At 38.5% G+C, this 144179-nt stretch overlaps 7 protein-coding genes and 1 non-coding gene across 13 annotated transcripts; 3 read left to right on the forward strand and 5 right to left on the reverse strand.

Annotated features, from left to right (window-relative positions):
- Positions 1–2218: 2218 nt before the first annotated feature.
- On the reverse strand, positions 2219–42190 carry axin1 (axin 1). Of its 4 annotated transcripts, XM_084743976.1 has the most exons (14): positions 42049–42190; positions 41542–41722; positions 40965–41146; positions 35316–35501; positions 25831–26802; positions 17076–17216; positions 15421–15517; positions 14086–14223; positions 10053–10594; positions 9790–9954; positions 8672–8920; positions 8356–8463; positions 4217–4366; positions 2219–2861 (listed from the first exon to the last, which is right to left on the reverse strand). In XM_084743976.1, the coding sequence occupies exons 5-14, from the start codon at positions 26724–26726 to the stop codon at positions 2735–2737; spliced, it is 2613 nt and encodes an 870-aa protein (XP_084600102.1). In that variant the 5' UTR covers positions 26727–26802; positions 35316–35501; positions 40965–41146; positions 41542–41722; positions 42049–42190; the 3' UTR covers positions 2219–2734. The 4 variants fall into 4 exon arrangements, with proteins under 4 accessions (XP_084600102.1, XP_084600105.1, XP_084600103.1 ...); XM_084743979.1 differs by lacking the exon at positions 8356–8463; XM_084743977.1 differs by lacking the exons at positions 35316–35501; positions 40965–41146; positions 41542–41722; positions 42049–42190 and adding an exon at positions 30520–30681.
- A 5457-nt stretch (positions 42191–47647) lies between these two features.
- trnat-cgu (transfer RNA threonine (anticodon CGU)) lies at positions 47648–47719 on the forward strand. Its single transcript has one exon. It is a non-coding gene; the product is annotated as a tRNA-Thr (tRNA).
- An 11010-nt stretch (positions 47720–58729) lies between these two features.
- pla2g10 (phospholipase A2 group X) lies at positions 58730–63771 on the reverse strand. Of its 2 annotated transcripts, XM_084744386.1 has the most exons (5): positions 63532–63771; positions 61457–61625; positions 60711–60817; positions 59217–59323; positions 58952–59082 (listed from the first exon to the last, which is right to left on the reverse strand). In XM_084744386.1, the coding sequence occupies exons 1-4, from the start codon at positions 63677–63679 to the stop codon at positions 59253–59255; spliced, it is 495 nt and encodes a 164-aa protein (XP_084600512.1). In that variant the 5' UTR covers positions 63680–63771; the 3' UTR covers positions 58952–59082; positions 59217–59252. The 2 variants fall into 2 exon arrangements, with proteins under 2 accessions (XP_084600511.1, XP_084600512.1); XM_084744385.1 differs by lacking the exon at positions 59217–59323 and having other exon boundaries at positions 58730–59082; positions 63532–63716.
- A 5697-nt stretch (positions 63772–69468) lies between these two features.
- On the forward strand, positions 69469–88730 carry zc3h7a (zinc finger CCCH-type containing 7A). The gene is made up of 23 exons (XM_084743741.1): positions 69469–69622; positions 70960–71063; positions 73849–73888; positions 74082–74285; positions 77428–77586; positions 78900–78980; positions 79170–79223; positions 79319–79358; positions 79923–80278; positions 81291–81529; positions 81677–81713; positions 81807–81951; positions 82133–82291; positions 83139–83344; positions 83909–84009; positions 84157–84338; positions 84925–84998; positions 85395–85531; positions 85645–85750; positions 85827–85935; positions 86048–86181; positions 87800–87963; positions 88046–88730. Exons 2-23 carry the CDS (start codon positions 70996–70998, stop codon positions 88233–88235), a joined length of 2985 nt encoding a protein of 994 aa, XP_084599867.1. The 5' UTR covers positions 69469–69622; positions 70960–70995; the 3' UTR covers positions 88236–88730.
- Positions 88731–89988: 1258 nt separating this feature from the next.
- Positions 89989–93347, reverse strand: rmi2 (RecQ mediated genome instability 2). The gene is made up of 2 exons (XM_084743742.1): positions 92978–93347; positions 89989–90848 (listed from the first exon to the last, which is right to left on the reverse strand). Exons 1-2 carry the CDS (start codon positions 93255–93257, stop codon positions 90697–90699), a joined length of 432 nt encoding a protein of 143 aa, XP_084599868.1. The 5' UTR covers positions 93258–93347; the 3' UTR covers positions 89989–90696.
- Positions 93348–95665: 2318 nt separating this feature from the next.
- Positions 95666–102978, reverse strand: ubfd1 (ubiquitin family domain containing 1). 2 transcript variants are annotated; one of them, XM_084744915.1, is made up of 7 exons: positions 102781–102978; positions 100664–100936; positions 100346–100554; positions 100193–100258; positions 99937–100042; positions 99755–99837; positions 95666–96083 (listed from the first exon to the last, which is right to left on the reverse strand). In XM_084744915.1, exons 2-7 carry the CDS (start codon positions 100917–100919, stop codon positions 95973–95975), a joined length of 831 nt encoding a protein of 276 aa, XP_084601041.1. In that variant the 5' UTR covers positions 100920–100936; positions 102781–102978; the 3' UTR covers positions 95666–95972. The 2 variants fall into 2 exon arrangements, with proteins under 2 accessions (XP_084601041.1, XP_084601040.1); XM_084744914.1 differs by lacking the exon at positions 102781–102978 and adding an exon at positions 102573–102726.
- A 2079-nt stretch (positions 102979–105057) lies between these two features.
- Positions 105058–118756, forward strand: LOC146309295 (UNC93-like protein MFSD11). The gene is made up of 13 exons (XM_084744575.1): positions 105058–105567; positions 106661–106716; positions 106830–106937; positions 107025–107104; positions 108950–109046; positions 112166–112224; positions 112411–112555; positions 113619–113668; positions 115701–115766; positions 115856–115981; positions 116670–116844; positions 116948–117083; positions 118004–118756. The coding sequence occupies exons 1-13, from the start codon at positions 105478–105480 to the stop codon at positions 118154–118156; spliced, it is 1341 nt and encodes a 446-aa protein (XP_084600701.1). The 5' UTR covers positions 105058–105477; the 3' UTR covers positions 118157–118756.
- A 2303-nt stretch (positions 118757–121059) lies between these two features.
- On the reverse strand, positions 121060–130900 carry kdm8 (lysine (K)-specific demethylase 8). The gene is made up of 8 exons (XM_084745032.1): positions 130783–130900; positions 127521–127999; positions 125707–125879; positions 123906–124038; positions 123732–123782; positions 121548–121697; positions 121351–121443; positions 121060–121267 (listed from the first exon to the last, which is right to left on the reverse strand). The coding sequence occupies exons 2-8, from the start codon at positions 127974–127976 to the stop codon at positions 121103–121105; spliced, it is 1221 nt and encodes a 406-aa protein (XP_084601158.1). The 5' UTR covers positions 127977–127999; positions 130783–130900; the 3' UTR covers positions 121060–121102.
- Positions 130901–144179: the final 13279 nt, after the last annotated feature.

Raw genomic sequence — 144179 nt, forward strand, 5'->3', positions numbered from 1 at the left:
ACACAACTTTTCATAGTTTTCTGATGACATTCACTGGCCTTTTCATTCAAATGCTGTAGAATAAACCCTGATGAACGGGTCTGATGGCCTCGAGCTCGAGTGTGCAAGTCTACAGGTGGAAGAGCTGCTCTCCTGTTTCATGAGCATCACTAACCTCTCATGCTGAAGGCAGTACTTGGCGGTGTAATTCAGCGTTAAACTGGAAACACTTAAAAGAAAACAGCGCAACTGGCCTCCTAAGAGTAACTGCTATCCAAATTTTAATTGGCACTGATTTTAAAAAAGGTCAAATTACTCGCCCACAATCAGGATTAATCATCAAAATAAACCTTTAGAGAGTCCCTGCTGGCCTCAACCCAACTCAACTTCCAGCGTGGTGAATTAAATTAAATGAAAATAAATTCATTTGAACAGGGTTCTAATAATATGACTGCTATTTATGTGGCCTCCAATTATTTTGAACATTTCTCTTATGGTACTTATTTACTCAGTTAATTAATAGAAATGGCCGATGTAGTTTTTGGATTAGGCTAACAGCAAAAGTACTTGCATAGATATTCACCTCATGATTTCCAATTACATCTTTTTTTTTTTTACAGTATTATTGCATCTACTGTGTCATTTCCAAGGCAATTTTCTTCAAACTTCAACTGGGTTGGTTTAAAAACAATGCAGTAGAGGATTGCACATAAACTTAGCCGTCAGCTACATTTACATGCAGTAAACACCAAATGACCAGTGAAAGAAAACAAACTGTGCTATATGCTGCAATGCAACCCAGTAAGCAGTCCTATAATAAATAACAACTTTGTGAAACTTATAATGGTCTTTTTAATGCCGTGTTTGTGTATGAGAGTCTAAAAAATAACCACAAATCACCATAATCTTCTTATTTTAAGACACTGGGCTGTTGTGCTGGATTGCAGTAAGGCTGCAATTTCACTGTCAATTATCTTCTTGATTAATAGATCAGTTATTTGATCTATGAAATGTCAGAAAATGGTGAGAAATGTCATTCAGTGTTTGCCAAAGCTTGAGATGACATCCATAAATGTTTTATCTTAAATTTTAAGACAGGTTAGAGTAAAGAAACCAGAAAACATTCATTATTTAAGAAGCTGGAATCATAGAATTTTGACTTTTTCTTCTAAGAAGTTTCTCAAATCAATTAATGAATTATCAAAAGCTTGCAATTAATTTAAAGGAGCAATATGCAACAATACAAAAAATAAATATGAAACAATTACATTTTTGAGTGCCCTTGACTGGCATTCCACATATTTAAGTTAGAAAAACATCTAAACACATTTTAAGGTTTCATTACTTATTATAATTAATTGAAGGGGCAATATGTAGCAACTGAGCGTGCAAAAATGAGAGTGGCAGTCCAATAGTGAGTTGGAGGCATGGACGGTATATTAAATAGGTTGAATCCCTATTTAATATATGATCTATGGTTGAAGTCAGTCGTTTCTCCCGCCCCCTCCTCCCCACACTCGAGGAAGCTCAGGCAGGCTGCAGGAACGCTGCAGGAGTGCAAGACGAGCGCAACACCACAATGACAAGCCACAACTGTCCCCCACTGTACGCTGATCAGCTGTTTATAACTGACAATTTTCTGTCAGTGTAAAGTTAAGCCCCTTATCCTGAAAACAAAAGCTCATTGCTCCTCTGGTATTTGATTTCACTGGCTGCCTGTCTCACTGCCTGCCAGACTTCACTAACATACTGTTCAATTTAACAGTTATAAACATCTACTCCTTTTACAGGATTATTAATGATTTGTTACGACACATAAACAGACACTTACTCATTATAAAAGTTATTATGGCCCACAGCAGGACACAGCAGTTATCTCAACTTGGCGTGTTTCCTTAATTTCTGATGACATATCATGGTAATTTTATGATTTATTACAATAAATATATTACAGATTTCTACTTTAAAAGCAACTAATAAATTAATGGTTCCAGCTCTAGACTGCAGTAGACTGTAAACGTTTTTTTTTTTTTTCTGGTCACTCGTGTTTGGTGCTGTAGAAATTCATGTTGCAGTCTACATTGAGACATAGTCAGTGGTACATAATACAATGAAAGTGCAGCCTGACTGAATGCCACAAAACAAAGCACTGCTAAGTAACATATTAAAAACACTAAGAGGACCAGAGTCAGAGTCAGAGTTCTCTTACATAGAATGACGAAAAAAAAAAAAAAAAATCAGCCCTATAAAATATTTTGATCGTCTTGAACAGGGGCAATAATCCCGCTTCAATAAGATTGAAAATGAGCATTTTAAATACTTAAATAGATATAAAATTTTGTTATCTTTTAACACAAACTGTACACATCTGGTACCAATACATATAAAAATTACAAGTGTGGTTACTTTAAAAGGACACCTTCTGATACATCATATCAAAAATATGTAGCTTTAGTAGCACTTTTGTTCTTCATTTATCTAGTAAACTTTACAATGCTACATTACACTCCAAAGAAGTGAATGAGGTCTTTTTTCTTCTAGTCCAACGGCACTGCAGTGGTGCTGTCAAAAGTCACAGGCCACCTGCTCTGACCACTGCTTTGCTCTTCAACTCTACATCCACTTCTGCTTAATCACTTTCTTCTCTGCTTCTCCAGTTTCAATCCTAAAACACTTTCTCTTTGCCATCCAATTGCTCCTCCGTCGGTCGATCACGCGCTGGCTTTCCCACTCTTTCCTCTTCAACGTGCACGCTTCAATCAATTTTTTCAACTTTTCCGATAATCTTCTCCTCAAAGATGGGCAAGATAGCGTCATCTTCACGTACCTCTTCAAACACCACACCACAGTCGAACTCGTCGCTTACCTTCTTGAAATAATACCTGAAAAAGGAAGGGACATGGTCAGCTTCTCCAGGTTAAAACCTCTGACTTTACTTCCATTGTGAGTTATCTAACCAATGATACCAATGATACTAATTAAGTTCCCATTCTATTTAGTGTAGTAGAGCCTTTCCAGAAAGCCAACATGCACAATGGCAGGCGCCTGACTCTGTTTTACTGGAATGGAATGCACTAAAACACACTAAAGCTTCAATAGACGCACGCCACTTGAATATTTTATGTCGCACAGCCAGCTTCAGATTTAAAATTCCAACACCACAGAACCAGCAGTCATTTAGGAAAAGGTCACCTTTTATATGTATGTATGTATATGTAGCAGGATAATTTACATCATTCAGACAACGCCATGGAAATGAAGAGAGAGAGGCTGTGTCTGGACACTTTATCATGACTTACAATAATGCATCGCAGTGACAAATGTTTTGTGGAGGAGACGAATGTCTGCCTATTTGTTACTGAGACAGATATTTTAGTCTGCAGTGTATAAACCACAGAACTGTACAGTAACATCAGGACTCATGATCAAAAAAGTTTTAATATCTGTCGGCACTTCACACACTCGTGCCCCTCCTTCCCTCCTCTCTGCAGCCTGTCTCTCCTCCCTCGCAGTTATGATTAATCTGCAGAAGTAATGAAGTATCTAAAAGTACACAGATCAGATTTGGAGTAAAAAAAAATCGCGCACCACAGAAGTCTACAGTAACATCATGATTCATGATCATAAAAAGTTTATAACAAGTCGACACATATATCCATATTCACATCCTCCCTCGCTCTCTGCTGCTGGCCTGCTTTTTTTTCTTTTACCTGGTTTCAGGTGGAGCTGCAGCTCCATCAGCACTCGCTTCTCACATCTGTGCCTTTTTTTTTAAAATTAAATTTAGCTCTCATCAAACAAGTATTGCAGGTGCAGAAAAAAAAGCTCTGGTCCTCATTTGACGCTCCAAAATCTAAACAAGTTCGGTGTGGGAGCATCAAAGCAGTTTGACACACATCAAGATTCTTTCAGTGTGTGTTCTGCTATTAGGCCTTAATGAGTATCGTTGGTAACACGTGTTTGCTATTTCATGTCAAATTGGTTGCTGTGAAAGAGAACTATTTCTAATACTTTTTAGATGCTTACTTTATTATGTAGAAAACCCTAAATTTGGATTTCCAGTGACTTTAAGAAAGTTTTACTTAACCGGTTTAGATGGTACTTTGAATTTTTATAAACAGTACAATCTAAATGCAATCCTGCTTGCCAGTACTTAAAGCATAAATTCTGAATTTTAGCTGTCATACATCTTGTGAAATATATGTTCTTGTAAATGAAATAGCAGCATTAATTTCACCTGTAATTTCCTTTCTTTGTCAGCAGTTCTTTGAACTGGCCCAGTGTGACGACTCTCCCTTTGACAGACGTCCTGTACGGTATCAGCTCCTCACAGAAGTAATACGCCACAGTGATGTTTTCACATGGCTGCTTTTTAGTGGCTTTATGTCTGCAAATGGAAAGGAGAGAAAACTATTTAGAAAAGTTGAAATTTTTCCATTAACATGTTCATATTTGCTAAGACTATAAAGGGGAATGACAGTTACAAACATAGTCATGGTAATTAGCAAAAGTATAAGTGGAAAAGATGAAAAAACTAAATAACCGGGTCAAATACATGAAATGATCAGGTATGCTGAAGTGTCAGTAAGTGCAGCACCTTATGAAAGATGTTTATGTAACCTTGCAGGGATCATGAGTCAATTTAAACTTTGCATCTTAAAGGATTATTTGAAGTGGGGTTGTGTCAGTCGTCAACACTCACCCAGTTTAGAAAAGGTGCACCAGCATGGAAGCCTAATAACGTACTGCTGTGGACAGGGCCAACAGCAAAACATACACAGCTTCTCCAAACTGGCATGCCGACCACCATCTACTGTAGGTAATACACTGACTGTAATCAAATAATCTGAACTATGCCTTTAAGGGTTTCTAATCAATACGTGCAATTACGGGGAGCGAGTGAAGACAGAAACCATATGGGCTGTCATGCTTGTTTTCTGGTTCACCTGCGGGCTGACTGACTGAAGTTTAGAACAAGTTGGACATTTCTGAGATTTAGATATGAACAGACCAGTGAACAAAAAGCAGCGTGTTTCAATATTCAGTTGTGGAGGAAACAGCACTGTCTAAAGATGGCTGAATATAGATAGAAAACAAAAACAACACGGTAAACAAGGAAAATGACAAGCAACAGGATGAACAGGTAAGAATATACACAAAGAAAGGGCTAGAAAACATAACCAAAAAAAAAGATACTGCTGTAGACAGGTTTTGCTATTTTCTAGTTTGGTAGAAAATAGATCCAGATAACAAGTGTTGACAGTGACGTCTGAATACTGGGCTGAATACCACCAAGAGGAACTGAAAAATATGCTAAATTAACGTTTAAGATGTCTGCGACTGGGCATAGGTCTGCTGATGAGGGGTAATTACCAGTCAGCCAGCCAACAGTGTGATTAAATGGGTGTTCTCTTGTACTCATGACTTCCTCTGAGTGGGAGAGGGCCTGAGATCATGACCTTACCAGCAGCCTCTGGGTGTGTCACGATGCACAGGGAGATAATATTATCCTTAATGATCTCAAATGTTTTTAGCCTGGCATCTTTTGTACCAACTTGAGCAACCACATAACTGCATCTGTTTTTTTGTCATTGGAAAGTATTTACATTTGCAGTGACATTGAAAGTGATGACGTTCCTAAACATTTCAGATATAAATGTATTTTCAGTCCAAATTTAAAACAGGGAAAGGCTCACTCTCAGCTGAGTGATGTCAATTTCTGTCAACTAGTCAACACATTACTGTGGGTGTATATTTAGATAGCCTTACATCAATCCGTCCTCAAACTCTGTCCTCTGCCTACATGCAGGAGGTGGCCGGTTTGAAATGACAGGATATTACGGTAGAAATCCACATTAGCTGCAGCAGCGTCCGTGACAAGCAGCTCATGGTGGCAAATAAAATACTTTAAAAACCTCCCTTAGTGCCTGGTTGCTGCAATTTGTGTCAAAAATAGCACTCCTTATCTGAGTCATAACCTAGTCAAATCTGAACACGCAGACATGATACACATATTTTTAGATTCAGTATGACTTGCACTTCCCGAGGACATAAACCCTCAAACTCATAGGAAAATAGACACTCCTCATAATAGCAGAACTTGCCTGTGGAACATTATGACTTATTGTGTTCTTCAGTGTCAAAGTAATCAAGTCATAGTTTAAAGTAGGGATGGCACTTTCTCTACTGATACCACCACCCTGCTGACACCAATACCAATCTTATACCATCTTTTTTCCTGTCAGTACAACAGTAACTTTTCTGGATACACTTATTATAAGTGTATCCACTTCTATCCACTATTTCTTATTGCTTAAGAAATAAAGCATCTACATGGAGTTTCTAACTGGTTATAATACCGCCTAGAGCTGAAACAAATCAATTGTTGATCAATTATTGCATTAATCACCAACTATTTTGATAATCGGTTGATCGATTTGAGTAATTTTGCTTGTATACACTGCTTGCATATTGCAGCTGTTGTCTTTTTATTATGAGGGTGTAACATTACCAGAGAAAGTACCGCAAAGTACCGTTTGCGAGCAACCAACTCTGTTAGTCGTAGGGCTTACATGTGACCTACGTGTATGAATGATACTAAAACAAGGTTTACTGAGTTTCACCATAATCATGTAAGTTATTTATCATACAAAGCCACAAACATATACATAATCTCATTACTATGCATCTTGCAAACAGCTGTGCACCTGCCAGCCAGCTTGAGGGCTTTACAACACCAGGTGGTGGTGGTCATACTGCTTTTGTCCAAAGGCGCCACCAGAATCAAAACTGAATGAATGAAAGTTCCTTGTAGATGCTTTAAATAGTCTGTTTTTTGGTATACTTTTAAATGTCATAATCTATAATCTCTCTTTTTTTTTTGTGAAATTGAGCAATGCACCTCAAAACCACCATGTTCTTTCATAAAAATCAACCTGAATTTCTTCCAAACTCCTGTCTCTCAGCTATCCTTCAGACATTTTCGAGTTTGGGCACTGGAGGTACTGAAAGGTTCAGTCAGTCTTGATCCGGTCCTGAACCCCAGTCCTCACAGGCTCGATCAGAGGCTTCACCCACTGGCCGTGCTGAGTAATCTGCCTTTCATCTGTCTCTTACACAGTTCCCCTATCCGCCTCCATCTGTTAAGTACCCATCTGAGAGGGCAGTCAAACATCAAACAGAAATGTGTTTCTGACAAAATATCAAAAAGGCGGCCCTCTCCTCCAATACTTCTGCCTCTGCAAGAACACTCCTGCTTCCTCTGTGAATCTCTTTCTGATCTTCATGGGAAATAACCAGCAAGGGACTTGACACATTTCTACCATCAAGTCTGATGGAGAAATAATAGAGTTTATACCATGGATGGACACTGATTTTTCTTCTTTTTTTTCCCTCACTGAATGAAAATAGAGACACAGATGGCTCCAGTAAAAGGTTTGACCGCTGCTCTAAATCAAAATGCACAGCATTTTAATTTTATAATACTTGGCACAAAACAAGACACTCTCCTTATATAATCAGCCACAGTATAGCTCTGCCCTGAGTGTTTAGGGGTAAGGGATAAAACTGTCATAACCATGTCATGACACCTGTTAATTATGTAATTTTTAATGAAATGTTGACATTGTTTTAGACGTCTCTGCTACAACAACTTAGCATTGATCAAGCTAACAAAGTTTTTGTTATGACACCTTGTTCACACCAGCTACAGTTCATCAGATAGTGGTATCACTGCAGTTGAAGTCGAGTAAATTGTTCATAGCACCGTTATAAAAACATCTGATGGTGTTATAAAAGATAATGACATCTTTATGACAGGTAACACTTAACTTGAGGTCAAAGAAAACTTACTAATCTCAAGATCGCCCATGTCAACTTTGCACTAAAAATTACATAACTGACCGAAGGAGACTTACTAAGAACAGTCAAAAACATTCGTAAAAACTCCTTCATGTTCATGGCAGGTTTAATGGCATGGTTATGACAGTGCCATGTCAGTTTTATGCACACTCCTTCAAATAAAGTGTTATTGTACATTGTTAATATTTGATACTGTCAACTGGCTCAACATCTTAAGCTGATGAGGAGTGTGTGGATGCTGGTTGAGACACGACACCACATTAAAACAAACTGAGGCACAGAATGCGGGACACTACATAATGACACAACAAATACAGCACACAGAGAAGGGAGTTAAGGAGGGAAATTGCTCATTACTGGTTTCTAAATGTTTCTTTTTAGTAGCTCTACATAAATACAGAGTCATGGGTAACTAATCTAGCAGTAATGAGAATGGGAAGTGAGGTGGGTTGCCATGGTCTGTGGGAATATTTGGAGATAGTGGGAAAAGTGACTGGTAAGACACAGTGGACATACTCGGGCTCGGAGAGCTCGCTGTCAGAAACGGCGGGCACCACGCTGAGTGAAGGGAACAGTGCAGGCCTGACTGCGGTACGACCCCTCTGGATCACCTCCATCACATACCTGAGGGACCGAAAAACCCCTGCAGTTAGATACAGAGCGGCCCTGAGGAGCACACAGGCTACAGAACAAAAAGGCAACTGTTTCATTTTGACTAAAGAAAAAGGACAGATCCGGCTTCTTCCCCCCGGATCCAGTTGAACAGTTTCTGCTGGAAAAACTGCACTGATTAACTGCTCAAATAACTGTGGTCATGGGACTGTCCACTTACCTCTGCTTGGGTTGTAGCGTTCCAGACTTTATCTTCTCCTCCTCAAGCCGCCGGCGCACCTCCTCCAGCTGGATGAGGGGACTGGGGGCTGGATTGGGGGGCATGGTGGGATCCTGGATGAAAGGGTGAGACGGCTGCACATTGTTCCGCATTTGGGCACCGACGCACGGGTGCACCGACCCCATTCTCTCTGCCGAGCTGAGACGGGATCCCTCATGGCCTGTCGTCCTCTTGGACCCAGTGGTACTCCTAAAATTTTAAGTCAAAGATTAGGCAGTGAACTGACTACTTTTTGTTGTTAGCAAGAAGTAGTTTACTTCCTAGTTAGCAGTTTGTTAGCTCATTACCTAAACGTTAGAATTAAAAATAAACAGGTTATTTCTAAATACTTCTCTATACACTGGGAAACAGTGGGCACATGAGACCTTCAGAAAGAGGAAAAATCACAGGGCAGCTTGCCCAGGGAGAGTCATGATTATGCACGTAGCATGCATACATGCCATCCATCCACTATTTACAAACTAAACTGTGATGGCAAGATAATAAGCAGAGGTAAAATAAAGAGAATGAAATTGAACGCTTCACTGCAATCGTAGCTCCAAATGAAATGAACGACAGTGAACCAAGCAGGAGAGCTAGTGGCTCTCACATGTTCACTAAACCTGCTTGCACCAAACGACGCAAAACACTAAAGTGGTGCTTGGAAAGCTCAATATTTTCTGAGGTGGTTATGTGGTGTATTACGTTTGAGAAACCCTGCTCTAGATCAAACTAACTTCTGCAACTTCATGCCTGCTGTTTTCTGTTCAAATCATCACCTACTGCTGGTAAAACCATACCACACTCGCTCTGAGTAAAAGTTCATTCTCTCATGCAGCTGTGCAGGTAAACCTGAACAGAAACACACTAACAGTAGCATTCTTATTTTTGCTTTAATTTGTGGGGAGCACAAATGTACATTATTGTACTGGAAAAGGAAATCTTTCCTTTAAGTGATACACCAAGTAGTATTTAAGAACAAAACATGACAATGGCACAAGAGATTCTTTAAAGCAACTGACTGAGAAGATAAAAAAAAAAGTGCTTGTACTCAAATAAAGTCAGCTGTCATCACTCACCCATACGGGCTCCTCTTATGCTGAACCATTTCTTTTTGTCCTTCCATCAGCCACAAAAGGATCTTCTGGTTTTTCTCCATCTCCTCTGCAGGCCCAGGCATGTCGTAAGGCCGCACTTCTTCACCTTTCTTGAATGCTCTTTTACACTGTGTGCCACCTTTGCTGCTGTATAATGGAAGAAAACAGCTGGTAAATAGAAAGCAAAAAGCATTTTGGGTGAAGTAATGACAAAATATAAACTACTGATTGAGTTCAGTGCATACCTATACCCTGTATGCTCCATTGGGTAGGATCCCATGCCATCTGCGTAGCTGCGAGACTTTGATCCATAATGACTCGTCTCCATGCTCCAGGAAAAGCTGCCATGCACGCGCATGGCTGCCTCAGCCTCCACCTGCTCTTTGGGCTTCCCGACGCCTGCGTGGTGGATGTGGTGCACGTGTTTGTGGTGGTACTGGTGGCTGCTCTCTCCCTTGACACCGTGCCTGGATAGATGTTTACCTTGGCCTGAGGTGAGCACCGCTCCGAATCCCACCCCTTTGCCCCCCGGGAAACCATCTGGTGAGCGTGACTTGGGAGAGTGGCGGCCTGTGCCTGGTGACTGGCAGCCGGGAGTCTTCATGACCCGCTTGACGTGGTCATCCAGGATGCTCTCAGGGTTCTCCTCATGAGCGTCTCTCATTAAAGGACCACTGTAACTGATGTCACCATAGCGGGGGTTGTAATTCTGCGAATAAGCACCAGGGGGGAGCCTGTGACTGGATAATGCTGTGGCTATGGACATGACTTCATCACCGTCCTCTTCCTGTAGAACAAAAACACACAGAAACATAACAAAAAATCATTTAGAGGAAAAAAATTAATCTGGAATAAAAATCTAGCAAAATAAATCCAGTTTATAAAGACAGTGTATGAATATCTGAGGCATATTATACCCAACACTTTGATAAAACTAAGCTATATTATGTGCGTTTATGCGATTTTATTATTTTAAGACCTTATTTCCCAACATATTTGAAAGTAAGAAAGAGTTTATTCTATCAAGGTGCATAAGGTGTACTTATTTCAACCTGAAGATGGCAGATTTTCACCATCTGCCAGTATGTGTCTGCTCATTCTTACTGCAGAGGTTTGTTGACACACCAAGGATACAACAGTATCAGGTTTGGGAGGTGGTATGCATGCACACAACACATTTGTGTTGTTTCATGTAATGACAAGTGCAGTCGAATGCAGTTTGAGCTCTGAGTGACAGGGACAAAATCACGCTCTGACAGAAATCTGCTCCGGGGGGAATCATGGGGTGGGGTGCTGCAGGCATTCGTATTAGCATTTGATAAGCAGGCAGTGCAGGCAGTGGAGGATGTGCAGCGATGGAGAATTCAGCAGTATTAAACTGTAACACCACCATTACTACATAATTTATGAATAAATGAAATCCTAAACCCAATATTTTCTCACTGGAGCTGCACATTTCACACAGTTTGTCAAATCACTAAATATTCCATTTTGAATTTTCACATAACACCTTAAGAAAATGTTTTTAATACAGCTGGAGCAGTGAGCACCATTGGGCAGAGATGTACGAATCCACTTTTTTCAGTTTCAATCCGGTCAAAACAGATATTACAGCCATACCAACTTACTATTATCATTATCATCTTTATTATATATTATAGGAGTAGAAATAGTAGAAGTAGTAAGATTACATGAGGCTGAAACTGAACTTCAGCCTGGAAAGCTTGTGAAGTTTGTGTAATGTAACTTCTGTCATCCTTCAACCATTGTGTGGAGAAGTAGGATTCTGGCTTGTGACATTCACATGTTCAGCTGAGAGACAGCTCTCATTTCCATAATTTCCCATGATGCATGAGCTTTATTTCTTTGGTTCATCCTGTATAAAGTTAGAAACACTTTGGCAGAAAAAGAAGGAAGGGGAGAGAACAAAGAGATATAGTGGAAAGACAACAGTAGGCAGGGGTTTCACTCTCATCTTTGAGCCAGCCCATGCCCAAATTTTTTATGTCAGTTATGTTAATTATTAAATAAAGCTTCACTTGTGAAGATGCCAAACCAGCTGAGTTTCCTACTACCCTGTGCTCACCATCCATTTGCTATAACTGCATCAAATCAAACATCAAGGGGTTTCTCATCCTGCTCCCACCCAAACTTAACTTCCCCGTGCCTACTGCTTTCTTAGATTCAGAAATATCATAAACGATGCCGAATTCAGCCAAATATTTTTGGCAGGTTTTTAATAATTGATGTGATCCAGGTATCTGTGCTAGCTGAGCCCACTGGAGGTTATTCATGGAACCACGACATCTTCATTTGAGCACATTTTTCCACATTTGAAAATTAAAATTCTTGACAGCAGCAGATATTCTAGAGTGGTGGATGTGGTTCTGCTGATAACAGCCTACAGCAGCTAATTTATACAACATTGTGCCTCTCTTTGTGAGGCGTAATAGCGTGGTTGTATGCTGTATTATCTTGTTAATACCAAATAAAAATCCATTTCAGACAAGCGATGATCATCCTGCTCATCCTGAGACTCTGCCATTGCTGTGTTTTTGTGAACAGCACGTTGTTGCTCTTGTTTATGTGAATCATCCGGTGCATAGCTGGGCCAAAAGATCCATTGTTCCAACAGATTACATTACTTGAAGCCATAATTTAATTCTTAGCAGACAATGACGGAGCTGTGGCAGTAAGTTAAGTCACTCACATGGACCTTTTCCTCACAGCAATGAAATTATAACATAAATTTTTAACCAGATGGTGGATTTTTCAATTTGATTTTATGCTACAGAAATTCTTTATGAATTATAGCCATATCATTTTTAATACCTCTGATATTATGGTTAAAAGTATCACTTGACGATAGCAGTCATTTCATGCTTGCCTCCAGGTTTAATAAAGAAAACCTCGAACTGTGTGATGGCAGCTTCTCTCCTTTCAGGGCCAAACCACATAAATTGTCTGCCTTGAGACTTAATATTTGGCTCAGTGCACTGAGGGAGATTTCGTTTGTGGTAGCAGCAACCATTTCATCACCGTTCAAGTGACATCAAACAGGCGGCACACTGTTCCAGGCTTACAAGTGGCCGAGCGTGCAGGTGCTCCATCTGATTCATCGACGAAGCCAGATCGCTGACAGGCCGATGATGGAATTCTCCAAATGATTCATAATGTTGTTTTATTCCCCGTTCAAATGGCTAGCCTCATTAATTTCATTAAGGCCAGACGGATTTAAGTCTCCTTTGTTACAGGAAACTTTAAGCCCAACGGCCAGACACACATCTCGCTTTCTGGCTCAGAAATGGGCTTTGGTGGTGTTACTAATACTGTTCAATATTCAGTCTGCTTTTCAATACGCTATCTATGATCATAATTTATTTAATTATTTTTTTATTAAAGTAAATCAGAGTGAAGAGGAGTTATTTGAAATCAAGAATGATGATTTAAAAGGAGATCCTCATAAACAGAACACATTCACTGAAAACAGCAAAAGCCAGGAGCTCTTCACTCTTTCCAAAGTCTGATGTAAAATATTACTTCATATTCAATAAAACACTTCTGATATTATACAAACTGCTTTAGCTACATGACTGACATGAATCTGCAATTATTTTGATAAATCGATTAATCATTTCATTGTTTTTCACATTGTCAAATGTTGACAATGTTGTGACACATTCTTCTCTGTCAAAAATTGCAGCTCCCGTAATTTAGATATTGCACTTAGCCATATTGCACATATTAACGCTAATAAAAATAATTTAATCTGGAAAATAAGTGGCAGATTAAAGAGATTATGAAAATCACAGTTTAAAGTTTATTAGTCTGAATACTAAATATCTTGTCTTTGTACAATATTCAACTGAATATATGTCGAAAAAGATTTGCAAATCACTGCATTCTGTTTCACGTTTACATTTTACACAGCATCCTAGCATTTTTGAAACTGCTTCTACTCTTCAATTTTCTTTCCCTCCTGGCCTCCAATAAGATTTAGTTGGTGTCACGAGAAGCTAACATGGTGGCAGTTAAATTCAGATCCTGACAGCGCCTCATAGAGGCTATACATGTGTGTTCTTTTTCCTTCCTCGCACACCTTCAATTGTATTATGCCGGAGGTCATTTAGTGTCCAGACAGTGCTCTGCAGTGTGAACCTCTGCAATGACTCCTGACAGATGACTCTGACTCACACACGTTAAACCAAATTAAGAAAACAGTGACCGTGCTTGTGCTCTTAACAGTGGATGCTGGTTCAGAAAGCAGAGGGAACATACCAGTCGTACTCTCTTCAGTCGCTCCTCTAGTTTCTCCTCAGCTTCTCTCTCCCTCAGTACGCCCTCCAGTCTGCTGATCAGCTCTGCAGCAAACCTTCCCGGCTCCACATGGATATCCTTTGGAATCCGGTTTGTGCGCTGGGGGGCAGATGTGTCAGACTGTAAGCACTGAATTTCTGACATTAGTGCACTACTGTCAACAACCTATGGCCAGTTTTACCACACTGACCTTTACATCCTGTCAGTGATCATATGAAGGGACTAAAACATAAGCAGGAAACATTAAAGGAGACAGTGTCAAGAGGTGAACGTCTAAAAGGATAAAACGTTTTAATATTAAATAACGTGCAACAAAACTTGAGCACTGAATACTACTGAAGCTGACTCTTTCTGACATGGTAATGTGTTTTCCGCCTCACAATAGAGAATATATGTGGAAATATCAAAAATGCATGACCTTTAATAACATAAATCCATTTGATGGGCACGTCTACACTGAAAAATATTTCATTTAGTACCAAACTTTTTGTTTTATTTCACCTTTCAAAATAATTTTGGGAGCATAAACTACAGGATAATAAATGTACTCTAATCTCAAATAACACAATCTCCTTTTAATGCTTTTATGCTTTTTACGCTGTCATTAACTATGTAATGCACTTCAAGTATGAAATGTGGTATAATCTTGCCTTAATAAGGACATGAGTGACATTTATTTCCTTTCCTGCCAGCACGACTTATTGCACTGCAATTATGACAAATCAAAGCTGTTAACTCCTGATTTGTAACCAGCTTCTATTAAAAAAGGGCCGGAAAACAAAGTGACATTTAAAAAAAAAACGCCCTACAAGCCCCGTCAATCTTCTTATTACGAATGCAGCAAAGTCATGATTAATTTGTTGCGCCAGGGAAACGTGAGTGTTGTGCTTTGGGGATTTGTGCTCTACTATACAGTCAATTCATGCATCCTAATAGGATGCTACGTGTGGAGTTTTAATTTGACTCTTTACTCCGAGGCCTAATTAGGGCCGGGGTTTTCCTACCAAGAGACAGTGTAAGCTGCAGAGGGAGGCATCAGGCTGTCACAGGGGAGGATTCATGTCTGCTAGGCTTCAGCGCACACAGCTTAGGAAAGCATCAAGCTGCATTTAGACAGCCTTCTCTTTCACCATCAGCTATTCTTATACTCCATCACAGGCCCTGCGACACAGCAGAACTTAAATATGCACATCTCCAAGGGTGGAGCGGAGAAAAATAAGGCAGAGATAGACAGTTAAAGAGAGGTGTAGAGGCAGAAAGTGAGAGGGAAGGGAAAAGAACCCATGAATAACTCACTGGAATATGAGGTAGTGGCACTCGCCCATTTGCTTTGGCACTTTCGTGCATCTCCCGGCGATGCTGTTTGCGGTATCTGTAGGGTGGAACCCCATCTCTGGAATTAACAACAAAGACATTTTCATAAAACATCCTCATGAATAAACAACACAGGCAGCTTTGAAGTCGAAAGCTTTCTGCTGCATTTCTGCCTAAAACGAACACCTTGTAAGTTCTGATTAATCAGTGCAGCAGGACAGGCATTCTCACAGGCTTATTGTGTCCCTGCTGCACCACAAGTGGTCTGGCAGATTACAGTTACATGTTAACACATCCATGAGTCGGTAATTCCATGTGGTATTGGTCATGCTGGGTTTCACACTCTCCTGTGCTGGAAGCTCTGGACCAATTAGCTGATAACAGCCCCTAATCCATTCAGCTTCAAACACATTTTTGTCCAGTTGTGCAAGCTTTGAAGTTTTTTTTCGTCATATAATTCCCCAGTGCCATCTCTGCACCTACAAAACATTATGTTTTAAATCTTCTTTCACCAGCACATGCCTGGTTTGCACACTGAGCTGAGTCTTGTGTCCAAGTGATCCCAGATGGTAAAGAACGCTGCCTTTGGCTTCATGCTCGTGTCCAAACAAAGTCAGTCATAAAAGAAAACAAATTTTGCTTTGTTCACCCAAAATTAAGAACTGTGACTCGAAAGACTATAATTACACATTTCAAGCCAGTTCTTGTGTCACATTTGTGAAAGAGGTCAGTAGATTACTGGTTTAATTTCTGTACATTCTGTCAGACACGTTTTAACTCTGCTCAGAGTGGGTTTCCCTAATTAGCATTAGAGATCAATACTAACAGCCTTTACTGGTTTGGCTAATGAGCAGATGAGACATTTCAGTTCCTGCTCCTGTTGTTAAAGGAATAGTTCAGATAACTTGATATAAGGGAGGAGTACTGATGTAGGAAGCTAGGCAGTGAACAGGCTCAGCTACTTAAAATCGATCCATCTAAAAAACAAAAAGTCAATATGTGTAGGCTATATTTAGAATATTTTAACCGCTTTACTTTCACTTTCACACAATAACATACATAAAAATTACAGATTGAGGCTGTGGTAGACCAGTGACTCAGGTAAAATAAGGTTTAAAAAAATTCAAAATGGCTGATTTTGCCTCTAGAGTTTGGTTTGGAGTAAGCGATATTTGACTTATATAGTTTCCTATCAGAAAAAATTAAAGCAGTGAAAATATTCTAAATATCCACAGCAATACATTGCTTAGCTTGTGTGCTGGTGCTTCTCTCTACTTCTCCAAACTGGGGTCATGTTGAACAACATTGCCTGCAGGTGATACACTGACTATGGATAAGTACCTCACACAACCCTACGTCAAATAATCCTGACTTTCCCTTCAAGTTTGAGATCAGGTAAAAACAGACAAGAAGTGTAATTTTGAAGCCAATTAAACCCTCATTTCTGTCTTCAAGGAAGGCTAATGTGCAATACTTCCTTTTAAATAACAACTTGTAATATTAAAAGAGAGCACCAGGTTCTGCCTTTTATTTTGATGATAAAATTCTCATATCGCAACCAAACATGCAGCCCTTATGATCTCGTATAACAATGTTATCCACGATATGTGTGTGTGTATATGAGAGAAAATACATACACACTGCCGTCGGTGAGGGAAATTGTGTCCGTGTCGCTGGACATACTCTGCTGCTCACTATCGTTGGCGCTGGTGGCAGGAGCCATAGCATAACCAATGTTGACATAGTACGGGTTGATGGGCTCCCGACACGGTGCATGCCTGGAAAAAGGAAGAAATACAGGAAATGCTAAGAAAAAAAATATTTGCTGGAACATGACATCATAAAAATGCATTTAAAAACAAAGTCAGCACATAGCTTGTTGGTGTAATCCTATATTACGAGCATACTGTATTGTTTTATTGCGAATGGTTGGATATTATGAGAGGAAATCTGTCCAGAAGCCAAAGGTTTTTCTGCTCACATTCTGCAAAGAACACAAAGGTTGAAGAAGCCCCCTGAGGCAAATTGTGCTTTGTGATACTTTGCTATATAAATAAAGTTTGACTTGACTTGATTTGACTAACTATACCAGAGGATTATTGACTTTGTTTGTAATTTAAGAGCCACATATTTTCCATTTTATTTTGGTTTGATCCTTCAGATGAGATGGATTAGTTAAAGCTACTACAAGGACTTTTTAACTGTTTAAGAAACTGTTGCAATTTAATACCAATGCCTCTATATGACCTACATGAGCAACCAAGATCATCCACGAGAAAATCAGCTATTTCTATGTAGTTATTCTTAATGGCTGCCAGCAGGTCAGATTTTCCTTGAAATCAGGTGAAACAAGCCTCTGTTTACATTTTCCCCTGCAAAGTTACAGTGAGTCATACATTAGCCAGCTAAAAAAAAAGCAGGAGGAGATTTTAATTCGGATTATTTCTGACGTTATATTTTGTAATTACAGCAGATCATTTAGAAACAGTGTCTCTACGACATAGTTTGTTCACCAGAGAGCACTGAAAGGTTCATTTTTTTCACTGAAAAATGCCCTTATGGGGTACTTCTGTAGCTCAGTTGGAAGAGCATGCACCCCATGTACTGAGGCTATCAATCCTCTGAAGCGACCGCTGATTCGGCTCCAGCATGCAGCCCTTTGCTTGTCTACCCCCTTTCCTGTTTGCAGGGAAAAAAATAATAACCTTAAAGAAAAGAAAAATGTCCTGTTATGTGTCTTGCTCACAATTAACTGATCAATGACTACCAACTATACTTAGTATGTTACAAAAAGCCATCATTCTATATTTGGTTGTTTAGTCACAAAAACACCAGTGGAAATACAGGTTGCTATGATTCCTTGTGACTAATGACTGAAAAAGGATGTTAAAATAAACTTGTGCTGCTGCCTCCTGCTTAGACTGATTTGAAAAAGCTCAGTTAGTACTTTAAGCGCTCTAAGGGAGATGATGAAATTCCACTGTGGACATTAATGGGTTAAAAAAAAAAAAGCTGAACATTTACAACGTGCACACAACCTCACCCCCTGAACCCTGCAGCCGGTGTGAGTACGCTGGTGTTTGCTAGCAGCATATTTGATCATACGTCAACAGCCTTTGTGAACACGCCGAATTCGATACCCGAGTATTGAGCAGTGGAGTATAACTGCAGGTTATTCTGACGCACATTCTTAAAGAGCGTCTACAGATATAAGGGGAAGCTTCATTTGACACCATTTACATTCTCAGCCATTGACTTTGCTGAACACACTTCTTACAGGGCTTTGTACACATGAATTAAAGATGTTAGGCATCATCTCTTTTTATTCAAATTGGAATTCCCTGGAGCATTTATCCCGAGCTTTCTCCCTGTTTGGAATGCAGAAGCACCCAGAGTTCAAAATGAAACCTTTGTGACCGACTGATTTTCATTAGCATACTACATTCAACTACAGTGAATAATTACAGCGCCAGGTTGGGGTAGGGTTGGGACAAATACAGAGTGCAGTCTACAGAAAATGAGTTTTAAGCTGTGATTGTCTGTGGTAACGTTTTTCATGAGGACATATGAAAGAAAATGACAAAGGAAAGAAACAAACAATCTAATTCGATCTGAGAGGCAGAGAGGATCCTATATTTATTATATTTATGAGATATTTACAGACATTCAGTGCTGGATTTCTCTCTGAACTAGTCCGTGTATCACGTTGTGTCCTGATTTATGAATCCTTATTTTTCAGAATACAGGATACAGGTATCACTGACTTTGTTGACTGGCGTGAACTCTGCTATCTTCACATCAGTGCCAGCAAGACAAAGGAAGGTTTTCCAGACTTCACAGGTGAACATCTAGAGATTGGACACTGAGATTGTAGGCGAGTACACATACCTTAAAAACCTTAAAAACCTTAAAAATAAACTGAAAAACTGGGCTGGTCTACCAACACAGATGTCCTGTACAAAGTGTGTGGAATTATCCATTTCACAAAGCAATATTATTTAGCCTACTTTTTTTCCCCTCTTAGTATAATACTACACACAGTGTGTACTACAGCATGTGTGCAGTTATCCTGCACGCATGCTGTATCCTTCAGTGTGGGATTAATAATGTTTGTTATTTTATCTTATCTCATTTTATGCATATCATGCTTGGACAGTTATAGTTTTTTTTTATTTCTACATGAACAATAGGATTGTAAATCAGAAGTTTCATCCTGATAAGATATCATATTGATTATTTGGACAACGATCGTTATTTGCTGATATCAGAAATTAAGCCATAAAACGATTTTCATAAAATTCAGAGGCCTGAACACTTTCAGACATTACTGACAAAGACATGCCAAGGGAATTTCAAAATAAAGGTGTATCTTAAAGACAACAATAAAGATCAATATTTTCACGCATTGATTATATTGGATCAGTGAACACTGAATTGATTATTACACCTCTAATAAACAATAGAAATGTTTGGAGAAACAGTGCACACATTGTATTTAGTTGGCCACATTTATGTGGACGTCATTTAATGAAATTGTAATTAAGTGTTTTGAAGGCATAATACGCAACATTTTCTAAAAATAAAAAAAAAGTAATGTTAGACTCAGAAAGATAATCCCTGTCAATCATCACTTATGACCCACTATAAGTGTGTGGTGACGGTTTACATGTTGGCCGACGTTTCACCAACTCAAAACATCAGTATTTGAATTCCTCGAAATGAGAAACGACAGTAAACCTTCCAAATCTTTTTGGTGCGTTTATGAAAAGCTCAGACTAATCCCACTGATTCTACCTTTAACAAATAGTCGTGTTTTGTCAAACATGTTTAATACATGTGTTTTTAAAAGATACTGCCCACGGTGTCCTCAGCTGGCCTCCATGTGTAATCAAAACTTCCACAAGCCATTCCCCTGTCTCTCCCTCTATCCTACCTGTCTCTCTAAAAGGTCAACTGTTAAATAGATGCAAAGATAGAAAAATATCATGTATTCTTTTCCTTTCTTAAAAAAAAAGGTCTCCAAACTCTCCTAACTGATATGGTTCAAAACAATTGCTCGTCTATATTGTTATTCCATGTTTGTCTGAGCTTTATTCCAGCATGCAGATTGTTAAGACCTCAAAAGATCACTCAAAGGAAACAACTACTTTCATTAAAATTACAAAGCCGATGAAGTCTTGCCTTTGAAGGGCGCAACTTACTTGAGTGAGAACAAAACTGAGCTGTTCACATTTCAAAAATCTCACCAAACATTAATGAATGTCTTCCTTTTTCAAGTGAGATGATTTTTTAAAGCTGATCTGAAAGACTATTTAATGTCTTTTGTTGCCTGTCTCTGAAGACATCAGACACAACTGAAGCAAAATTGAGTTTCACAGAAACCCGACGGGTGCTGCTAAAAGGCTATTTAAAATGAAGCGTGCCTTTCTGTAATTCCAAAAAGCTTGATTGCTGTAATAACGCTGTGAAAATAAACCCAAAACTCACTCACTAATTAAAATGCCTCAACTTTCTCTTATATTTCAAGCAAGCATTGATCTCCAGCAAAAGTGCCTTTGGTTATGTTTTCAAAAAAAGAAAAAAACACAAACAAGCATTTGGTTCATTTTAAGTTCTGCGGATATTGGCCAGAAAAGCTGCGTGCCAACTCTGGAGAACGTAATGAGACACGAGACAAGACCATAGAAAGAAAAGTCTGCAGCTGCCCAGTTGATGTCAGGTTTGATTTGACTTCAGTTGTGATATTCTAACTAGGAAAATTGTGATCAGGATTTGTTCTGTCTCTGCTGCCTGTGCTGCACAGTGTCCACTGCCGTCTGTCAGCTGACAGACTGCTGCAGCAGTAGAGGTCAAATACAGGAACCCTTCTGTAGTATCAAACAGCAACGTCATCTTCAAATCTGTTAAGGATCATCATTTCTACAAACTAAACAACGATTACAATCACGTTAGGATCGTAAATCCCTGGTTCGGTTTAGTTTGCAACAATGACAGTACACATTGTTCTTGGCTACATTTCAGTGATGACACCTTGTTATTGGATTTTTTTTTTTTTTTTTTTTTTACTGCAGATGGCCTTAACTGACCCTTCGCTAAGCCGCTCCTGCAAACAGCAACTGTCCAATCGTAGATTAGAAACTGTAAGCGGGGCACCGCAGGACCGTCGAGCTTTGTATTTCTCTACATGTTGAAGTGGTGAGAAGAGAAGAAGAAGAGCGATACTCTGTGTTTCATGAGTGTGGATGGTGGTGTCTTTTTTGTAATCTTTCAAAACATAAAAAACAAGTGAAAAATGGATTAAACTTTGTCTTTATCTTCTCTAATGAAAGCTATGAATGTTAGTGTGCCTGGCTAATTTCATCATAATTTAAACCGACAAAATCCACGGACGCGAGCTAGAAATGAGAAGCTGCTTTTGTTTATTTCTCTGTGAAATCAAACACAGCATTATTCCCAATTTCAATATTAAATCTGACACTGCTGTCACTGTAACTAGCATAGCTTGACAGGCATAGCAACAGTAACTAAGGAGGGCGGGGCTTAGCGAAGGGTCAATTCTCTGTCGAAGATGAGACCTAATTACATAACAAGTTTTACAAGTTTAAACCAACAGGAAGTGAGTTAAAGACCCCCCAGACATGTTTTAAAGTACTTTGCCATGATGTGTGTGAAAACACCTCTCCAGTGACAAACTTTGCACAGATACGAGTCAGTATAGTCTTTGGTCAAGAACAGACATTTTAGGGGACATAAACATAAGAAAAACACAGTCTGAGTGGAGGGGATCTTTAAGTTGTTATAATAAGCAATTTCTTACATTTTCATTGTTACATTTTCATTTGCAAAGAGACTTAAAACGTAAACGTGACAAATGTAAAGACACTTTTCATTGCTAATTGCAGAAGATCACAACAATGTAGACAAGCATTCACAGTCTGATTACTCAGAGCCTTTTAGAGTCAACCAGCATCTGTTCTCTCTGTCACTTTGCTGGCGGCTGTGTGTTAAGCCGGGGACTGACTGCACAGATTTTAGACCGGAATTGGCTGCCCCGAACTAATTTTAGAAAGGGGATGAATTTCTGACAGATCGGCTGTCATTTGACGTTGTGCAGTTTTTGATGGGGGTCGCGACAGTGCTCCCGATTAATTTCCCTGGACTGATGGATTTCTGGCATGTCAGTCTTTGCAGTTTGAGCAGTTCCACAAGTCTGATTTCCCACATGGCCGCTGTCAAATATCCGTAAACTGTTATCAGAGGAGTGTTTTACATGTTGTCTTCAGACCGCTGTGATGATGTGAACAGACAGACCCTAGTCATCAGAGGGTTGTAGAATTGCAGAAAGCAATACTGCCTTTCCCTTTTTTTTCTGTCAGCATTGTTTAGGACACAGCTCTCTCATCTGAATACATTTTAGTGAAACTGTCACAAAACCAACCAGGGGTTCGGTGTTTACTGTCAGTGTTAGCAGCCACATCGTGGCCATTCAATTGATCCGTACAGTGTGAGCATAAAAGCTGCAGGCTCTGGCTGTGCATAAAGACTGATTAAAACCTGTAGTGTGAATTAACAAAATGTACATCAATGAAAACACAGTGTCTGCCCAGCTTTAGACAGAGACAAAGCACGAAAAACAACTCAAACGCCCATCACTGTCTAAAAAGCTGCCCAGGACAGCTGTGTACACAGTGGTCAGTCATACATTAACACCTTAAAAAGAAGTGTTGTTCTCACACATACAAGCTCACTCTCACTGTGGACCTCATTTCTAAGACTCAAGCTATAGATGATTTTTACATTAATGATGGCTCGATCTGTTATTCAGGTGTGATAGCAGTCAGCCACACAGCCGCACAATAACATGACCCTGAAACTGAAGCAGCTAAAGGTAATCCAACCATCGATAGTTTTATTGTTCACACAAAATGTCCTCCTGTTTTCCACTTTGTTTCTCAGTAGGTTTATCATCTGTTCACATGGTCACATGGTGGAAAACTAACTGCAAACTGTCTTACTACTTTCCAGACTCCATTAACATATTATATCTCAATATAACCATTATAAACACCTTCTCCTTCTTAAATATTATTAATGATTTCTTATGAGTCATAAACAGACACTTACTCATTCTGCAAACATTTGATATTAATTTCGGCTAAATTTAAAGAGAATAAACGTCAAACGGACAGTGTGCACAATCACTCAGGCCAAAACAAAAACAGATGGGTTAAAAAGAATACTAAGATATAATACTAGGAATACTAAGCAGCCAAGACATGCAGTCACCTCAGTCATCAAAGGGGAAGAAACAGTCAAAAAGCAGCATAGACGCTGGTCATTCCAAAAAAAAAAAAAAAACCCAAGTGCACATTGAATTTTAATCTGAGTAATTGTACGTCTGCATGCATCAAACTGGCACAGCCCAGAATAGAACATCTGGATGTCGGTGAATCTACCTTCACCTCTCACACTGAGAATTAAAAGCATTAATTTAATGCAGCTGTTGCGCACACACATATCAGGCCAACACAGTCAGCTCTTCCACTGCAGCAAGTCGAGTCAGCAGCAGTCGAAAGAAATCAAAAACTGGGTACTGACAGGCTGAGCTATTTGTTCTACTGAACCTGGGTATCGAGCTGAGCGTTCTACTTCAACTTAGGAAAAATTAAAAAAAAATACTTTTGTATTGATTCTGGTACAAAGGTGTATGTGATAGAACACATTTCCACCCTTAAGGTGCACATTGTCCTTCATTTCACATTCAGGAAGTTCACAGCAGATATGCATCTTAATATAAACAGATAAAGTCAAGAAGAGAGTGTACTTCACAATGTTTCCCTGTTGCAAAGTTTTTCTTCCTTCTAAAAGCATTTGGCCGGATCATCATCTGACATAATATCTATCCAATCAAATGAATATCCATGGTTGTGACTCGTTCACACTAGGATCCATGTTTGGGATCTTTACATTTTATTAGAGGAAAAGAAAAATTTTCCTATAAAATATTGATTGATATTTAAGGTATAATATGCAGCATTTTCTAAAAAACAACACTATGGATTCATATAAATATAATCACTTTCAATCATCATTTATGACGGAACACTTTACCAACCCAAAATGTCAGTGAGACTAAACAATCAACAGTCTTTCTGGTACATTTATGAACAGCTTGGACAAATCCTATTGATTCTACCTTTAAGAAGAAAAAGGAGAAAGAGGAAGAAATGCAAAGATTACGGTCTCCAGTGATTTAAAAAGGCTCCTCCTTAACATTCCCCTCCAGACATATTTTAAATACTTTGCTCTGATTAATATGTGGTTAGAAATGTTTCCCCCCCCCCACATTAAAAAAGTTTAAAATACTCTAAAAAGGGCTGGAAGCACATCTACTCTTTCTCCCTCATTGAGAAACTCTGGATCTGGCCTCTTGCCCCACCCACCACCTCTGTGTGAGCTAGGCAGACCAGAGAAAGAGCAATGCGCATCATTTTATTTGTTTATGTTAATTGTTAGCTTGTTAGTTAGAGGCTGACACAGCTAATGCCAACTCTTGCTTTGTACTGACAAACATATGATCATCCTACAGAATATGATTCATTGCTGTAGATTTAACTACCTAACAGTAAGGCTGGGTGATAAAAACAAAATATCACAATATCTTTGACACTATACCTTAATATCCTTTTTTAAAATATATATTTTTGCTCCATAATCATCAGTACTGTTACTGTAATGCAGACTCTAAAACCAGGAAAAGGCAACATGTAAGCCATATCACAATATACAGAATCTAGGACAATATCTAATTACATATCACCATATTGATGCACTGCACACTGCTGCCTGCATTACAACAATTTGCTTTCGAATTTAATCGAAATCTAGCTTGCCTGGGGTATGTCTGAATCTCAGATTGTAGTGAAGTGCATGCCCGTTTCCTCCTTCAGCAGAGGAATATGAAAACACCTCTCTAATGACAAACTTTGCACAGATACAAGTCAGTATAGTCAAGGTCAGACATTTTAGCTGTCATAAACATAAGAAAAACACATTTTTGAATGGGGAGGATCTTTAAACAAAATCATGTTGAACTTTTTCGATACAAAAGCTTGCGGGAAAACATGACTCCCACAGCACCCGCACAACAAAAACAAAGAACTCTACTTCAACCTTCTAACAACAAGGGCAGCCTCTAACATTTCCTCTCCACCACCATCTTCCTCTTATCAGCTGTCTCTTGCGCTGCACTCAGACTCTTTTCATTTCAAACTTCAAGCAGCGTTCCTGGTATTGTGGGGTTTCAGGTTTATTTCTAATTCAGCAGTTTGCAGAGAAAAGCTGTGTAGTTAGAGCTGAAGTGAAGCTTTTTAGATTGCAGGGAGGATTTACCTGTACTCGTGACTGTCCTGGAATCTCGCACTGCTGGCAACACGCTGCGGTGCCGTCTCCATTAGCAGCTTCTGAGTAAGCCGGTTGCTCGGCGTGGGGTCACACTCGGGCTGCTCCTCCGGCTCCTGGTCACATCTCCATTCCTCATCCTCGTTTAAAGTTGGTAAATAACCCGACAGCCCCTTTCCATTCCCAGAAACAGAGCTCTGATCGCTGTACAGCTTAGGGCTCTCTCCTCCTGTCCGTGTATATTCCAAATATATGTCAGACTTAAGAAATAATGGGTAGGTGTTTTCCTCCATCATAGTCTGTATCTCAGTCTGAGCCTGGTCAAACATTGCAGGATCAATGTGGAGCTTCATGACGCAGTCTTTGATGAAGGACTTGGTGGCTGGTTTGATCTGTCTGGAAACAATCCCATTGTTGTCCAGGATGTATTTCTTATAGATCGCTTTTGCCAGTTTTAACTTCTTCTCATCGTTACCCTCGTTAGCTTCAAGTTTGCGGAAGCCACTGCACGCAAACCAGAAGTCCAACATGTCCGCACACTCCTCCTGCTTGAGGAACGTCCTAAACAGATGGATGCCATCTTGGTCATCCAGGAGGGAGTGAAGAGACTCTGCCCACTTTAAGTAGGGTGGCGTGGGGGAAGCACTTCCCTCCGGCTCATAACCAAGGTCCAAGTCAGGTCGCCTGGGCGTAGCCACAGACGCCTCGCACTTGAGGTTCTCGTTCTTTGAGGAAAAGCCGAGGTTGCTGTACTGACGTCCATCGCCGCACACCAGCTCACCTTCTTCCCCTGGGACTGGAGGTCTGGGAGCATCCTCAGTGAAGCTGCCTCCCAGGTCTGCTAAGTAGCCCCTTTTGTCGCTTATGCTCATAGTCCCAGCATCCATAAACCGTGTCCCTGTAGAGCCCACACTGCACAACTATTAGATCCAGACCTCTACTTACGCCACTGCAAAAAAACTCCTGCAAGGAGGAAAAATATAAAATGAGCTTCATCACATCACTGAAAGGCAGAGTAGTGCCAGCCTTGACACGGCACAACTATGAGAAGATATTTTAACACTCATTCTCACATAAACAGCAAAAATCTATGCAGCAATTTATTGGTACCAAATAGAAGTGAAAACATATTAATAGATCTAGTGCTGACAAAAGGTCGATCGATTATGTGCCATACTTGCCATCTGCCTGGTTAGAAGAAGACTAGTAGTTCTTAGGGGATTTTAAGAATTTTGCACAGTTTGCATTTTTATCAGATTTCATGAAAAGCTCATCATGTGAACAGTTTCCAGCTGAACATTAAAATTAATACAAATCCTGCAGAAACCCAGAGGATTTGAAAATGAGAGACAAGCTACACTAAAGCTTCAGAACCAGAAAGTAGCTCCTGGTTCACCTCTAAACGCAGCACATCCTGTGCGGTAGGCTGGTGAAGACGGCTGTTTACAATCTGATAGGCAGGAATATATTAATACCAGGGCTGCATGATACGGTTAAAAAAGTCATTTTGCAATGTGATTCACTGTTAGAGGGAAGGATCATTTCTGCATCACAATTTTCAGTTTTCCTATTAACATTGCGATGATGTGTAATTTGTTGGCGTTTGTACAAAACAAACATTGTTTACATCTGGAGAACAAGATTTGTAGGCCAGGGCATCTCTGCAGCACTACAGACTTCATTAATGATATCTTGTCACACATTAACAAATGTACAATTTTGATACTGCACACAGCCATATTGTGATTTTTCATAATATTTTGAAAATGGTAAAACAGTCTGCAGTCAGCCTAATCAAGCAGGGCCGCAGCCCCCATTGACACTGACTCTCATACCCCCATCCACCCTCTACGTGTTACATTAAAGTCCTATGCATTGCAAATATTCTCTTAATTAGGCTAATGCTGTGAACTTGTACATTCCTCGTCTTATATTTTGCACATTCCTGCATAAGCCTGGGCAGCTTGTTACTAACACAGTCATGTTTTTTTACTGTTTGGTTTTTTTTTGTATGTTGACAGTATTTTACTGATTTTCTGTTTTGATCTGCAGTATTTGCCTTAAACTTTGTTTTATGCACCAATATACCAAAGCAAATGGCTTGCATATGAAAACCTTCTTGGAAATAAAACCAATTCTGATTCCTGAAAAACTTTGCAAGGCTTAGGTTTGCACTCTGCAAACCTAAGCAGAAATTGGAAACTGAAGTCATAAGGCTTATAATGTGGTTTGATAAGTCTATGAAGGTGCCATAAAGAGCCACATCCATAGGTAGGATATGTGACAGTGTTGTGCTAATCCAGGCCAAGAGTCAAGACTTCACTGCTGTCTGTGCAGCTGAAGGCAGCTTTCTACTGGGCACTAGTACCTACTGTTAATGTAATTTGCAGTACTATCCTCTGACTTTCATGCATAACATATCATTATTCCACACAGCTACTCCAGTTTCATCCAAATTATCAGTGTATAATCACAATGAAAAAGTCACTTGAGGTTTACAGAAAGAACTCAATAATTAAGCAGCCTTACTCTCAACTATTAGCTGATATGAGCAGCACTACCACTGATACTTTATTGATCTTTCTATCTTCTTACTTCATTCTCCTGCTATCAGAGTGCAGGGTCAGCTGCAGAATAACATCACGAATGTTCTGTTCAAGGACACATCCCAGTGCTCATGCACTGTCCTTCACTCCCTGAGCTTTCTTGCTGTGCAGAGACACATCGGTGCCTGTATCTCCACCTCGATGGTCTGCACATACACCTAATAATAAAGCTTCCCAGATACCGTGTCAGTAACCCTTTTAGTTCCCATTTCTGGATGTAGCCACAGAGCACGAAAAAGCCAATTTTGTCTGACTGTGTCAGCTTTCACATTCACGCAGCAGGTGATATTTCCTGACTGCTGTGGGCAGGATGGTGACCAGTAGAGCTGCACAATATGGTAAAAAAAATAACATTGCAATTATTTTCTTAGATATATGACTCATGATTAGTGCAAATGATTATTTCCCCATCATCAAGTTTTGCACTTGGCTATATTGTGATTTTGATAATATTGCTATTAAATGTGCAGGTCTAGGCCAGTAATGGCTCTGACCAATCAAAACAAGAAGTCAACAAGGTTGGCTAAAGAAGAAATATGAAACAACTGTGCATCCCAAATTTGGCACTGCACTCCTATTTAATATTTAATTTATGGTTCGAGTCGTTTCCCCTCGCACCCTCCTCTCAAGACTAAAGGAAGCTCAGGCAGGCTGCAGGAAGACTGCAGGAGCGTAGGACGAACACGACATCATAATGTGACAATAACAAGCGACGACCAGTCCTACACTGTACGTTGATCAGCTGTTTATGTCTGTCAGTTGTCTGTCAATGTAAAGTTAAGCCTGTTATCCTAAAAACAAAAGCAGCATGATCAGAAATTAACATATATAATATGTAATATAATATATTTAGAGACACTAGCATTCATTTTAATTATAATTAATGAGAAACGGGCAAACAAAAACAGTTATTCTAGCCTGTAATGGAAATTTCAAAGGATGACACCATGGCTGTAGCATGTTTTCATCATTTCTGATGACATATCAGTGTCATTTTATGATTTATCACAGTAAATACAGACATACAGATACAAAGCACATACAGATTTCTCTTTTAAAATATATTTAAGACGAACAGCCCTGACTTCTATCTCTAATCGTGTTTGGATCAAAAATAGATCCTGAAAACAAACAGCAGATTGATCATTTCAAAAAGCTTGGGTTCACCGCAGCTGTGATTTCAAAAGAGATATCTTTTGAATAGTTGCCATTACATTCCCTTTCAGGCACACCCACTCCCTGTCTTGTTCAGTACAGATAAAAATCATTTCCCTGATTGAACAAAGACGGAAATTGGTAACACTACCTTTGATTTCTCTGCACATTCCTGAAGTGTGAGCAGCACGTGTTCAGGTGTGCAGGGCTGACAACGATTACCATAAATAAAATCTGCGCGGTTTTAAATAATAAGCACATTGAATGCATAGTTTATCAACGCTGAGGAATTATTCAGTCATCTACCTGTACGTGAGGATGCATCGGGAGGAGAGCTGCTCGGTTAGCGCATTGATATTTAAATTAACGGTTCTGCGGTCACAGGTGTGCGGCCTGGCAGGAATATGCGGAGAGGTCGAGGCGTTATTTTCAGGACGTGTCTCCCCCCTTTTTTTTTTTTTCCCCGAAACTGTATCCGTTTGTGTTGCTCTGAAGTGAGCCTCTCATCACATTCATGTCTTGGCCTCTCCAGAATGAGCAGAACAGCAGCGGCTGGTGGGGGAGGGGAAACCAGAAACAAACTCCGTACACACACACATACACACACACACACAGCCAGGCCTTTCAGCAGCCGACCGACAAGTGCACAACTTTGTCACACTATTCACCTATTAATATCTGTGATTCCTCCGCTACCAGCCGCTAAAACTGCACGACCGTGAACACGCCGACCGCAAACATTTCCCCCTGCCTGCCGTCAGAGGACACGGAGGGAATCCCACATCAATTTCCGAACAGATTTACAACCAGCAGCAGCAAAGCGATGGCACATATCTCCCGACTACCGCAATCCCAATCTCTGAGCTGGGGAGAGAAGGAAGAGGGGGGAGAAGAAAAAAAAAAGTGACATATACTTAACCGGTGGAAATCTTCTCGCTGCTTTCGACTGCATCGGGAATTTGGACGTGCACAAGTCACCGCCAACAGTGTCATAGTTGCGAATTGCAAGACTTTAAAAATAACAAAGAAAACAGTCCGCTCTCCACCTCTCCATGTCTCTCTCTCTCTCTCTCTCTCTCTCCGTCTCTCTCCCTCTCTCTCTCTCTCTCACTGTCTGTGCGGAGCTGCTCAGGCTTCACAGCAGCAGATGATGCACAGCGCCTCGCCCGTTCACTACACAAACTGCCAGCGTTTAGTTTAGGTACATGTGGTACACTGATGTGTTTTTGTTTTTTGTTTTTTGTTTTTTTTTGTTTTTTTATATCCCTCTGTCTCAAGAATTAAAATAAATGAATTCATTCTCTTGCTTTTTAGGTTGAAAGCTGCGGAAATGTGGCTCAGCATTCGACCAAAAACAAGAAAAGAGCATTTAACTTAATTAACTAAACTTATTTTGTATTTGTATATCATATTTACTAACATTTATACACATTACATCGCTATATATACAACAGACATTATATTTTCATATCAGTATATACATATATATACATTATATAGTATCCTTCTTAAATATATCTTTATTATATTTATACAATTTTGCATACTATATCATTTTTTATGTATAGCACTCTCTCTACATATATACATATATCATATATGTCATACAGTAAATCTTTCATATATGCAATTATCCTGTGCAGTATACTGTATATTTATAGTTATTTTTGACACCGTGAAATCATCTGTGCAGTAATGTCGACTTGTATCTCAAGACAATATTATGTTTCCCTTAGTGCAATGCTACACACCATGTGTATATTGCAACATGTGCAATTACCTGTCATCTGTATATCTGGGAAAAGTGAAAGGTGTATATTGTGCATATAGTTTGTGTATAGTTTTTTATTTTATATGGGTTACTTGTATTTCTATATTTCAGTCACTCTCCTTTCTATCTGAACTTCTGATCCTGGAGCTGCTGTAACAACTGAATTTCTCCAGTGTGGGATCAATAAAGTTTATTAATTTAGTTTGGTTATAAAGTTAAATTAATCTATTGTTTTGTTGATTGCTTAATTGGTTTGTGTCAAAAGTTCAAATTCTCTGATTACAGATTCTTAAATGTGAATGCCCTACAGAAATGTAACAACCACCTCACTAATAGTTAAAACTACCAGCACAAACATGGCAAGTATCAGCATAAACCACTATGTTGTGAACAGAAACATACACTCACAAAAAGTAATTCTGCAACATAAATTTGCCCTCAAAAAGTTTCAGACCCACTGACCTACGTCACTGCTTTTTGTTAACAGCTGAGTTAATTTCAATTGGAAAGACCCAGAAAAGAACGCCGATAGAGTCGACCTTTCGTCATGGCTTCTTCTACTGCAAAAACAATGTCCGCAGTTCACATTTACAACATAAACAATGTTTGCCGCAGTATAAGGTTCATATTTGCTATTTTGAGTGTTGTAAATGAAATTACAGAGCAGGTTGGACAACAATGTGCTGTGGAGTCAGCCAGTCTGCAGGTTTTCATACCAACCGATGCCTGCACCAGATCACTTCACTGATTAGTTAACACGGGCCGAAGGTACTTTGATCAGTTAAATCAGCGTTTCATGGCACAAGTTTTGCCTTTCATGTAAGGTGGTGCATTCAGGCAGCCTTTGTCATGAATTTTATCGCCATGGAGTTTCACTGGAACAGCTGACAAAAGCGATAAATAGCAGCAGTAAACTCAGGGAAACTCCTCGATACCTGAGTTTATGATTTACGATATTTTACTTCAGCACATAATTGACAGCTGGCCACAGCGTCAACTACTGTTCAGTCACAACATGCGTAATGAGTGATGTTCATGTCTGGTTTCCAGTAAACACATACTGCAGTGACCTTTTCATTGGTCTGTTTTATGTATCATATTTACCAGTGACATGACTCAAACACAAACACTTGGGATATCAATATCACAATAATCTGCAATGTTTTCCAACATTCCTTTGGTTTAATGCTTCATAGCTTTTGATGTCGGCAAACGTTTTGCCACCACATTGGAGATATACTTTGTTTATGTTTTCCAGTGTTTATGAGTAAATCCAATATATCTTCGGTGAAAACCAAACTAAGCAGTGACACTTCTTCTACACAAACACTACAGTGGTACAAACAGCTATCGACATGCCACTTTGCACCATTAAACAAAATTTAAACCTTTGTTTAGACTGTTCTGTCACAAAGCGTGAACTGAGAACTGCAATAATTTGCCTTTATATGTTATAACAACCAGCACTGATGCTTTGAAACAAAACATTCACTGCAGTTATGTTTCAGCTCATTTAGACAACACTTTTAAACACACTCTTAGAAAAACAGGTTCCAAAACGGTTCATCCTAAAGAGTTGGGGTTCTTTGTAAGACTGTAACAACTCTTTTCATCCAAAGAACCCTGTTTGGAAGAAAGAGTCATAAAAATATTTTTAAATGTACCTGCAATTCCCTTAATCAATTAATTTTACTTATGTTTTTTCCTCATCTGTAGAATATAATTTTGTCCTTTGAAGAACCCTTAGAAGAGGAACAAGAGGATTATAGGTGAAACCCTTATTTAAAAAAGGAGGTATTTTTAGATCCTCCTGGGTGGGTTCTAGATGAACTCTTAGAGGGAAGGGTTCTGGATAGAACCTCCAGGCAGGGTTCTGGGTGAACCCATTACACCAAAGGAAGGTCCCCTGTAGAACCTCTCATTTCCACCAAAAATAAACTGGTTCTGAAAAGTTGGTTCCAAGCTGGGAACCTAAAAATAGCAGGTTTTCCTGGGGAACCAATGTTAGCATGTCATATTCTGCAGGTTGTTGTGCAACGTCCTCTGTTGATGACGTCCTTGATTACAACTGTTTTGCTCAAAACTGCTGGAAATGCAGGCTGGGTGGACAGGGTTCTGACCGGAACCATTACAGCATAGAAGTGCTCTCATGGGAGGTTTTCATTGGAACTTTTCACAGATCTTTGTAGGTATAACCCTTTATGTTGAACCCCATGAAAGGGCTCCAAATGGAACCTTTAAAAAAAAACCCTATAGAGTTCTGCATGGCACCTTTATTTCTAGAGTTACACTTGATCGTGTCATTACTTTATGGCTTTACAGTGTACAAAGACAACAGGATCAACCAAACGCAGCGGTTAAGGCTATTGCCAGTTCCTATACTTTCATGTCAAGCAATCATTGAGCAGTCACATGGTTTAAGATCTAAGATGAAAGGACGATGGAACGCCATAAAAACATAAACGCGTTTGATTATGTAATTATCTCAAATCGTTTGGGAGCACAAGAAAGAACAGAAATATACATTTCACACTCTGTCTCATCGTATCACCTGAATTGCCTGCTCAAACCTAGAAACCTGTTAAAGTGTGCAGAGTACACAGCGCTTACAATATTCATGCCAGCAAGATAAAAAGAGATGAAAAAGACTGAACACACTTCACCTTCCTCGAGGCAAAATTGATTCTGTGCAGCAACAATTTAAGCACCCTGATACTCAAATACTCTGTTTCTTTATAGCATCAGTTGTTTTCTGTGATACTGCAGCAGTTCCAAGCGTTTTCTTTAAGTGAACTCATTGACTAAACTGATGACTTCTGACTAAGTGATATATTTTACGGATATTTCACGTATATTTAATGCATAACAATAACAACACAGAACAACTGAAAACTGTACAATTAACCCAAATAGTAAACACAGCAAATACAGGAAGTTTGAGTAAAACGAGCGATTTAGATGAATTTTGAGTCAATTTTTTCCTGTGAATATTGCAACAGAGATGAATTCTGATATTTTTAGAAACTTTATACAAGCCTCTGTCTATTTTGTGTACATTAAAAGTTTTTAACAACAATTTTTCAATGCAGGATGAGACAGTTTAGCAGAGAGTGAAGGCTCTGTGAATATAAATGAATAGCCTCTGTTCAGGTCTTCACTGTGCCCTTATCCTGCGAGATTCCTTTAAAGTGTAGGTTATATATTAAAGCTACTACAAGGGACATATCTATTTTATGTTGAGACTTACGACTGAGGATTTTACCCTTTCTCTGAGCCACCAACATGGCTGACAGTTTACAGTCTGCAGATCAACTCAGTCAGTTGTTTTATGATAGATATAAAACCTCCTTGGTATTATTGACAGCCCATCTCTGTATTCTGATGAAACACACAAGACATGAGGCTGTTTACAACACTTTGTTAGAACACATAAAGACTTGTCAAGATTTCTGGAGGAGGCAGTGCTGCTGAGTTTTTTTAAATGTATTTTTGGTGCTTTAAGCAACACAAGCCGATTGCCAGCTAGTTCCATTAAATTTGACAGTAGGCTCTCGATTTTGGGGTGACCTGTCTCTTAATTTTTAGGGAAAATAATGCAGGTCTGGTATAATTTATTTAAGAATCACACATTAGGCATTTTAATTGGTACTCAGAAGTTAGCGTGCATTATTCATTAAAGGAGCTTCCTCCCACTGAACATTCATTTTGATAGTCAGACTGTGTGTCACTGTGTCACCAGCAACAGACAAGTTGCACTGCTGTGCATGATGAAGAGGGAGTTGCTGACTTCCACTTGCAAATAGGTAAAAAGCTAGACATGAACCAAATACTGACTGGCTTAGTTCTTCAGTATTCTCTCTGCGCCTGGTGCATACACTGTGTCAACAGTTCATATGAAGATAATGGGGAAAAATCTGATTTACATGCAAATCAACATGTTCTACCTTGAGTTTGATTGTCTTCCTCGCACATCCTCCAGCAGCACATCCATTTATTGAGGATTCCATTGCACAGTTATTCAACACATCTGGCTGCAGTGATGGAAACATCCCTCTCATAACTTTGACACGAGAAGGCCTGGCCATAGCAGAACGTCGCCATAATAGTTTTTCTTTGCCATCCATTTGTTCCTGCAGAAGAAAAAATATTTGTTAAGTCTGCTTTATACATGGCAGAAAAACAGATGGGAATAGAAGAAGTACTGTATGATTTTATTCTTGCAATGTTTGGGCCATTATTGTACAAAATATACACTATATACTCTTAAAAGTGTTATCATGATACCAGTTACATAGGTTAAGCTTTCAAAACTTTTATACGATAAAACAGGCCTGATCAGATGGCATGTGTGTTATGATAAAATCTCTGAGCTACTATGAGACATCTGAACCACAGACTGTATAATCTGAACCAGTATGGTATGGGTTCCGACTTTTTAAAACCTCTATGCACTGTGATTGGCTGCAATAGGATCACAACTGCTCTGCACCTGCCATTTGCTCAGTCATGTCACATGTTGCTCTCTGGGCTTGTGGGCCACAGAGAAACTCATGTTAGCTGAGGAAAAAATCATCCTCGAAATGTCTCTCTCAAAGCTAAAGCGATCTAAAGTTGATCACTGACCAACAACTGTCCAGTCATAGATTAGCTGCCATAAAAAGGGCACTGCAAGCCCGTTGACCTTTGTATTCCTCTACATGTTGAGGCGGTGTGCATGGGGCTCTCAGAGAAGCATTTCTCTGTGTTTTATGAGTCTGGATGGTGACGTCTTTTTTTGTCATCTTTCAAAAACGTAAAACACAAGAGCACACGCATAAGGAATTGATTAATCTTTGTCTTTATCTGCTCTAACAGAAGCTGCAAACATTAGCATGTCCAGCTAATTAATGCTAGCTTACTACCTGCACTAACATTAACTCCAGCTGAACTTGTGTTAGATGCCACTGCATTTGCCACAATATGTTGTGATTTGTTGTGTGAGGGGTTTGAAGAGTTAACAACACAGAATGCATGCTGAGGGAGACAAAATAAAACCACTACTGTTTAAGACCACTACTGTAGACAGTCAAGAGCTTTAAGAATCATCTATTACTTCAGGGTGTCTGAACCCATCATGAAGCCTCAGCAGCCAAACGCAGTATAATATGGCTAATTAAAAAGAGCTGAATTCACTGCAACCATATGAGAATTGTTGCAGTGCATAAATCCCTGACTCTGGCTTCAGTTTTACAAGCAGACACGGACAAGAGTGTAGGAGTAGGGTGAAGAGTCACCAGACAGGCAAATCACACATCAAGTTAATGATCATACACAGCACCGTCTCTCCAGCACATTACAGCTTTTCTGCTCGCTGGAGCAATGCTGAATTATCAGCAGTGCTGTTTTAAACATCAAAACGGTGGTCAGCTCAGAACCATGAGGATCAAATGGAGGGCAGAACTGATAGATAATCAAGTAAAAAGGAACACATGAATGAGTGCTGCAGGCAGCTGGCGTCGGGTCATGAAGATGAGTGTTTTCAGACGAGTCCCCCGCCAGAGAGGACTGATGTGACCAGGCACACTGATCAACCAAAGTTAGGACCAGTCTGACGCAGCGTCTGATGTTGACAGACTTCTCACACTCAGCAGTTCAAGGGGACATCAATAATTATATCAAGTACAACAGAAAATATATATATATATTAATGAAAAGTGGAGTTAGCAAATCTGGAGAAAGATAGTTGATTGCTGAGTCTCAGTCCCAGGTTATGAACTTGCACACACTGCGGTAAGGCTGTGACGATAACTGCATTACCGCGGTCATTTGTTGCCTACAACAGAGTTGAGCTGCTTATGTTTATTACTGTAAAATTTATTTTGAAGGGTCAATCTCATGTTGAGATCAGCGCATAGATCTATTAATAACTCTGTGGATCAGCACTGTCACACACAAGTCAGAAACACAGGCTCTGATTGGTTAACAGATTCAACCCAAGGAGTCTTAGGATTGCCAGTGGGCAGCTAACAAAATGCTAAAAACAACAACTGTTTTCAAATGGAAAAATGGATAATTGATTATTGTTATGAATTTATTTTACTGTGTCTCCAAAATGACACTGCAGTTCCACGCTGGATTACGAAGCCTCTGAAAGGAATGATTGCATAGAACATTAAAAAGCTAAAATGCTCTGTTAGTATTAGCATTAGCTTAATGTTAGCCTTTCCAGCTCAGCTTACTTTGGGGGTAACCCCCTCACTTTTCCAGAAATTGGGTATTTCCCAGCAGATTACACTTTCCTTGGTCTCGAGCATCTACTACGTTTTTTAACTCTCACCTGTACTGTACATTTACTGCCAAGTTTACAATTCTGCTCCATTATGAGCAGCACTGTCCCACACACTTATACTGTCTTATTTCTTACAGGAACTGTGTAATTCAGTATGCGTCAATAGAGACCAATAAAATGTAATTATTAAGGCTGCTGCAGTAAACTCATCCTGCTAGAATATGTTGGTTTGCCACTTTGGAAAGAAAAAATATGTACTGTCACAGCCCTACACTTTGGATTGGTGGCTGGAGGATGGTTGATTGCCGAGTGTCTTTCTCAGATTGTTGAATACCTACGCTTTGAAAATGAGACTTTGCCATCAACTATCCTACTGACCTGTAACAGGCCAAAGTCTCCCATCACAGACTAGGATTTCTAAAGCCTGAAAACAGAGCAAAATGGAGGAACAGAAGTCTAGTTTTCTCTCAGACCACTTGAATTACAATGTGCTAAAAGTTATTATGGAGCTTTTGCCAAATAAAACAGTCTTTTTTGTGCCCACGGATGCAACAGCCTGAACTACTGCTTCTAAGTTTTGTTTCAAAATTGGACCACACTGACTGACTTAGTTACTTTCTTCACTTTTAGGGGATTCTGGACTTTGCTCATTAACTGCAGAGGGAATCCTATCCATACAGATGCCTGGCTGGGTCAAACTAAGGACACTGTGGATCTTATACATGTCACATATTTCACATCCTTGATCTACCAGGACTATCATAAATAACATTTTCAGAACACAAACAAAGAAATGATAAGGCATTTTGACTTCTATTGGCATCCTGTTTAAAACTACTTTCACAAACATTTTTACAGTAAACTAGAAAGATGAAATGTTTCAGTAACAGAAGAGGAATAAGTCATGTGACCAGGGTTGGTCAATTGAATCTAGAAACGGTTGCGTATGGAGGGTGAATGAGAAATACTCTTCCACTCCTCAGCAACTACAAACAAGAAGCCCTTAAGCAACTGGCCCAGTGGAGCTGCTCAGCAGGCGGAGGAACAATAGAAGACGTTTCCCTGCTCAGCTCTGAGGTGTGACTGTATGAACTAGACCTGGTTATTTATGAAATCAGCTAAGCTCATGTAAAAGAAGTCTTTTGTGTCAGAATTGTTGCAAGAATTTAGCTGTAAAAAGCCTTCAATGAGTGTTATTGAGAGTTATTTTTGAATGTGTTCACCGATCAGTGAAATTAATTTATGATGACTGGAAAATTCAAATTCTGTGGTTTGTAGCTTTTCAAAACAGTCAATACAATCCTGACTCCTAAAGAAGGATACATTCTGAATGATTGCAATTTATCATGAATTATACTGATGTTTTAAAATATTTTTGAATTCTTAAAACATGCCGCTGCAGTTAAGTGTTACCACAGAACAACTTCATGTTTCCCAATTCAGCCCTTTCAGTTGTCTTTTGTTCCACCTGTCAGTATGGATTTAGACTCCCTAGTAGGCCTTGGCTGAAATAGGCTTATCTCTGTTGAAGACTCTCTGATGAACAAAAGTCCATTAAGGCGTTTAAATGAATGCTCCCATTCTGAGTTCACACAATAGAGATTTCTTTTTCTTTTTTTTTAAATTGGCCAGCCTCAAAGAATTCACTAAAAGTTAAGACGAACAAAAGAAACATAAAGACGTCTTTCGAAGGCTAAACATGGAAAACAAACAGCGCTTACAGACTAAAGTGAGACACTCAAAAACAGAGATATGATTAAACAAGTTATTTAGATAAGCAGGTTTTTAATAAAAATGTGTCGGGTGTATTAATAGGTATCCAGTGTTTGTTTTAAGTTCTGAAAATGATCCAGGAATAATATCAAAAGACTGTTAGAAAATGTATTCTGGAGTCCTGCTGATGTCCTTTGTCCTGGCTGAATATATCATGACTAACAAGGCTTGGAGTGGATTAGGCACAGAGGATTGAGCAATTTGCAGACTTGAGTTTATTTTGCTGGATATTCTGGCTCACAGAACACCATATTCCCCGCAAGAAGGGGAAAAAAATCTTATTAAAAGGCCCATATTTCCTATGGTGATATAATACCAAAGACATACATCCGTAACCATGTACCAAATAGCGTAAGTACATTGTCAGACATCTGCTGGCTTGAAAATATTCAAATTAATTTAAGCGTCCAGTCTATCGGGGTCTTCAGTGGTCTGGTCATGGGATGCGCATTCACTGGTCAAATCAAATGATGTGCTTCGGTTTTGATGAGAGGGAGGACACAACAAAACCCAGTATGGCACTGACATGAAAAACGATAACAGACATAATAGAGCGATAAACAATACAATGGAAAGTTACTGGTAAGCGTAGTTTTCATCCTCAGAGATTCAAAAGCAGACATCATACCTGCTGGTTTACCTTACTGTGTGCTTCTTGGTTTTGTTGTGTTGAATCGCAGACTACTCCCACCGCTTTTCTATGGATCGAGTATAGTCCTTCGTAGTCTGCAGTGAAGACTGCCGCCATCTTTAATCACAACAGAGTCCATCTGTCGATGGTTCTTCCCTTTCTACCCTCTCTTTCTCTGTTCCAGTCTCTCTGTTCCAGCCCTCCTGTTTGTTGTGGGGGGTTCTTATTTTCCATCCAACATCAAACCACCATATCGACAGGCTCATGGGCCGCCCAGTAGGGGGGCAGCTTGAACATGCTGCATTGGCTGTTGTCCTTTTCACAGCCGCAGATTAACTGACCACATTTATTTTTGTCAGAATGATACAGACAGCCTGCAAAAAATTTATTTCAGCACTCAGGCCTTTGATTTCAACAAGCCCGGCCTCAAAGCTCCTCCATGATTGTCCCTGAACGCATCTTTTCCTCAGATGTTCTGATTGATGGGATTTGGAGCTCTCTTTGATTGAGGCCACATCTGTATAACTACTTGCAAATTTGTAAATGATAAACTCTGATAATTTAAACCACAGAACTGTTCTGACTTTTTTCCCCAGCTGTTCCATGACATGTAAGGTAAAAAAGAACACCATCTTTTTAATCAAAGCTCAGCTGGATTTCTTTGATCTCACCAACTGAAACTAAATTTGACCTGAGCAGCCTCGAACTACGTTTATAAGTACAAGCAGACTGTCTGTCTGCTTTCATCCAACCAATGCATTTCATTTAAAGTGACACTTCCTTTTTGTTCCTCCTGGTCCCTTTTTGCGTTCAAAGCGTGAATGCAAAGGCGTATCTTGTTTACTGTCACTGTTTTGTTCCGCCAAACTCTTTCAATGAACAATAAGAGGAGTTGAATTTCAAAATGGTAGATGCTCTCACCTTCCTCTCCTGCTGTGTGGCTCGACGGATCTTGTCTCTGTGGTCCGCCATGACTGGGCGCAGTCCCCTGCCTGCCACTCTGCAATACTTTCTCGTACTCATAAACCTGTTTCTCATTCTTACTAGTGTGTTGCTGAAAGATGAGCATCTTTACTTTATATTGCAGCTTCAGCCGTGCGACCCTATTGGAGGAAACAAGGACCAGATGATTGTCTGCACAATCGTATTGTAGCTATGGTAACAGACCCAACAGGCATGGGTGATGTGCACCTAATTGCTCCGTACACATTAAGCAACAGAAAAAAGAAGAAAAGCAGAAATTAAGCAGCGTTGTGTGTCAAGTCAAATCAGTTTCTTAGACATTATATGTTTCCGCCTGAAGCCTTTTCAGGGAGCTGCATCACAAAGTGATATTTAATTAAAACTTACATCCATCTGCTGTATGAAGTTGTGAAAACAGCCCAGTGATTGAGGGGGTGGAAGCAAAGAAAGGAGGAGAAAGATGGATGAAAAGAAATTTGGGAGAAAGGGGGAGAGATGATATTGCCTTTGTTATGTAGCTTTATCTGCTGCTTACCTTTCAACTGGATTTCACACTCGCCTGTCTGGTTGTAGCCAGGGTCAGCTCCAGGATACCCTTCTCACAATGACCAATTTTCTCCTCACACCGCACCAGCAAAGACCCACAGTGTTGCCTGCCACTTGCATTTGTCCGGATTTAAACATATTTTATTCCCAGATTTTAACTTGTCAGCGGTCTGTACAAACAAAACACGTAGTTAATATCACAAATTATATTTTCACAAAATAAAACAATTTGCCAAAGACCAGCAGGAGCGATATCATAAGACATCACAAGATAAACAGCAATAAATCAGAGGGATAAGCTCTTAAAATGTATAAATTACAACTTAAAGATCTGAAAAAACTACGGATGCCTGATATGTTATTCAGATGGATAGCAGGAAGATTGACTGTTGTACAATATCATGGAAAATTTCAGTTCAGAAATCCTTGATACTGTATGTGATGGCCAGGGCCACACAAATGGACAGTTAAAGGGTAAAACTGTGCACACACTCACCTCACTCCTTTGTTCAGTACACAGGTTAATTTAATTTGCAGTCAACCACACCCCAAACAATTCAGGTCCACTCTACAGTTTATTTGATTTCTATATTATATATATATATTCTTTAATGTTCGTTAGCTTTACATTGTTTAAATTGAGTGCACACATTTTCACACTGTAAGGTTAAAATTTGTAATTTTCTGCTGTATTAATGAATTTTCTATGTCTTCTTTTGAGTTACCGTGCTGGTGGGGTGGTATCATCCTGGACAGGCAAAAGGTGGAGCCAAGGGGTGGAACCTGTTAAATCCTGTGGCCAGCTCATCAGGACGTACCATCTCCAGCCATGTCAGAGGGGGGATTTGGGTTTAGTTAGTATTTCCTTTGTATTAGTTTTAGTGGTGGTCCATTTTGTTTCCCCCTTTTGTGTTAGTTGGTTTGGCCAAGCCAGTATATATGTTCCCTCATGTTTCATTTTGTTAGGTCAGTTTGTTCAGTTAACACTCTGTTTTATTGTTATTATTTTGAGTAGAAGTATATTTTGTTGACTTTTATAGACCTAGCTATTAAGTTCTTGCTTTATATTGTTTTGCATCTTTTGGGTAAATAAAACCCTCTTTCTCAACCCTCTTTCCTTTTTCACTGCTTGGTCCCTGACACTGTATAAAGAAAATTAGTGACTTAAAGGAGAACTTTGTAATATATTATAATATAACTGTTTTTGGTTGCCTGATTCATGTTAATTAGAGTTCAAATTAATGCTGAATGTTTGCTGAATGAGTTATTCTCTGTTGTCATTAATCATCATTTACATGGATGAGGTGTTACAACAGTTAAAATGAACAAAAATGGTAATGGAGTCTGGCAGGCAGAAAGACAAGCAGTCACTTAACACTCCAGAGTGTGTATTTTCAGAGCAGTGGGCTTTTGTTTTCAGGATGACAGACTTAACTTTACACTGACAGAAATAACTTTTAACTGACTGTCATAAACAGCTGATCAAATGTTCCTGCAACCCTCCCTGAGCTTCCTTGAGTCTGGGGAGGAGGTGGTGAGGGGAGACAACTCGCTTCAACCATAGACGGGATATTAAATAGGATTTCAACCTAACCTCACTATACAGACTGCAGAACTCTCTATGGCACATTCCACAGAGCAGATTGATAAAATAAATAATGTTCCCATCAGTAGTTCAGTTTAGATGATGTGTTATTCTTTCGCCTCAGGGTGGTCCAGACCAAGACTTCAGCTTCAGCTTGCTCTAACATCAAAATTCTCAACATCTCAACACAAACTCATACTAAGGTTTGCATTTAGCTAACTTACTAACACTTGGTTCTCTTAAGTTGTACACAACAGTTTCCTTTCTTACAGAGTCTTTCAACACAAGTTCTGAATTTGCAGCAATCACTGATTTGCCTGAAGAACGTGTGCTCAGTTTACAGGTGGGAAATGTAGGTGTAACTTTAAACTGTCTGGGTTTTCTGAAGTGGGTTTGTATGAGGTACTTAACCATATTAGGTGTATTACCAACAGGAGATGACAGTCAGCAGGCACTCAGTTTGGAGAAGTAGAAGGAATTCCAGTAAAGGAAGCCAAGCAATGCACTGCTGTGGACAATGTCATGATCAAAAAAATCAATATCAGTTTAAGTATATGTGTGGCAACCAGGTGGTCATATTAGGTGGAGGCCTTACCTTATCAAATCACCACAAAGCCACCATGGGAATTTTACCCAGGGAATTATTTTAACCAAATTATTATTTTAATTTTTATAGTACCAATACCAGAAAAGGCATTCAGGTTCATCATGGACAGACGCTGTTTAAACGAAGAGTGTCTCACTTCTACAATGAGGGAGCTCCACAATTGGGAAATCTACAAAATGCAAAATGAGTAATGCAACAGCAGCCAATTGGACGGCTAATTGGAGCACAAAGAACACTGACACTGCTAACATACCTGTGACAAATGCGGAGCAGGGTGAACAGGCAACCAGGAAGCAGGGCGCTCCTTCAGCATCATTGTGTCAGAGGGTACTGAGATGATGAGATGAGGACTATTTCATAGAGCCAATAAGATATGCAACATCCATTACTCTGCTACATACGCTGTTTAGAATATTTTCACCACTTTATTTTGCTGTCAGACAGTCTTTTCCAAAAGCACAAACAAGCTAACAGATCGAGTTTGCAGCAGATTAGCAACTCCTGTGTTCTGCGATGTAAAATTACGCCTTTTGAAAAGGAGTCTGGTGACTTCAGACAGAGCGATATAACTTCAGTTTCCAAACACTGTCCCAAATTAAAGTTCATTTTTTCAGTCTGCATAATGAATATAGTTAATAAACTTTGTTTCAGTAACTCACACTGCCCCCTGCACTTATACATAAAAAAAAACTGAGTGTTCAGTTTCCATTATTCTTTTAGTCACCGGTTGAGTTATTGTTTTTTTTTTGTTTGTTTATTTCTAACTGTGTGATCAATAAATGTATCACTGCAAACTGAAGAGCAACTGCAGTGTTTCTGAAATGGAAATTTACTTGCACACATTTTGAGCATATCTCGTAGTAAACACTTAATTTTGCATTTTATTAATCTTAATTTTATTGTTGAACATGTCAGTGTGTGAGTGCATGTGTGGTGTAGTGTAGAGCTCATGCCAGTATTAAAACTTTGCGTACATCTATGCACGAAAAAATAGTAGAATGTAGATTGTATGCCTACCTTATATATTATGTTCTATCTATTATTAGTTTTGTTATTGCTGTATTTTGAGGGAGATGGACATTTACTGTATATAAAGCACTTTGTAAACTTTATTTTTAGAAAAGTGCTACACAAGTTCATTATTATTATTATTATTATTGTTATCATCATCATGGCACAGAAACAACAATTATGCTAACATGCTTACAGAAATATAAACTAGCTGGAGGAAGCTTGTTGATAGATTGGTGCAATACATCATTGTGCTGGTTAGTTATCAAAATTCAAACACTGAAAATCTCCTGGAATCTCACTCTTGTTTACATAACAAAGGAGTTTACAGAAAAAAAAAGTGTGTGTGTTCAGTCTGTTGAACAAAAAAATAAATATTCTCACAGATTCTCAGGGCACAGGAGTATTCTTGCACAAGCACAGCAAAATAAGATGATTCTTCAAAGCGATACACCAATAAATAATTAAACAGATTGCTGCAGTAATACTTCTTATTCTCTCAGGGAGTGAGCTGCTTGGTGTTCTCCGCATGAACAAAAATGCCCCCAGATCCATGTGATCTCTGACTGGAACATATTGTGTCTCTCAGGTTATGATGCTGCAGAGGTTTATGGTAAATAGAATCAATTTCATGTGACATTATAGAATTACCTCTAAGCACCTCCAGCAACTTAAAGTCTTTAAAGTTGGTCATCGATGCTTATCCTGTTTTTTTTTTTCCACCGAAGGCTTTTCAGACAGTTGATTTAGTTCAAGAAAATTTCATCTTAAGGACAGAAGGTGCATAAATACAAGACAAATATTCATCCCCTAGAAGAAAGTCAACATTCACACTTCTCCTAGAAAACCCTGGGACTCGGAGAAAGATGAAGTGTGCATCTGCAAATTATATGACCTGTGGGTGAAATTAACATAAATCTCTGCTTTCTAAACGTATTATATTCTGTAAAAGGTTTGAACACTAAAGCAGAGAAACAGTGTCACGTTTCAAGGTGCTCTGAATCAAATCTACCTATGCGCTTTATTCGAGAGAGAAGCCCCTCTTTTGGTCTGCGTGCTGACGACTTGCTCTAAGCAGGTCAAGGTGAAAACTCCACATCTGTGATTTTCAGTGCTAACTCATTCCCAATGGAAATGAGTCTTATTCATTTTTCAAACAGCCTCTAGCATATCTGATTCAAAAAAAGGGGGGGAAAAAAAGCCCCTCAGGCGAGCATTCATCTTTGATGTTTTGAAAAGAAAGACAGAGAAAAGCTGCAGTCGGGCTTCATGCATATTGTATTGCTGAGAAAAGAATTACAAGCAGCCTACTGGTTCTCATAGTTATTAGCTATGCAAGCTCAATCTCAGTCTGTTCAATACGGACGGAGAACAAAATATCTTGAAGGTGCTGCACAGCTCGGCATTAAATTGAGTTCGGATATTAATAGTCCCCAGAAGATTCCTGGTGATTATGGTGACCTCCTGACCTTTTCTCTGACACTACTGTTAAGATAAAATTTGTCCAGACTTTGTGTTTTGTATCTGTCATCACAAATTATTTAAGTGTCAAAAACTGATGACTATATCACTTCAGTGGCTTCCTCCTAAAGGGTCACAATAAATAATAAAGTCTAATAAGGATCTAACAGACCAACAATACAGTTAAATTTACAGTACTTTTCTGTTGTGATGTGCCCCTATTTTTCCTCTAATAAAGTCTAATAAATAGTCTAAAACTGCCTAATAAGAATATTATTTCTGGTCTAATTTGATACAAAGTACAGCTTGTTACATCTTATTAGTGTGTGGCAAAATAAAGTGGCAAGTGATTTGTTGCTTTTCTGTGTCATTTGTTATCAAATGAAGAGTCTTTTGACTGCTGGTTCGACAAAAGACAATATCTGAAGACGTCAGTTTGAGGTCTGAGAAACTGTGATTGCGTTCCTGTACTTTTTTTTTTTTTTTTTTGGACATTTTGTATACTAAACCAGTGATTCCAAAAGTGTGGGCTGTGTTGGTACTGCGCCGGCTTTTGATTTTCAATTTTGTAACTAAGTTTGAAATTACAATTAGATGTTTCTAATTAAATATTCAAATTTAAAAATGTTATCAGAACTAATAAAAAAGTCAAAATCATCAGATTAATCAATTGAAAGAAAATAATTGTTAGTTGCAGCCCTAGTGACATTTTCATCCACTATCAGTCTTGCAGACGAGACATATTGAAATCTGATGGGTATTGATGTGAATTCATGTTCACATTCAGTGAGTTCATTTGCACATTTTGAATTGCAGTCAAATTTGCTGAGCATGACGATCCTGGTCCTTTTAATGTTAATGATCCATTGGCTTTGCCTTTATTACCACCCTCAGGACAAACTTTATATTTGCCCGCTACTTCTAAGATATTAAAATTAACACAATGGTATATTAGGCTGTCTATCCCATCTTACATTTTTCTATTGTGGGTGCCTGTAGGTAGCATTACGTGTAGTTTTCTTTCTCCATAAGTTAATGTTTAACACAAAAAGCAAAGAGTAAAGACTGTAAAGAGCAGCTCTCACCTCCTTTGTGCTCCTTTGTTGGAAAGTAGAGACCTCTGCTTGCTAAAACCTGCAGTCACATGTTGTTCACCCCGTATGGAAGGTAACAGCCTCCCCTTGTGGCCGAATTACAACAATACAGCAGCTCACGTGGTCCATGTGTTTTTTGGAGGAGGGAAGTCGAGTCTCGGTATGTATTTATCATTTAAAATTGAGGTGTTATATGCCTTACCTTATTGTTATAATGTTGTTGTCAGTAACAAAAAATGTAAAAAAGGAAGCCGAGTCATAATATTACCTATAAAAAGTCACCGACTATATGAATGCCGTATCTACAATAAGGGATATAGGCAACAAAGTCAGCGCAGGCGCGGTGGCCAAGTGGTAAGGCGTCGGTCTCGTAAACCGAAGATCGCGGGTTCGAACCCCGTCCGTGCCTTTTGAAGCTAATTTCACATAAACGAGGGTTCAGCATAACGACAATGCTGTGTTCATACCAACTCTCTCTGCTGTCAACAATTTCTCACTTCTCCCTGTCCTGACATGATCTTACAGTGACAAAATATGAATTTATACTCACGTTAGACACATCCAGTATTTCCTGTCTCATTTTCCACGGGCAGATTTACATTTCCTGTCTGACTTGTAAAGTTAGGAATTTAAATGTGTAAAGCATTACATCTTTTATTTATTTTTTTTTTTCTCCACAACTGGAAAAGAAACGTCCAAAAGGACAGAAGAAAACAATGCATCATTGTAAACTCTAATTTACAAATAGCTTGTTGTTTTAATTAACACAATGTTGCATTCAACAAGTACCCTATGCATTTTACCCACTCGTTTGAGGGCAGTCACTCAACTATACATGTCCATTTAAAATAAATATGCAGTATAGCAATAACAAAGAAACTCAGCTTTGGTCCACAGGAGGCACTGTGGGCCTCACCTAATCCAGGTGAGCCTGTACTGTGATGCACGAGGTCTGGTGCAGTCATTTAACACAAAACGTGGCATTTATCTTGTTTTTGAATGAACTGAAAACAGTTGTACACTGTAACAAGAATGCTGTAAAAGTTTCAGTAACATTGTTGGCAAAATTAGCTGGTAAGTTCCTGTAAATACATTTCACTGTATGATTACTGTAAATTTAATAACAGAACCACAGTATTGTAACTGTTATTGCAGCAATAATCATGCTGTATTTTCATCACAACACTAATTCAACTACTGTAAAAGGCATTACTGTATTAATTTTAATACAATAAATAGAGTAGTACAATAGAATACTCTGAAATTAAGACATTTTTAACCACAGAAAATGATTTAATCAATTCATTGAACTTTGAAATACTTAAATACCTTTTTTTTTTTTTTTTATTAAAAATATTTTAAAGTTTTTTAGTTTGGCCGTTTCACATTAATCAGAGTTCAAATTATTGCTGAATATCTCTGAATGAGTAAGTGTCTATTTGTGAGTCATACTGCTGTATATACTCTGTCTAAAGGTTTTCCACTGGCGGCGGAGATGTTTGAGTGTAAAACTCAGCCGCCCTCTTTCATTCATTGAATCACCATCTTGAAAAGCAATGTGATATTTCTGCATATTCAATGCATTCAGATGTTTAAAAGTTGGTGTGTTTCTCTCTCCGATCACAAATGTGAGATTTTCTTTTGTGTACGTATCTCTACCCCAGTCCTGCAAACCGATGACTGTTTGGTTTGTTTATAGCACAGAGCAGAGGAGGTTGTGTATCACAAACTGCTGTAAAAACCCAACTGAAGCACACATTCTGGATTTGCTGTTTACATGTCCAGAGAATTCTCCTAAAATTAGAATAATATCAGCATATCCCACATGTCTTTATCAGAATATGCTCTGTTCAGAATTAAGGCCCAATTCAGAATATCCAACCAGAATATGCTGTTTACATGAACTTTATCAAACTCAGAATATTGCCATATTCTGAATATTAGTGGAAAACTAGTGTGCGTGTAAATGTGGCCACTGATGCACATGATTTAAGGCAGTGGTCTTCACCCGGGGGTCTGTGACCCCTTGGGCATCTTCAGTTACTGCAGGGAGCCTCCAAATATTTGATCTTTATTTTGATTCTTTCATTTCAGCTTCCCAAGGAGGAATATTTTGTGGTTGCTTTGCTCCTCCTCCTAGTAAAATGCATATGTTTTTGTTGTGCACAAAAATGACATTGAGGATCTAATCTTGGCCTTTGGAAAACACTAATTTATATTTTTCAGTTTCTGACATTTTATGAACCAAACAACTAGTCGATTAACCAAGAAAATAATCGGTAGATTAATTCAAGAATGAAAATAGTAATAGTAGCAGCGCTAAAGAATCAGAGATCTTTTAAATTGAAGCTGAAAGAATACTGAAACACAGTGTTTATGTTTTGGAGGTTGCAGGCAGACCCACCTGCATCAATCAACTGTTTGTGTGCGCATTTTTTAGAATTTCATCAAATGCAAATTAATGATATTTTTCACAATTTTTCTATCAGGTCTCCTATAAAAACATGTTTTCACATCACATTGTGATAATTTCCCTATAATTATGCACTCGCAGCTGACACCCATCTAGAAGACTAGTTTCCTGGGTAACGCTCCGTGTTACGGCATCAATGATTCATATCTGGTTCATGCTGCAGGCAGTGTATCATCACGTTTCCATCTGTTGAAGTGACCCTTTGTGAACTGTGGCGTGATGACAGGAAGGAAATAACTAAAAGCTGCTGCAGTGGTCTGCAAAAACCTTAGTCAGCAGCATCCACAACACATCACTGCTGGGTAACGTACAAACCTCCAGCTACCATCACTGTGGGGTAAAACGCTGCATTTAGCACAGAAATCAGCAGCTTGGTTGTTGAAAATAAGATCCAGATGTAAAACTGCTGGTTGTAAAGGTTATTCATTATAACGGTGCAAGAGGATGTAGTTTTTTTGTGACACTATGAACATTTTTGATGTCCAAGCAAAGCTCCCTTTTGATTTCCTCAGGTGATTATTCCATGTAGTGTAATTAAAGAAGTTTACAGCAGCTTGTCCATGGTGATTATTTTCACATGAGCTCTAAAGTAAGGCTCACATGCATCGTGCTGTCAAGGCCATTGTGATTGACATGTATTAGTAGGCTCATGCTGCGGTGCCAGTAGCTTGTTTCCATGGTAACCTGTATGATTTTCGTGAACAGTGTCAATAATGATGATTAAAAACACACTGATCCTATAATCCATGAAAAGTAATACAAGATAATACTTTGTTTTTCATTGTTTTTTCCTCTCCAGGAGGATTTCCCCATCATTGACATTTTGATGGATGAAGGAAAGAAAAAAGATTTTAAAAATCCATCAACTTCAGCTTCACTATTCAGTTACAGTTGGTCAAACAATTCCTGAGACTGTATAAATGTGAGAAGAATGTCCCCCCCCCCCCCCCGCACACACACACACACAAAAAAAAAAAAAAGAGTTTACCATAAATGTAAACCTACGTAAGCATATGACTCAATCTCACACCGGTGGAAATGAGTGTCACAGAACATTTCCTGAAATAAGACTTGGGAAAGCAATTATCAGCATCCTTCTAAATAGTTTTGCCTTTCACAGCTTCTGTTTAAATTCCAGATATAGATAACAGAATAAGTGTCAGCATTCCTTATGTTTTAATGATCAATCTTTAGCCGCTTTTTCTCTGTGTCTTTTATAACGCAGGTGGAGGCTGCGTGGTGCGGGCCTGGAGAGAAACATAGATCACGTGTCCTCACTAAGAGCCACAGTGCTGAAACAACACAATGCAACAAATGTGCTCCCTTCAGCAAAGAAAACAAATCTGTACCTTCAGATTGGAGCTAATTGGCACTGGAAGCAAGAGTTAATATTTACAGAGTCAACCCTTATTTTAGGCAAAAATGCCTAAATCATATATCTGAGATGAATCAGTATTAACTCCTCAACCATAAAGCTGCATACCTCTGGTCACTTTTGATAGATAGAAAACTTAGGAGTCCATTGTATTTAAATCTGCTTCTATCATCATTTTGGAGCCAAATGAATATGCAATACCGGAAAAATAAAATTTTAATCCCTCTGGGCATTTTCTGGCTGTGTCCTGTTTTTTCTGAACAACTCACAAAATACTGTAAATTCAGCCCCCTGGTGGACTCCTTAGGTAATGATACATGGTGCCCATATCATTCTGTGTTAAACAACTTTTTATATCAATAATTTTTTACCAGCCTACGCATGTAGACAGGCAAACAGAGTTATATTAGGCAAGGCCAGTTAATTTATAAAGCACCATTCAGACTCAAAGCAATTCCAAAAACGTTTTAGGGGCATAGAAATACAATGAACATATGACAATCAAAAGAAACATTGAAAGTAGTAGCTTATTTGGTGGAGCGTTCGCACCGTGTACTGAGGCTGTGAGTCCTCCACAGTGGCCGTGGGTTGGACTCCCACCTGTGGCCCTTTGCTGCATGTCTCCCCCTTTCCTGTCATATCTTCAGCTGTGCTGTGAATTAAAGGCATTAAAATCCCCCAAAATATTTAAAAACAACAGAAAAATATCGACATTGCATTTAAAAATCAATCAAAACAAAAAGCAAAAGCAAAAACATGAATAGTTACAGATTAATGGGATGTATTTAATTTATTGGAAAGCCGCAGAAAACAATAATATTTTAAACCCTGATTTAAATCAGCTGACAGTGTCAGCAGACATCAGAAAGCTTCTTCCACAGGTGGGAATTCTTAGAAACTAAAAGTTTAGTTTTGATTGTGGGGACACCAACCTGAGGGGTCTAGAAGCCTTGCAACAAAAAAAAAAATATATATGTGTTAACTATGTGAGTTGTGTGCATTTTGTGCAGCATATTTGTTCCCTTCCTAAACTTTTCATTGATCAGAACAATTAGTATACTCAAATGTTGCACTGCTCTGTTATAGATTTAAAGTAATAATAAGTAATAGTAATAGTAAGTAATAATAATCTGTGATTGTGTAGTAGACATGACTTTGAGTTTAGTTTGTAGCAGACAAATATGTTCAAAGTATTACTACCCTCCCTAGTCTCCCTTACACTTAAATATAATACTAAGCCTGCACACTTACACAAGCTTGTCTTGCTTTGTTAATTCCTTATTTTAACCTCCTTTAATTTCTCTGCTGCCACCTGCAACAGAAAAGAGTCTTCAAAGAAAAAAACACAAAGGATGCTAAAATAGGAGGAGGAGGACAAAAGAGTGTGTTACATGCAGTATATTGGCAGCGGGTCCTGGTCTTCTGTTGGCTGCACACACATTGATTTCCTGGTTTGTGTGGGCGATAGCATTCTGAACTCAGCTGGGATTTTTGCACAATAAATACAACGGATTGTAGCTCATCAAAACGATGTATTCAGCTGCATTTAAATTTATGTCATTAAAAATACTGAGTTCATACAGCATCCTATCATGTTTGACAAACATCCCTGAATTGTGACCAATCATGCACAATACATCTGAGTGCAGTTCAAACAGGAATACAGATCTTTTGCTGGTGAGAAGTCATACTTTTGAGTTGCTCATGGCTGTTATTGTTTATGTTTTGAGCTCTTTAAGCCAAGACTTCATTGTGTGCCATCTGGCTCTCGGCTGGGGAGCCAAACAGTTGATTAAAGGACGCAATTAGCGTGGAACAGGTTCTGTCAGCTCAGCCGGCAGGGTTTAAAGAATGCGCTCATTCATTGTGACAAACACGCTGTTGTGCATGTGTAGGATAGACAAGTCGACCAGAATTTCTTCAATCACAGGACTTCCTCAAGAGCGTTGCACTGCTCCAGAAATGTTAATAAGAGGTCACCTGAGACGCTTTTTAACCTGGATGCGCGTGTCTCTGCTACTGCTGATGGTAACTGTAAAGTAATATTGAGTCATTCTGTGGCAAATTCTCAGCAATATTGACAACTCACACTCCCTAAGTCCCGCCCCTTTGAGCTCTGTGCTCCAATAACAGCCTTGGTACCTGGCAAAACCTCTGCCAACATTCTCCTTTCCAGTTTCCTGTGTTTACGCTGCATTCAAATGGAACTCGTTACCTTCTTTACGACATATTGAAGTCATGCGCACAATGTTGTGAGCTTGGAGCTTTCAGAAAACTTCCTGTTCATGATGTAATGAATACAGCATGAGGAAGAGGTTTATATAGATGGTAAACACAACCCCATTTGAATGCATGATCTGAAATGCTGTGTGCTGATAGCTAATCTACATCTATTGGTAGCTAGCCAGTTACAGCCAGCAAAATGGTAGCTAACTAGCTAGCTAAATCACATCAATTGTTAGCTTGCTTGTGATAGTTAATATTAGCAAAACACTAATCCACATCAACCATTAGCTAACTGGTGTTTTGCTAAAATTAGCTATTTTTAGACCTTTCTAGTGTGGTGTTTGTTCAATGTAGTTAGATGAACAATGTTTCATTCTAAAGTCAATCAGAGACAGAATAGGGTGGGTCATGCCTTCGCCATCATGGGAAAAAAATCTTTAAAGTAGGCCTGTATGTCTGTATATATATTTGATTTTCTTTTCAACATAGATGAGCACATAACATTACAGGAAACAGGAAAGGAGAAAGTTGACCACTTGCTCAACTGTTACTGGAGCACTGAGCAAGAAGGGTCAATTAAAGTTGGTGTGGGATGCAGCACATGGAGGCGTCTCTTTTGAGATTTAAGAAGACTGGACTTAGTTGTAAACTTTTTTTTTCACTCCACACCACTGAGGGTCCAAAGTGCTTCAGGTAACAGCAGAGACCGACACAGGCTGAATGATGATGGAAACCGGCAGAAGTACCCAGTATAAGTGAGAGATCTTCAACAAAGTCAAGAGCTGAAATCCTTGAAAGGCCACTTCCAGCAGCAGGAAGAGAAGAGAGGAGTGTGCTGCCAGAAAACCACTCTGAGGAAAAACCTCATCAACTTTCACAGGCAGCAGGAAGAAAGAAAGGACCGAGATTCAAGAGAGGCTCATGGGTTCAAGAGAGACAGCTGCAGAAATCAAATAGAAACCTTGTGCGATGCAGAGAAACATTCAGAGATTTACCATTCAACAAATTCCCCTTCAAAAACACTACACCAGTCACTTAGAGAAGAGATATCAGACTTATGCTAGTCTCTCAGCAGCTCTGATGAATCAAACTGTTCTCTGTAATTTTACATCCGCAAAAATAAAATAAAATAAGTGTCACACATAGACAGTGTAAAAAAAAACAATAATGCTGAAGATCGGGGACAAGTATAGGATGCAAGAGTATTATAAATAAAGGTATAGGCTGGGTGTGAATAAATAAATTTAAATAAATGCAGTAATGATGTCAGTGTAACCAGTTTATTTCATCACCCTTTTTGGATTGATGTCATAATTATGTCACACTGTTGGCTGGAGACAAATGCCGAGTTATTGGTCAGATAAACAAAGCTAAAATGTCATCTTTCTGTGTTCTTGTGCACCAGAATCTTAAAGTAGTAATGGCTCAAATTGAAGTTTTATCGCAGACCAGCTGAAACTGCCAATCAAAAGAAAACAACAACTATTTTAAAACATAATAAGGCAGAAGCTGGGAAATATTTGTGAGTAACAAAATAAACGAAATGAACTCACAAAATGTCAAGAAAGGAAATATTCTCACACCTGTTTTCCTTATTAAACAGAAGAATACAGCAATTTCCGGATACGGGTTTCTCTCTTTCAGCGAACTAAACAAGCTGTAATTGCCTCCTTAACTCTGTAAAACACATTCATTTAAACTCAACAGACAGAAACAAAATAAAACTCACCAAACCGTTTCTCCACTTCCACTCATCATCTCTGGTTTTGGTGAAATAAATCTGTAATTTATCATGTTAGATGTTAAAATAGTCTGGCTCTACGGGCAACACCCTGTTCAGTGCTGTTCTCCGGGCCAAGTTCTTTGCTTTGTGCTTTGTTAAGAAGCAAGTCAGCAGAACTTGCTAGCTGGCATTAGCTAACACGTTTAGGAAATCGTTTTGCCTCCACCGAAGCTCCGCCCACAAAACGTCACAATGTTGAGCAACAGAAAAGTGGCATGTGCAAACAAGCCTGACTTAGGAAAATCATGTCAGTTATGAATAGAAGAAAACACAAGCGGCACCACTGCAACATCACTCATAGGAAATCTGGACAAATTTTTGCGCTCCATTTTTTTGAGTTTGCTCACTTGTTGTATGTTAGGAAGTGGTGTATTTGTTTGAGTAAGCACAGCCCAAAGAAGCCATGCTAAATAGATGAGGGCACTGCAACTGTGAAGCAGTTTTTCAGTTTCTGATCACATGAACTCATACAGCTGCTGGACTGACTCATTTTGTTCTTCAGCTAAGAAAAATATAAAACTTATTTTCAGTTCTTGCACCACGGAAACAAGGCGTGAGCATTGCCACATAAACACTTTAAATTAAAGGGCATATCATTTGTAGGGAGCAGAGCGGTGCAGGAAAATCTTAACTGCAGCACCATTAAATGTTTCTTTTCATTTGCACAGATCAGAGGTAGAGCAACGTACACAAACACGGAGGCTGGATCCTCTTGGGTGAAGCGTATGACTTCCATAACGTCAGAGCTCATTCCTGCCGAAGGTTGGACACAATCGGGCAAGTGTTTGTGGGCCATGACCCAGATACTTATTTCCAGTCCTGGACTTTGGACACTGCACGGCGGCATCATCTCCCATTTCAGTCCACACTCATGAGCGGAGCGCTCGCTCAACAAAGAAACTGTGTTTCCTGTGTGAGCTCAGAGACGATCCTGGGCAGCGAAAAAAAAAAAAAGCTCACTTGAGCAGTGACATCTGGGAGGGTTTGTTTACTGTGATTACAGGCATGATGGTGGTGGTGTTTACTGGGTGTCGGAGGGGAAATGAAGGCTTCTACTTGACAGTGGCACTTTCACCAGTTTGATCTGAAGGAGGTTCCCGAGCCAAACCCAAAACCAACTGTGGTGGACCAAAATAGAGTCATTTACTGCATGTAAAACATTCAAACATACTCAGCCAACAACCGGCACCTCATTTACACTAACTTCAATATATAATATCTATTTTCATCCCTCACAAATCTAAATAACAATGATATCAGTTTGATTTCATATTATTGTTATTATTATTAAGTACAAACCCTCTCCTATGGTGATGGTGTACTTCAAGTTTAGTAGTTATGGCACCATCTGTAGGTGAATATTTAGACTTCACACAGTACAAACCAGGTGATGTCCCACTGGTGTGAGGACAATATTCAGTGCAGTATTTCTTCCTGTGATGGAAGAAGCGTTTAGATCCTTCACTTGAGTAAAAGAACTAATACCACACTGAGAAAATACTCCACTACAAGTACAAGTCCTGCATTCAAAGCTTTAAGTGAAAGAGTATCAAGAGTAAATGAGCTCAATGTTCAGTACAGTGGTCTCTGTGAGTGTTTTGCTATTATAAATTATGTTTTTGTATTAATACTTTTATACTTTTAATATCGCATGTTACGGCTGTCAATGTTTAACGTTGACCTCGATTTAATTAATTTATATACTGTTGGCTAGTTTGATCTAAAGCAATGCATCATATTCTATAAGATCGTCATATGTTTGTGGCATCACTGTCCTGTGAGAACGACATATCTCTAAAAAGTCAGTCTCTTTATGAGCTCAGAAAAAAAATTCAGCTGTATGAAAATGTGTTTGCAGCTGATCCAAGAGGGTTTTTTTTTTTAAGTTTATCAAGCTGAAGTAAGAGAATTTTCTCAACCCATAAAGGAAAACTAAAACCTTCAGTTTATCACAAACATTCACATTTAAAATCACCAAATTTGTTTTCATAAAGAGCTTAATGCAGCAGCAGTTACTATTAAGATATGTTTAAGCTTGAATATTCTAAACTGTAAGATGTTAATATTATTTGCTAAGAGTTTGGTCGCCTATTTTGCAAGCTCCAGATAACTTATCAGGGTTTCCCATTACACATGTTTTCAAGATGTCTTATATTATTGTATTTGAAATTTTTTGGTGAATGAACTCAAACTGAACTGATTTAACATGGTTTTCACTGGACAGGAAAGATATGAAAATGTACATAAAAAATTGTAATCAGAAAAGTAACTCGTACCTAAAGCTGTAAATGAAATGTAATGTAGTAAAAACTATGATATTTGCCTCTGACATGTGGTAGAATAGAAGTATAAAGTTGCATAAAATAGAAATATTCAAGTACTAGTACCTTAAGTTTGTACTTAGAGTACCCAAGTAAGTACTCAGGTCTTTCTTGGTTTCTTCTGTCGAGGCGTCTCGCTCTGCAGACGTTGTAGATGTGAGATGCTTCTCTTGTTTTTAGTTCCATGAAAAAAAAAATAGCAAACTGTGAAACAGCCAATGAGGTCATGCACATATGAGATCACTTAACAGCTATTTTAGTGACTGTACACTTCATGGAAAAGTTCCTCCAAGCACAGAAGTCTGTAGCCATGTTGTGATGCTATTAAAATGCGAGTGACATTTTTACAACCATTTAATGCTTTAAAGCTACTATAAGCAAGGCTCTAGCCAGGATTTGAGAAATAAGTAAAGTAAAATAAGTCCAGTCAGATTCCTAAAACACCAAAATTCCCCCTCAAAATTACAGAGGATATGACCTCAGTGTCCTCACTGGTAGCTGCAGCCCACATTTTGTTGATTTTGGAGCCCCCCTGCGGACAAAAGCAGGAATGTTCAAACCGTAACAACCACAAAATATAACGTCAGAAATAGAATCATTTAAAGAAAAATCTCTTCTCACTTCTTTTTAACTGGCTAACGTGCAACTCACTGTAACTCTTTCTGGAAAAATGTAAACTCAGGCTTATTTCATTTGATTTCTCAGACAATCTGACCCAAGTGGCATTAAGAAAAGTTGTAGAAATAGCCGATCTTCTTATGTAGGTCATATAGAGGCATCAGTCATGAATTAAACTGTTTCATAAACAGTTAAAAACTCCTTCTAGTAGACTTAAATAGGACCTGAATATGTCTGCTGGCTGTCACTTTGCTGAAATATATTAAAACATGATTTTAGAAAAAAGGAGAGACACTTGTGTCACAGCAGACTTTAAAATAGAAAACCACAGTTTGCCTATTAGCTCACAAAATTTCCAAATAAAAAAACCCCCAATGAATGAAGTGTAGTCACAGACGTTCCCAAAAAAACAGGGAGTCAACTTCACAGTATCTCGACAAATAAAAGTACTGTTGTGAGCAGCGGCTATCTGATCTTTCCCTCGCTGATTAACATTTGACCTTCTGGCTGAAACTTGACTGAGTTTCAACAGAGAAACGCTCAAGTTGCCTTTTCTTTGTGTGAATCTACTTCAGCTGTGATCCACAGGACCAAATAAAAAAAAAACCCTGTAAACTCTCCTGGGGGTTTTAAAGTAGTTTTGTCTTTTATTCAAACTACATAAGTGTGCATTCACAATTCAATTAAAATAACCTCATAATGAGCTTTATAAAACACAAATATTTAGAGTTTTTGACTATTTTACAGCAATGCCATCACCGTTATTACTGTAACATGTTTTATTTACAAAAAGGCACACAGAATATGCAGATGCATTGAAGTCATCATCCATAAATATTACACATTGGATGGTCATAACCACAAAGAAAATCTGGCCAAACGGCATATTTCCGGATGAAAGGTGCTTTCCGCAAACATTTGGCTGCATCTCTGTCACACTTGCACAGCACCTTTTCACATTTGTCCTTCAAATCATCTGCAAAGAAGCACATAGCCCACGTCAGTGACAAGCTGAAAAGAAGAGATTCAATGAAGATGCATATTATATATTTGAGTGGTTTTCTCATTAACATTGTGGAATTTGTCATGATTACTTGTTCTAATGCTTACAAGTCTTGGTTGTTAGTCCTAGAAACAAGTCCAGCTTTATTTGTTTTGCCTCCTAATGGGTAATTTGGTGCAGTTTATCAGAAAATGAGAGGAGTTTGGCTGCTGAGCTGAAACACAGTTATTGTGAAGATCAGAGTTAATTTCACATTGATTTATTTAAAGAATATAATAGACAACCCACTGTTTTTTGTACTTAAAGGGATTTGAAGGTGTGCTGTATGAGACAGATAGTCAGTGTATTTCCTACTGTAGATGATACCCAGTTTGGAGAAGCAGCGAGTCTCAGAGCAGGAAGCTAAGCAATGTACTGCAAAACATATTTTATGTACGCTATATTCTTGTATCATGTCACTTTGGTAAGCTCTGCACTAACCCTTTAAAACATGAGAATAACACAAACTGTACTAAACAATCAAGGCAGCGATAGATCAGCAGTTCCCATCTTCTGAAAGGCAAAATAACAATGGAGTCTGGTTGCTTTGAAGAGAGCGATATTTGGCTTATAAAACAGTTTACCACTGGAAAAAGTTGTCTGACAGCAAGGCAAAGCAATGAAAATATTCTAAATATAGCGTATACCTAAACTGATGTTGTCTTGCTGCTGACTCTGTCCACAGCCATACATTTCTTAGCTTCCTACACCAGTATCATTACTTATACCGGTACAATCCACCATACTCCTTTTGCAAAAACAAGCATTTTTACCTCGCAGAACATGACAGTAACTGGTCTCCCACTGCCCCAGTCTGTTAGTTTGTGTTATTGTGTGATTTCTGTTTTAAAGGGTCAGCTGGACATCACCAAAGTCACACGATAACACAAATAAAATAACAGATTGAGGTAGTAATGATTGTATTTGCTGACAGAGCCTGGCTGCTTCATAAAGGCAGTTCTTAGACGAAAAAGGCTGTCTGACCACAAAGTAGAGGTGAAAATCTTCTAAATACAACATAAAGATAAATATTGCTTTAGGTGAGTTTTTGAAGGTGGCTAAAATACGACCTTGTCAACAGCTGTACATTGTTTAGCATCCTACACCAAGACGCCTGCTGCTTCTCCAAACTGGCAGCATGTTGATCATCATCTACTGTTGTATGACTATGAATAAGTCACACAGCCAGCCTTCAAAAAATACAAACTATTCCTGTACTTTCACACTGGTTTATTTAAAGAATATCATAAAACACCCCACTAATTAAATTACAGTGATTTCAGGGGGCTTAAAATACCATAAAATATATGTTATACTGTATGTAAACTTCCTGTCTCCTCCCTCCAATCAGCTGCCTGCCTGCACACTATTTTCATAAACACTGTGTATATTTGTAGAGCACACACAGCCTGATCTGTGTCTCACTCTCAGATCCACGGTGTGTTACACAGGTAATCATCTAAAAAAAACTAAACTAAACTAAACTAAAAAATAAAGCCGCAACTGTCATATTTCCCAAAAACAAACAAAAATGTTTGCATAAGCATTAAAAAATGCAATACCACACTCGGCTTTCCTGTCCTCGCACGTCCACTGATACTGGTCTGTTTTGGTTTGGCAGCCGAGACGTTCTGCATCTCCATAACAGCAATCATGTCTGTGGCAACACCTACATACAGAGAGATTAGCAACATGAATAATGTCTTATTTTGAAGGCTGATCTCTAGACTAGACAAAACGGGGCTGAGAAAGCAGGGGGTGGACCGTCACAGTCGAGTGGTTTAAATCACACCACCGCTATTTTAAAGGGAGGGCAGGATCACCGCATGGGTTTTCACAACAGATAGTTAGCAGTTAACTGGTTTGAGGGGGTTCATTGTCCTGCGGTGAAGAAGGAAAAGAAGGAGATGGCAATTAGGATTTGGGTGTGGAATTCTTGGGCCTATTTTGAAGTACCCATTGGACCATGTGAGTCTGCTGAATTTGGACGCCATCCCCCCCTTCCGACCCATCGCCCAGCATTTGTGGTTCAGTCGACTCATTTAGAGGCGGAAACTGTGTGTAAATGCACAGGATGTAGGATGACTGGGAAGAACCAAAGCCATCCAGGAGAAGGAAATAATGTGTACACACCATCCATGGAGGGGAGGACTAAACATCACCACTGCATGCTGAATTATATCTTTGCATCACATAATGTATAGGTGGATTATATAGAGAGTGTCAACTGAATGTTTACATTTTGGGGTCCACTATCATTAGGTGTTCAGCCATGATATTTGGAGTGAGATTTAATCTGGTGCCTCACCAGTCTGCCCTGTCTCTGGGCCAGCCTTGACCACCCAGTCCACAGTAGCATCCGTACATCATGTACGACAACGCAGATCTCCCTGTGCTGCACTTGATGGCCCCTGCCAACTCCAGTAACCCTCTTTTTGTCCGCTGGGACCTGCGTGTCGCCGCAGAGGCCACAGCCACTGCAAAGAGAAGTAAACAAGTGTCAGTTTCTTTACCCCTGTCCGCATCGTTTAGTATAGTTTCTATTTTTGTCGTGAGGTTTTGATATATAGCTCAGCATTCACGGGTGGACACAATAGTAGAAATGCTGCTGTCGCTGATACAGTCAGAAAGTCTTCTCGCATTATTGTTGACTTGTGAATTCCTTTTCTTTTGTCCACCCTCTGTACACTCAGATGACAGTTTTTTAGGTACACCGAGCTAAAAGTAATGCTATCAGTCCTGCAATTAATCCAGTCCTCATGAAGGTTGTAATGTTACACGGGTGTGTAGGATTCAGTGGCATCTAGCAGAAAGCTCACGGCTAGATGCCGCTAGATGCCACGGTGACCACAACTCTCACATGAAACACAGAAGACTTTACCTAGAACCAGTGGAGACAAGTCTGGACTACAGGCAGTCTAGAACCCAAGCTCTTTTACTACAAAGCCACACTATTGTAACACTTGCAGAATGTGTCTTGGCATTGTATTGCTGAAATAACCAAGGATGTCCCTGACAAAGACGTCATCTGGACGGCAGCCTTAGGCACTAACATACCCCCATACCATTACAAATGCTGGCTTTTGACCTTTGCACAGGTAACAGTCTGGATGATCCTTCTGCTCTTTAGTCCAGATGATGAGATGACTCACATTTTTCCACTTTTGGTCAGCCCATCTCAGATGAGCTCAGATCCAAAGAAGTCAATGGATGATGTTGATATATGTAATTTCATGGTAGAGTCTTCACTTGCATTTGTAGATGCAGTGACATACTGTGTTTACCAACAACGGTAGCCCATGTTCTGTTCTTTATACAATCATGTTGGCGTTTAGTGCTGTCTTTAAAGCAGTGCTGACTGAGAGAGGTCAAAGATCACAGGAATTTAATGCTGGTTTTCATAGTCACCCCTTATGCACAGAGATTTCTCCAGATTCTCTAAATCTTTTAATGATATTATGAATTGTAGATGGTGAAATCCTTAAATTCCATGAAATGTTGTATTGAGAAGCGTTATTCTTAAACTGTTGGACTATTTGTCCACACAGTTTTGACAAAGTAGTGAACCTCACCCCATCCACGCTTATGAACAACTGAGCCTTTTGAGGATGCCCCCTCACGTGAAAGGTGATTTATAAGCATTACACGATTTTCCCAGTCTTTTGTTACTGCTGTCCTGACATTTTCAAAGTCTGTTGCAGGCATCAAATTCAAAATGAGTGTATATTTACATTTTAGTTTCAGCATTAAATGTCTTGTCTTTGTGCTGTTTTCAATTGAATAGTTGCATTGAAGTTTTTGAGTAAAGAGGTGTTTTAACTTAATTTTGGAGGCTGTAGTTTGTGGTGCTGTTGAAGCACAGAGAAGTGTTTCTATTATTTAATAAATTATATCATTATTCAGTATGTACTATTATATAGTGCATACTAGTAAATATATATACTTGTATATTATAAACTGGAAAGTGAATGTTCCATTTCTAAAAGACAACAGAATCTAAACATCTGAAAGGATTCATGCACATTTTAGTGATTTTAGCCTGTGTTTCTGACGTCCCACAGAACCACACAGAGCCATAGTACAATAGTGAATAGAACTCAGAGGATTCACTCCACACTTACTCATATCTCACACCTCATGAGCACCAAAAAGCTTCACTCTTTAAGTTCAGGTTCACACTTAAAATGATGGGAAAGTTGATCATCTTGTAGAGCAACATGGATGTAGATTGTTTGCACTTGCTCCTTTAGAATAACACTTCCACTGGATAAACACAAGGCTGTTACCTGTACAGACTCCCTCTGTGTCCTTAAAATGTATTTTCAAGTCTATTGCATTGCATGACTAATAAGAGCTCTACTTCAAAGTAAATACTCAACTTACCAGAAAACAGAAGTATCCGGTAGAACGCAGTCATGGCATGCAACAGGCAGCTGAACTCCACAAGAGAGTCACTCACGCTGTGTGTGTGGAGCATTGAGGGAAGAGCTTTTTTTAGATGCTGTTTGAATAATCTCTTGAGCATCACCATTGGCCAGAGGCTAATCCAGTGTTTGTCAAACTGTACGCCCTCCAGAGGAAACAGCCTGAAGCTTTCCACTGCTTCCTCTCAGCTGGAGTAACTGTGTGTTGGCATCTCCCGGTTTAATGCTGCATTGATGTGTTTTGTACCAGATAAAATAGATTATTTTTACTTTTTGAAAGATACATCACATTTTTAAAGCTGTCTAAAAATCAAATATAACAGCAATTGAAATGTATTTGTCTATCTGCTTATCTTTGTCTTCTTATTTCATTTATGCATTGATGTCACTACTTCTTGTCATAATGTTATTTCTGTCTTTGTCATGGCCCCTAAATATCACAAAGAGAGAAATTCTGTGAGACAATGGAGTTGAACTGCTGCTGGGTCTATGCTTCAGGTACACTCATGTTTTTCCATCTTGTGAGGGATCATTGCAGTAATTAATTATGGTCTTGATAAAACAAATAAACAAAAAACATCAAAATGCAAGTTTCCTACAAAAATGATCCATGGCTGTATGCGTTTAAAATACCAACACGTTGCAACCAACACAGGTATTTGGCATTTTTAATTTTGCACAAACCCAACAGTGTACCTTGGATCCCTTTCAAGACTTGCATTTTAATCTTCTGGTTTTTTTAATGAGACCATATTCCACCAATGCATTGAGCCCTTCACGCAACTGAATTCTTGGATGTTGCACCGATCCTGCACCACAAGACTGAAGAGAAAAGTTTTAACCACTGTTGAACCACATATTACATAACAGGCAGGAGGGGAACTCACACGCTATAAATTTTATAGACCGGAGTTACTCTGGATGCTAATTTTAATTCTAGATTAATGGTTTACTCTTAAAACTCAAGTCACTTTGAACTTTCCAAACATCCTATGTTTATACGGAACAGATATGGTAAATTAATTAAACACACAGAAAAAACATTGGGCTTCAGGACTAATTGTTGCTCACACAGCACATTTTTTTGTGTCTGTAAGCAGCACATGGTTCCACCTCCTCACAATATTGCACGTAGACTTGTAGATTATGGTAATTAGACTCTAATAATATAGTTTTTGCTCCAGTCTCTTGCCTCTCATCCATCTCTTTCCCCTCGTAAATAAACATGTCAGTGGGGTGAATAGAGCAGCCCTCTCTCCATAAAACAAACACTCAAACATACTGTGGCTATTATTATTGTCAGTATGATTTACTGAGCGGCACTCCAAGTGTCTAAGTTTAACAGCTGAGATTGTTTATTTGACAAATTGCACACCTGGTCTGCAAATGCCTTGAATTGTGTCATATCATTGCATTTCATCTTTTTATTATGTCTTCTGAGTGTATATTTTCAGCTCTGCCGCACTGGACTCCATTGTCATTCACAATGCAGTAATGTCAGGCCAGCTAAATCATAAAAGACACACGCTTTGGGTTTTGATAACAGGAGACACATTCACAGTTTTTTCATGGGATTCAGTTCCTCGGAGATGCTTCTGCACAATGTGAGATAAGCGCCTCCTCCTGGCAGTTATTATAGCTGCCGGGATGACTGCACTGCATGAGAGGAGACGCATCCCTCGATCCCTGTATATCTGATTATTCTCTGCTCAACCAATTCATTGTCACAAAACAGCCAGTCAACATTTAGATGGTATCAAGCTCAACACATCTGACTGAAAATTTGAATGTCAATGTGAAGTCTGAATAAGCTACAAATGTGCAGCTGAACAGAAAGCAAAATCCCAGACAGCTTATGGTGTTTTGTACTGGCTTTCTTGACATTCTCCTCCCATAAGGCTGAAGGTGAGGTTATATGCCAATGAGAGATAAACAAACAATACAAAAATAATTTTTCAGACTAAATGAGAGGCAGTGGACTAAAGGCAATCTGAGTTTGGACCTGAAAAAACATCCAGGGGATTTTGATTTTTACTTTTTTTTAGAGAACAAACTGAGTGTGCTTGGAGTAAAATACACAAAAACACATTTCAAAACACTTCTCTGATCCAGTGCTGTTAAAATGCAAAATGGCTAAACTCTGGACTGTTGGTTGTTTTCACTTTGGCATAATGGGTTTGACATTTCACACATGACTTAGAAAATGCAAGAAGAGGAAGGCACTCATTCTCCAGCGTAACAGGGTTTTTGTACCAGAGGATCATTTCTGCTGTTTTATTGATTCTTTTTTTTTTTTTTTTAGCAAAAACATTTTTATCTTTGAATGTGCTGTAATCTGAACCAGCATGACTCTTGAAACATGATAATTTATCAAATAAACTGAAAAAATGTGTGTAGAGAAAATTTGTATATCTGGATGTACTGTATATCGAATAGTCCAGAATAGCCTAAAATATCAATATGTTATTTATAACCCATATTGTCTTACTCTGAAGCTCACTCTTGGGTGTCTCTAGCCTCTACTTTGTGATCCTTAGTCCCATCATTTACAGAAGTGCATGGTTTAAAAGGCTTGATGTGTTGATAACTTCAAAGAGGAAACAAACAGGAAACTCACAATCAGAGGACTGAGAGCTGAGGGTGTGGGTGAAAGGAGCTTTCATTTCTTCAGTCTTAACAGCCTGCACTACTGAGTTATTTAGATGTGGTTGAACAGATGGAAAACGTCGTGGTAATGTTGGATATACATTAACAAACGTCCTGAAGGATTGTCAGCATTAAACTTAATATGAAGAGCTCTGGATGGATCTTCAAGGTTTCCGTATAAATACTGGCAAATGTACATAGAAAGGGGGAATTGGTCAATAAGTGCAAATGAATGGATTACTAAAATATGGATGGATTAATATATTTCATGAATAATGTTAACTGATTTTAACATTTTTTTTAAATTCCCTATCAACCCATGTCCTACTGAGATATCAGACATGCAAGACTACTTATTTATTCTCAAAACCTTAAGCCTATTAGTTATATAATTAATGTCATCTTAAAAAACAGATTATTATTTTTATATTATTTTAGGAAAGTTACAGTTAATTTGCATATTGTGTGAAAGGAAAATGGACAGAGCACATGAAGAAATCTGTTTCTGCTGCAGAAACATGCCTGTCTCCTTCAGAATGACTAATCCCCGCCCCTGTAAACCCATGGTGAACATGAACTCTATTTTTACTACTCTAACACTAATTAAAACAGACACAGAAAACACTGATATTAAGTCTTTAAGAACAAACTGATTAATGAAGTCATGAAAAATGGGAATGAGACCGGTTAGACATGGCAAAAAGTATACCTTAGGATCCAAGGATTAAGTCAAGTCAAGTCAGTTTCTTTATATAGCACAGTTTAAAACCAACCAGCAGTGCTTCACACAGTAAAAAATAAAACACAATGACAAAGGAAACACAAATTTTAAGGTTAAGCTTTTGAAAATGATGAAAGTCTGAGGAACACCTTGGAATTAAACTGAACTGTCCATGTCTCAGTAGCAGATAACTTGATAAGTTTCTTGCTTCTTGGTCACCGGAAAGGTTTATATTGAGTGAGAGCTCGACTTTCAGCTTCATTTCCTTGATATGGCAGCTCTCACTCATTTGCCTGAAGAACACCATTTCCTGTATACTCACCGGTTAGTCTCGTTTGCAAATAACAAAACAAAAAATGTGCATAGTGTGGCACAAAGGCAAAGACATCTGATCCACACAGTCAACTATTACCCACAAGGAAATCATCCTCATAGGCAAATTCAATTAAACTACAATGTGTAACAAGTAAACAATAACTGAGAGGTATGCACTTGTGTATGTAATTTATTTATTTTTTGTTTTAATGTATATGTATCAAGGGAGGTAATGTAGTTGTAATTATACGTCACTGGGATGCACAACAAAATGAAAGTTTGAACAGGGTAAAATATAAAAGTTATTTAAAAGCAGATGTTGACAGGCTGTACCCAAGAGCCTCGGAGGATGAGGTCTAATCCAACTCAAATGACCTTCAAGACTACCACTATCGGGCTGAAGGAATCAAATCTACTCCACCAGGACAGAAGATGCACAATTCAAGAAAGAGTCTGATGTACCAGAAACCCCACCAACAGAAACTGAGGCAACTACCATCTGCACCAAAAAAACATAGGCAGCGGTGATAGAAAACCTGGGAGGACAAGGCAATGCATGGGACCCCAGAGTAAAAGTGGAGGTGGACGGCCTAACAATCGCTGCATAACACCAGAGTCCAGCAACCAGATCCTATCACCATCTCACCATCAAAGATGGAACAGATCCACAATGCAGAGTGTGTGGTAAATGTGAAGAAATAATGACCACATTGCCTCAGGCTGCCCGGAACTGGCAAAGACCGAGTACATCCACAGGCACAACGAGACAGCGGCATACCTGCACTGGAATATCTGTAGGAGTTACAACATCAAGACGGCTGAAGAGTGGTACAAACATCAACTGAACACAGTCACTGAGAACAACGATACCACATCCTCTGGGACATTCCTGTCCACGCTGACAGAGAAATAATAGACAACAAACCTGACATCATTATCAAAGACAGGAAGGAAAAGAGGTGCGTGCTCACTGATATAGAAATGCCATTCGGAAGAAATGCCTCTGTGAGAGTCACAGAGAAGCTGTCCATGTGCAAAAACCTTGAGAATCAAATCAACAGGATATGACATATAAAGACAGAAATAACCCCAGTGGTGGTCATTTGAGCGCTTGCATTCATGAAGAATGCCAGCTGGATTCCAGGCAACATCTAGGAAGGAAGATCGCCCGACTCAGAACACCCACATACTACGGATAGTACTGTTAATCCAGTGCCCTGCGGTCAAGAAAACTAAAAAAGAAGCAACATTACATCACTATCAAACATTCAGCAGATTTTAGTGTCAGTTCTATTGAGGCTTATGGGAGGTGCAATGTCTTGCTGTTTGGCGACCAACACAAATAAAAGAATGCATGTAGTTTTGTTCCTGATATCCTCTAAAGAACCCATTCTGGGCTCTCTATTGATGGAGCATGGCCGACAGAACACACCCTCTGTCTTTTCAACAGGCATTTTCATCAGTCAGGGAGTGATAAAATGATCAAAGGTATGAAGAAATATTGTTCTGCTCCTCATATGGATATTGTTTTTGTATTAGTAAGTGTCTCACCTATATTATATTAAGGTTTGAGAAGAGTATGTTATTTCTAAGCCTTTCAAAATACACAGTTCATCCCATGTCCTTTGTGGATGACAAGGGATTTGCTTCTTCTCATTTTCAAACATTTTCCATACAGAGCACTGAGTGAAGCAGAAAATTTTTTGACCTGTCATGACCAGCCTACATCTAATGTCAAGATGCACGAAGAAGTGTCCACACCACCCTGCATTACACTGGATCCAGTACTGGTCTCTCCACCAGGCCCCTGGGACACCTGCACAGGGGAGGTCACAATATGCGCCTCATTTGTCAAAAATGGTACAGAAGAGAAGGGAGCGTTGTGAAGACATTTGTGAAGTGCTACATTTATCTCAAACACCAAGAACTGCTTCTTAATGTAGCATTTCAGACATGTAAGCATGTTCATATCATGTGTTTTGACTCCACAGTCAAGATTTACCTACTAAAGAGAGTTTTGAATGATTTAAAGTATTATTTTATCATTAAAAATGACAAAAGGACAAATTATACGGTTTGTTCCTGATTTTGAATATTCATCAGATGAAAAAGAATTAAATTATTATTATTATTATCATCATTATTATGTGAGATGTTGTCATTTCCGTGTCCTTCCACTGCCTATAGGGGGCAGCACTGCTCTGGAGTCGATGTTTCCTTTAAGTCAGTTGACAGCAGAAGAAGAAGCAAAGGGCGGCCTTCAGCGATACAGCACATCTAGCCAAGTTATTTTACCTAAAACGAAAAATCGCTTTCCCTCCTTTTACATAACCGACGTAAGGTTTGTTTGGAATAAAGATCCATTCATGTAAGTAAAGACAGCGGCCACTGTTTAACAATGTGTGTGATGTTTAGCAGCTCTCAGGCAGGAGCTAAACATCTATCGCTACTGCTCGCTATTGTTTGCGTTGGGGAACTAGTTCAACTTGGACATGCCTATGCTTTGTTAGGTTCAGTCTACTTCCTAGAAACTTGGTCGGATAACGTCATGTCGCTGGTTAGGTCAGCGTGTCTCCGGCGACGGAAAAAAATGTCAAGTTTTATCAGTTAAAAGTACTTGCGTGTTTTCAGTGATGAAACTACATATTGCTAACAGTTGCTAGCAGAAGATGGTTGCTAACTAGAAGTGTAACGTATAGTCGGTGGTCCCAAGCCGCGGGTAACACACGTGCGCTAAATGTAATGCGTCCATTGTCGGACACCTCCATGTACGAAGCACTTCCTCAGAAAACTTACAAGGAGGGACGTTTTTTCTGCTCCGACAGCCTTGTCGTCTTCGAATAGGCATGATTTTATTGTGGTAAAAGCTTCAAAACACTAAAATATTCCTAAAGTTAATTTTGTCATCGCTGAGCAAAACAGGACGGGCGTACCCGTTTTAAGCTAACATTATCACCATCTTTCTGACTCATGACTTTGTAATCCATATCCTCATTTGATTAGCAGCCAGTGTAAAAAAATGTGTAGTCTAAAGTGAAATGGTCAAAACGATAACGGGTAACTTATTAGCTAAAAAAATCAACTCTGGCGGGGCAGGGTTGACAGTTTGACTTGGCGGTTTATTCGCTGTCACCGCAATCCTCCTTATCAAAATATGATAAATGGCTAAAATAACGTTAGATGCGTCAGTGCTAGCTATTTGAGCATCCAAGATAAACATTTTCTATCAGTATCGCGTGAATCTCTTTAACTTCTTAGATAATAGATGTTAAAAGCAGTGCTATGTCCGATAATGGACCTCCTGCTTTCAGATGCTATGATTGAACAGTTTCTAAGGGCAAATAAGTGCGCCACTTATCGACCACAGCGTCACATATGGAGTTTTATGTGTAATAATGATCATACTACACGTTAAACATTTGTTTTGTTAATATTATCAGCTCACAAGCTAACAAATGTTTAGCCTTAATTTCCGGAACTGCACGTCTGTCGTCATTACTAAATGCGGAAGTCATAAACATTGAAGGCAGGCAGGGGACAGCTCATGAAGACTTTCAGTAATACTAACCCGGAGAGTGTCATCTGTTAGTTAACCAGTTGGACAACCTTCTGATGGTGATTAATCATAAGCAGGGAGTGTTTCAAAGCTATGATTGTCAGGGACTTCCAGCACTTAGTCTTATATTTTATATACCATTATTTCAGGTGCTGACTGAGGAGTGAATATTAAAACACACAAACATGTCTGGAGCCTGTCAGGACAGAAGGAGTCGCTGGCAGGAAATTCAGAAGGGCCTGCAGTTCATCCAGTAAGTGTCATGTTTTTTTTTTTAAGTCACTGGTTGCTAAATTGGAGGGGACTTTCTCTTAAAGGATCCCTGAGTATCTTAATTTTATTTATATAATACACCAAACTAGGGCCTGGCCATATGGAGAAAATATGACAACATTTTTGACTAAATACCTCAAAATCTATATTTATCAATATCGCAGTTATATTGTAGGGTCGACTACTGGTGCTTTTACAAATACTAACGTAGTGAGATTTTTGACGAACAATCATATCAATCGATATAATAACTGAAAAAAATAGAACAGCTAGGACAGTCTGACCATTTGAGAAAATTACCTCACTTAGCTGTGACACAGCATTTAAAACCAGGAAAAGACAACACTTAAGCAATACAACAGTATCTTAAGATGGTAACTAGTCTCACTATTGCACAGCTCTACATCAAACCTTAATGAATAAGCATGCTTTTGTAAAGCTTAATAACTGTTCTGATCCTGTGTTTGACATGTCCTAATATTGCCATACCCACTAGTCATTCTCATTATTCTATGTTAGGCATATTGTAGAGCATGGATCTTCAACTGGGTGTCTGCAACCCCCAGGGTGTCCTCAGAGTTACTGCAGTGGGGCCTTCAAATTATTAGTTTTTAAACATATTATTGAAACATATTGGCCAATAAGCTATATTATTATATCTAAGTGTACAGACACTGTCTTGAGCCACATTGATCGTTTTGTAAAGTTACAAGCAAGAGACCCTGATATACCCTCTACCTTAGAAACCATAGGTGAAAGTGAAGAGGGTGAGGCTAACATTAGCCAGGCTACAGCTAATGGTTTAGGAGCTATGGGTAAGCAGAAACAAGAGAAGACCTGAGAATATTCAATGCAGTATATGTAGTAGGGGATTCCTGCTCCAGCTAAGGGATCCACGGCCTGGAACAGGTCGGACTTTGTTGTGCAGAATAATTAAAACATCAGCTGGGATTTCTTAAGATCTTCTCAGCTACTAGCAGGCCTACTTGTCTGCTGCTGTTGCCTCTGTTTGTGTGTCCTTTTAATGAAAAGGCTTGTGCATCTCCATAGACTGCATGATGCAAGAATGGTTTGTCTGCCTACATTGTTGTTCAGATCAGCTGGGTGTCAGTCAGCATGACAGCTGATTACTGGCTTTACTTTAGTTTTGTTTTTAATGTGGGATATTTTCCTGATCTGATCTGAGCTTTGTGTTCATGAATCAGGCAGACATGTATTGTTTTAGAGCTGTGCCAGGCAGCGCAGTGTTGCATTTCATTTGATCTGACAGTCCCTATTATTGTTAAAACAAAAGTGATACTTAAAATACTACTGTGCACGTCATGGCTGTGCAGCAAACCCGAAACTTCACTGATGTCATCATGTGTTCAGTTGTTTAAGGTTGATATAGCTATAAAATGTAATGCTACTTTAATGAGCCATATTAATATAGTAGCAGTCTCATGCTTACAGACCCCAACAAATGTAACATCATGATTTTATAGTTTTTTTTTTCAGTAAAAATGTAAATTGTGAAAAATGATCATTCCAGCTACTCGTGGATCATATTGCAGTATTGGTCAAAATAATCAGAATGTCTCTTTTACCTTATTGTGCGGCCTTGTTAGAAATGTATCATAGAGAATCACCAGTTCTTGAAAAACCAAACAGCAACATTAATTTTTTAACTAACAGTTTATGTATATTATAGTATCTGCACAGTAAGATTCTGGTATTAGCATATCCAGGCAGCCTCTGTGTGGTTTTCTTCATAACTTTTAATATGAAAAAGAGCTCGGCATTTCTCAATGAAAATGTGATGATCCAAACAAAAACTTAGTTACCCTCATAGTTCACTGTGCAAAAGAGGAAAGACGACCTTAAATGCCAGAGAGCAGCTGAACTAGAAACCAGCACAACAAAACGGCTTCACAGTGATAGATGTAAAAATTTTCCATCGTGACATTTAATGGCACAACCTTTGATTATACAGCTAGCTTTAAGTAAAACGAGTCATCTACCCAATTTTAACAATGCACCAAATGATTAAAATGCCTAAATGTTGCAGATATTAATCTTGACAGTACTATTATATATACAGACGTATTTACCTAGTTTTTATTATGTTTTACAGCAACCATGCAAATAGCTGGCATTTTTATTAAAATTTTAGAACGGGAAAACAAAATACAGCAATTATAGATATATTCAATGCTGAGTTTAATCTGTTTTTTTTTTTTTTTAGAGTGAATGGTTGTTTACAAAATGTAGCTTTTGCTGACTTGTTTGCATCCAGCAGCCAACGCTGACAGCACCTGCACACGCAGCAGCCTATCAAACCACAAACACACCCACACTCACACTTTCCTGTCTTGATGTCCTTGTGTCTGAACTTCTGATCTGTTTTTTTATGACAGTACAGAACAGAATATACAGTAGACACTGTACCAAATGTACTATCACTCATATATTAAACTATTATGAAATTATTGGTAATTGTTGTGTCTTATTGTTATTAATTAATATATATATTCACAATTAAGCTGCTTCAAACATTTTATTTAGGTAAATATGAAGAATAACATTTAGAGGAAGACCAAATAATTAGAGAAAATAATAAAGAAAATGATCATCAGTTGCAATACTACTTTTCTACTTTGTACTGAATGACCTTTTATTGGCTAATGATGCTACTGAACTCTGATCAAAAGTTACTTCTGACTTCATTTTCTTTTTTTGTTCTGCTGATGCCCTTATTTGTAATATGAACCTTTTTTTCCTTTCAGATCAACTCTTCCATTTCCTGGAAGCCAAGAGCAGTATGAGGTAAGCTATGTAAATTTGAATGTGGGTTTTCCAGCCTCCATTTCATATCAACACTTGTGCTGTATCGAGTTAAATCTATTAATGGTGACATGACCTGTGATTGTCTTTCCAAAATAGAATTGCCTGAATCGAGAAGGACAAATCAGCTACACTCTGTGTATTTTGTACTCATCTGGATTTCTTAAATTCTCAGGTGTTCATTAAGGATCTTGTGTGGAATCTTTTTGGAGAAGGAAATGACGTGTTTAAAGAAGGGGAATGGACGAAATCCATTGAGATGTACACCGAGGCCTTGAGTATAGCAGAGTATGCCGACTCAGAAGAAATCTGTGTTCCAACAGGTCTACTGGAAAAGCTGTATGCAAATCGAGCTGCTGCGTACCTAAATATTGTTCCGGTAAGTAGGAGGTGACTGTCACACTTCAGTTTTAGTTTGAGTCCCAGTCTCCCTTTGACTATGCCAAAGAGTTTACATATGCAGTTAAATATTACAATCCACAGCACAATAAGGACAAGGGTACAAGATACAAGGTGATTTTTTTATCATTTACAAGGTTGTAAAATGAAATCTTGTTGTAGTTCCCTCTTTGATTTGAGTGGAAAGTAGAGAAAAATATAGTATAAAAAAAACTAATTTATTAGGTTTAGTGCTAAGGATGAATTGAGCACTCTCCGCCTGAGAGAAGAAGCTGTGAGACTGCTCAAATAAGCAGTTTTTGGTCTCATAAAATGATTTTTTTTACAGTATATATTGTTGATTAATGGAGCTTTCACATTTTTGAGGTTATTGGCCAAAGGTTTCCAGAGCAGGTTGGACTGCTTGCTCTGTGTAAAACAAATCTGTACCAAATCACAACTCTCAAAATATCAGTATAAAGTTGGAAGTACATTCTTAAATGTTTCTGTGATTCTGTGTGACAACAAGAAATGCATACAGTGAGCAGAAAAACTACCCAATCAGTAACAAAGATCAAATGAAAACCAAGAAATACATAAATAACACAATATGAAAATCAGAAGAAACAGTATATTTACATATATGTACGTCAAGAAATAATTAAATATGAAATCAATGTGATGACAATTTCCTTATAAAAATCTTTAGTCTTGATAACATGTACTTATGCATTTCATTTGTTTAATAAAGAGGAAGGTGAAGATAATCAACTTGATCTAGATTATCATATGAGTGAACTTGAGAGTTGACTTTGAAAAAGTTTCAAAAGAATGATGATGAAGACAAATGCAAAAAGAAATATTTCTGTGTAAACACACATCTGATAAATCTTTGTCACATACTGAAAGAAAGTTCATATTGTGCTGTGAGATGTGTCATAAATGACCAAAATAATGCCAAACAACTGATCGTTTTTGTGAATCTGCGCTCAGTTGACCTCATCCTCCTGTACTCTCTGAATCATCAGCCATTACACGTCACTTTGTAGTCTTCCTGCCTTCAAATATGCTGTAATATGTGTGTTTGAAAAGCTTATATTTGATTGGCTGCTTGAAGTGACAGTATATTTCGTCAAACACATTGAGACAATTATCACCGCTTTTTCTCATGGCAGACATTTTGACTAGGCTAACTTGGGTGTAAAGGTCAGTATTAATAATTGCAGCCTTCTTTAGTTCCTGGACTGTGGTATTAAGCATGCTAGCTCACTGGCACACCCAAATGGAACAAGGCCATCATTAATACCCTCATGGTTACAAGACTCCAGGAAATCGCTGCACAACCACAATTTTGTCACCTAATTCCAGGCGAGGGAGCAAATAACCAAAACATTTCCCAAAATGTCAAGATTTTCCAAGAAACAAACAAAAAAAAAAAAACGTTGTTGTTCTTAATTGTTGCCTATATTCACCAGTTTATTAACCAGCCCTTAATTACACAGAATTCAGTGATGAATTGTAATCTGAAATCAGTTTCAATAGACCCTTAGTTTGGTAAAACAGTGAGGTGCTTTGAGCTTTGAGATGTGCAATAATTTGGTTGTTAAGATAAAATGAATCCATAAAAAATGTGTTAATGAGCTAGGGAGTTGATACTCAATTTTAATAAATACATCAAATAATGATCCCTGTGAAAGGATGTGAGTTGCATGCACACTGAAGCGACCTGCACCATACACTGCATTCATTATAGTTGTACTATAATAAAATTACTTGTCATGTAATGTATGTTGACCGCTTCCAAGCTCTGCTGGATCAGAACAGGTAATATCTGACACAGTTGAGTAAGGATGATTATTTTCATTATAGATTAATTTGGCAACCATTCTTTTCAATCAGTTTATGTCTTTTGTCTATAAAATGACAGAAAACAGTGAAAATGTTCCTTAAATCCCAATATGATGTCCTCAGATGCCTTGTTTTGTCTGCAACTCAAAGATATTCAGTTTACTGTCACAGCGCACTAAAGAAACCACAAAATATTCACATTTGAGAAGCTGAACACGTTTTTTCCTTGGATGTTTTTGAGACAAAAGTGGTAAACGCTGGAGAATGTGGCATGGGCAGAGTAAACAGCCCGCCTTAATGACAAAAGTGTCTATAGGGGTTTAAATTTTATACCAAGATGAAGCACAAAGAAAAAAAAACAGATTGTGACAAATGACACTTATTTATATAGGCAAAAGAATGGACATAATAAAACTCACTTGGAGATTGTTCAATATTTCTCTGCACATTTCACTTTCCTGGCTCAGTTTTTTTTTTTGATAAAGCAAAAGGGCATAGAGCCTGGAGGAACCTGGAAAGAGTTTTCCGGTGTGACCAGTCAAAAGGTACCAATAGATGGGTAAAAAAAATGCTGACTTTTGATTAAAAAAAGAGAATATAAAATAGAAGAAGCACTAAAATCAAATGAAAGTGACTGTGTTGTATTTGTCCAGTGTTGTAATAATGATTGGTATTGAATTGGAGTCACTGAGTCACAAGCCATTGAAGAAACTGCAGTTATTTTCTATCAAATATTAATGTAAAGTAAACCAATTTAGTAAAATGTTTTATTCAGAACTTTCACAAATATAGGACAGTTAGCATTTTCTCTTAAAATGTTACTCAGAGTTAATTGACTATCAAAATAGTTTGTTGATTAATTTAATAGTTGACAGCTAATCGATTAATTGACTGATTGCTATGGCTCTACATTTTAAGTGCCATGTTTAAATACTGTAAATCATCAATTAACCCAAGATGGTAAACAACAACTCAACGAGGTTCTGTGTATTGTGGTGCCATTGTTGGCATATTTGACATATTTTCTCCGCTGATCTTCTAAGAAAACATCAGATTGGGTTAAATTGGTGCTTTCAGAGGAACATTCAGTTCCTCTTCACTTACAGCGCTTGACTGCCTTGAATCATGTTACATGGGAGGAAAAACACTCGCCCAGACAACACCCATACCTGGCTCAACTCACTGAACATGTAAAAGCAATTTATGATCAAAGAGTGGCTTCTTTGTTTTGTGTTCACCACACCATTATGGCTAAGTACAGCTTTTGTAAATGTGGGACATGTTGTTTCTCTCAGGGACTGTACGACCAAGCACTAGAAGACTGTGAAAAGGCTCTCCAGCTGAATGAGGGGAACCACAAAGCGCTGTACAGAAAAGCAAAATCCTTGAAGGAGTTGGGGAGACATCAAGAGGCCTACGAGGCTGTTGCCAAATGCTCTCTAGCAGTGCCTCAGGTGAGGTGTAACATCTGTGTGTTTTATGCTAATTTATCAAAAATGTGCAGGTAATCCACTCACTGTTGTGTCTCAGCAAATCTGACAGGAATTAAGCGAATAGCTGAAATGCCATACAGGCTGTTTGCAGAATTTATACACACCCAGTGGTGTCATGGTGTTTCTGGCACATTGCCTGACGCGGAAATGGCGACATTTCAGCTCCACATTAAAACATATGTGACAGTTAGGGTGCTACTTTAAGTTTGAATTTCTGGTAAGAATAAAAAAAGATGTAGAGCCAACTTTGCAATCACATTTAATTTGTGAGATGTCCAAATCAGATTTAAGAGAATTTTTTAGGATTGGACAATCCTAATTTATATTTTCTTAATTTTGTCTTAAAAATACAACAGACAAGGGCCAGGCATAAGGAAAAAAAAGCTGAGAGGAGGAAGAATTATTCTTATTTTGCATGGCAAGAAAAAAGTCAAACTATTGAAAGTCAAACTTTAAGTATAAGTGCCAGGCATAAGAAAAAAATAGATCAGAAGTTTTTTTTTTTTTTGCATTTAAAAGCGGAGATACCCTTTTGGCACTTGTGCCTACATAAAAATTAGGAAAGCTGCATTTTTGACAGCTGAGTACCTCTAAGAAGTAAAAGCCTCACAGCTCCATCATATTGCATCACTGTCCTCAAGTGTTATATAATCCTGTATATGAAGAGGAATATCAGTCTGGATGTGGGTTGGCAGGAACATTTTGACAAGATGTAGACGACCTCTCGCTCCCATCATCCCCACTATGATAAAATACTGAAGTTTAGAGGCAGTTTTCAACCAACAGCGCTTAAGAAAGTTTACTGAAATACACACAAAATCACTGGATCAGTCTTGATGGATAAAAATATACTGGCACAAAATAAAATCAGGTGACAAAATTATTTCTGAACCATGTCAGAAAATGTAGACAGCAAATGTAGCTTTACGTAGAGTATTAATATTAATTTAAATCATGGGCCAATCACAATAAGTACTTTTGTTTCACGATATATTGTCCCAGCAAAGTTTTTTTATTCAGACACTGGGATGTGAAAAAGCAGCAAGAGATGAAGATGCGAGCTTAGATGTTCAGCTTAGGCATGGTGAATAAAATTAATTGCTTCTGTGACCATTTCATGTAATGGTGGGAAAACCCTGCTGTTAATTCTGGCATCATGTTGACTAAAATGCGGGTGACATTCTTATGTAAACATAGTAGATAATATAGCACGAAATATGGATGTGAAAATTTCAAAGTGTGTTTGAATAAACGTTAATTTATTGTTTCCCCAGGATTCCAGTGTCACACAGCTGACTCAGGACCTTGCCAAAATTTTGGGATTGAAAATCCGTAAAGCTTATGTAAGGAGTAAGGTATGTGTGTTCCCCATGTTCTTTTTCGACACACTAGTTCTACATGTTATAGTTAATGTTATTTAAATCTGTTCTCTCAGTTTTATGGCTGTCAGATATTGAGTTTATATGTATAAACTGTGTGCTGTTCTGCTGTGAGCATAAAGTCATAACTTAATGAGGATTTATTTTGTCCCTTTGTTCAAACAGCCTGCCTTGAATGTTTTGCGAGGATCAAGTTATCAAGATGCATCATGTGACAAGGTAAGCAACAACTTTTCTACTACGTAATCTAAAATATCTATCTATACTCTCCAAAGAACTAAAGTCCTCACTGAATTTGTTCTGCTTTTATTCAGTTTTCCCATGGCTCATCTTCAGTTGAAGATATAGAAATCGGTAAGTGTAATACAGTTTAATTACTCATTTAATTAATACAGGGAATTATTACACGCAGCAATATGAAGACATTATGATATGCCTCCAAAAAATAAATAAAAAGTATAGACCATTAGATAGAAATAGAAGTAACATAATTAAATGAAATAAAATTGAAAGAATCCCTACAGTAATTCAAGTAATTAGATTTACAGTATGAATACAGTTAGAAACATAAATGACAGGTAGAATGTAGGCGTTTTATTAATACGTATTTTACCTAAAAGAATAATTGTATTTATTATCTGGGGACAGTGTTTATCTAGGACCCCTAATATAATGTTTAAAGGTGTAAATTTAAAGTGAATGTCAGGTGGCCTAAGCCAGTTTTTGATGTTGGTCCAGAAATTTGGGACATGTTGACAACAGAAAAATTAAAGCATTTGGTCGTCCTCTTTGTCACTACAGAATCTACAATGTAGAATATCATCAGCTGAAAGTTTAATACTTAATAAAGCCTTGATTTAATAATTAAAGGATGCATAACAACAGCCACTCATCCTTCTTTTGCCTGATGTGTTTTAGAAGTGCCTGAGCTGACCCAGGACAGCGGTGTCGCGGCTCCAGTCGTGACTCCAATCCCAGCTCCAATCCAACCCCCAGTGACATTTCACCCGCCTCTCAGTGAAGCAGAGGTGGATGAACTTCCTCCCAGCAACAGTATCTCAACTGTGACCCCGTCTGAGCCACCAGGCTTCGAGTCTGTCCCCCTGCCTGTGTCTGTCCCCACGTCCGTTGCACTTCCTGTGCCCACATTTGTTAATGGATGCAGAACTAATAAGCCTTGCCCGATGCTTGAAACCAGTGATGATTTTGACGCAGACATCATGGGGGACGACCTGGATGATCTACTGGACCAAGTGGGCCCCGAATCAACCATGGTTAGAAACTTTTGTGACTGTAGAGTCTCACTGATGAATAAAATCGGGGTTCCTACACTGTATGGAATTTGATTTTAGTCATTTCTAGGTCTGGATGAGCGTGGTGGGGGAAAAAAGTATGAAAAAATATTTGTGTTTCTAGATTAATTCCACAGTTCTGTTTTTTAAAATATAAAATCTAATTTCAAGTAGGCAGCCAGCACAGGCAGTGTGGTCAAAGAAAAAGGTCTGTCATATGAGGAAAATGTAGGCTTTGCCTCAGCCTCACTCTCTAATTTTACAGTTTAAAACATCCTAGAACTCTTTTATTTTTTGCCATTGACCAATTATGCAAACATGTCAGATTCCTCAAATCATGTTTTAATGATTATTAATGATAAAGCTCTGATCAGTCAGGAATAGTCACAGTTTTAAATATTAATAGCTGTTTACAGACTACGTGGGTTAAAATGCACAAAAAGCCAAATTCTCATATACAATAATTCACTGCATGTTTATAGTCAGGTAGGTAAATTCATTCAAATATACAAAAATGAAGATCAGTTTATGTGGTTAAAAAGTGGCATTACAATGTGCCAGAAACATGAAAGTCTTTTTTTTCTCTCTTTCCTGCTTGTGAGTTATGTTTATGAGTAACAAAAGTTATCACAAAAGTAAACATATTATCTTTTCTGCATTAGGAAACTACACCTTTATGGCTACGTTCATCATTGTTTCCATGGAACCAGTGAATTAAGGGGGCTTCACAGATGCAGTGAAAACTAATTACTAATTTTTTCCACTCGTTCTGTTCTTATATATGAAATAGACTATATGTGGGGAAACTGTAATAGAATATTGAATGATTTAAAGATGGCAGTGGAAAGTTCTGTCTCTTGTCAACTCCTGTTTTAAATCCTTAAAAGAAAGCTAGATGTCAATTGGTATGGAATTTTGACATGAAAACTGTGTAGAAACCCTGTAAAATGTCATTATTAGTGAACAGAAGTTTGACTTTTGTCTCTTCCTTCAGATTATACCCACAGTGAAAGGGCCTCTTCCTTTGCCAACCAGTATTGCCTCGGGCAGTTCCATGTCAAGTCCATTCCTGATGCCATCACACATCAACCCGTTTGTCCACAACAGTGCTCAGCCGTGCACCGTAACTCTGCCGCCGCTGTATCATAAGCCAGGGTCAAGTGCATATTTTGGTATGGACACTTTTGACGCCCTCCCCCCACCGCTGGACTCCCTGGACAGTCTCACCATAACAGACTTTAAAACAGGTGTGCTACTTTGTTACTTGTCCTGCTAAATTATAGGGTTACAATTAATATTGTGCATAGAACTGTTATAAAAAAGTCAGGTTGCCAAAACTCAACATTCTCACTCAATTTGTCTTTTTCTCCCGTCTCTTAAAGTTTCAGATTACGCTCCAGGCCCATTCATTCCACAGGTGATTATTGTTTACAGTACTAATTATTGGGTATTGCCAGTGTAGATTCTGTTAAATGCTTATATTTCATCTTTTTTTTTTTTTTTCAAACAGCTAAACAATAATGAACCCCCAATGGGAATGGCTGTGGGTATGCCAGAGGTGAAGGGTCTAACTGCTGCTGTGGATTTAGCAAAGAACCCCTTAGCTGAAACTCATGAATTCAAACAAGCCTGCTCAGTCTGCTTCGTCAAAACTGGTGAGGAACTGTACGGCCCAGGTGTGTGTGTGTGTGTGTGTGTGTGTGTGTGTGTGTGTGTGTGTGTGTGTGTGTGTGTGTGTGTGTGTGTGTGTGTGTGTGTGTGTGTGTGTGTGTGTGTGTGTGTGCTCAGTGTCTTAAAGGTTTGGTGTAATGTGTTTTTTTAATTGTATATCTACAGGGCCTGGTGTGTTGGATTACACACTTCATACAGAGGAACATAAATGCAAAAAGGACGCTTTACTTGGCAGACTCAAACATTCGCCAGACAAAACGTGGAAGTTGATTCGGCCCAGACCAACAAAAACACAATATGTTGGACCTTATTACATTTGCAAAGGTAACATTTATAATTGTGTACATTTTCATGCTTGGAAATTGTTGCAATGCCTTCATAGAAATGTATTTATATTAACCATTTTCTTTTCTTGATTGTATGTCACTTTGTAAAGATTATTGGTAAAAACAGTGATAATTTCACTCACAAAATTGAGTAATTTATGATGACAGAAACTACAATTACATCTGTTAACACTTTGTGTCAATGAGTAAAAACAAGACCAAAATGTTAGAATAGTGAACGAGGAAGAGATCCGATCTCCTAAGTGGCACAGATGGTCTGTGTTCAGTTCAGCCTCTGACTGAGGTCTGTTTCATTCTGTTGTAGCCCTCTAGTTTCTCTTCCCTCACCTTTCTGTACATGTGTGTGCATTCATGAAGTAAAATACATCAGATCAGAGCAGAATCCAATATGACTCCAGAAGTGCCATAGAATAATTACAGGGCATTGTGCAGGGAAACACTCTAATATACAGTATTAAAATTTAACTCAGTTAATTTAACTGTAGATTAGCAGTTTGCCTTCACCTAGGAAACAAATATGTAAAAAGAAGAAATGCAGAATATTTAATGTGACTAATATGGTTAATAGATGTTTTCTCTAGGAGAGTGAATTTAGATATTCTAGAAATGTTTAAACAAATTATTACATTACATTTTAGTTGACTAAATCTACTATAGATTATGAGGACTATAATAAGAAGAAACTTACATTTAGCCTGCTAAACAAAAAATGACTAAAATATTACTAAAACTAAGTGGCATTTGAATCAAAACTAAATTAAAATTTGCTGTCAGAATGAACACTGCTAACAGCTAATGCTAAAATAATGCCTGTGTTGTTTCAGAGGTGGCTGTTGGGAAAGAGTGCCTGTACCCTGGCCACTGCACATTTGCATACTGCCAGGAAGAGATTGATGTTTGGACTCTGGAGAGAAAAGGGTTTATCTCCCGAGAACTACTCTTCGATCCTTATGGACCCAACTCCAATGTCAGGTTGACTGTCCCCAAGATCCTACAGGAGCATCATGGGATATTCATGTTTCTCTGCGGAGTGAGTATTTATTTTGCTTCTTATTTCAATATCAGCCTGACCTCTGCAACTACAATGGTGATGCTTTCAATGACACTCGTTGGCAGCATTGTATTTCATTCCACTGTGGGCTCAAAAACATGAGCTTGTCGCATCGTAAATGGATGCATACCTCGAAGATATTTCTTACTAGAAATAAATTTCTGCTGTCAGGACAACAGATGGTTGTTCACAATGAGCCACGTTTCTAAGCACTGCTTTTTTTTTTTTTTTTGCTTTATCCAGAGAATTGAAAAATAAGGCCATTAAAAGCAAAAATGTTAATGTGATGAATGGTATGTGAGAAATGTAATGCTGTGCTTTTCACTGGAGCTTCATTTTTTGTTTCCGTGTCATAATTGTTGTTTGTCTGGTGCTCATTAGTAGCTGGCATACTTGGGTCAGTTGTTGGCGAATATTAGAGTGATATTTTATGATATTCTCCTCTGATGTTTTACAGGGTGAAACTCCTTTCCCCTCACTGCTGTAATAAATCTACTGTGTCTTCTTCTGACATTTTCTAAATACACGTTGTTTAATTTGCAGGTGTGCTTTGACCACAAACCCAGAATAATCAGCAAAACCAACAAAGATGATCCTTCACTTTGCTCTCATCCTGTGACAAAGCACGACTTTGAGGATCAGAAGTAAGTCATGTCACTTTTACAACTCTGAAACCACTCATTTCCCTCATGAAATTAGCTTAAGTAATTAATCAAAGCAAACAAGATCGTGTCCAAGGGAATTAGAGCCAGATCAGCTTGACAACATTGTTTTCCCGTTTGTCTTTTTAGGTGCCTGGTCCACATTTTGAAGGAGAACACAGTCCGTTATTCCAAAATCAGACCCTTGAGTCCTCTGTGCCAGCTGGATCTTTGTCGTCATGAAGTCCGCTACGGCTGTGTGAGAGAGGACGACTGCTTCTACGCCCACAGCCTCATCGAGCTGAAGGTCTGGATGATGCAGCACGAGCTTGGTAAGGCTGCTTTTTAAAATACGTGTCCAAAGGCTGGATGGTGCACCTGGAACGTTGCTAAAATGTTATAGGTACAACATTTTAGAACTGTTTCCCAACAGTTCTTCTAAACCAGGGTTTTCAAAGTCTGAGACTGAGGGCCTCCCCTCAGAAGAGGCTTGGTTAAAGGTGCCCCCTTATTTTACTTGCTTATTTTGCTGGATTCCCGGTTGTCTGTGGGATTGTGATTGTTATTTGATCCCTTAGACACTGACACAAAATGGTCTGGTATTGCTGTTTTACATAAATTCAAACTACGATCTGTCCAATGGCATTTATTAATTCCTGACTCCCTGAGAGTAAGAAAAACGGTACAATTCCCCAGAACTGCTGTATTTATTTATGAACTATTTCTTAAGCCAAATTACACATGGCTATTTTTTGTTTTCATTTTGATAGTAAATGTAATAATTTTTTTCTAACATTCACTGAGCCTCTGAAACTGTTTGGAGCCCCAACCCCCCCTAAAAACCTCTGTTCTAAACTATTCTTATATTTCTTTTCCTAACTTATTTTTTTTTCTTGTACTTATTTTGCACCATACCAGGCATCACACATGAAAGTATTGTCCAAGAGGCCAAGAAGTTTTGGAATGCAACAGCTTCGTTGCAGGGAGCCCAGGTAAGGCAATAAGAAAGACTCTGTTACCCGATTGGTCAAATTGATCATGATTGATTATTGTGACTTTTTTTAATTTCCCATGCAGATTACCATCTAATTGATGTTTGTATTACATGATCAGAAAGCTTTTTTATTTCATTTTTATTGACTGTTTCAAAATACAGTACAGCTGTTTGAAGCACTTTTACAATTACTGTACAACTTAAATTACTGTACTATGATTAATTCATATACAGTGTAATAGAATACAAGTAGCCTAAAATATAACTTAATGTAGTTTCACACTCCTGTGGTTAAACATTCCCACCTCCAACCTCATTCATTGGCACAGTCAAATGACATTTACAGCCTCAAATACACAAAGATATTGACCAGATTCTAATCAAATTCCCTCAGCAGCTTTCCAATGCACAGAGGAGGTTCGGACCTCCAAATCTGAAGATGATGTTTGTCTGCAGCCAGTGCTGGAGAAACGGCCAACTCAGCGAGGCTGACAAAAACAAGAAGTATTGCTCAGCCAAGGCACGACACACGTGAGTACTACAGAGCCTTGCACACGTGAACTGTGCACAGGGGGTGACTTGACAAGTGAAATAGTGCAATCCAAGACTTTACCACAAACTCAGCTTGCGTCTCTCTGTTTCAGGTGGGCAAAAGACAGGCGGGTGGTGCTTGTAAGTTCCCATGAGAGGAAAAAGTGGACAACAGTCAGACCACTTCCAACCAAGAAACCAATCCCATCTCAATTTGAGGTATGTGTCAGACATTTAACCTCTCTGATTAAAACAAATCTCCAGCAATGGTGACTGGAGTATTTTTCTCTCTTAGATTTGCATGCACGTGACGGCTGGCAAGAAGTGTCAGTACATCGGGAACTGCACGTTTGCTCACAGTGTGGAAGAAAGAGACCTTTGGACCTACATGAAGGAAAACAACAGTGAGTTTTGTCAAGGAGATGGGCTCTCCTCCTTGGTAGAATTTAATTAGTAGAACTTAATTAGTATGTGATGCAGCAGAAGTAATCACACTCATTTCCCCCCCTCATTTAGTTCCAGATATGGATCAGCTTTATGAGCAGTGGCTGCAGTCTCAGAAGCCTGGCTGGGGTGAAGAGACCTCCAATAACTCTGTTAGGGAGAACGGCAAACAGATCCACATGCCAACGGACTATGCTGAAGAAGTGGTGAGTTTTCACGCCTGAATCAGTGTTTTACATTAATGCACTACTCCTGAAAGTATTCTTTATACTTTATACTCAGAGTTTTCCCTGAAGTGTTCTGAGACAAAGGTGGCAAAGACTGGAGAAGGTGGGCAGCATGCATCTACAGAGTGCCGCGCGCGCTTATCATGATTTTATTTTTTGCTTTACCAACTTGAGGGCAGAAAAAGAAATGGGAGAAAGAGAGGGCAAAAGGTTATACAGCTTGATATTAAAATAAAGTCCTGAATTTTCTATAAATATTAAACACCCCCTCCAGTTAAAATCACTTTAACCATGTTAACATGTCTATGTGGTGTTTTTTCATTTGTTACAAGACACATCAGAAGTGAAATAAGCAGTAAACACCATGTCTGAGCATTTTTTGCTTTGAAACTGCAGTGAGCAAAGGCAGTCTCAAGAAAATGGATTCAGTCAGGCTGGGCATATGACATCATAAACCTAAAGAACAAATCATGGTAGTTGAGGGGGTGGCCAGACTACAGAAGAAGCTGGAAGGACTCGGAGGTGAGCCAACAGTCATGAGGGTTTCACACCTGTGGTTCAGCTAATTTGATCTGGACCCGGAGATAAAACTGACCATCAGGGCATCGTCAGGACCCACAGTGACTGACAGAAGTTAATACAGGACTTAAATTCTTCTGAGATGTAGAATGCGTCTCAAGGAAATAACTGATTGGAAACACTGGAATTATTAGACAGCAAATTGACCACATGTTATGAATGCTATATGCTAATGACTGAAAGGTAGTGACAGGACAAATAGCTGTTATAGCATAGTATATTCAGTCTTGTTTACTTGTGTAACTTCAACTAACCTAGCTTTCATTACAAATGCACACATTCGTTTGCCTCAAGATGACCTCAAGTGTTGCACGTAACAAGCAGTTGCTGATAAAGGCACAACAGTTTTGGTGTTTAAAAAACTTGTCAGAATTTTCAACAAATGTGGCCCATCTTTGACTTAGGCTTTCGAACTCTGAACTTTTGCGCATTCCTGCACAAACTGTACAGCTCTTTCATTTAGGTTGTACATACTGGCTTTAGATTTTTATATATATTGTCAATTTCCTATTTATGCTTCTTGGTTTGCTGTACTAGTTTGTATTTTTCTGTGGTACTATAGTAAGTGTTACACACCCAATATACTTAAACAAATTCCTTGTATGTGGAGACTTCCTTGGCAATAAACCCCGATTCTGGTTCAGAAATCCAGCAAATATGACACAAGGCTTTTGTGTGGTGATAAACACAAGGTTAGTGTAGAAACTGCAGTGGTTAATTTCCTTTTTGTTTGCAGTTTTTATTGCTTTAGGATCTTAAACTGTTATGAAAACTCCAACTCATTAGCAGCTGTATTGTATTGCTTTTGTGTTGCCTGATAATCATCTCATTGTCGATGCAGTAAAAAAACAAAACTATTAGTACCTAATGGTTTAATTAAACATTTTTATAAAATCTTGTTTTCATTGTTGATATTTCCAAAGTGATTGAAATAAACAGTGCTAAATATGAATGGCTGAGAAACAGACGGTAATTAGTCATCTGTGTAAATGAGATTGCTCTGTGTGTGTTTTCGCAGGCTGGCAATCACTGTTGGCTGTGTGGTAAAAACTGCAACAGTGAGAAACAGTGGCAGCAGCACATCACTTCAGAAAAACACAAAGACAGAGTTTTCAACTCTGAGGACGATCAGAACTGCTGGCAGTATCGATTTCCCACAGGCACTTTCAAAGTTTGTGAGAGGTGAGAATTACTAATCGTCTCTGGTTACCAGTCTGGTTCCAGTAACTTTTGAACGCTGACGTTTTACTTTTTGTTCTGTCAGGTTCCTCAAAGGCACGTGCACAGAGGATGACTCGTGTAAGCTGGCACACGGGGAACAGGAACTAAAAGAGTGGATGGAGCGCAGGGAATTCCTTTTGATGAAACTTGCCAAAGCCAGAAAAGACCATCTTATAGCACCAAATGACAATGACTTTGGAAAATACAGTTTTCTGCTTAAAGACATTATATAATGATGTGATGACAGTACTCATGCTCCCTTGCAAGTAATGCAGTATTCAAACAGTCTAGAGTCAGGTGATCCTTGAAAGGCCTCTCAGGTGCACAGGAAATAGCCTGACCGCAGCATGATTTTAAAGAGGGTGTTGAAGACCGGCCCTCTGATTGGTGGCTGGTTTACTCTAATCTGAACTACAGGAGTGTTATCGTTAACAGCAAATACTGAGTGTCACGACACTTGATGCTTCGCTATGCACCATTCAGTACAATATCTGAATATGGTGATGAAAATAGCATGTGTAAACCTTGATCAGAGACGTGTTCTTACAGTTGACCTAAAAAAGTAATTTCTTTTCATAAGCAGTTTGTATGTTAATGACCTTTACCCTTCAATAAGTATCGAATACTTAAATTGAGAGTTCAGTTGACATTCTCACTTTCCATTTATCTAATAGTGTTACCAGTGTAATGGGCACCACACCAAATAAAGTCTTTTTTTAATCTGTGTACTTCTGTGTGTTTAATTACATGTCTGTGACCAGTGATGGAAGTTTTCCGATATTTTCCTTATTTTAAAGCAAAAACACCACATTGTAAAAGTATTCCATTAAGAGTAAATATCCTGTATTTAAAACCCCGAACAGATAGAGATATTATTTCCCCAAAGTGTACTGAAAGTGTCAAATGTTCAAACACTAAGTACAGAAAAAAATGCCTAAAAGCTGTTTTATACAGGGTTTGGTAGTTTTAGCTATAATTGTTCAGATCTTATAATAATTTGTATGTAAAGTCTTTCTAAACAACAGGTGTGAAATAATTGCCATCGCCCACTTCAGTCAAGAGGAACAAGTTGCTAAAATGGAGAGCTACGAAGACTATAAAAATCTTTTGTGGTAAAAAGCAACACTGCTGCTGCAAATAAGACAGGAGGAATGCAGACAGAATATTACTACCTACAGACTGCTGCTTTTAATGCTGCTGTTTTATTTCTAATGTGCACATTAAACAACCTTGATACAGCATATTTAAATATGATATTTAGGTCTGACATGGTCACCTAATGAAGGAAATCACTTCAGCTTTTGGCCAAATCAGTGAAATTAATTTTATTTATTGAATATTATATGTGAAAACTATAATAAAGCGATCAAGTTCATATTCTGCAATATCAACAGTGTAAAACAGATATCAATGCCAGAGCTTAAAAACATTCAGACTGGTCTGTAGTTGCTTCATCATTCTGTTTGATGATCTACTGTGTAAATATGACCTGAAGCAGACTGGAGAACAGTTTTTGTTAATGCTGTGACAATTATGTATGGTTCAGCAACTTGCATTAATAATAATCTACTCCCTCAGCTGAGAGTCAATATTGCTCATAAAGAACATCGTCAGGAAAAGAATTAAAAGAGTTAAAGAGCGGCGCTTTTTACAGCCGATTTAACCTGAAGCTCTGAACATAACCCGCTCCGGGCCAACTAATGAAGTTCAACGTCAGTTACCGTGGTGATCTACCAGGTCAGAAGAGACCCACCTTTGTGACATTAAAAACTTCAGACTCAACATACCTCCCTAACCCCTTAACCTCACTTTGTAGTGCACCCTTTAGTACTGCTGCTGCTTCAAACAGGGGGCAGGCCGACTGCCATCTACTGTAGTTAATGCACTGACTATGGGTAAGTTTCTCATAAAACTTCACTTCAAAAAAAAATCTGAACTACCACTTCAATAGTTTTCTGCAGAAATCAAGATGACTTAATATTCAGGTGAGGTCTAACAGTCTCCATTTATCATCCAAACGCAGTATGTATAGACATTTAAATTAAGTTTTTAGTCGATAAAAGTAGGCAGAGCACTTGAAAATCTGAGTCATCCTTATTTAATTGTCTAACCATCTGGCATCTTATATTCACTCTGAATAAATACCAAATAATTACAAAGATGATGTCAATGCAATAATCTGACAGGACATTTCCAAAGATAAGTGAGGATACAAGATGCCTCTGGGTGTTGTTTTTCTCCCAAAGCATTAGCAGATCAATTATAGTGATAATAATTTAAGCAAGATTGTTTGAGATGATTCCTTTAGTTGGATAATTTTTCTGACAAGGTGCACATCAGCTACACTGTAAACCCTCAGGACAGATAACTATAAATCCAACAGTACGGCCTGCAGTTTCAGTTCTGTAAAAGACTCTGATCTCCTTGGAGTAGGAGCCGAGTGGGAAATAACGCTGGTTATTTAAGCGTCACACTTCACAGTGTAAATACCGTTTTCTCGTGTCAGAGTCTTTGTCACTCTTGCAGCGCACCTCCCGGACAGGAGCCTGACATCTTAGGAGAATGTGCTATTCAGTGCTGTTTTTCCATTTGTCAAGAATCACTTCGATAGCGCAAACACAGCTGGACACACATGACGGGAGCAAGTCATCCCGCCACCAAGAAAAGGCGGCATTTCTACCAACAGCTCTGCATTCAGGCCAGCACCTGCTGCAAGTCCTTTACCTCCAGCTTCCACATCCGTCTGTGAAGCACGGCGAGCTCAGAGAGGTCTGCCATCTTCACTGCACGGATGACTGGCTCCGGGGAGACGGCCTGGATGACACCCATCACCATGACGTATTTGCCTGTAAAAACAGCAGCAGGTGGTCAATTGTTCAGTGACAATAGATTCAAGGAGACGAGGACGGTGATAAAGGGAGATGTGGCTGTTTTTCAGATTAAGATATTCATGTGCAGTCATTATTTTCAAGCCTAATGTTCTTGCTTTTTGGCACACAATTTGCAATTCTCAGGGCCACCTGTGGTAGACTGTCATGTAAGCAGACCTGGAATCATACGCTTTCGATGATTAGAGACTGCACGGTCTATTGTAAGCAATAAATAGTGATATACAAACCATACAGAATTGGTTTGCCATAAGGTAAAAACATTCCAGCAAAAGCCCTTCTTTTTAGGGCTGCAACTAATTATTTTCATCATCATCATATTTTCATTTCATAACCCAAATATACTCAGTTTAGTGTCGTAGGAGTCAAGAAACCAAAAAATATTCACATTTATGAGGCTGTGATCAGAGATAGTTTTAAAATTACTCTGATTGAGGATAGTTGACAATTAATATAATAAGCAATTAACTGTTACAGCACTACTGCTTTTATTTGTCAGGCTTCAGTAAAGCTTGGGATTTTAAGATTGGTTTTGTGGTGTAATAGCTTTCATACGAGTGTTAAGACCTTAGCAGACCTTTCACAGGAGACGGTTTTGCTTGGTAGAAGTAATGACATTAACACTGACTGATTATTAACAACAATTCTCTGATTCCGGCTTCTTAAATGTCAATATTTTATGGTTTCTTGACTCCTTCTTGACAGCAAACTGAATATCTTTGGGTTGTGGACAAAACGAGAACAACATTTTTCACCGTTTTATGACATTTTATGGACCAAACTAACGATTAATCAAGAAAATAATAATCTAAGAAAATAATTAGCTGCAATACTTGTGCATTCTGACTCAGTGACATGGCCTAAATAGATATCTCCTTCACTTTGTTAACTGTGGTAGTACTGGACTTTTTTCATGACAAACCCTTTATATTCTTTGTGTAGTTTGATCTACCAAGTTTGTTCTGCAGCTGAAAATAAAACTGCTGCCTGAGCTGGTGTTGACTAGACCAGACTAAATTGGGTTGACTTGACTGTCAGATTTAAGAACAAGCAAAACACTTGACATGTTGCTTCTGTCCGCTGCTTCTAACCACCCATGCAAGTAAACAAACACGATACTCTTGGATGTACTAAGAGTAAACTTAACTGTTTTCAGAGTAAACCTGACTGTTTTTAGAGTAAACCTGACTGTTTACAGAGGGTGGAGTGTACTTTGCACTCTCAGGAAAATTGCGCCCAAGGGGATCCAGGATCTCAGGTGTATCCACCTCTGAAGAGAGGGAGAATCCATTGATGCTGTTTGATGGCATTAAATCACCTCTTGTATCATGATGGCACTGTTCCTGTTCACTACATGTGCAACATGGATTTTTGGTTATTTTCTTTGTATGGTCCCACTCCAGATATTCTTGTCAGTCATAATTTGGATAGTGAGAAAAACTCATCGAGTTCCACACCAGAGTCATCGGTTCAACAGTGACCCAGCCTCCTGAGAACAGGGGTGAGTTATCTACTGCAGTAGAGGCAATGTTTAGTGATGAAGAGGAGGATATGTTTAGTTAACTTCCTCTTGCTAGACTCACTCCCCAAATTACAACCAGCAAGGGCAGCCATGTATTTCATCCTGAGTGGAACAATATGAACAAAATAAGAATAAGAACATCCATGGCTCAAATGTGGTGAACAGTTCCAGTTGGATCATGAAATCTGGATTTCACTCAGCTTTCTGATCACAGCTCCTATCTTCACCTAAAAACTCTCCTGCAGACTCGGTGTAGAAGGCGGGGCTGACAGCAGCAGAATCACCTGTGTGGTGCCACGGTTTTAGATATTAGCTGATAAATATCAACTACAAACCCAAAGATATTCAGTTTATTGTCAGAGGAGTAAAGAAACCAACAAATATTCATGTTTAAGAAGCTGAAATCAGAGACCTCCTTTCTTAAACAAATACGCAAAGCAATTAACTGATTATCAAAATAGTTGCCAGTTAATTTAATAAAGTAATAATTGATTAATCGTTGCAGCTCTACTCTCAATATGAGTGATCCACGAATCAGAAACCAACTTCAGTCCGCTTTACTTACCTTGAGACAAACATGGCTTCCCTTTGGGGATGTTGTTGACGCCTTGAACAGCAAAGGTCCCCGTCTCGTCCATCAGCAGCACGGTGTTTCTGTCCAGCTGGACATCCAGCACAGTCCCTTGCATCCACACCAGTGAGACCAGCAAGGAGCGACCCCTGTCCGGCCTGATAAGGTACGAATCCCCGCTGTCGGCCGACCCCCGTCTCTCTGCCGTCCTCAGCTGACCGGACAGCACTTTAACGGGCGGCGGCCGTTTCCTCTCCGCGGTAGTTTTCGACATGACCGACTGCCGCTGACTCCCGGCGCTGCTCCAACAATCGAAAAAGTTTGCATTACCCGCTTCCCGCCAAACGTCACGTTATGCAGGAAGTCGTGGACGTGTATTTGTCACATCGACAACGTCAGTTCCGGTCTTGAATCTTTCACAGTAAAAGCACACTTTTTGGGACCTCACATTTTGAAGAAATAAATTGGAAAAAAAACGTGGCTTTTACCGTATGAATTTTGTATTCTTAAAAAAGTCAAAGGAAAATAATTCAGGACATGTAAATGTTGATGACTCTTGTTCGTTTTGTGGTTTTGTTGATATTACAACTATTTATTTTTTCAACATGAAATCAGTGAAATTTTGGTCTTATTTAAATATTTCTAATGCCACTGATATGACTGTGTTTTACTTTTAAATATATAATTTGTTATTCTAATAATATGACAAACCTCTGAACTATGTTGTTTTTTGATTTTTTTTTTTTGATAAACATATTTTAGGCTCACAGCCCTCTTTCCATTTTACTGATTGATTTTAATAAAAGGACTTAAATCTCTTACTATTATAAAAATAAAAAAGTAATAAGTTTTTAGAATATTACAAAAACATATCTGATGAAATCCCCTGAATTCAAATTGATTTGTTCCCCTGTCTGAAATCATTTATTTTTAATGAGAGTTTTCTATTTCATTTTGATTTAATTTCCATCTTATTTAGAATATTTATTTGCCTCACTGATTTATTTTATGTTCATCCCTTATTTTTCAATATGTATTTGATATTTATTGTTGTTACCTTACATAACAAGCTTCTTTAAAACAACAACAACAAAAAAAAAAAACTTAACTTTGTACAATTCTGTCCTAATTATGTAGTTTCTCAACTTCAGCTTCTTGTGACATGAAAGTCAATCAGTTGCAAGTAGCAAGTCATGGCTTTACATTTTTTACTTCATATTGGATTTTGACTCAAATGTATTAATGGGATAAACATGTACATATTAGCCATGTGGACACACCATCTGTCACATGAATATTTTCTTCTAACTCATATGGTAAAGATTTAACTGAATGTATTATTCCCCCAGCATTACAGACTAATTGACAAACATGAGCTTGGAAGGGTTCCCAGGCTATTATTCACCATTGGTTTCAACAATTTAAGTCTAACAGCAGAGTATCAGGGACACATTATGGGGAAAAAACTAACTACCTAAAAACTAACTAACACTTTAAGTTCAACTTAAAGCTAGACAGTTTGATTTTACTCTTGAGGTGCAAAAACGTTTAAAAATCTTTCTATTCTTATTTTTTCACCTTATGCCTGACCTTAATACTCTTCTGTACAAGTGGACCCTATAGACAAGCTTTACTGTCCTCAACAGTAGTTTTTCAACCTTTGCCATTGGAGATGACATGAAAGTCAAAAGATAACAAAAGTTGCAAGTCAGGACTTACATTTTTTACTTGGACTGGATTTCACCTTCATTGCATTTGTTTTTATTAAAATAGGATGAAATTAAAATGTATACATAATATTAGTACCTGGGACACCTCATCTGGAACAGGAAAAAGCGTTTTTCAGTCTTATTCACCACCAGTTTTGGCAATTTGTGAGTCTTAATGATGGCATGAACTGCAAACATCCATTTCCTTTGAAAAATACTGCTTTAGGAATAACAAAATGACCAGGCAGGTGGTTCTGATAATTAAAAACACAATCAACATAGGTGTCTTTTATCCATACTTCATGATTTTAAATACATACACGTTTATTTACCTGTCATGCTGTGTTAAAATAATACACCAATTAACCCTTCAAGTCATGAAAAATTATTGATACATGAATTTAACACTTGAATTTGACTCACCCCAGTAATGACTGGGGAAATAAGGCAGTTTGGAATATGAGCTTAATATTTTTCACATCCACCATTAAGTGGTGCTCTGCTGAATGAAGCACTTTATGTGGGGTACATGGATAAGAAGAAGATAGTTCCATGATCTGAGACTTAGATCAAGCATTTTGGCCGTCATACTAAAAGCTATGGTTTTAATACAAGCCGAACACTACACATCACAGCAGGCTTAGAGGCTTGTTAAGTTAAATACAGAGCAATCCTGGAGGAAATTATGCTGCAGTCAGCAAGGGGACTTCTGCTTGGGAGATGTATTTTTTAGCAAGACAACAACCCTTAAAAAGACAAGATGTTTATAGTTCTGGGGTGGCCAAGTCTGGAGCAAAATCCAATCGACAATTTGTGGCAGGACCTGAAATTATACAACTGGACAGAGTTTGTTTTACAAAGAGAAACTGGTTAAGACCTGCTTTGTCCAAATGTGCAAAACTCTGGTTCCACACAGACTCAAAAAATAAATGTTGACAGTTTGGATGGATACAAACAACAATGCCCTAGTGCATTCATTTCATTAAATAAGTTTTATTTCTTTAAGAATAACTGAAGAAAAGTGTTAGCAATTTCTGTACAATTGTTTCATCATTTTCCCTTGGATTTGCTGAAAATCTTGAATGATCAACAGGGCTGAGAAATGTTATGCTGCCACATAGTGCACTTTTAACCTAAAAACAATATGATTAGTCCACAGGCATCCGTCCGGTTCCTTCCAATATTTTCCAAGAAGTTCCTTAAGCCTCACTGTTGACTCCAGTTTCATTTTCATTGGCTCCTCCTCTCAATCCCAGTTCATCATCAAAAAAAGAGGCACATTAGAAATACTGCCATTTTCCAAGGACTGTGTCTTTGATTGCATCGACAAACTGTGCAGGCACCCAGTAGACCCAGTATTGAGAAGCTTCTGTTGGACCCAACTGAAAAGCCTACAAAAGTGGAAAAAAAAAATCATCACATTTATGATTTCACAGTTAACATATTCTACAAACACAACTGTAAATACACATTTAAACATTTAAAATAAAGTCAGCTGGAATGACATGCGTGAAAATTTAGATTTCTGCATACTTGAAACATACTAAAGCTGATAAACAGATTATTATTGAAACACCTGTGATCTAGCTACACTATGTAATATACTGCATCTCATAAGGACAATAAATTAATCAATAAAAAATTCTGAAATGCAGTGTAATGTGACTTTTGTATTCACCCATGCTACTGTTCTTTAAAATCAAATTTGCTCATTACTTCCTTATTTTTTCACTTAAAAAGTTAGAGAAAAAGTGGATCACTAATATAAATGACTGGGATACTATGTTAGAGGAAAAGTTCTCTGCCCACTGACATTTTAAAACCCATCATCTCCTCTTCATACATTATCAGCTCCTCAGTGATGCAGGAACACGCTACGAGTGAGTAGCTGGCATCACATTTTATTCTTGAGCCACAACATTAAAACACAAAGTCATTGTGCTTCCACTGTTCTGCACTACAGGTGTAACAACACATTGATTTTTAGATCAATAAAGTGGTTCTGAAGGCTACGATTTGACTGAATCAATCCAGTGTGCATGCTGGGATCCATACGATGAAACACAACTGAACTGCACACGAGAAACTCCTGCACATTTTTATTGGCTTCACAGTCTGACCTCACCTACATGTCCAGTCAGCGGGAGGCACAGACTGTACGATAAATAGTGGATGGAGCCTCCATGACGTTACTCATACATTTCTGAGGAGCCATTGTGAAGCTCAGCACGGTGGCTCTGGTTGTTGCCATCCTGGCGCTGCCTGACTCCACCTGACTCCTGGCTAATCCAAGAATGTGCACAGAGGTGGAGTGCAGGTGGAGCTGAAGCGACTCAATGAAACAGCTGCGTAGCAGATAGCCACCTGTGATGGTAACCACCTTTCATTCGAAGAGGGGCACACCCTTAATTATGTGTAACTTCCAGCCTTGATATAATTGCAACGGGCAAGTCATATAAAAATTCACCCCCTGCAGATGTCATGAAGAGGGAAAACAGCTGTAAAGACCAGAATCGTCTTTTGTACTCCGCTGTAAACATGTTTATTTCAGCTGTAAGGTTGGACATTTACATTTTTTTCAGCCCCTGAGGTTGCCGCTTGGTGGGAGGTGGTGGCATAGACATAAGAGATGCCACAATTTCAAGATTAGAACGAGATGAAATTAGTGAAGTGGAATCGAAATCGAACTGAAAAGCAGAATAGCAGTTCTCCCAGTATTTTTTTCTCCACCTCCTCCACACACCTCAAAGACAACACAGTGTAGCTTACTGACCATTATATCAAACTTGATAAAACATAAACAATCTTTTCAAAAAAAATAATTGTAATAAATGTAAATCAGAGCATTAAACCAATGATCTGTTGATTTTTACAAATCAAATTTGATAGTTTAACAACGGCTAGGAATCATTCAGCCCAAAAAAGTAAGTTTACATAGAAAAATCAAATCGAGTTGTGACCTTAAAATATAACAAAACAACCCCAAAACACGTATATACACAGACCCTACATTGGCCTTCAGATCTTACATCAGCATTGCCCCCATACTGGTTCTGACAAGACTGGCCTGTGAACAAATACATGTCAATGGGGGAGCTGCAGTTTTTCTGGATAAAAAGCATTAAAACATTAACATTTCTCAACCAATTTCAGTGAATCATTTTCATTGTCCAGGGTTTATGACCCACGAGGAGTCAGTAACTACTCCATGAAGCCTTGGATATCACGAGTCATGGGAATTTAGTTGGGAATTATTAACATTTTAGTGTTTATTATCTCGAAAAACTGCAGCTCCTCCCTGACATATATTTGTTCACAGGTCAGACTTGATGGAACCAATACGGCAGCGACGCTGATGTATCACAGCAACGAGTGAAGTGGTCAGTGTGGTATCTATGTATTATATGTTTATGGGTGGTAATAAACCTCAACACTAAGCAGGAAAATCTGGAAGTTCCCTCAAATTTCCACCCATACAGTTGCTTAGATGTTACATTTTATGTGCTTATGGTTAACTGCCAAGAAATCCACACCATTACACTGTCAGTTCGAACTAAACTGAAATTTATCAGAGGAGTTTTCTGGTTTTGTTTACTTCCCATTCATAAGATACCAGTACGAAATGTACTATATCCCCCTGAACTTTGTATTGTGTATACCAATGCTGTTATGACGCATCATTTTGTTCTCTTAAAAACAGATCTTGAACTCCACAAGAAAATCTGATGCAATTAAGTTACTTGTTGCGCGACTTCTATTTCACTGACAATGAAGAACTGAAGTGCCTCTCGACAGAAAGGTTAATGCAGAGAAAGCACTGACATTTCCCGCTCCGCTGCAGAGCCCAGAGCAGCAGCAAACGATGACCCCATCACTCTGACATGCACACGCACACACAGTACAGTGACTTCAGTGAGCAGCTCTACCTGCACTCTTCACTGGCACAAAGGATCTTTTATAGACAAAGCATTGCTAAACTAAAAACATTTGGTTAAGTGTAATGAACTGAAACAAACGTTTCAAAAAAATACATAATTCATAATATGATTATGGACAAAGTATAGACAGTAAAACAGATAGGCCTAATGAATACTATGTAATGAACATGTCTGTTAATAAAGTGTAAGCCATACTTTATATATACACATACATACTTTATGATAGCTGTTATATTTATTTGCTTCTGTTTATTTACCATGCTAGTTGTGTTAGAACTTTATCAACTTGATATCACTGGGGTCCATGAATTCCCTTTTGTGAGCCTACAAGATGTGGACATCCAGTGGAAATGAAATGAAGTGCATCAAAACGAGACTCTGAAAGCGCTGTGATTGTTTGTGTGATCACTCTGCTGATGAAGACTGTGAGAGACCCAAGTCATCACAGCTGCACTGCTGCATTTTTCCAAACATCTCAGTGCTGTGATCACTTTTATTTCTGGCGTTACTGAGTTAAGGGGGAGATTTATCTGCCTTGTCTGGTTTTATTTTCTTCCGTAAAGCACTTTGTAACACTGACAAGTGATATATAAATAAAGTTTACTATTATTGTTATGCGAGCACATCTCTGATAAGATTAACCACAAACATTATCACTGGACGATCTAATCTCTGGCATTTCATTAACACACTGTCTGGAGAATATTTCTCCCACCTATTTCTCTTTCTACCATTTCCTCCTCTGCTTAAGAAACTGTTAAGCCTCTTCCTCACTGCTTCTTGCAGTTTTAAACCTTAGAAGCTCTTCTGAGGGCTAAGATGCTTTGTGAATAACTTGTATCTTCACCATGATCTGCTCATAATTTCAGGGGAAACTTTTTAGAAAACATCATAATTCTAAGAATTTTCTTAGCATTTTGGCAGTAAGAGCAACTCTATGCACTAGTAAGCTTTATGAGTACAGCCCCTGGTCTGTTCCCTTGATGTTACAATTATCATATAAATGTCACGTTCTGCATTTTGTTTAGTTACATGACCCATATGCACACTTTTGTGAGCACTGAACCATTTGGAATTGCGAATTTTCAAAATATAATTATAGATATAGCAGCAAAAACAGTTACCATCATGTGATAGTCCTCATGGCCTTCAATGGGTTCAGACACTACGTTTTTAATGGAGCCCATTGGGACTTTCTCCGTTCTCTCTGTGGAGGAAAAAAAACACAAAAAATGAAGAACATCTGATCAGTGTTATGTTTGTGTTGCTGTGAGTTTAACAAAAATGAGGCCAGCTGTAATCTCACCCTTTGTTCCGATCCACAATTGATCTTGCTCCAGTTTGAATGTGAGTCTAACTTTTCCTCCGGACTTGTTAAACATTCCGGATAAAGGCACTGTTGGTAATCGTTCCTGTTAGTGGGACGACACAGTTAGTTATTGTGTTTGATATGAAAAATGTTATTGTCAACAAAGATTTATGATAACAGGTTTGGACTTCTGAGGCAGTCAACACAAGACAAACAAAAAGAAGGCTTAGTCTCCCTTCTCATCTTCTCTCACCTTTGTTCCTTTAATAGCTGGCATTATATCATCTGGTTTACCTTTGTCCAAAACTTTCCTGTGTTGCTGAAATGACAGGTGAAATGCAGGTATGAAAATCTCAAAACTCAATAAACATTTTCCTCTCTTCTGCAGAAATGTCATTAATCTTACCTTTTGCCTGCATAAAGGCTCTTTCTTGTTTTCTTCAGCTTTAACCTCCTGTTGAATGACCTCTTTGGGTGTATTCACAGCTAATACATCATTTATTGTAGATCCTACCACCATTATTTTTGCACCATTTGTTATTTTTATTTCACGTAGCGTCTTGTCCTCTGGAAGCAATCCTTTGTACATGACTTTCTGCATTGCCGGTGGAAGACCTAGGAAGACAAAGAAAACAATTGTTTTCTTTCTTTAAGTTATCTGTGCAAATTGCTCTAAATGACTGCTACAACACCGAGCTAAAGGTGAACTACTGTGTGCGCTTACCAGTGAGAGAATGGATGCTCTCTTTTAGTTTGGCTCCGGTGCTATCAACAGGAATTTTCAGATCATATTTGTTCTTGTTCCAGATAATCTTCAAGTCCACCATCTCCTGCTTGTCGTCTGCGTCGTCCCCATTGCTAATACTAGAGTCCTGAGTTGTGGCGTTTCCTGCATCTGTGTGAGACGAAGCTTCAATTTCACCTTTTGCAGCATCTTCACCTAGTGGTTCGGCTTCTTTTGGCTTTGCCTCAGTTTCCATTATGACTTCTTCACTTCCTGGAAGCACATGAAGACATTTATTTAGATCCATTAAATGAAATTCTATGTAGCTGCTTACTGAAAAAGTTGTTAGTTCTCAGAATAATATAGCATTAGCATATTATAGCATATAGCAAAAAGCCTGTTTTCACTGATGTTCCACAATGTGTCTGGGAGACTGTTACCAATTTTGGTTGGTGCTGGACAGTATTTATAACAAGTTTTCAAAGTGTGGTACTAAAATACAGTATTATTGATAAATAAAACTGAAATGGTAATACTACTTGTCTAACAGTTTGTACACAGTTTATCATGAAAATGGTAATTATATTCATCCCTAGTGAAAACATGGTCCAACATGGCAGCCTCCATGGAAGATTAAATGTGTAATGAAAATATACTTGTGAATATTATATTACATCTCTATCATATTATGCAATAACCCCCCGTAAATCGTACAGACAAACAGTGTTCAGTAAATGAAATTTAAGTAAATTTCCAAGAATACTTTCTGTTTAAGTTTCACTTAAGTTTTTGAAAGTGAAATTCAAAAGGATTCCAATCAATAAGTAATGACAAATTAATACCCCCAAAACTGCATAGTAAAAAACAATATGGCGCTCAATAACAATGTAAAAGATCTTGTATTGGCCTGGAAGGTGGTTAATGAACAAATACTAAATTCATCTGGAGACAAAACGTAACGATATGGCTTACCAGCTCTGATAAAAAAATAAATTCTTGGGGAATTCCCACCTCACTTTTTAAAGGAAACACATATATTACACCTCTAAATTTACGATTTTAAGGTAGTGTTTTATTTTCGACCTAACAAATGATTTGTACCACTTAAAATTTACCACATATGTTCATTTTAGAGCCTTTAATTTAATACGCAGTGAGTTGGCTGGTTCACAATAAACAGCTGTTTCTGGCTCTCTTTTTAAATATAATATAGATATTTTGTATTAAATTATTATCATACTTCCACACAGTTTAAGTACAGAAATGTGAGTTAACACAGCATGAAGTGTGGAGACTAGTATGGTTTCGCTTTCTCTGCTTACCCCCTGTCTATCTCTCTCTCGTGGTTTTTCTAGCTCTTTCCATCGCTGTTTTTTTCATCTAGGCAACAGTTCTTTTCGTGTGTGTTCAACGGCGAAACAAATAGGAGCGAACCGGGCCCGAAGCTCAACAGACATGATATTTGAACAAAACTATGCGCTCGAAAAACAGAGGAATCTTGAAAATTAATACGGCTGGCCTTATTGGTTACCAAACTGGTAACGTGAACGCACCATACTGTACGTTGGTGCTTCTTCGTCATCATTCATAACCTAACCATATTTAGTTAGCTTGTTAGCAGCAAAAGTTAACCAATTCAAACCCAACACCGGTTAAATCTTCTAGCGTTAACTTTAGTCCTCCATAAATCAACCTACATTTGACTGTTAGCTATCGTCAACGTTAGCTAGCTACAGCACTAGTGAACATTTAACGAATATCGTTACGAAGAAACGTAAATTTACATTACACTGCGCAGACGGATTGATGAATTAACATGTCATTTACAAACACGACTTATTTCATCAACAGTGTTCAGGCTCACTATTAAGATATGAAGGAACTACTGCTATATTTTCTCAATACCCACCATCCTGGGTCGCCATGATGATTGTGTACAATCTGCTGTAGGTTGTGGCAAAGAGACTACAGAGCGCAGGATGATGACTGATATTCAGGAGGCAAAAGTCGACTACATCGAAAGCTGCGCTCAAGCGTACATTAATGTGTGACAGTACAGCAAACAGAAAAATAACTATACGTTTTGAAATGGTACCAAAAACTATGTTTCTACTTACCGTTAAAACGTTAAAACATTTGAAGTTTTAGTTAGCCGGTGAACGCGAACACAGTTGAAATACGCATGCGCCGTCGAAACTAACTGCAAATGAAGTTGCTTTATAGCCAATTCAGCTTTATTTGTGATCAGCCAAATAATTTATCAAGATATTCTAATCAAAGAAGCCTGATGCACACCAAACATTTTCAATAGAATAAGTGAAAACACGAACTGTGCAAGTTATCGACATACGGGAATTTTGGCGAACCCGGAAGTGAATGGTAGCGAGCTGTCTCGCTTCGCTAACCATCTTTGCTGTTGTGGCAGCAAAAACAGACCATAGAGGTGGCACTTTCCTCAATGGCTATTGGTTAAGTTTTTCTTCTTCCTCGATATTGTTTGACGTTTGGGGTTTAAAATGACACATTATCGCCAGCTATTGGATTCCATGAAACATCTCCATGACAAATTAAAATGTCTCCCCTCCCCCTTCAAACCTTTTAAACCCCTTTTCCCACACAGGCTGACAGCCTGATGGACTAGATGTTACTTTAAAGGACAATCTCATGGTGCCACCCTTCATTTTATTCTATATCTTTGTGTCAACTTCATTTTATCATTTCACTCTCCCAGTTTCGCATAGGCTATCTGAAATCTGTGCCAGAAAAATGGGACAAATTTTAAATTAATTTCAGTCTCATTGATTGATGGATAATTTGATGACCTTTCATAACAAACTCATTATTATAATCACATACCTGCATTTCCCCCATGATGAGGGGAACCATAAAACCCACACTGTATTAATACAATGATCACAAAAGATCCTGTTGGAAAAGCATACAAAAGTAAGATGGTTTGTATTTTAAAGCAGGAGGCCAAAGACAGTTAAAAATGATTCTTTGAATTTGTTTTCTAAACATCAGTGGTGTAAGAGATGAGAAGTCCAGGTCTTGTATGAATTAATGAGGTACCTCACCTAAAATTATTCAACCTGCATATTTAATGTTTTGTAGACTAATAAAAATGCACTGAGCACATGATCTCATCTCTTTTGATTGCTCTTATGTTTAAAATGGTTTAAAATTGCACCAAATTATCTATACTAACTCTTCTTATGCCAGAAGCTGTGTCTTTACTGCAGGCCTTTTTTACCCGTGGTTTTATTAATTGTGAAGCACTTTGTGTAACAGTGCAATAGAAGTAAAGTTTCTTAACATTCATTGTTTCCTGCACAGTGAATAACAGAGATGGGCTTTTCTACGAACACTATTGACCTGGATGGAAAATCTTCACAGACTAAAACAGAGATTGGCAGTAGTTCAACTAAATGTATTACTTGTTTAATTACTTTTGAGTATTTTGTAATTAGGATTGTGCTGGGCAGAAACAAATAAGATGTAATTTAACAAAAAAATAATACTGTGAGAGCTTGTATTTGTGTATTTGAAGTACTTCAAATAGTTACATTATGTCATTTTATTCTCAAGTAAGACACATTTTTTATTCCCAGGTTTAAATAGTAGAAAAACTGTAAAACAAATAGCCTAATTACTGTCTGAATCATGTGACATGTCCTGTTACACTCATCCTTTGTGTCCAAATGGATGTTTGAAACAAATCTGAGGAGACTCTGTCAAGGTGTTCTTGAGTCATCACGTTCATAAGAATGGGGCAGAGAGATGGACGGACAACGTTTCACAAAATAAAACGAAATGTAACTTCAGACAAGAAGTTTAAAACTTTAAATAAGTCAACGCTGACTTCATGGTTTCACACAGGACACAAACCTCTGTCTCCTGCGTGAAAATTCTGTGTTTGACCTGCAGACGACCTGTGCAGCCCCTTTTTGTGGCGAGGACAGGCTGAAACCTCTCAGCGTGCACCCTTGAATTCACAGCCGCTCTCACCCTGAACATGTCCTGATTGGCCACTTCAAATCTGTGATTTGGGAAATTAACAGAGCTCATCTTTTCAGTGTTGGAGTGTTAATGTCAGACACATACTGAAGCTGCCTAAAATGTAAAATCAGTTTGTATTGATTGTATTTTCATATTACTTGTATTTAATTTTTAATGAAAATATCTGTATTTAAAAACATAACTGATGAGTAATTTCTTACAGATACTTTCTGATGTATTTGTGCTCATCTTTAACAGTAACAGTAAATGTTCAAAAATGTTCATATCCATGAGGATGGACGGTTTTCCTCTTCATGGGAGAATATTCTTCCTGGTTACCTCTGGAAGGCAGCAAAGCTAAATGAGTGTAAATGACAGCAAATTGCACCAGAAGAAGAAGAAGAAGAAGAGGCAGCAGCGGCGGCGGGGGAGAGTGAGGACAACAACCATGACGGAGAAACCGGAGAAGAGAAAGGAAGACCGCAAAAAAATTGGATTTAATAAAAGTCACAAGTTGTCATGCGTACTTGGTATGACAGAGGGGAAGTGTCCATACAACAGCGCCACACTGTAGCGGTCTGTGTCCCACACTGTCCACCACCAACCACACCGCCGCTGTTTGTTATTCAACTGTAACTAAACTGTTAGGAAAGTCAACTTTGGAGGCGCGACTTTGTTGAGATGGATTCATCCGAGTCGCTAATGGAGCCGCACGGGAGTCTCTCTTAGATTTGTAGCTCACACGAGTCAGCGCAACATTATTATCAGCCGTAATAAATGTGAAATGTATTGATTGGGCGAGAAAAGGAAACGCCATGGCAGACAGAAGGACTTTCAACGTTGTGATTTTGGGTTTGGGATTTCTGTTTATTTTCACCGCTTTCACCACCTGTGGGAACGTTGAAGTGAGTAAACAAACTTTATTACTGAGTTTTGTTTTTTAACTCACCCAAACCAGTGAACTCTCCTGCTGTGAGACACGCTTGTTTTTTCTCTTCCTCCTAAAAGTTGTTTTCCAACAACAGCCGGGTGAAGACACTGAGTTAGATTTTCTTTTTTTAAAATTGTTTTTAATGGATGGAGCAGATTTCGTGACTCAGCTCTGTAAAACTCATTTAAAACTCGAAGATGATCCCATGCTGCTCTCTCACACATCTGTAGCACATCTGTTATGTGCATAGCAGCAACACAAACATAAATACACACTCTAATTCTAAAGATTTAATGTGGTACCATCATTACATTTATATTTTTGAATATTTGGATAATTATGAAAACACACAAAAACCCTGCGATATTTCAAGGAAACTTACTTGAGTAGAGTTTTGAGTTTTGGCCTCAACTCAAACTTTTGAGTTTTTAAAAAGTTCTACCAACTAATAATGTGTTATTGAGATAAGTTAGTTTTCCTCTTTTAAGTAAACTTTAAAGTTTTAATATAGAACCCCCCCAAAACTGTATTTCAAAAATTGTTGAGAACATTCATTGAAATGGAAGTGAATAATGGTTAATAAATTAATATTTTCAGTTGCAGCCATTTAATTTTCTAGAATTGAAATCATAAAAATTCAGGTTCAGGTTTTGAAATGTAATTATTTTGCTTTTTTCTAAAGAAGAAAAGTAAATTATCTTGACAAAAGATAACAGGTTTGGCAAAGTGTTTATTTCAAAATGTAAGAGTTTGATTCAAAACTCAAAAATCTAGTGTTTCTTCAGTTTTCTCAACCTCTTTTACAGGGTAAAAAATGAGGCTGCTAAATAAAAATAGTTTTTTGTTTGACATTTTGTTAATTAAATGTTAATGTAAAAATCCAACTCCAGATGTCTATCGGGCAGCAGGAAACAGGAAAATCAGAGCTGTATGTCAGGCGGACCTCGTGTTTCTAATTTTCTTCATTGGTCAGTGAATTGATCAAACCGGATGAATGACTTGAGGAGATAATTATGAGCCAGTTTGTCTAGTCCCTGTTCTTCACAGTCCTTCCATTTTATTTTCAGCAAACTGTGGTGAAAAGTCTGCAGAATGGGACTTTCAGTGGCAGCGGGTACCACAGGTAGGTCATGCAAGTTCACAACTCAGGATGGAGAAAAAAAAAAAGAAAAATCTCGCTGTTCATTTTAACAAATAAATCTATAACAATGAAATTTCTCTTTGCCTCCTCTACAGTCTTGGAATCATCTATGGGATCTTTTCGTTCTCCAATTTACTTGCACCTACGATTGTTGCAGTAATTGGACCAAAAATTACTATGTTTTTGAGCGGCATACTTTACAGGTAAACATTGTTGTATAAGGTGGTTGAATACAGGATGAAGCTGAGACACATGGCTCATTACTCTTCTTCGTGCTTTTTTCTGTCTAGTGGCTACATCGCTGTGTTCATCATCCCCTCAACATGGGCCTTTTACTTCATGTCTGTTCTGATCGGCGTAGGAGCAGCCAGTAAGTTCTTCTTCTGTGATTTTTACAGAAATATCAGATATCAACTTGTTTTTATATGTTTGCATCAGCGTGCTGATTATAGTTAAAGCAGTGATTAGTAACTTTTAATGACATTTTGAGATCTACTCAGAGGAGGGTGATTAGTTGAGGATTACAGCATCCAGGCAAATTCCCCAAATTAGAACAAATTACACACTAACTGTTGTAATTTTTGTCTTTTGCACCTGGAACTTAGTTATAATGTCAAAAATGATTAATATATAGGGTATGTTGCTTTTTTGCAACAAACATTATTTGCATTATGGATTATTCTGTCAGCTATTTCTCAGTGACTTGGTTTGAGTATAAAATGACAGAAAATAATGAAATATGCTCATTATTTTTTCCCCAGAGCTGAAGGTGACATCTTCAAATGTTTTGTTTTGACTGAAAACCTAAACACTGCCGTATATGGTGAAGAAAAACATCAGATTCTCACATTTCAGCAGTGGTGGAAGAAGTATTCAGATCCCTTACTTAAATGAATGTATTAATACCACACTGCAATAAATACTCTGTTACAAGTAAAATGTTACTTAAGTAAAAGTATGATCAGGAAAGTGTGCTTAAAAATAAAGTTACTTAATGCAGGAAAAGAAGCAAATCCTCACATCTGAGAAGCTGGAACCATAAAATTTTCTTTACATAAAAAATGACTGAATTGATTATGAAAATAGTTGACATTTTTCTGTCAATCCATTAACCGTGTCACTGTACTTGCATAAACTGTTGGAAAGTGTAATTTATAACAAAACATTTTATAAACTCTATATGTTTTGTGTGCAAAAATCAAAATTTGCAAAGTAACTAGTAGCTAAAGCTGTTTGATAAATGTAATGAAGTAAAAAGTCCAGTATTTCCCTCTGACATGTGGTGAAGTAGAAATAGAAAGTGTCATGAAAAGAAATGACTCAAGTTAAGTACAAGTACCTTAAATTTGTGAGAAAAAAAAGAGAAGAATAGAGGAAGAAAAGAAAAATGACTCATAGAGGAACAACGTGTCTGGCGGACTTGGAAAATGGGTAGAAAATCTGTCCTGATGAAAATCTGTGGCGGTCGAAACATGTTGGCATTTTAAATGATTTAGCCACTATAATAAAGGCTTTTAAATTTGAGCAGTTGTTACATTCGGTCACTGCATTTCAGAAGTTGAAACATTTAGATTTTTTGTTTCAATAACAACAGAAACTCAATTATCAGAATAGTCATTGACTAATTTCCTGTCAGTTTACTAATTGATTATCAACTAATCATTCCTGCTCTAGCTTGCAGTTTATTCATAAGTAATTTTTTATTAAGACTGCACACCAACACTTGAGGAGGATACAGTGTGTAAACAATAGATAATGAGACACATAAATACCTCTACTTGATACCTTTTGGTAAGCTCAGTGTCTGTGTTCAAATCAAATGGTGTTTAATCATGCTTACAGGGATTATAATGACTGGGATGTGCTGATGCGTATAAACAGTATATCCCAAATTAGACCTTAAATGGGTTGAGTGGTTTCTGTAAATAGTGCGCATCACTCTGAGCTTCCTCACAGAAGTGAGTGAAAACCTGAGAAACCAGCTCTCCACTGAGCGTTTACTGGAAAAATGAAGAAAAATGATTTGGGGCTGTTTTTTAATGCAGCCTGAAATCATTGCAGTGAGATGGATTTTCATCATGTCCCAGGGCTACTGTGTGGTTAGATGCATTACTTACCAACACAGAAAGATAATTTTTCACTTCGTGCAGCCAATTAACTGACTGGTTAATTTTTTTTCCCTCTCGAGTGACGCCTCTTACTCACTTTCCCACAGTGCTCTGGACGGCTCAAGGACTCTTTCTGGTGGAAAACTCAGAGGCTTCCACCATCAACAGGAACACAGGGATGTTCTGGGCTCTCCTGCAGTGCAGGTACGCAGCTCCTGACAATGTCAGTCTTTCAGTTACTTCAGTGTTATTCTGTCCCAATACCATCAGCTCCATGCATTACATCAGCTAAAGCCTCTATAAATTAGCCTTGAAATAGTAAAATGCATAAATGATTTAATGCATAAATCACTAAGCATCCACAAAAATCTGAGTGAAAATAAACGTACATAACTATTAGAAAACTTAGATGAGAAAACAGCTCATTTTCCTGTTTTCTCCAGACTGTGTAGGCAGGACAGATCATGTTTTGATTGACAGCTCCCTCAGGTGTACCAGCACAGAAGCTTAGCAATGTACTGCTGTACAAACATCAAAACGTATTTTTGCCACCTAAAGAAATCAGTTTCAATTTAAGTGTATGTTATATTTAGAATATTTTCACCGCTTTGCTTTGCCGTCAGACAGGCCTTTCAGATAGGAAACTGAAGCCGCTCTCTATGCTCTGTTCAAAGCCACCAGACTCCTTTGACAAAAACAGTAATCCTTTTTTGCAGAACACAGTATTTACTGGACTACTGTTTGTGTGCATCATTGTCTGATGTTGACTGTCATCTAAACAGTCACTAAGTTGTGTTTCTGAAAACAGAATAGCGATTCATATTTGATCAGCACCACCTAGTTTTACAGTTTGATCTGAGTTTCAGGAGGAAACACAATGGCAGACCTTAACCAAAGTGTTGTTACATTAGGAAACATAATTAGGTTGTACAGTGTACACATATTTTTTTCTCTAAATGGGACCATAATTTATAAAATGACCATCATGCTCTATAGAAAGACTTTAAACTAGCAACTGAGACCATAAAGTCATAAGGAAACTGTTAAATGAGGTCATAAATCAAGTGAGAAGTAGTGTCATTTTTTCATAAGAGTTCATATAATCAGACTTCTTTCTGCAACCAGCGGAGTCGCCCCCTGCTGGCTATTAGAAAGGATGCAGTAAGGCACTCCCTTATTGACTTCAGGCCCTTTCACTTCATATTAAATGGGAGTACAGACAGTACAGTGACAACACTTCAAATTTGGATTAAATCTATTTACTAATACTTTTTAGATCCTTACTGTTATGTCCACAATACCTTAAATGACATAGTTAGAAGGCTGTTGTGGATTTGGGTTTCCAGCATCTTTAAAATTTCAAAGGTACATTTACAGCACACTGCATTTTAATAATGGCATTATACTCTGTGATTCCCTGAGAAAGACTAAACTTTGGCCTTAAGTGAATGAAATATTCGTTTTTCATTTGAGAATCTAAAATCCTCCTAATTTGTTTAAAACCAAGGATTCTATCAAATCAGCCCACATTGTATTAATCCCATCATTACATTCGGTGCACAAAACACAAATTCATCACCATGTTTTCATGTTTTTGTTCTCTTTTTGTTTGATGCAACATTTCCAGTTGATGTAAGATATAATTGCACTGTAGCAGCCAAATTACTGTCCTGTCTGTATTTTTACCCTGACAGGAAATTACAGTATGCTTTATTTTAAAATTACAAATCGTCATCTGTCAAAACACCAAAGCCTCTTCAAACAGACTTGTGCAGGTGAGAGCTTTGGCCTTTTCATCTCTTGTATTTATTGGCCCGCTGTTCTTGCACGCCGGCTTGGACAACTAATTTGTATTTGTTAAAATATGCAAATTGATTTAGTATAATAATTACATCGGCTGTCACCTGTGCCAAAGCTCACAATAGGGCAATGCTAATCTGAGTCCGCAGCGGTGATTCCTGCCACAGTAAACTTATGAATCAGTTCTTCACATCCCGCAGAATGCAGTTACTGTTATCTTTTATGAATAACCCCTGTTTATCCCTCACTGAGGCTTTGGGACAGACTTATTGCTTATATACATTTTTTAGTTTAGGTGATATGTAATTAAAGACAGAAATAGACCACAGCTTTTTATGGGATTGCACTGTTCAACCATGAAAGAAAAAACAGCTTTTTAAAAAACGCAGCAGGCAGAAATGCAGATTATGGTGTTTAGAGAGTCATTGTTTGATCTGATGCAAAAAAAATAAATAAAAATCCTTCTGTCTGATTCTTCTGTCTGTCAAACATGAGTTCTCAGATGACATTTCAGATAAGCAGTGTTCGGACACTGATCAACCTAATGGGAGCACTTCATTAAAGGTCAAAACTTTAAACTTAAACTGTGAATGCAGAGTCCTACGGCAGAGGTTTGATTCACATGAAACTCACTGTACACAACAAATTGCACGGAGGTCATTATAATTATACATTCGAATGAGGCATTATTACTCAGACGGATTTATCTGGTCCCTGATTGGTGGAAATGCCACCTCTCTTGCTCCACAGAACCCCTACAAAACCCAAGATAATATTATTAGTACTTTTATATTATAGTGCTTTTATAGGTATTTTACTGAGATAATGATACAGTGAGAAAAGCGGCCTCAAGTTAGCTCAAAGGGAAAAAGTTTCAAAGTTTAACAGTTTATTGTTGATCTTACAAACATACTCACCTCAGGGTCCACTTAGTAGCTGTTGTTGACTTTCATTCACATCACATGATCTTCATCCTTAAAGAGAGTATTCACCACTTTTTATGAGGATGTCCAGTCAGTGTGAGTCATAAATGTAGTCAATTGAGGATATAAAATTCCTCTGTGTGTGTTATTTTGACCAAGACAGCTGAGTTCTCTGACCATGCTGGCATTGCCTACATGTACCACAATGCATTGTGTGTGAGCCTCCGATGCCCACGCCCTTTTTGCGATGTCTCACACTATCCTGTAGCTATTACTTTGTCGGCCGAAACACAGGATTAGGTGGCAAAAATACTCATCTAGCATGCCTAATGGCTTCCCAGAGGCAAAGACTAGAAATCCAAGCTGAACGAGCCTGTAGTTCTTCCTTAACATCAGCTCACTCACAAAAACTTTAAAAGGGGTTTAATGAGGCAAAGACTGAAAACAGTTTCATGAAAATTATATTTCTTCGACTTGCTTGACACACTGGAGAGACAAGATTTTAACCCAGCAGCCATGAAACGTTGTATGAAGTGTCTTTTTTTAATTGGTGTTAATGTCATTTACTCTCTTAACTGCCCTTTTTTACCTTGTTTGCAGCATGTTGTTTGGCAATCTTTACATTTACTTTGACTGGAATGGAAAATCAGAGATATCAGGTAGGCTTAAACTTGATTAAGTACTGTCATGACTACACTAGCCAAGTCTAGCATAATGATGAAAGCAAAATATCAAGAGGATTATGTGAGTGATTCGTCGCTGTAGGAAGATGCAGCAGCTTAATGTTGTTAATATATCTTCTGTGTATATTAATTAAGCGATTTATTTTAATCTTCCTCTCTCAGACGGCAGCAGGAAGAATGTTTTTCTGTCCCTGTTGGTCATCTCCATACTTGGTACACTCAGCTTCCTGGTGCTGAGAAAGAGTCACAATGAAGAGGAGATGCTCTCTGAAGAGGAAGGGCAGTCACTGCTCTCCACTCGGATGATGTAAATGAATATCCTTTAGATAATTATGTGTTTTAGCTTTTAAAAAATGTCTGAACCACTGCTGAAAAGGACACAGAGGGTATGAAACTCAAGCGATGAATAGAAAGTGAGATTTTAGTCCACGCCATGACAGAAAAGTAGTTAATTTACTTTTCGTCCAGTTCACCGTGTTTAGCTGTAACCTAATCACCTAAGAAATTATTATTCTTTCAAGTAACCAACCTTTGCAAGTGTTCTCAAGATGACGCGGCACCGCAGTCTTGTCCTTCACAAGAAATGACACTGACCATTTTTCTCCAGATCACTGCAATTTTGACAGTCAGGCCTAATCACCTCACTTTATACAAGTAGGGTGCAATCAGGCAGGTTTGGGGCAGCTGGGACGGAGACTTTCTCTGTGACCGTGACAGCGGTTAAAGACCCCAAACTCTCGAGGCCGGGCCCTCGACTTTATTGCAGACATATTTTAATTTTTAGAACTTGAATCTGGACAAAGTTCGACTCAAATCATAAGGTGGGGGAAAAAAAGAAAGAAAAGAAAAGTACGTCTGGTGTCAAAGATCACAGAGAGTTGTGGAAAAGTTACATGGCCTGAAAAAGCCCAGATACAAGGATACTTGTAGGACATTTTAACAAAAACAACGATGAGACTGAAAGCAGCAGATCATATAGAAATCTTGTTAGCGTACTTACTTTGGACAAAACTTCTTTCAGTCTGTTTCTATTTTGTGGCAACAGATTGTGTTTACAAACTGTTTCGGTATCTCCTAGATTGCAGTTATTTGATCCTCGCTTATTGGCTGGGTTTGAGTGTGTGCAAGATTCGAAACAGAATAACAAGGAATCCTACAGGGAGCCATCATTTACTGTGAAAAACACTTTTTGCATGGTGTGTTGGGATTTTCAGGAATCCTTTATGCAGCTCAGGCCTCTTTGATTTGTAAATGACTTCACCTGTTTCTCCCTTGAAGGAAGTTATATGATTGTCTGTGTGTGCAGTTTATTTCTATTGATTAACTTTAGTTTTGTAGAAGTTGAAATTGATTTGTTTTCTGTTGTTTAGGTATAAACACAGAGCAAACACGGCTGTGCAGGATGCCAAGTCAGAATTCAGTAAGTCTGATGAATGTTTTTGGAATAACACACTACAGTGTTTATCATCTGTTCTGATAAACTGAACGTGGGATTTGCTCATTTACACTCATTCATGTAAACATATATACATACATTATTACATGTACTAACAATACTAATGCTTTGCTCTTAATCCATGCCAAGTCCTTCTACTAGGTTTTTAGTGTTTGTTGTGTAAACACTGGAAAAATAACTTTTTTTCTTATATGGCAGCCAACACAACACACAACAGTCTTTCAGTCATTATTATGCTGCAACCGGAGCTGAACTACACACTTTACACCTCTCTCACACACAGGAGAAACTCACTGACACTTCTCACAACAAACTAGACAGCGTCACGTACACGGGTTACCCACACCTTCCTTAAGGAACGCATAAGAGTAGCAAAACACACAAAAATGTAAATTCAATATTAAGAATGATATAGCACACGCTCTGACTTTATTTGTGGTGCTTTCAAACACCAGTAGAATTTCTTAGTCAAAGCTTTGTATCAGGATCAGGGGTCTGTTGCACCTCCATCTTTAACTTTATGGTGGCATAAAACCCAATTCCCACCTCACAGATGGCGTCTATGCATACTACTGCTAAAACCGCATTCTCAGGCCTGCTGATGAAGACCTAGATTTGATACACTTATAGATCTGTTTGTTAGCCTTTGCTCTCAGAATAAATTTATAGTATAATTTTACCAGAAGACGGAGCGCCTTAGTTTTTTTCCCCAAGGTTGTCTGCACAGCTCTTTTTGCGCCTCACTTAAGATTACCTGTTGGATCAGTCCTCAGAGCCGTTCAGTGCTTCCTTCTCCCATTATGAACTATACTAAGGCCACAGACCCGCCTCAGATTCTGCCTCAAGACAGAATGAGGCAGTGAAAATGTCTTCTCAAACTTAGTGGTGTGCAGCAGAAAAGTTGAAACAGATTCAACTTTTGGAGCGTCTACAGGTTTTATAACTTAGTGTGTTAAAAAGCTAACATTTGCCAATTGCCATAAAACACAAAGCACAGGTGAGGATGATGGGAATGTCATCATTGTGTTGGTGTGTTGGTTTGTCCATTGTGGGCTACTGTAGAAACATGACGGCCTCTGTGACAGAGGAGAGCTGCAGGTATAGTGGTCTTATTCTAAGTTAATGAAAACACAACAGTTCTTGTTTTCAGATGATTATATACGGATGAACACATACTTATGAATATTATATTCAATTCCATATTCTGCCAACTAATTTCCATAATTATTATGCATTGGACCTGTAAATTTGTTTCATCTGAGATTTTTCACAGTTGATATAAAAATAACAAAAAAAAAGGCATAGAAATGTTTATTTTCCTTTTCTTCCTCAGCTGTTTGGCACAGTGCAGGTAACCTCCAGTTGTCCACACTTCACTGCTCTTAGTCTGAAACTAGCAGGCAGTCACAGGCAGTTTTGTTTTTCTTTTCTTGAAGTGAAAATCGCTTTCATCTGGATAAAACTCTTCTAGCATTACAACAGAGTACACACACAAAAAAAACTGCCTGCGCTAGACTTTTATTTCAGATCGTATCTCTGTTTGTCAACAGGCAACTCTGCTGCACTTGCACCTGCCTTCAGTGCAGCCTGGAGTTGTTTGGATGATCAGATTGCTCTTTGTCTTACGTGTACCCTGTGTGCATGGAAACTTGTGTACATCTACCTTAAAGGTTTCAGGTTTATCGAAAATGCACGCTGATTTATGTCAAGAAAGGGCATCCAGGTATAAACAAACCAAGTGGGATTTCTTCTTTTAGAATCTGAATTTCCCTAACTGCCTCTCTTGGGTGTTTTTTCACCTGCATTTAAACACATTTTTTTTGGCTTATTGAGACAGAATATTTTCCCATCTTCTGTCTGCATTGAACTTCAGTTGTCAGAGGGTAATGGGGCCTTTGCATTTTTATCGGAGCTCAATCCAGATGCATATGTGTTGGGAATATAATATGTATTTATTAGCAATTCAAATCAGTGTATTGTGTGTCCTCCTGTTCAGAAACCATCCTGCAACTTATGAAGGATAAAACTATACTGCTCCTGAGTCCCTGCATGGCATACAGTGGTAAGTCGAATGGGGAACGCATTAATGCAATAAGTATCTTAGCCTCCAGTGAATGCTCGCAGCTACAGCATGAACTCCTCGTTCTGCAGGCCTGGAGCTATCTTTCTACAGTGGAGTGTACGGGACGTGCATTGGAGCAACCACACACTTTGGAGAAGCAGCTAAAGGCTTGATTGGGATCTCTGGGATTGTGGTAGGCATTGGAGAAATTGTAGGTAAGTTCATCAGGGTATCTTACTGCTGCTGGAAATCCTTGAAAACGCTTGAATTACTGTAATGTGTTCCAAGTTTGAAAAGTGTTGGATTTTGCATAAAGCACTTGAAACTGCTGGAAACTGTAATTGCATTACTTTCAAAATAAAATCTCCTCTGACTGAGAAGCTCACTTTTTTAGATAAAGAAATAAAATAGGTCAGAGAGCCTATTTGCTTTTGCCTTTCACACAAAATGAAGACGATGTCGGGAGGCTGCCATTTCAGTGAGCATTAGCTTGAAAATGGAAAATCAAAAATCAAAAAGGAGTTATTTGTCTAGTAACTGTGTATTTATTTTATATTAGTTAAATCATGTTACACAGGATTCCAAGTCTACTTGAAGACAGGTGACACATTTTGAAACATGATGTGTCACCCTTCTGTAAAATTATATCACAAAACATAATTTTGGTTGTTTGTAGCACAATAACATCTGATTCTGTGATGATGAAATGAAATGGGGTCTAATCATTTTGAGCATATATATGTATATAAGTATAATAATATCTAAATATAAGATGCTGGAAAAACTTCAAAATGCATATTGAAAAAGTACTTGAATTTGACTTTGGGAAAAGTTGAGAGCATGTTCAGATGATTTAAAGTGACTGGAGGTAATTGAATTCATGAATATGTTCTTTCTCGTCAGGTGGAGGCTTGTTTGGGTTGTTGTGTAAGAACAATCGCTTCAGACGGACCTCTGTGGTGTTTCTGGGAATGGTTGTCCATTTCGTTGCTTTCTATCTGATCTTCCTCAACATCCCAGGTGACGCCCCTGTGGTCTTCACCACCACCACCCAAGACAAGCCGTATCTAAACCCAAGGTAGTTCCTTTCTCTAACAGTTTAACAATGAGGAGCAGTGAACACGGGGAAGGCCAGTCACGATTCTGTTTGGTTTTAATAAGACGTGTCTTTTCTCTCTCAGTGTATCCATCGCCCTGCTGTGCAGCTTCCTGCTTGGACTTGGGGACAGTTGCTTCAACACGCAGCTCTACAGCATATTAGGCTGTGTTTATGCTGAACAAAGCACGCCTGCTTTTGCCATCTTCAAATTCATCCAGGTAATCCCGAGTTGCCAATTCTCAGACATTGTTAGCAGAGCTGAGCAAAGCTGGGTTTAAATGTTGTCTTGTCAAGTATGAAATAAATTCACCTGAAGCCCCATTAAAAAGAAAAAGAACAAGACCCACGTTTGCCGCTTAATCTCCTCTTTTTCTTTGCTGCAAAATTGGTTTCTAAGAAGAAACAAACTGTAGAAACTGTGGTATTTTCTATAAGTTCAGCTGAAATGAAATTAAACACAGCATACACATCTACTCTGTAAGTCAGCAGCAAAAGAGGAAAGATTTATATTTTATATTTTTTGTGTTCATGATGGCACCTTAAAGTTAATTAATTTGATGAAATACGATATCTGCATACATGATGCAATGCTCACCTGCAGATGGCCAATATAAAAAAAGTAAATTCGATTTTGGGACATATATTAGTCGTGTGGTTCATACACAAATGATTTTTCACTATTTCTACGGCAAAATGAACTGAATGTTTTGCACATGCACAAACTCATCGTGAATAGTGTGCCTTGGCTCAACACATAACATAAAGTTTTAGCCTGACATGCTAACATTTGCAGCTTAAGTTAGAGTAGGTACACTGTGTTAAAGACACCATTCCTTACACTTTTGCTCCTGTTTTTTAAAGCAAGGGAAAAATACACCACCCTCTCGACAGAACTGCTGTCCATATTTATGGTTGCTAAACTATGATTGGACAATCAGTGTTCAAGGGGCGGGTTTGGTTAATGGTCAGGACAGTAAAGCTACCATTGGTTTACTAGTTTGTTAGACACCACCACACACTTCTAGTGGGTCATCAGTGAAGACTGAGGGATTATGTTTAAATGAATCTATGCATTTTTTAGGAAAATGTCGCATGTTATGCCGTGAAACAACAAAATAAAGTTGTCATCCTTTGTCAGTCTGTTTTTGCAGCAGTGGCGTTCTTCTACAGCGGTTACCTCGTGTTGATGTGGCAGCTCCTGCTGATGGTCGTCCTGGGCTTCACCGGAACGCTCTGCTTCTTCGTGGTGGAGAGGATGCAGAACTTCTCTGTAGATTTGCCAGAGTATTAGAAAGAAGACGTTTCCGTGTTTTGTTAGACAGAGGCCTGCTGAGAGGAAGTGAGGCCATTAGAAAAACAATGCTGTGTCTTTTATTTCAGGAGGGTTTATTTTAAAATCTGATGTACTGCAGGTTGTACACATTTGGATAACATTCACATTCAAACTTGTTGCTGCAACTGAAAGCAAGCTGCCTTACGAAAACTTTTGAATAGCATTATCAATCAGCCTAGACTGAACTTTGCACACTTTCTGTTGTGATCATTAATAATTAACATTATTTCCCTACTGCACTGTTGCACTGTTGGTCTTACTGTCTGTTTTTTTTTTTTTAAATAACCACTCACCTTATCTCAAACTTATCTGCTTCCTGCTCAGGTTTGTTATTAAAGAAAATGCAAATATTTGATGTATCTAATACTGTTACTTTATAAGCTATTCATAGTTTGTCGGAATGATTGAACATTTGATAAAATTAGATGAGAGGAAATAATGCAATGATGTTTCATAAAAATGTTAACTAATTAATGCCTGACAATCATTGTTCTTAACTTCTTTTTTTGTAAATTTTGCATGTTGTCAGTGTTTTTGAATAAAGTTTTATGCATTTCACATTTTCAGTGATTTAATTGAAATTGGCAAGCAAACAAATGTACTGTTATTGACAATTTTGTAATAAACATGAAGTTCAAATGGTGTCAGTGTAAAACAGTCAATACCACTGAAAACAGTTGATGTAAAAGCTTTGATAATGGTAAAGTAGAGAATTATTTACTGAGGTCAACCTGTGAATCAGACGGTGGACACGTTTTAAGCTGCAGGTTTACTGAATTATCTTTACTTTTTCCTTAAACATCACCTGTGTTTCAGATTTAAGTGGATTTACTAACCACGAGGCAGCCAGTGTACCTCCATTGGTCACTTTATTGTATCACAAAACAAGATGAATCTCCTGGATTTAATCCTGATTTGCCAGATTTATTTGAAAATCCATGAGGCCATTAATCAAAAGACGAGCGTCGGAGAGGGCCTAGGTGGAAGAAAAAGCACCATGGGCCCAGAGGTCCCGCATTACTTCACTCGTAATTGAGTATTGATTACATTATAATGAGAGTAAGCAGTTTTGTGTGATCTTAAGTCAATTGTGCCACTTACTTGACAACTACAAAGCACTGATGGGGTAAGTGAAGTTTACAGCATTTACTCACAGAATTAAATTCTGGCAGGGTTCATATTATTGGTTTAGAGAGATAACCTTGTGAGGAAAGTAACTAGGTGTGGATAAGTCTATTACCTGAACACTGGCATGTCTAACGCAGCAGGAATTAGTTATTCCACAATGTCTGTTAATCTACAACCCCAATTACAAAACAGTTGCAATGGTTTGCTAATCACTTTTGACTTGTCTTGAAAGACAAGATATTTAACGTTCAAATGGATTGTTTTTGCAAATATATATTCACTCCAGATTGGATGCATACAACATATTCCAGAAAGATCGGGGCAACAAAAGGGGGATTGCAGAAAGCTCAAAAAGCACCTGTTTGAGACATTTGACAGGTTTATTGGTAACAGGAGATAATATTATGTTTGGTGTGGTGGTCTTGGATGAGATGAGGTTCACCACTTTGGGCAAACAGTCCAAAAGTTTAGATTTTAGGTTGAAAGGATTTACAAAACATTGCATTGTTTTATTTACATTTTACACAATGTCCCAACTTTTTTGGAACTGGGGTTGTAAGTAAATAACACATTTTATCTATAACGATTCATTATTTGATATGCATTTATGAACATGTTTTTATCACCTTTACAGAGCGATTCCAAATTCAGTCATGATTTATTTACAAATGTTTTCCATTTGCAGCAAATTGCTTGAGTTTGTTTTAGAAATTTTGTCATGTGTTAGACAGTAATTTGCCATTTTCATACTCAGAATTTTCACTCATCTTTTCAAAATCAAGACAAGCAGCAAATTTAATTTTCTTGAGCTGTTGTGTTTACAAAAATATTCCCACACAACTCTTCACCTTCTCCTCAGAAGTATTCTGCTTTGTGCAGCCCTGATTTCCCAGAACGCTACTTTAGCCGACTGTGAATCTGGTTGCAAATCAGATCAAATGTGTAGATCAGTGCTGATCTACTTCATTTTGTCACATCCTCTCCAACTTCATGGTTCTAATTAGGGGATTTGATGGAAACGGACCTACGGGATACACGACTGGGGCTTCTCAGAGGTCTGATATCTGAAACGAAGCGCTCCTGTCTTTGTAGTCAGGTGTTGTGTTTTTGGTGCTCGACAAGAGTTGTGCTGTCAGGGTACTTAACCAATGAGACAGTTTTAATTTGAAAGTCTGTCTGTGCCCAGGGGATTAATTCATTTCATTTATTAATTTTCATCTGTGACCTGCTTGATTGCCTCAGACTGTCAGTTTAACCAGACACCAGTGTTTATTACCACATTTTTGTACCTGTAGCTCAGTCGGTTATTAAATTTGAAGACTTGCCTCATTTCCATGAATTATGGAAATCACACATCTGAGGATATTTGTATGAAGAAGGTTGAGAACACAATTAAATAAGCCAATTTGAAAAGAGAAACATATCCTATCAAATTAGATGACTAACAACCCTCCGTAAATTATATGCAGGATGAAATGAGCACAAACAGTTTTAACTGCTCATTTGTTTGTTCTTTTTTTTTTTTTTGCTGGTAGCTTTCCACACAATAGATGCTGTTGCAATCATCAGCAGCACAATTAAACTAATCATTCAGCAGTGTGTGTTCATTGTTCATGGATCAAAGGTTTGTGTGATCAGTAGTTGTCCTAAGATTTATGAGAATTAGCCTCTCATTAGTTAAAAACTCCAGACTGATTTCCTTCCACAGCAGCAGAAAACAAGATAAACTCAGATTTTACGCTACAAAAATATTCTTTTATTACGGATGCGCAGTCATTATGACCACCAGAAGCTGACAGAGAAGCTGAGCTCTAAAGATCGGACGTAATGCCAGTGTCGGACGGGGATGAACAGCACTTCTCCGGGCTTCAACACACATTCAAGATACGGAGCCTTGGCAAACTCTGGGAACCGCTCTGTGTCTGGATTCTCCACCTCCACCTGGATGGAAGGAGCAGAAATTGGAAATACTGCATATATTTGCAGGCTTGACGTGTACTATTTCTATGGCTTGTCAATCCCACCTGACTGGTATTGTGAAGGAGCTGGGATTGATGAGGGTACAGCTTGTCAGTGTCCTCTGGGGAATATAGGCGGATGTATTTGCTTCCCACCACCTGATGTATATACGGGGCAGAAATCCCATATGATAAACAAACTGCGATCCCATGAAAGATCTTTGACACTAACTGGATTCATAAAGCAGCATTGTTGTCGTCACCTGAGCCAAGAAGTTCTGCTGAGGGTCCTGGTGAAGAGGAGACACTGTACCTCCAGGCCCAAACCACGCGTTTACAGTAATATCGTCTTCGTCTCCTTCGCCGAGGCAGCAATAATCAGGGAGGCGAATGTCTTCCTTCAGCTCCGGTATCTGCGGCAACATAAATAAAAACAAAATAACACCAAGAGGGCTTTTAAGATTCATTCCACTGCCTAAATAATATCTTCTTGTTTCCAACCAGAACATTTGCAGACGTTTCCCAAGTAACAAAATATATTTTTTTTCTTTTTACTCTGTATTTGTTTTTTTAGTTACATCTTTCAACAACTTTTGGATGGATTGTCATAAAAGTTTATACAGACTTGGTGTTTACCTCAGGATGAACTGCAATAACTTTGATGAAACCTGTGACTATTCATCACAAAAAATTTAATTTGGCCACTACTTTGGTTTATGACCAAATACCTGCAAAAGCCCCAGTTGTACCTAATCGAGGCACAGATTAAAAGGCAGACGAATATCAGTTACAAACTAGACATCATCCAGAGACATAAACTTTTAAAAGAGCATTAAAAGTAAGAACTACAAGTAATTAAAAAAGCTCCAACCTCAAAGTGTTGAAGTAAGACTTAATCAGGAATTCTGATTCTTGAAACTGAACGCTCATTTTGATTGATTTTTGATTTAATGTTGAAATTCGGCAGCCCCTAGTGTGGATGTAGCCTGTTCGTCATGCTAATTTGCTAATGGTAGCATACTAACACTTGAAGACGGCGAACATTATATTTGCAAAACATGAGTTTGTGACATGTGTGTGAGAATGTTAGCATACCGGCATTAATTATTAGCTCTAATTGGCCTCAAACAGCATAACTAGTGTGGCAGAAGATTCTTTTTTGACCTTTCTTATTTTATTGGATGATCTTCCAGATATGTCTGCTGAATGCTATTCTATTTGTGATGCATTTATCCTCAGAACTTTTTCCATTATTGCAATTAGAAATACATGTATACCCCGTTTTTTCCCAGTGCTGACTCTGATTCGTCGATTTAGGTTATCTGATGATACCCAGTACCTCACTGTGTGGGCCTCATTGTGATAATTTTTTATATTAGGTATCATTAAGATAGACAATGCCATTAAAATAGTAATACAGAGTAAAGAGAAATCTGCAACAGTAGCTTGCAAATGATTCAGTTCATTGTATGTTCCATTAGATATGTAAAATATCAATTCCAAGCTCATATTATCTCTTTTGGTCAGTTATTCTTATTAATATCAAGAAGTTAAATGATTACTCATAAGATCAGAAACTGCATTTAAGATGTTTAATAATTTAACACTGCAAAATCCCCCAAAGAAAATTTTGTTTCTCACAGTCGTCTTTTCTTTGTCTGAGAATAAATGGGATTCTTATTTTGAGTTTACTGAAGTCTCATCTGTTTCTCCTAAACACCCCCTCAGGAGAAAAATGGAGCTAAACACCAACACAATGACTGTATGGAGCTACAAGACTTTCATTTGACCCGAGATAAATTTGACATCTCATTTAAGACGACCAAGTTTTCTTTTAGAACTCCCTGTTATCTCAAGGGCTGATTATTTAAGATAAATTTAACATCAGTTCAGTGAGACAAAAAAAGAACATCTTAAGATCTTCAGTTGGGCTCAAATTAGTCTCGATCTGAGACAAGGGCTGTTTCTCAGGAGCCGAATTTAAGAAGTATGAGAGAATGGTCAAAGTCTCATATTGCTCTTTAAAAGAGCACAGTTATGTCTAGGAGACACAGGCTAAACAAAGACAATATCTTATTTTGAACTTTTCCTTTTCCTCTGGGTCAGTTCCTGGATACATATAAATAAACAGCTGATGAAGATGCGATGCGAAAAACTGAGTGATGACTCTTCATTTGGGCTTATTCTGATTTATCAAACAGCCCAAAATATCCAGCTTTTATCTCGACAAGGTGCCCTTTTAGTAAAGTTCAATCCACACAATGTATTGACTTGTCCGGTAAAATTAAGACTAAAAAGCTGATAGTTTCAAAGCAATGTGGTTTGAGGGGAAAGCTGTAAAAAAAAGGAGAATTCTCTTCTTCACAGTGCCAAACCTGATTAACAAAGTAGTAAAATGTTTTTTTCATAATCATGTAGCTATTTCCAAAGTCGATACAGTACCATACCTGATCAAAAAGCTGGTGTTGAGCGAGGTACCCCACAGCTTTCACGCCATCCTAAATTAATTTAATCCACAGAGCAAATTAAAATGAAAATACCGCGTTAGAAATCACATGGAGACGTTTCATCTGTCTGTGTTCATGTTAACGATGCAGGAGACTTGATGAGGATGCGCTTACTTTATTCAAAATGTATCGATCGATAAATCCATTGACTGTAAGCAGTTGTTGTGACCATTCCTCGTCTGTGTACCTGGATCCCACCTCCACAGGGACGGTCCGACAACCAGCGACAGACCTTAAATATTCTATGCTTCGCGGGGTGGGGGGGGAGAAAATAAATGAATTAAACATTGCAGTAATACTACAGCATAATTCATAAAGGAAAGAAGTCAGGTAATTCTGGATTCCAGTGCTGCACAAAAATACATCATGTGTGCACTTGTGGATGTCCTCCTCCTCCACCATCAGAGCTAAGAGTCAGATGCCAGGAGCCGTATGTCAGGTGTCAGAGTGAATAGTCAGCTGTCAGGAGTCAGCAGTGAGAGGGAGGACAGTGAAGGATATTCTTAAATGGAGAGGCAGTTATATCAGACTCTGGTGTCAGACATTAGAGTCAGGATTTTGGGATGTTGTGACAAGTTAAAAAACCTAAGCTTGTGTAATATTGTTCCCACTTATCCACATCTGAAGGCAATTAAGACGGAAAACTTGCACTAAAAAGCACTAAAAAAACATGTTCACTCAACATGCTTGCGACAGTGAACTGAGTGTTTGCAACTAACGAATGTGACAATCAATGACGCTCATCCACCTTGTTTTACAGCGACAGGCATCTCTAGTGCAACTGACAATTTAGACACAGCTATCAGTACTGCTGAATTCAGTTCATATGAATATGTGAAGGAGTTTTATCACCAAATCAGTACAGATTCCAAATATGGGTGTGACGATTTTCCAAATCTATGAATTAAATTGGTCACTATTCATTTGATTTTCAATTTAAACTTTCTTTTTGCACTGAATGCTACGCTACAGAATCTTGATTTGTAAAGATCATTTTTTTTACATCCTGACAAATGTCACTTCTTTAAAAAGATAGTTTAAATACTATTAAGTGTGATATAATAGCCTATAATAGCTTATTTCAATTTAGTCACACACGTACTTCAAATGTAAAACAAATCTCATGTTTTTTATGAAAATTGTGTCCACTGGGTCTGAAAAAAACAAGTCAGAATGTCGGCCACATCAGTGCGATCAGAAACATTGCTATCCAAGCACTACTTCACTTCACTACTTCTGTGAACTGAGCTTTGATCTCGCTCTGGTTACTGTCTATAGGCTGGACTGGGCAATATGGCTTAGAAATAGCACTTTTAGGCTATTCCACAATATACAATCTATATTTCGATACCAACAATTTCTTGAAAATAATAGTGCTCAAATAGGTATGGACGTACAATATGGACAAAATCAAATATATATATACACACACATAAAAATAGGCCTGGTATTAAATTGATGTAAATTGTATGTTACATCCTGCGTGTTTTCTGTCCTCTGAGCTAGATAAGTGCACTCAGCCGCCATCACAAGCATAAATCTGTCTGATTAAATGGCTGGACTGAACATAAGTAGGGTTGTAGTGTTTAACTATGATGGAGGACCACTGCTGTACATGTTAATATTAATACGTGAAGCCAATGCTTAAGACAGAAGTGATTTTCTAAATGAAAGTTTACCTTAAGTGGCGACGATTTAAACTAATCTATAATTTTCTGGCAGACCTTTAGGAGAGAGTTTGACTGAATCAGTTTAACATGCTGATAAAGATAAATGGGTTCATAACAGGGAAAACAACCGACATGGTGATGTCATCTGGACAAAAATATGCAAAACGTCACTGATGGATGACACCAAGCCACACTATGCAAATGGCTCTCTTTAATTGAGCGAGAACACAGAGCAGAAAACAAACCTCCAGAGGTGGTGGTTGAGGGCGGGCCAGTGGTCAATGATCCCCTCTAAAATCACTGGTTTGAGGGGGAGCAGGCAGTTTGTGTTGAAGCTCTCCAGTGAAGGACACTTCATCCTGGGAACTGCCAACTCTTCTTTGATCACAGGAACATGTGGGCCCTCGATCTTTATTCTCTGTTAATGAAGCCAAAACAACAGGAGCTTGTCAAGTCTCTAAAACTGAGAGATTTAAGGTGAAAATAACAAGAAAAACAGCATGTCTGTGATCATATTTCTCTACAGCAGAGCTTAAATCATAAGTCGATGAAGTCAGAAAATGTTACCAGAAACCATTTTGATAATTATATAATAAAAAATACAGCCTCTCAAACATGAGGGTGTGTTTATTTCCTTTGTCTTATGTGAAAATATATTTGTTAGTGTTTGTTTTTGACTGTTAGGACAAAACAAGAAATTTGAAGATGTCACCATGGGCTTTAGCAAATTGTGATTTCTCACTATTTTGAGATTAACTGAGAAAAGAATTAGCAGAATAAAAGGCAATGAAAAGAGTCATTTGCAGCAATTAGACATGGATAGTTATTATGTTTCACTATATTAAAAACTAAACTCTCCTTCTTGGTTTGGACGTCATCTAAACAAAGCTGCACTTTATTTTCAGCAGCATCTGATGGAGGCCAACAACAACATATTTCTCTAAAACTTCTGAAAGGCTTTTTCTGAAATGTCCTCATTGGTCATTCTTTGTCGCCAACTTCGAATCAATGAGAATCTGGAAAGAACACTTTCTTGGCTGCACCACAGTAAAACACTCCTCTAAAACTAGTTCTCCAAGGATAATTCAGCACACCACTGATGTTCGGCAAAGATGCTCTAAGTGGCCACCTAAATTAAACCAGCAGTACACGCCTTATTTTATGATAATGACTGATGATTTCCTTCCTTTTATATTTGTAACTTTGATAATAAATTTGCTTTAGGTATTAGTTTTAAGCTTCAGTAATTCTAGCCAAGTCACTTTTATTTATGTTGCACATATAAAGGGCTTTCCGGTCCAGGCAGATGGGTTAGAATTTGCTTAGGAGAAATTGAATAAAACCAACCACAGATTAAAATGCAGAGAGAGGACGTTAGAAATAATTATTTAAGAGGAAATTTGACAAAAACCATAGGGCAGGCTCAGACTGGACTAAAAGCAAGAGAGAAAAGGTGGGTCTTTAAATTTGATTTAAAATTCTCCGTGGTGGAACCGGACTTAATGTGGGATGGGAGAATATTCAAGAGACTGGGAGCAGCAAAAGAAAAAGCCCCTTCACCTTTGATTTTGAGGCATGAGTGAGGGACTGAGAGGAGCTGCTGGGTGCAATGGGTCACTTTTTTTTAACAGTTCCTAGAAAATCACTGACTTTTGATTAGAGCTACAGTGATTAATCGATTACTGAGGAATCATTAAGTTAATCACCAATTATTTTGAGAATCGATCAATCAGTTTGAGAAACTTTTTTAATTTAAAATAGAGTCAAAATTTTCTGATTCCAGCTTATTAAATGTGAATATTTTCTGTTTTTTTTAGAACTCTGACAGTAAACTGAATATTTTTGTGTTCTGGGCCAAACAAGACATTTGAAGGCATCATCTTGGGGTGTGGAAAATACTGATCACCATTTTCTGACATTCTACAGACCAAACAACTAATCAATTAATTGAGAAAATAACTGACAGATCAGTCGACAGTGAAATAATCATTGGTCACAGCACTACTTACTCAGGTTACAAACTCATGAAGAATAATGTGAAAATGAAGAAACCACTGACCTTGACCTCAGCATGTTCCCGTTCATCTTCCTCTTTAGTGGATTTCCTGACTTCACTCTGCAGAATTCTGACAATAACCTGAAGTATATCATCCATGATGGCTGCACCCATGAGTAAACCCATGTCACAAGTCCTTACAGCCTGCATGACTTCGTCTGCTGACGGATCTTCACGACACAGAGCGGCCACTTTAAACAGGCAGCCGTAAGAATAAACACGTCTCCATTCTTTGTCTACGTGGCGCCAGGTCCCCGTGTTGAGTTTCTCCCACGCAAAATCCAAAATAATCTGAGCATGAAGCGTTCGGCTGGTGCTCGAAGTGTCACTGTAGAGCTGCTGCCTGCAGCGTTTCAGCATTTCCACCACACTTGACTCCACTTTGTCAGTGAACTGCAGTGGAAATTGCTCCTCACTGAGAGGCAGGACAGCGGAGATCTTTGACCACAGCGTGGCCATTGACGACAAGGTCTTTATTTATGCTGTGGGACAGACAATGAAGGTGAGTTAGGTCAGCACTTGCTCAGACTGAATCCTTAATGATGCACTTCTAATCTGAAGCTAAATTTACATGTGCATCGCTTGGAGATTAATGACTTCAGCAATTCACTGTGATTTTCAGGACCAAAGGTTATCATTTAATCTTGTCCTGTGCTCAGCTGGTCATCGCTCCACTGATGTCACAATTTGCTGAAACTGCCCACCATCGTCACACACAGACAGTACAACAGGACAGTTGCTTTTCCTGTCGCTGACAGCCTCTTCGCTGCAATGAAACAGATGTAAGCACCTAATTTCCAAACTGGCAACCACAAAACGCAGGTGAGGACATCATGAGCCAAAAACCGAGAGTGTAGCACATGCACAGTGACGACGACACTCTGTCACGTGGTTCATGAAACCGCCAACACTGCCTCCATGTGACTCCAGCCATGTTTGGATGCTCTGTGTAGCTGGAGACGATGCCAAAGTACGAGGCGGCCAACTTTGAGCACCTGATTCATTTGAGTACAGAAACTGAGCCTTGTGAACTATGAGGCAGACTGAACAGAACTAAACTGAATGGTTGCATTTATACACCACATGCTTGAGGTCATCACCGGAGCAGTTCTGACCCTGTGGTGCATTCCAACGGTACTCGTCATAATAGTCTGAGATTCTGCACAGTCTCATCAGCGGAAATATTTGTGCAACCTTCGACTTTATGCATATTTTGCAAAATAACAAAACATGCAGGAAGCCCAGTTATTTAGAAGGTTTGGGGAATTAAGGTGCTGTTGTCAAATTTTATTATGGAAGTCATTAAAGAAGATGGACAGAGTGAACCTTCACTGCACCTCAAACATTTTCAATTTCAGTACAGAGGGGAAGATAATGATATTTTTCTTAAAATCTTCAGAAAATGAATTCTTGTGCCATTTTTAGATAATTAGTGTTGGTAAAGATATCAATTTATCAATACATATCGACAATGGTACCAGCTGCACTTTCTCACTCTCTCTTCTGTCTGACAACAAGTTGACATGCACACGCACACACACACACACACTGCTGCAGTGCTCATGTAGCCTGCCTCTATTGTATATAGTCAGAGCCAAATTAACTTAGAGCTTAGAAATTGTTGTAATTACTTAATTTCTATGATTAGTTAATTAGATAATGTACTTAGCTAGTTTTCAAAGGCCAGATGTAAAGAGAAAAAACGTTCCTAGAGGGATTGGATTTCTCGTTGTCATGTCAAAGCCTTGTTGTATTTATCTTTCAATAAAAATCTAAAAATTTAAGTACTTATTGTTGTATCAATTTCCCCTGGTGTTTCAAACATGGTATTGAATATTGATGTTTTTCAAGGCATTTTACTGAAATTAGACATTGCAGTATTGAGACAGTACTACTGTGTATCCATTCTATGCTTATTCACGCCACAGTCTCACCGAAATCACCAAGAGGTGCACCTCAAGGACCTGGTTTCAGCTTTAATTCTGCAAGGCTGGATCAAGACAACTTTATTTAAAAGGTATATATTAACCCCTACATGCAAATATGTAATGTGAAAATATAAACATGCTGCATATATTTAGTTTGATTTCAGAATCTTCAAGGGAGAGTCCACCCCAAATCAAAAATACACATTTTCCTTTTACCTTTAGTGCTAATTATCCATCTTTGTGTGAGTTGACAAGTTTTGTAGATATTGGCTGTAGAGATGTCTGCCTTCTCTTGAATATAATGGAACCACTGGCACCTGGCCTGTGGTGCTCAAAGCTTCAAATAAATAAACAAATACAATAAATTATAACAGTAAGGAGGAGTCAATATACTCACAGACACAATAGATCACAAGCACCATCCTCTCATCCATGAGTTGATGCATGCTTCCTTCTACGTGGCAATACGTTTGGCTGGTGTAGTTTGGTAAAAAGAAAACAGTTCCTACATGAAGCTGCTCACAACAAGTTATGTGGATTAGCAGAAAGCAGTCATGACTTTTGGAAAGAGATGTTGCTGCTGAGTTTTTCAAAGTTCAGTTTTTTGGAGCTTTGAACTCTGCAACTCAGAGCAAAACTATCTAGATGGATAAATAGCAGTACAGGTAAGAGTAAAAATAGATATTTTTGATTTTGGGGTGAACTGTGAACCGAAAATTTTCCAGTGAATATCCACTCTGTGCTCATGTTTAATCCACAATTTCACCCAAAACATAAAGAGATGTACTGAAAAACCGGATTTCACCTTAGATTCTGTGAGGCTGGATCACAATAACTTTAATTAGAAGGTCAATTTAACCATGTAAATGCTTGTTGGCAGATATATCCTATTTAATTGAATTTTTGATCTTTAAATACAAATACGCGAAATGGGGCGCCAGTTCTGGTTAAATGTCCGCGATATGATTCTGTGTATAAACGCTAAACACACAAAATACGTTTCGGGTCAGAGATATTGACGGACTCATTGAAAGATGTCTTTTCTGTGTAAACTACTCGGAGATGACAATGATTTAATATGCGATATACTGAGAAGCAGCTAGAAAATAATATTCTTGGGGAAAACAGCTATTAAATATGCTAAAGCAAAGGCTACGACACTGTTTTTAAACTACATTTAATGTGACTTTTAACAAAAGCTAGTAAATAAGGTAACAAATGTAACACTTGGTTTGATTTGTAAGGTAAGCTAATATTTACTGACACAAGCAAATCCAGGAAACCGACCCATTTTCAAACACGCCCAGATAAAACAGAATAGAATATGTTATATTCACCTTTTCAAGAGACATTTACACCGTTAACCGGATTTCATCTTTGAGAAAGGAGACTGAAATCAGCACCGAAGCAGCAAGAAACTCCAAGCACAACTTTACTACCTGCGCAACAACAAAAACACACCGGCAGGAAACTCGGACGACGGAAAACATTGGTTCCGCGTTACAAGGCGTCCAAAACAGATAAAAAAAAGCCTCCCGAAAAGGTGGAAGAACACGTGAGCGCACAGTTATTACAATGTACGCAATTTTAAGTACGTGGGCATTTTATATTAAATTCATTTTCATAGCAGCAATGTTGATTTGCATTCACTCTGTGCTCCTGTAGAGGGTGGTAACATCTGTACATCCCCTGATCCAGAGGTTCTCTCTTTTTTTTTTTTCTCAGCCAAGGAAGAAATATACCGAGGATCCCCTCATGTTTGTCCCGCAGAATAATTTTACTTTTTAAAAACAACAACAACAGCAGCAACAACAGCAACAACAACAAAACACCTCCTCTTAGCTGTGTGAAAGAACAACACCAGAGAAATGTATTAGACAGACAGCACCATACCAACAAAGAATACATATAACATACATACACACACATCAAGAGAGTGTGTTTCATGCATGCATGAAATAAAATGCTGATTCTGAATATTAAAAAACAAACAAAAAAAATAACATATACATTAAATATAAATAACACAAGATCTAAAATAACAATAACAGGCTTAGCCTTGGACTTGTGTAAGATATGGCTATAAAATTGTTTGTGGAAAGGAAATAGTTTGTTTAAATAAGTAATAATTGCTTAAAGCTAATGTACACCTTCAGTTTCTTGTAGACAGGTGTGTAGGAGAAATATTCTTCAATATTTTATTTTGATATTTTATTTTCAAATATCATAGACCCTTGATATCTATATTAAAAATTTATGAACAAGTTTCTGCAAGGTTTTCTGTCTTTCAAGGTTCCATAAGATTTCAAAATATTTTTCTGCTTTTTCTGAGTTTCTGAGATTTCAGAATATTTTTCTATCTATACTACCATGTGTTTGAATGCTTTAGAGCCTGGTGTCCTTGAAGGTAGAGTCAGCAGGATTTGTCTGAGCTGTTTTTAAACGCATCAGGGCATCAAATACCAACATTTTGGGTTGTTTTGCTGTCCCAAGCACAGCAAAACAATGAGAAATAACAAGGAAATACAGGCAAAGGGCAGGGTCTCTGCAGATACAGACATCACTGCACACTTTTGTGAGTCAAAGTGGTAATTGAAAGGGATTATATTGATTTTTTTAGGAAACTCTTGCAGATTATACCTTTGATAAAGTTTATTTCAAGTAAAGGACAGTGGGCAAGAGTCTCCTGCAAGTCTAATCATAAAATAAATGCAAGCTCTAATTAGATATATAAATAGTAAATAAATGTTTTTAATACTATGCTCATTTGAATGAATGAATCTGAAAACTTTTTACCTCGGCCACGGAACCCTATTTGAGATCCACTGCCTTAATCTGTATCAGACACAGACACAATTTAGGATTGAAATGAATGACATTAAGTTAAATGATTAGACTGTACGGGACACCCACCTCCCTCACAGACACACACACACACACACACACACTGTACACTGTACGCACACCTGTTTATCAAATGTTGCCAGTATCCTACTGCGCATACACCCTCCTACACTCTGCTCCTACACTGTCCCATCTGTCCACAACCCCACGGCCTTGTAGCTGCATGAAAATGCGCTGCTCTCTCATTTGAGCTCTTTCTTTTTTATAGATTATCAACCAGCTGTATTAAAGCTCAGTCAATTAACATAAAACAGTCCTCCTTTGACAGCACAGACTGATTTACATACATGTAGAGACATGTTGGATAAATAATAAATCTGTCTCAACAGGTGAATAACATCCAGTAATTATGTGGCGTTGAGACAATTCTTCCATTATAATAAATGATGGTGCAATTGTTACACAAACATTTGTTTTCCCCCACTTTTCATTGCACCTTCTACTCAGAATATTTTATGTAAATACATATTCCTAGAAGGCTGATTGATATGTATCTGCTCATGCGAAGCTAAAACAATAATTGGGTTTGTCTTTTTGATGTCACACAGAGATATTTGAGTTTTTTCATATTCAATTGCTTTTTTGTGGGGGGTTGAAGCCTGAACAAACATGATAGGAAACCTTCGGCAGGGAAGTCTAGAATCTATAAACACACCGCACTATTATCAAATGTCAAACACTCTATGAAATTCAAATAATCTCAGTGCAAACCGCGGAGCTGTTCCTGTATGTAAAGCAGATGGAAACAAGAGAAAGACAGCCTGCCTTTCTAGGAATCACAGGGGATTTTAAAATGTTTCATGCATTTCTGTTCATTCTCAGTGTGTAAACAGCAGAATTCTCGTGGCTCGATCTATTGTTCACTTACTCGCATGGAGGTGAGAAATTACTGTGGGGGCCAAAATTGCAGTGTGTTGTTTTTCTATCTTTTGAGCTCATGCTCTTGCTATTGTAATAAAGGCACGGAAAGAAAATAAATTAATCGCAAATTTAATGTAAAAGAATAAAGGAGAATGGAGAGCAGACTAAACTTTCAGAGAAAAGCTGGAAGGTCAAAGGGATAGCTGAAATTTTTTGAAGTGGGACTGTATGAGGTAGTCAGTGTGTTACCTACAGATGGCTGTTGGTATTCAGCTCCAGTTTGAAGAAGCAGCAGGAGCAAAAGTGTAGGAAGCTGCTAGCAGCAGGGTCAGCAGCAAATGTAATTTAGCCAACTTAAAAAAAAATCAATATCAGTTTTAGTTTACATTGCATTTAGAATAGTTTCCCAGCTTTACCTTGCCATCAGACAGCCTTTTCAAACAGGAAACTGCTGTTATATAAGCAAAATATTGCTCTCTTCAAAGCAACCAAACTCCAGTAGCAAAAACAGTCATTTTACCTCTCAGAACACGAGAGTCGCTGGTCTACCTCTGCCTCGATCATTAGTTTGTTTGTGTTGTTTTGTGGCTTTAGTGAATTCAAGATAATCGTTTAAAGCTGATAGACCAACAACTCCTGTGTTCTGCATGTTAAAATTACTGCTTTTGTCAAAGGAGTCTGGTGGCTTTATATTTGGCTTATATAACGGGGGGTTCGAATCAGCAAAAAAGGCCGTCTGACGACAAGATAAAGAGGAGGAAATATTCTCCAGTGAACAGTCTCCTGGATAGTAAAACAGCAGCAATATGCATCGACAATAGACACTTCATCAGTACCAATAAGAAGAATGTTAAATAAAATGTTCTGTGGCTTCAGTTAAACACATTAAATGCAAATCATCATGAAAGCACAAATCAAAAATGCCCTGGCCCATAATCAGCCAATCAGATCCCTTAATACTGGAGCGTGGTAGTAATGAGAAAACAGCCAATCATTTTATAGGTGTTTCATTCAGTTGCACCATCTGCATGTGACACAACAGCAGGAACAGTGTGAAGTGAGAAAATGAGTGCAGACGGTGAGGAAACTGTAAATAAATAAAGGACAAATCTGAATTTGCCAGTATGGCAGCATTTTTATGTAAGTCTATTAATTCTTTTGTCTGTCTTGAGAAAAAGAAGTGGTTAAAATCATACTAAAATAAAGTAATTATTGATGTTGACTGAAATGGCTAAAAATTCCTGCTGATTCTCTCCACAGCAGTACTTGACTTAGTTTCCTACAGCAGCACTGCTTTTCCAAACTGGAGCCCCATATAATGTTGATAATCCTTCAAAAAGGTATGAACTATTCCTTTAATAGGAAACTAATTGCATGTAGCATAAAAAAAAAAAATTAATAGCAATCAATTACAATTAAATCTGGGGCCAAAAAACATCCATGCCAACCCGCATTGCAGCCACAAAAACCTGGTGATAACATAAATCCCTGCCTAAACGGATTGTAAGAAACAGGGACCTGGCCTCAGCTGGTCAAACACACTGTGTTCATTATTGTATGGGATGCTGTGGGACGCACACTTCACACCATGATGTGAATGCTGTGTTTGTGTACCGCTGCTCGTGTGAGCGGTGGGGGTGGTCCCAGCAGGAGAGGCCGATGTATTATTCAGATGTGTCTGACTCTGTGGTTGTAAGATGGTGTGGGGCTACACTGAAGGTCAGAGGCCCAGTGATGTTATTTCTCCCCGTGCTGTCAGTGCTGACTTCATGTGCAGGCCGTCCTCCCAGATCTCCACCGGCAGGGGTCAGTGACCTTTCCCCGGTTCATGTGGAAGGGGAGGGCGTACGCTCTGTCTGTTCCTCCCAGGGCCTTGTTAGCTGGTGTCACCCTGAAGATACTGAAAGACTTTTCTTCATGCTTCATTCCACTCTGATCAACTGAGAAAATCTATATTTATTTGTTTTATATTTTAAAGAAACAGACATTTTGCAAAATACACTTATTTGCTTTCGGCTGAGAGTTCGATGAGACGATTGATACCACTCGTATAGCTTAGCATAAATACTGGAAGCAGGGAGAGATGGCTAGCCTGGCTCTGCCCTAAGTTAACAAAATCCAACAAATTCACTAATTAACACATTTCGTCTAATTTGTTAGTCTGTCAAGAAAAACAAAAAAGTGCACTTTTGCCTTTGCACATTTTTCTGACAACTTTTTACTTTTCCTCCCTACATTTCAACACAAACAGCTATTAATATTTTCTACATCTGGCATGTTCAAAACAGGCTTGTTACATTCAATTTAATGTATTTGGAGGAAATTATTGATTATTTTTAGTTTGTGTCACTGCTTCCACCTTTCCAGCAGAGACTGATTTCAATGTGAATGGATGGAAAAAAACAATTCCTTAGTGTATGCATCAGGAAATATCATGCATGATGGATGTAACAAGATGAAATTGATGTATAAGACGCACCAAGATGAAATGCACAAGAGAACTGAACGCAGAGAAAAGGAGGAGAAGTGAATCTGTCTGAGAGGTTTTTTTTTAGCACTGCAGGACTGAGTTTTTATTTTGACTCAAAGACCTTTGAGAACCAGCTTTTGCTGAGGATGACCAAAGGATTTTGGTAGTCCTGTAGAGATGAAGCACTTTCTAACAAAAGAAAAAAAAAAGCTTAATTAGACCTAAAGTGTGTTCTTGTGTTGATCAAGTTCTTTTGCTGGGATTGAAAAGTGTACAATGGAGCAAAGTTAGTGTTCATTATTTTCAGATTATTGTCTTTTTTCTTAATTTTATTTGGACGTTGGTCTAAATGAAACCTAGCAATGTATTTTCCCATGAACCTTCTGATTAAAATGTCATCTGTAGGCTTAGCAGATGAGATTAAGCTTGGGTGCTAAGCGTTGCATGTTGAGTAATTAGCATAATGAGCTTATTAACCGCTAAAAACTGGAAACTGGCTACGACTTTGTTTCTGGTTAACTTGTGACTTGTATGTTTGTGATGTCCAGAAATCCCAAATCCTGGAATGATTTATAACTCGTTGTAAAAAAGATTTTTTGAGTGATGATGTGAGGCTCCCTGTCCTCCACCGTCCTCCTGCCAGCAACACCTGCTGGGCTGCTCTCCATTTGACTAACCCAAGAGATCCCATGAATAGCCACAATGAATGATTATACTTCCAAAAAATAAATGGCCATGTGGAGCTGAAGGATAAAGTAAAAAGAGCACAGGTTAAAAGTTGCACTGGATGATATGACTGTATGTACCATGTGATGATACAAGATGTGGACACTGTTAGAGTTTAGGCAATACTGTCGAACACAAAAGCAACAACATACTAGCAAAAAAGGTCTCAAATAAGGCTCTTATTTTCATTAAATATGTTGTAATTAACCATTTAGACCCCAGTGGAATTACTGCACTTCATTGAGAATCCTCACTTAAAAACACAGAACGATGTTACAAGAACGAACAAGAGTTGCTGTGTTTTTGCTAACTTACGTGTGAAAATTTGCTGATTTTAAAAGTCACAACCTGTTCAGTCGCCCCTACCTACTTGTTGTTGCACTTCTCATCTCTGGCAGTGACAGCCTGGGAGATCCCACTGATTACTGACAGCAGAAAAAACTCACAGATCTAAATGTTTTGATGTATGTTTCTGGCTCTTGACTTTTTTCCTGTGTCTTAGTACACTGGAAATTTTAAATAAGGGCATACCGATGGGGATAGAAATGTTTTCTCATACTTTATATGCACTGTGCAGTTCATCAACATTAAAATAAACTTACTTTGGGAAGCCTGTGACAATTTGGGATTTTCTTCATTTTTACCCGATAGTGAACTAATTTTGCTAAATGCACAAATTACCCAACATCCACTAGGCAAGTGGTTCCCGACCTGGGGTCTGAGCCCCCTCAGCAGGGCCCCAAAAGTCACAGAAGGCTTTGTCTGCTCTGAGGCTGTCAAAATTAGATCTGCACATGTAAAAGTCTGTACACAACACTGTAAAATAGAATTAAAATAGTAAATAGTCCATACCTATGTGAGCTCTCTGTAATAATAACTATTGGCTATTGGCTGAGATTTTTTTTTCAGATACAAGTACAGTGGCTCTGAGGAAAAAAAGTTTGGGAACCACTGCACGAAGCCTATAGGTGACATCTCACTCTAAAAATTCATAGAAAACACCATTACTGATTCCAAGAAATTTTCAGTTAACTACCAAAATGGGTACGTAAATGCACTGAATGTTACTATTCAATCCACTGTCATATTTGCTATAACTACGAATGCCGTGTGCTTTGTTTGTTTTCGATCAAAAGTGAATTTATTATATTTCATAAAAGTTCTCTCAAAGCGAATTTAATTTACTTTGAAGTAAACCTTTGTAAATTGTATGCCTGTACAAATAAAAGTCTTTTTGGATATGTTGTTTGGAATCTCGACTGTGCCTGAGCCCGTGCAGAAAACAATTAATTTGGTTTGTATTATCATGATTCCCTTTGAACCTGCTTGTCTCAGCAGTGTTGTAACAAAAACCTCGAGCAGCAGCAGCAGCAGCAGATCAGGGTTTGCCAGCAGCCAAACAGGGCAGCAGGGCAGCATGGACCGTGACTGTCAGCAGTGTATTCCCAGCGGCCTGCGAGGGCTGAACCGCCGGGACACCACAGGAGGGATGTAATCACCACCATTACGCTCCAGGTGCTGCTGAAATAAAAGATGGAAACAAGCCTCCGGTGGTGTTGCCATGGATTGGAATCCAATTAAACACTGTTTAGCTCGACACAAACTGCCAGTCGTAGCCTGTTGACTCATGAAATTAATGTATTGTCGTGGCACAAAGAAACTGTTGCAACAGAAAGTGCAGCACGACCCGAGGCAGGACCCATTCACACTGCTGGAGCTTAATTTTTGGCTCATGTAAATTTCATGTTTGAAGTGTCAGTGAGATGACATGATATTGCGTCTGTAATTCCACAATCTGGGCTTTTTTTTGTCACTGCTCAGCTTTGAAGGTCATCTGTTTGCTTAAGTCTGCACACAAACACACATCATGTCAGTGCCTCCGAATGCTGTGTCACATTTATCCCCAAGGCAATTTATGCATGCATAAAAACTAGTGGAGGTTAAGGGTTGCTACATTCCCTGGAAACCTGGTAATGGATATTTGGAAATACCCCGAGGAGGTAACAAATGAGAGGTGTAAAGTTAAATGTCCTGTGAAATCATCAGGAGGTCTGAAACAAGCTGCCTTTACAGCCTCTGGGAGGTTTCCACAGACAATTATCTTAGGCACACCCCGCCCTCGGCTCTGTGCGACTACAGGTCAGCGTCGCAGGGCTGCTCGCTTACAGATGTTGCCGGTAAGTCGGCGGCACGGATGACGGAGCCGTCCCCTGGGTCACTGCGAAGACACGGGCTCGCCAGCTTGGCGTGCCTCCATGGAGCGGTGTTAGTGGAGCGCTCTTGCCTGCTCGCTCCAAGCAGGTGCTCAGCTCCAGTGGCTTAATGTGGGACGCCAGAGTGCAGGCAGTCCGTCAAAACCACTTTGGATCAAATTAATGCAACCAGGTGTGCCCCTGCAGTTGGGGCTCAGGTGACACCTGCTACTTCCCTTTAATTAGAGCTCAAACAGCTGTTTCAGGATAGACAGAGAGGGAGAGGGTCCCCGGGTTAGTTTGCTGCCTCACCGCTTGATACTGGTCACATTCGATTATTGCCGCAAGTTTTGGGTGAAGCTGATACATAAATCAATACTTGGCAGTGGGGCAATTTACACTGTTAGAAACAGAGGTGCTAACTAGAACCAGAAAGGGTTCCTCCGCTTAACCCCATAGGAAAACCATTTTTGACTCCTAGTAGAACCTTTTATAAAGCTTCCAGTTGGAACCCAAGTTCTACCAAGAACCCAACACAAAAGATTACACATAAAATCATCTGTGAAAAGTTTCACCCAAAACCTCCTCTGAGAGGCTCTACAGAGAACCCTCCTATGTTGTAATGGTTCCACTCAGAAGCCTCTTTGGGGGTTCTATCTAGAACCTTTCCACCCTCTGGTTGCTAACATGAATCCATCCAGGGGTTTCTACAGAGAACCTTTTTATATTCCAAGGGATTTATCTAGAACCCATCCAGGGGTTTCTACTGAGAAACTTTCAATTCCAGGGTAGGGGGTTCTACAAAGAACATTTTTTCTATTCCAAGGGTTCTATCCAGGGTTCTATGAAGAACCTTTTTATATTACAAGGGTTTTATCTAGAACCCATCCATGGGGTTCTACTGGGAACTTTTTTCTATTCCAAAGAGTTTATCTAGAACCCATCCAGGGGTTTCAACCGAGAACTTTTCTTCTATTCCAACACTTTTATCTAGGGGGTTCTACCAAGAACCTTATTCTGTTCCAAAGATTTTATCTAGAACCCACCAAGGGGGTCTCCTGAGAACCTATTATATTCCAAAGGTTTCATCTAGAACACACTCACAGGGTTCTCCTGTCAACTTTTTTTTTTTAAATATTGGTTTAATCTAGAAGGGGGATCAATGATTTCAACAGTCCTTGAAGAACTCTTTCTTCCAAAAAGGGTTCTAGATGAAAGGGGTTCTTAATGGAAGCCTTAGTCTTACAAAGAACCCTTGACAAACCATTTCTACAAAAAAAGGGTTCCTCAGGAGCAAATGGTTCTGGGTAAAACCTCAGCCCTCCAGAAAGAACCGTTTCAGAACCCTTATTTCTGAGAGTGTATGTTTTTGCCCTTAAGTAGTGAATAAAACAGTTGTAATGACACTGAATGTGTTTTCCTGCCTGAATAATCCCCTGTTTTGAACTCTCCCTCAGTGCATTTATAAGAAGAGAGGGGTACTTCTGGCCAAAAAGACTCACTTCTGACAAATATGACTCACTTGCTAAGCAAGGTGAAGATAAAAGTGGAGGCAGTCTTCACCTCGTTATTCTAGTACTGTGGAGAATCTTCAGGGGGCTGCAAGCACTGAGGGTAGTTTAGGTAGCTTTGATCTTTCTTGGATGCAGTAATAAGCATAGTGCAGATGAAGAGAGAAGGTATCCATCTTGAAATATGATTTCCCTTTGGTTCTTTAACAAGGCTAAAAAGAGGTGGGTGGTCAGCTCCAGGGGCTCTGCAGGAATTTCTAAGCTCCTGACAACGTGAGTGTGGAGCTCATACATGCCACTGTTGGATCTGAACAAAGTGATATTACTCCAAAATGTTCGGGAGGCCCCTGCCGCTGGGGATCGTGGGAATCATTACTAAAACTGCAGGCCCCCGACAGTTTGTGAATCCGCCAGTCACAAGGTGGAGAGTCTGGATCATAAACCTTCATGAGGAGAAGACAGAACTGTTCTAAACCTTTACCTTTTGCTGATGGTAACACATTCACCATACCAACACCACACCAAAAATCTTGGGTGGATGTATGCAAATTGCAAAATTTTAAAAATCAGGAAACCTGAGCACCTGATCGATCATTTTAAGTCTGAAGATTCCCTATCATCAGATCTCTTAGAAATAAAGGTGCTGAGTAGAATCATAAAGGGTTCTCAGGATTGTCCCCCATAGGAGAACCCTTCTTAGTATCTGTTAGAACCTTTCATAAAAGTTCCACTTGGATCCCTTTCACCCCCTGTGACAGGTCCTACAGAGAACCCTCTGTGAGAGCTCTATCCAGAACTGTTCCACCTTCTAAGGACGCCAACAAGAATCCACCCACAGGGTTCTACCAAGAACCATTTTATATTCCATGGGTATTGTCTAGAAACCACTCAGGTGATTCTACAGAAAATCTTTTTATATTTCAATGGTTTAAACTAAAACCCACACAGTGGGTTCCACCAAGACCCTCTTTATATTGCAAGGGTTTTGTCTAGAACCCACCAAGGGATTCTACCAAGAATCTTTTTATATTCCAAAGGTTTTATCTAGAACCCACTAAGGGGATTCTACTGAGAGTCTTTTTCTATTCCAAGGGTTTAATTTAGAGCACAAACCACTGATGAAAGAGTTCTTCACTTTCAGCAGTCAGAACTCTTTGTTTTAAAAAGCGTTCTTTGGATTAAAGGGTTCTTAATGGAACTCCTAGGGTTTCAAAGAACACTTGACAGACCTTTTCTTCCCAGCAAAGGTTTCTCACGCTATTGTATTTATATAACTGGTGTCACAAACATCTTGAATCTTGAATCTTAAATCCTGAAAAATGGGTTCTTCCGAAGCGAATGGTTCTTGGTGGAATCACAGCCCTTCAGGAAGAGCTCTCATTTCTAAGAGTGCAGTATAAAATCGCTCACTCAGTGTACATTTTTGGTTTCCTCGAGGTTCAAAAGAAATCCTCTAGAAAATAGCCAACATGATATCTTTCAAACACTTTTCCTTCACAAACCTGGATGCTTTTTCTCTCTCAGCTGTGCTCTGAAGCAGTTCAAAGGTCAGTCTAACAGAAGAAGTTCATTTACCAGCAGAGAGCAGTGTTGTGGCAGCAAAGTCCTCCCTCATCATGGCTTCATAATTTAGTATGCAAAGAGGAAACCGAGATAGTCGCATATCTCATGCATTCTTAGTTGACACTGTTTTGACTCTAAAGGCTTTTCATCAGGTCAGATTTATGAATGACATCCTGCCACATTACAGAGAGAGGCTGTAAAGCAGAGATTAAGACTTCAAAATACTGTCAAGAGGCACAAAATTATTATTAGCAACAGACTCACAATTCACTGTTTGCTGTAATTTCTTATGATTACTTCAGGTAAATAAATAGGTGTACAATGGCCATAGGAATAACTGATATTTCTATTCAAGATATGGGTTTAAATCTGCTTGTACTGTTGCCATGTTTGTTGAATTCACAGATTTCTGTCCAAAAAGAAACCGAAAATATGTTTTTTGTACCTATTACAGGCACAAAAAAGCATCCTTTATCCTTCCCTTTGTATTTTACAGGTTCACAGAGGTGACAGAAGACCAAAAAGACAGCCAGAATTGAAAATGAACACGCACAAAAAAACACATAACGGTGTATACACCTGAGTCAAGAATGCCTTTTGGCAGTTTGTGAACAAATAAAAGCTGTGGGTGTCTGACCTTGGCACACGCTACCAGCTTCAAACTGGGTCAGCAGTCACCTCCACTTGCAAAAAGAAGCCTATTCTTCATTTGTGCACAAGTCGAAACCTAATGCAGCGGGCGAATGCATCCACAGAGCTGCATGTCAGTATATGGGAGGGTAAATGTTCGCACTTGTTTGCAGTGGAGGGAGGAAGATGGTTAATTTTCGTGGCACCTGTGACCTGCCACTGTTTCTGTCACAAACAACTGCCTCGCTGAATAAGGAGGGAGAGAGGAAGATGTATTGTGGCAGAGGTGGATTTTTTTTTTTTTTGTGGTCTCAACAGTGCTGGGTGGACGTATGCAGAACGCCGCCAACATGTCATCACATTTGGAAACCCGAGGAGCTGATTGATGACTCTGACTCTGAACCTTCTCTTTCTTCTCCTCTCTGTGAGGTTCTGCATGTGCGACAGAGACGCTCTGTACTCTCTTACAAACAAAGGTGCTTACTAGAACCAGAAAGGGTTTTGGCTTGTCCAAAATCCCTTTGGACCCTTTTTATTTCTTGGAAAAACCTTTTATAATGGTTCCATTTCGAATTCTTCATAGAGGTCTATAGAGAACCAATCATAAAAGGTTATACATAGAACCATCCATGAAAGGTTCCAGCCGAAACCTTCTCTTTGCGTTCTATTTGGAGTATTTTCACCTTCTAAGGGTGCTCACAGGAAGGGATTTATATTTTTATATTTATGTTCCAATGGTTTCATCTGGAACAATCCCAGGGTTTTCTACTGAGCACCCTGTTTTATTCTAAAGGGTTTATCTAGAACTCACTCACTAAAGGGGTTCTACCAAGATTCCAAGGGGTTTATCTAGAACCAGGGTATTCAACCAGGTTATCTAGAATGCAACCAGGAGTACTACCAAGAAAAGTTATATTCCAATGGCTCAGTCTAGAGCCCACCCAGGGGTTCTACCACAAACCCTCTTATATTCCGAGGGTTCTGTCTAGAACCTTTTCAATGGGTTCAATTGAGAGCCCTTTTATTTTTATTATGATGACAAGAATCATTGAGTAAAGAGTTCTTCAAAGATTTCAACAGTCCTTAAAGAACTCTTTCTTCCAAAAAGGGTTATTTGGATTAAAAGTGTTGTTAAGGGAACATTTAGTCTTACAAAGAAAAACCCTTTCTTCAATAAAGGGTTCTTCAGAAGCAAATAAGTAGAAGCTCAGCCCTTCAGGAAGAACCCTTTTGGAACCCTTATTTCTAAGAGCGCGCAGAGAAAAGCCACCTGAATTTGCTTGAACTAATAATCATTAATATTCCGGCACCCTGATCAAAATGCACAAACATACATCACTTTATTTGCATTATGTCGAGAACACGTTGCAGGAGCTGGAACTGAAACATGAATAAAGCAGAGCAAAGTAATTCAGTCCTTCAACCACCTGCCTCTCCGATGAACAAATACACAGACACATCCCTGAACATGCCCAAGGCTCTTATCACACCCAGCTGTCAAATGGGTGCTGATACATCATCCAAGTTCTGTGTTCACATCCCGACACTTTGACCTCCCTGAATAAATCTTTAATATGTCTCAGTGAGTTGGTTGTTCATGCTTTTGTGTTTGAATTTACAGGGATGAATTTCCATAATATGAAAAAATATCTCTCGATATCCATGTGTGTTTATAAGGTGTGTGAGTCTGAGTGTGTGTGTGTCATCCTATATAAAGTGTTTATCATCTTTCTGAGGAACAATTCAGCAAGGACAGACATATTGTGGCCAGCTGTTGCCAGTCTTTCCTGCACCTATTTTTTTTTTTCATCCCCTAACAGATTTCCTATTACGAATAAATCTTTTCCTCTCCTTTTTGCTCCTCATCAAAAACAAAT

The sequence above is a fragment of the Lutjanus erythropterus genome, chromosome 19, assembly GCF_056507025.1.
Source record: "Lutjanus erythropterus isolate fLutEry1 chromosome 19, fLutEry1.hap2, whole genome shotgun sequence".
Taxonomy (NCBI): domain Eukaryota; kingdom Metazoa; phylum Chordata; class Actinopteri; order Lutjaniformes; family Lutjanidae; genus Lutjanus; species Lutjanus erythropterus.

Coding starts and splice junctions, on each gene's coding strand:
- rmi2 (XM_084743742.1), bottom strand. CDS start 93,257: ATGTCGAAAACTACCGCGGAGAGGAAACGGCCGCCGCCCGTTAAAGTG. Junction 90,849..92,977: donor GAAGCCATGTTTGTCTCAAG/GTAAGTAAAGCG, acceptor CTGTTTTTACAG/GCAAATACGTCATGGTGATG.
- ubfd1 (XM_084744914.1), bottom strand. Junction 100,555..100,663: donor GAGCATCCATTCTCTCACTG/GTAAGCGCACAC, acceptor TTGTCTTCCTAG/GTCTTCCACCGGCAATGCAG. Junction 100,259..100,345: donor AGCCTTTATGCAGGCAAAAG/GTAAGATTAATG, acceptor CTGTCATTTCAG/CAACACAGGAAAGTTTTGGA.
- LOC146309295 (XM_084744575.1), top strand. CDS start 105,478: ATGGCAGACAGAAGGACTTTCAACGTTGTGATTTTGGGTTTGGGATTT. Junction 107,105..108,949: donor GATCGGCGTAGGAGCAGCCA/GTAAGTTCTTCT, acceptor ACTTTCCCACAG/TGCTCTGGACGGCTCAAGGA. Junction 115,982..116,669: donor AGGCATTGGAGAAATTGTAG/GTAAGTTCATCA, acceptor CTTTCTCGTCAG/GTGGAGGCTTGTTTGGGTTG.
- axin1 (XM_084743976.1), bottom strand. CDS start 26,726: ATGGATGCTGGGACTATGAGCATAAGCGACAAAAGGGGCTACTTAGCA. Junction 15,518..17,075: donor TCCCTCACCGACGGCAGTGT/GTATGTATTTTC, acceptor TGTTAATTCCAG/AGATGGGGTTCCACCCTACA. Junction 4,367..8,355: donor AGCGAGCTCTCCGAGCCCGA/GTATGTCCACTG, acceptor TTCCATTTGCAG/ACATAAAGCCACTAAAAAGC.
- zc3h7a (XM_084743741.1), top strand. CDS start 70,996: ATGTCTGGAGCCTGTCAGGACAGAAGGAGTCGCTGGCAGGAAATTCAG. Junction 81,530..81,676: donor CTGGACAGTCTCACCATAAC/AGACTTTAAAAC, acceptor CCCGTCTCTTAA/AGTTTCAGATTACGCTCCAG. Junction 81,952..82,132: donor AGTCTGCTTCGTCAAAACTG/GTGAGGAACTGT, acceptor GTATATCTACAG/GGCCTGGTGTGTTGGATTAC.
- kdm8 (XM_084745032.1), bottom strand. CDS start 127,976: ATGGCCACGCTGTGGTCAAAGATCTCCGCTGTCCTGCCTCTCAGTGAG. Junction 125,880..127,520: donor GGGAACATGCTGAGGTCAAG/GTCAGTGGTTTC, acceptor CTTCATTAACAG/AGAATAAAGATCGAGGGCCC. Junction 121,698..123,731: donor AACACCAGCTTTTTGATCAG/GTATGGTACTGT, acceptor ATGTTGCCGCAG/ATACCGGAGCTGAAGGAAGA.
- pla2g10 (XM_084744385.1), bottom strand. CDS start 63,679: ATGGTGATGCTCAAGAGATTATTCAAACAGCATCTAAAAAAAGCTCTT. Junction 60,818..61,456: donor CCCAGAGACAGGGCAGACTG/GTGAGGCACCAG, acceptor CTCTGTATGTAG/GTGTTGCCACAGACATGATT. Junction 59,083..60,710: donor GGACAGGAAAGCCGAGTGTG/GTATTGCATTTT, acceptor GCTTCTTTGCAG/ATGATTTGAAGGACAAATGT.